Here is a 139,734-nt window from a genome sequence, read left to right on the forward strand (position 1 = left end):
GGCGTGGGATACCAAGAAAGTTTTACACCATACTTATTGAAATTAATAGGCTGAACCAAACGATTAATGCATCCATGAATTTTTCTATTTTTCTCGCTTTTTCTGATTTCGTGACAGTCAATTCTTTTTACGTCACTTCTCGGTTCATCAGATCACTTATAGCAAAGATCCCTGTGTTAAAGATACGTTCCCGCGTACCATCTGGATGATATATGTGGACTACTAATATATTCAAACTAATTAGCTTAGTTTTGGCTTAAAATTTCTCTCAAAACGGGGGTTGGATGGCTGAATGGTTAGCACGTGCGCGCTGTATCATAAAGTCTGTCATTGAGTCAACTGGCGGGGTTTCGATTCCCCGGTTGTACGTGACAGGGAGTAGGGTCGCCTGTCCAACCTCGTGGGTTTTCTCCGGGTCCTCCGGTTTCCTCTCACTGCTAAAGACCCCTACGCGCAAGCAAATTAAATAAAATTGAACCATATGTTAGTCCCGAAATGACCTAGTTTGTGTCGAGTGGACGTTAAACCCCATTTTTCTCTCTCTCCTCTCAAAACATTGTATTCGCAAGGAAACGCCCCTAGATATATATATGATAAACATGGCTTCTAAAATAGATTTATATATATATATATATATATATATATATATATATATATTCGAAGGAATTATTAGTGAGCAGAAATTCGGCCGTGTATCTGTTATCACTCGTCGCTTCAGTCAGTTATATAGAGCGGTGACTCGTCTTTTCCTTTGGCGTTCGTCACTTCCGATTCAGGAAACCTGTATTACTCAGCTATCGTAGCAATGATCTCTGTGTTAAAATTATATTTGGAATGTGTTTAACCAGCTGTATCACATATGTGATAATGACTGGCACCAATATTGTCCTTTAAGGATCCTTGGTAGTTTTTAAAATTTTATTCGAAGGAAGCATTTGTGCTTTGGCGAGCTTCGCCAGTTGGTATTGGTAAATTATTTGTTTGGAGTTTGCGGCATTTGAGAACAGGTCTATAGTCACATCAGTGTGTTATAATTATATTGAAATGAAATATAAAGGAGTTTTAACGTCCTACTTTTCGGCACAAACTGCGTTATAAAGAATCTATGCAAACATTTTACACAAATTTGCCGCTCCATAACCAAGGTTATAGAGATGTTTTACAATTCAATACAAGTTGTAAGGGCACAGAGCTTATGCATTTCAAGAATTTCTGAAATAAAGTGAAATAGGAAATGAAATGAGGTTGAACGTCCTACTTGTCTGCACCTATCGGGAAGATGAAGACAGGCATACCCCATGCTATGGGAGAAATGTGCCAGGGTAGCGGCGCTACAGGCTTCCTTATATCGAAATCCAACTGTGTGGCAATGGTTCTTTTACGTGCACGCCAACGTGTACAAGGGCCTCGTTTTTTTGTACAATCCGAATGACTATAGACACTGTCTTTGCAAGGTCCCCCGTTATGCCCCACTAACAAGGAGAAATCACGCCGAAAAAAATTTCTCTAACACCAGGATTTAACCTTGGCCCTCAGGTAATTAAGGAGCCGGCGCTGACTGAGTCACCGTGTGTCCATTAGGCTACATCAATAAGAATAAGATGTGTTTTAAGTCTCAGTTTGCAATATATTATATGGTGGGGTGTAGCCTACAACTTGTACAACCTAAACGTACCCTACAGTTCGTAGTCTATTATGATTATCAATCCTTCCGTGCAGTAGGCCTACAGCCACATAGGACTATTATTGTTAGATTAGCTTAATCCGAACCAGTAATCTATAGATATATATGATTATGATATAAACTTTGTAATAAAAAATTCAATAATCCCCCGACAATGTGATTATGTAACTTGCCTCAGGACGAAATTTAGATCGATGTTTGGATTATATGTATTATTGGCTTTGACGACGTGCCCCCTGTTTTTTTCTGCGCTATCAGACCGGTTTAATATGATATATAAAAAATATATATATGCAATGAATTTTGATTGAGAAAGTAAGGATTTAATCAAAGACCGGCAGTTATAAATATATATGCAATGAATTTTGATTGAGAAAGTAAGGATTTAAATTATTTTCAGTTATAAATTAAAATAGGCCTACCTACGGCCCCAGCGGTAACTTTAAGTTTTGCTTAGAAAATAATTTGAGTTTGAATATTTTCAAAATGTGTAGCAGGACAATGCTGTAAAACCCTTTACGGCTAGCCCCCGGGTCCATTCACTTTTTTGAATTGTCTGTATCAGTATGTTTTTGTTTTCCTGAGTATGATATGATTTCCTGTCCGTGTATTTGTTTTTGTGTAAATTTTGTGTGGTGCAGTCCCCCTTCACTTACTATTACATAGATCAAGCAATCTTCTTGTTATCAACAGCAGGACAATGCTGTAAAACACTTTCTTACATAGATCAAGCAATCTTATTATTATCAACACTAGTGATGTTAAAAGTTCCTTAATCAGGACGGTAATTAATATTAATCCGCGAGAGAGTGCGTGGCGGACACCGTAACCTAGCAACGGCGTCTTTCACAACCAGTAAAGTAGGGGCAAGAAGTATCAAACAGTAAATTGTCCATATTGATCAGACTAACAGTTCTGTTTTTCCTGTTTAACAACTCCAATCTCTTAACAAAATGTATGAAGAAGAATCCGATGAACCCAAGGGAACTTTTGAGATCTATAAAGCAGAAGCTGACACACTTTACAAGCAAGGGGAATACAGAAAAGCGATAGAAAGTTACACAACGGTTAGTATGTTACCGATAATAATAACCTCGTGTATTATAATGATGTAGGAAAATAAAATGACGTAATATGTAAACACTACTACTTCCCCTTTGATCTTCCAATAAAATTTGAAAAATATGTGTCGTCCAGAGTGGAATTTCATTCAACTGTTAGTCTTAATCATGAATTTGACAAGTGAGACGTAGATAATCCTACACAGTCGAATAAATCAGAAAATGTGCTAAATAAACATTATTTTGGAATGGGTTAATCTGCAATACATTAACACATACTCAGATGATACTGACACACACTGTCACAATTTTACTGACTATAAATTTTAGTTGTGTAGGCCTAGTTGTACACTACAATGTAGATAGGATTTAATACTTTCCCAGAAAAGTATTTTCGGGTGGTTATTTCCAATAAAAGTATGGCAATTTTAGTATAGGCCTATATCAATGGAAAGTAGGCTATAGAAATACCCAATCTTACTAGAAAAATACTGGATTCTCTGATAAACACCCATGGTCCCATGTTAGCATGTATGGAGCGCATACAGGACTAGAATCAGTAACTAGTACTGTTGACTTTTCATTTTCTGATATAGATCTATCTGAATTCAATGAATTTAAACCATCTATGCCTGATGAAAAATTGCACTTGTGTATTCTTGACTCCTGTCCCATTATGTATTTCCAGGGAGGGTCTTAGTTATGATGCAATGTAAACAAATGTATTTTCATTATTTATAATGTGTCCATTAGATCTAATATAAACTTAAATTAAATTTGAAGATTTTCAGGTCCCAAACCCACTTTATAAAGCTTATGTGTCATTGATTTTATGATTCTTGTTTATTTTAGGCTTTAGAAATTCAAGATGGTGATAAAAATTGTCTGGTAGCCAGGTCAAAATGTCATTTACAACTTGGAGATACAACTACTGCTCTAGCAGATGCAGAACTAAGTTTAGATGATGATAAGTCTTTTCATAAGGTTTGTACTGTAGTAGGCCAACTACATTGAAATATCATGACTTAAATGACACATTATTTAGAGTATTTAGACAGAGTTTGATATAAACATAGACTTTGGATGCCATTTTAGTAAAGGGGATCATGTGGCTAAGTGGGTAAGACGCTAGCTCGCTAGCCAGGAGGTCGGGTGTTCGATCCCTGCATTGGCCGAGAAAGTTCATCCCGATTTTCCGGTGTGGTTTCCCCTTGTCAGTGATGCAGGACGGAGGGTCTGACAAGGACAGCTGTCAAGTCGTTGGGATGCGACGAAAAACTGAGGTCCCGTGTACACATTGGCGTGCACGTAAAAGATCCCTTGGCAGTTGGAATTCGATATAAGAGTACGCCGTAGCGCTGCTTCCCTGGCAAAATTTCCCTCATAGCACACTGTATGGCGTATGCCCGTCTTTATTAGCCCAGGTTAGGAGCAGAACAGTAGGACGTTAAACCCCATTTCATTTCATTTCCATTTTAGTACAGATAGATTGCAAATTAATTTAATGTGATAATAAGCTTTTATTAAGTTTTTATTCCACATTAAAGATACATTAATTAAGAGTTTAATAAAGAGTTGGTCATTCTTGCTATAATAATTCAAAAATAGATGATAAAAAAAGAAAATGTTGAAAATTTCATTCAAATTACTTCATTCTCAGCCAAGTTATCATTTTTTATAGTTTTGACAAGATGTGTGCACAGTGGTAACCAGGGCACTGGTATAATCGGAACTTAGCCTCGCTTTCCCATTTTTAAATTAAATTTTTAAATGGTGAACCGTTTTATTTTAATCTAGTTAAAATCTAGAGTATCAGATGAGATGCCATCGAGAAAGACCTGCAATAGGCAGATTTAGCTCTTGCATAATGTATGTTTAAGCATTGAGCAAAGTTAATATTAAAAAAAACACAGACTACCTAGGCCTACTTTAACTTATATGGAAAACAATCACTGGTTTATTATACTGTTTTTGGAGTGGTGGTTTGATAAGTGTTCTCTTATCATTTTCAATCAAGCATGTTTGCAGAATTGAATGTCAAAGGAAGTTTTTCTGAAACAAACTGCGTGCACCTGATAGATCTCTTAACAGTTGAAATTCTAAGAAGAGTACCAATGCCCCTTACATTACATGTATCTAAAGCTTAACCATAAAAAATAAAAGTTTGTTGGATTCAAAATGGTTTTCCACATGCATATTCTGTTGCTGAAATGTTAAAAACTTCATTCTCCTATTTGATAGGGGTGGGGGTGGGTCGAGTGATCTAATGAACACATTGTTTTAGATCATGTGGTCTGGCTGTCTTTGACTAAAGTGTTGTATTTTTGATCCTACGTTAAGTACATGAGTCTCATTATTTCTAAAATAACCCAGATTGGATTTAGTAGTTATTATTATATGCCATTTTTTTTTGTAAAATAAATATAATGCTCCTCATTGCCATCATTGAACATGTTTCCAACCTCGTGGGTTTTCTCCGGGTCCTCCGGTTTCCTCCCACTGCTAAAGACCCCTACGCGCAAGCGAATTATGTAAATAAAATTAAACCATATGTTTGTCCCGAAATGACCTAGTTTGTGTCGAGTGGACGTTAAACCCCATTTCTCTCTCATTGAAAATGTTATTAATCTACCTGTAATCTTTTTCAGGGAATATTTCAGAAAGCTGAAGCTCTTTATTATCAAGGTGATTTTGAAATGGCCCTGGTGTTTTATCACAGAGGTTGTAAATTACGACCTGAATTACAAGAGTTTCGATTGGGCATACAAAAGGCACAAGAAGCCATTGATAATTCTGTAGGATGTAAGTCAATATTTTTTTACAAACAACAAAAAAATAAGCTTAGTACTAGCAGGCCTCGATTTTATTAGGGCTATATCGTTAGGACATCAAACTGAGAAGAGAGAAGACCCTGTCACCAGCCAGGTTGTTAACTTATCAGGAGTGGTGCTAGCAAGGAAAGTGTGTCTGGTCAATCAGATTATATGAGGTCCCGTGTACATAATGCATTATGCAAGAGCTAAATCTGCCAATTGCAGTTCTTTCTGTAGGCCTGAAATGTTATCTAAATTATTAATTAGACATTAACTAACTGATCCAGGCAATAATCAACTGTCGATGACATCCTTAGCCTGCAATATTTAGTGGATTTGAATACATTTTGTGATGGATAATTTAACGTAAAAATGGATAATAGAGACTTTGTTAATTATAGAATCAGCCTTAGTAATGATGATCGAGGCTAGTCGAAAATTGAATCGTTAATTTCTTGGTTCAGAGTGAAGCAATTTGGATGATATTTTCTGTTTTCATTATCTATTTTCTAACTATTATTGCAAGAACTGTCAGGTCTTTATCTAATTTCCCTAATTCCTCTTTAAGTAGTGCACGTAAAGACCCCTTGGCAGTTAGATTTTGAAGAGGTGTAGGTGACTTCATGTCATATCTAAACAAATCAAAATATGTGTACTTATTTACTGTAAAGACTGTTGTCATGTAATTTTAAAAGCATATCTGAGGAAAGGAAGACCTCCATGATGAATGGTCTTGCTTGTACGAAATATATAATAACAGAAATATTATTGTTTGTTTACATGACATTAAATGGAGACATGAAATCAATAGAAACCCATGTTAAATTTAAATAGTCATAATGTTAGAGCATTGTCGTATTCTTCAGCTGCAGAAAAATGTAAATTATCAACTGCTGGTGATCTGTCTTTCTTCACTAATCAAGATGAGGTATGTTTATAGTGGATTATTTCTGTATAAGAAAAACATACAACTCAGAGAATGCAAGCATATATTACAAGGTAGCACTGAAAAGCTTCTAAGTAGAATGGCTAGCTCAATGACAAAATAATGACTTCACCAATCTTCCTGGCAATGGATCTTTGCTAATTTAATTATATAATCATACATATTTTCAAGGAAAGTTTAAATCTTCAGGTTCAATGATGGTGATATTTATTCAAGATTCATCAAAATGCAAAATAAATACATCCCCAAAGGTTTAAAAAACAGATCTGTCAATTTGATACAAATTACATACAGTGTTATTGATAATTGAGGTTTGTCTAGTTGTTTGGATGACATGAAAAATCAAACTTCCTTGTACCGATCCCTTAATAGAAGGTGGCTGTGTTGGCAAAACTCCCCGTCCATTCAACTCAACCATATGCTAGTTTTAAAATCTATTAAAGAAAGTTAATCAGGGTTTGCCAACCTCTTACATACCATTCATCATTTGTTCACATATGAATTCAGATGTGCAATAAAGCTCTTGTACCCCTATCTATTTCTTGTAAAAATAGGGTTATAGACATAAGTATTAAACATGTATTGAACAGTGACCCGATGATTGCAGAACAAAAGCCCATATTTCCTAGTTTGAATTAATAAAGCATATTTTTAACTGAAAACAGATTAATGTGAAATAAGATAACATTCGCTAACAAGGATGTGTGTGAAATATAAAATACTGCCTTACAATATTATCATTACAGCCAGTGGCATGCAATATGCCAGTTCTGATCATTCAATGAGTCGGAGGTTGGACATCCCTGTCTTGTATTCAGGAGGTGGTATACTATTATGTTCTTTTAATCATACAGAAACAAAAGAAAAGAAAACCTGGCATGGGAACATTTGGGCGACCTGCAGTACAACAGAAAGAAAAACGAAAAGTTAGTCGATCACAGGGCAGTGAAAAAACAGTGAAACAATTACTTGGTGAACTTTATGGTGACAGAAAATATCTAGAAAAACTTTTAAAAGAAACAGGTAGATCAAGTTTAATATATAAAACCAATCCATTTATAGGCCTACGATTTATATTGCTAGTCTTATCCTATTGTTTTATATTACAAATCAAGTTGCTGTGATGTTACAACTGATAGTTACTGGTATTGGTAATCTCCAGTTTGCTGCCCTTGATTTTTACAATAGCTTTTCATATCATGTTTTCCTGTATTTGGAATACAGTAATTGATTCAAATTTGTTAGCAGTGCCCAGTGCGATTGTTGATTGATGACGCATCCATTAATTTGCTAGCCTGAATCCACATCAAATTAATCTTAATAGAGGGCTCACCTGTTTTGGTTATATTTTATTAAAATATGTTCTAATTCTATCAGCATCTAATATTTTATTAATGAACTGAATCAAACCATTATTTTTATCTCTATTGATTTCTTTCTTTATACTTTAATTAGCTGATGCCTCGTCAGAGACTGGTAAATCTATCTTTGATCTGGTGGAAGAGGGGTTATCTTATCTTGATACACGCACAGATTTCTGGAGACAACAGAAACCCATGTACGCCCGTAAACATGAACGCATGCAACAACATCGTAGTAAACGACAAGAAACACAATCAAAGGGTGGATCACCGAATGCTTATATTATTAGTGAACTGGAAAAAATTGATCAAGGTAGGAAAATACTAACATATGAATTCTGTAGTTCGGAAAAAAAATATATTGTGTATACTACGAAAAAATCATAATTCTTACTCCAGAAGTGTATCTTTATATGCAAGCCTGGAAGGCACCTGTCACAGACTTTGTCAGACTCACAAAGTTCTATAAATTGCATGTGATACTGTATTGACATTAAACTTGACTTACATCTTAGATTATATACCCTTTTACTCTTATGTTGTTTCAAGTGGTAAGGGAAATCAAATATTATGATAAATGTCACAATGAACTAAGTAAGATGAAAGCAATTTTGAATTAAATGTTGTTCGTTTTAATTTTTATAGGCTATGAAATAAAGACTGCAAACAGATTTTATTCCCAACAAACATATTCTTATAATTACTGGATTAATCATTCGTATTCTACTTGAAGTTAAAATTTTAAAAACTATATGTCAAGTCCTCTTAGTCTTTAGCTAAACTGAAATATTCGCCAATATCAACGTAAAAAATATACAGGATGGGTGGGTCCCCCAAAATTAATTATTCCGAGTGGACAAGGTGATCTTTGATTAGAACACAAATTATATATTCACTGTAAACTAATTATTTTGATTCTAATTATATTTTAACAGCTCACGGAGACTGCAAATACAAGGATAGTTTAAACAGAGCTCAGAAATGTCTTAAAACTGTGGAGGGATATTCACCAGATACGTTATCTAACAGAGATGAAGTGATAGCTAATTTACATAGTTGTATGGGTAACTCATATTTAGAATTAGGACAGTATGGAAAGGCTTTAGAACAACATCAACTAGATTTAAATATAGGAGAAGAAACGTAAGTTGAAATGAATAAGATTTATAAATGATTACATGTATAATTAAGTATAATTGGTGTCTAGTGGTCAGAAGACCATTATAATATTTGTTTTCAGCTCATGTTTCAATCATCAGCATTAAATTTGTCCTGTACACTGTTTTTAGTCAATCAATTACTGAAATACATGTAATAGGATTGTTCAGATAATTACATGTGTGGAAGCCACTCTAAAGTTGACAAAAATATTGTGTTCACAAGATCACATCGCTTTATATCTCATTCCATTTAATCCTTTTTTTTTTCTTTTTTTTTTTTACAAGATAACCCATCAATAAAGGAATGAATTATTATTTTAAAAATAGTTCTTCTGTGAAATGGGCATTTGTCCATGTGATTAAAAGCTTATAATTATATTTAAAAACGTGTTTTCAGGGATAATGAAGAGTGTATTTCTAGAGGTTTGGATAATGTAGGACGAGTTCATGCTAGAAGTGGTAATTTCCAAAAAGCTATTGGAGTGTAAGTAACAGATACTATAAACACTCATTATTATTATTTTGAAATGACCTTAAATGGGATAAAACATCCTACGTTTTTACACTAACCGGGTTGCTGAAGTCCGGCATACATAATACAGTGTGCTATAAGAGAAATTTTGTCTGGACAGTGGAGTTTCCATCTACTCTTCATTGGTTTAGTGAGAGAATGCTTACTCACTGAACTGCTGTGGCCTCCTACCATCAAGTTGAACAGAAACTACATACATTACATTAGTCTTTGAATTTTTTTTGTCACGCCCTCTGCCACAGCAGATGTTTATTAATTTGATCTGGGATTTTTTTTTTTGTGAAGTGAAATAAAATGTTTGTTTGTATATATGTATGTAGGTGGAACAGAAAATTACCGATGTCTAAATCAGCTTTAGAGAATACTTGGTTATATCATGAGGTCGGTCGTTGCCATCTAGAATTAACTCAGTATACTGAAGCCAGACATTTTGGTGAAAAATCACTGGCAGCAGCAGAAGAAGCTGCAGATCTTATGTGGCAATTACAGGCTTCAGTTTTATTAGCACAATCACAAGGTAAATATAGTTTAACAGCACAGGGTAAATACAGTTTTAACAGTACAGGGTAAATATAGTTTTAACAGCACGGGATAAATATAGTCTTTAGGTCACATGCAGGTGACAATTAAATTAGAATAATATAACAGTCTATAATTCAGAATAGACATACCGTATGATATGTCTTAACATGAAACATTTCATAAATGTTTTTTCTTTTTATTTCAGTTAAATTAAATGAATTACAGAGTGCATTAGAGAGTTTTGAAAAAGCTTTAGATCTGGCGAAATTACAAGGTAAAGTTTATGTTATTTAAGTTAGCTATTGCATGATTGAATTTCAGAGGAGTGTGAAGGACTATAGACCTACACAAAAATGGAAATAACAAATCATTATCAGGAACATTAATTATTATGTAAATATGAATGTACCCCTATACTCCTGATTGCATAATTTAAATTTAGTTTTTAATACTTTTGAAGGGGATAAAGCAGCAGAATCGGCCATCCAGAAAGCCATCATTGATGTTAATAAAAGAATTGCTAGAGAGGTCAAAGAGAAAGAAAATCAGGAGGAAACGAATCCAGAAACAGAAAGTCAAGGTGCTCCTGCAGAAGATACAACAGAAACAAACAATACCACATAAAATGTAAAAGAAAATTAAAGGGGAGCAACTACCATACCAGATTTATGTCCCTTTCATTAAAGCCGCTGATGGTGATTTGCATTTCGAACAATATCTAATTTTTCATGTCTTACTCCATGCTAAATTGTACTCAGATTGATTATATGACATTTAAAAAAGAAAACAAGAACAAAATCAACTATTAATCTTCCGGCTTGGATTCAATCAAATTTAAAAGAGGCCTATCAAAAATTTTAGTGAAAATTGTGGGTTGTTTTAACCACATTCAAATTATATCATCTGTAGAGGATGGCCAATGTTATAGACATTTTCAGTTCATCATATCTTTGTAAATAGTGAAGCAATTTAATTGAACCATTTTGGACTGATATCCACTTCAGAGATTCAACTGCCACAAGCTCTGTAGTTCATATGGGATTAATAATCAGTCAAATGAGAATCAGAATCTTTAAGATATATATTTTTGTAACCGAGTATTCTTTTGTGTTCTGCCTTAAGTCTTTGCTATTAACCTACATATTACAAAACCCCAAGGGTTTTCAGTATATTACAATTCATGATTCCCATGCAGAAATACATAAATCATTCTCAAAAAATTACACCGAATTGTCCATTGAATATATAGTAAATGCTATAAAGTCTGGGGTAGTTCCAGAAATTGTCCAGAAAAATTAGAAGACCAGATAGCTTAAAACAGTATACTTTAACAATAGATAATATTCTCATTTATACACTGTTTTGCATTATAACAAATTACATTTTAAGCAAGAGACAAAATAAATAAAACAAAACATTTTAAGGTAAACAATACTCATTTATACAATGTATTATAATTTGAGATTATTTAATTTATATTATTATTAAAATATTTGTTGATTTTTTAAAATGATGGTATTTTTTTGTTTTTGTTAATATAAAATTGACTGAAATGGGGAGAAGCTGAAGAGCTATGGCCAAGAAACCAACATCTATATGAAATCAGATTGTAACAAATTAAGTAGACCCCTGTAGAAACAAGTTCCACAGTACTATATGGACCAGTAACTAGCCTTACGCCATCTTGGAATTGTAATTCACATTTTTCCGAGGAACAATCATGCAAAGTTTCCTGTCAATTATACTTGAATTGGTTGTGCCTTTAATTGGGCTTTTATGGACAACATGAGTAGCCCTTGGGGACCATTTCCTGGTCCACAAATACTTAAAACCAAAACAATAAATAATTTTGAGTATTATATTGAGTAGGGGCAGATACAGGATTGTTGAAAAATGCTTTCTAATGGAATTTCGGATATGGCAACTAAAATGTTGCCATAAAACAGTTTGTGAAACCGGGTTGCCATAAAACCGGGTTAGTGTCAGTGACTTGGCTATAATTGCTCAACGAATGGTCAAATTAGCTAATATTACTACACAGATGTAAGAAAAGAACAATCTACCCTAGCCCTCTTGACAGGCATTTTATTCTAATGAATCTAAAGCACCGACACATGGGTGCCAGACCATTGTCGTCTTTATATTAGAGTGTACCCGGTGTATATCCGAGTCTCAGCTGGGAAGGTGTATAGATATTGACCCTTTTTGTAGAAAACCTTGTGAACGCAGTAGAGGCTATAGTTTTTAACGGCTTCATTACAGATTTGGTGCGAATAATTGTCATCATTGGAGGACGGACCCAATTGATATTCAGTAAGTTCCCCCCTTTGACGAAAACCTTGTAAACTCAATAGAGACTAACTTTTAACGCATTCTTTTAATATTTGGCGTGAAGCATTGTGGTTATCAGTGTCGGATTACCCATGGCCACGTTAGATTATCAATAATGAAAACGACTAAATTATATAAAAAAAATGAACTAAAATATAATAAATTTGTTTATTTTATAACTGTTGATTTAAATCAATTCTGTGTTCCACAATGACGGAGGAGTATCTGAACATCATTAGGCATTATTGAACACTGAAGATGACTTGACTGGACTTCTCGGTGATCGTTGATTTTTTTAGGTGCAGAAAAGACATGTAAAAAACTAACTGGATTGAAGTTTATACCGAACAACAATTTTATATTTGACATACATTGTTAACCATTTAGAATTCAGTGATTTAAATTGTACTTTTCTAATTATTAGTGTATCAAATCAAAGAATAATCAATACAACTTTTATATAATTCAATTTCAATATAAATGTAACTTATTTTTCGGAGAGGGGTGTGGACAGGAACACCCGTGCGTATTAATCTAGCACTAGTAGTAGTGGTCATGAGAGAACGACCCCAAGATATCGATATTCAGCATTCTGCGAATTTCCATTCCCGAGTTAACCCCCTTTGCCAAAAAACCTTGTGGACGTATAGGGGGCATAGTTTTTATCTGAATTTAAAAAAAAATGATGTGAAGCGACATTCCGTTGGTAAGTAATCCCCTCTTTATCAGAAAACATTATGAAATTAACCAGGAAAATAGTAGAAAACAAAACTGGCAATTGAATGGCTCTGGTTAAAAAAAAATTAGAGAGGGCTCTACAGTACCAATGCAGGTCCAATAAAGGGCCTTAGATGTTGGTTTTGGTCGGGGTGCATTGTACTGGGATAGAAATGAAATGAAATGAAATGGGGTTTAACGTCCTACTGTTCTGCTTCTATGCTGGGCTAATGAAGACGGGCATACGCCACATAGTGTGCTATGAGGGAAATTTTGCCCGGGCAGCGGCACTATCGCCTCTCTTATATCGAATTCCAACTGCCAAGGGATCTTTTACCTGCATTCCAATGTATACACGGGACCTCGGTTTTTCGTCTCATCCGAAGGACTAGACAGCTGTCCTTGTCAGGCCCTTCGTCCTGCATAACTGACAAGGGGGAACCACGCCGGAAAATCTGGATGAACTTTCTCGGCCAATGCAGGGATCGAACACCCGACCTCCAGGCTAGCGAGCCAGCGTCTTACCCACTTAGCCACGTGATCCCCGTACTGGGATAGACTGTTCTATAAACATTTAGGTAGTTCATTGCAACGCACTCACTGTTGAAATGTTTTAATCATTTATTGAATTATGATTTATTTCAAACCGCCCAAGGTATCTAGGGAGACAGGCCGCCCTCTAAAACAATCCCTTTTTTTATCCACACTAACAGTAACTAAACGAAAATAATTACTAAAACGCTGCCAATTACAAGTTTTTGGTGGATAATGTGGATTTTCGACTCTCTCCGTTTGACATTTTTTTAGCTGCAATTTATTGAATAAAATGGGGTTTAACGTCCTACTTTATTTGAGTTGCAGGTCAATAGTTATTTAACCCCATCCCTAATAAGTTAGCTGCTCTCGTGCTATAGCACCTATATATTTGACCGAAGAAACTTCGGTCTACATATCTTCAAAAGAAGGCTTCATCTCGCTATAACTCCGCACCTATTATGTTGTAAAACTCGAGAACATGGGGTCCACCATAATCTATGGTTTCATATGATGATTAAAATGTTTAAAATATCAATAAAACTGATAATTTTGTAAACTTTTAATCACTGAAACATTAAAACAGGAACCAATACTTATAATCATAATTACTTTATTCAGCTATAGGAAGTCAATTACATATTTTCAACAATCAACTAACGTCTAGTTCCTGCCATATACTGACATAAAATAATAATTAAGAAATGGGGAAAAATGGCGAATTAATATTTATTTATTAAGTAATTTTGTTGAAAGTGGCTGGATCATTTCTCAACGATTAGTCGTTATTAGCAGTCTGACAGAAAATTGATAATGAAACTTCAATAGCGATTGATGAAGCGATATTAGCCGGAAATAACGTCTTCCTTCAAGCAGGAAACTATTTTCATCAAAATAACATGAATAATTTACCCAAGATTAATTGGACAAAAATGGCGGTCATGTATTTCCGGTTCAAGCAGGTGGTGCTATCTGAAGTAGTTACATGTCTCTCTTTTGTTGCGTGGTTTTCAGCCATAATGTTCGATTCCTGGCTAACAGATAAAGAGCCGGGATAGAAAAAAAACCAGATGTGTATCTTATCATCGCATTTAACAGGTTTTTTTTACACACTAACAGTAATTGTCATCTTTATTTATTTAAATAGACATTCGCCTAAATAGGTTACTATAAGGACAAAAATCTACTAAGTTAAAAGTAAACATTTGATTCTTCCTTAGGATGCAGTTTTTGCTAAATTCATTTTAAATCCCAAAATGGTGTTCAATATTAAGTCGATATCAAGGGACAACTTCGTCTCCATTTGATGAGGGCTGGATACGTATACCCTACCCGGACTGGTTACGTTTTAGCAAATAGAAGATGGTACACTTCCGGGCGACTACAGAGTAATGCATTCTATTCAATCGTATACATACAAAGGTGTCTTTGGTGAATTGGTGTATATATGGAAGTTGGCATTCTATCCATAAATTTATCTCGCGTATAGACTTGTATTAGGAACACCAATTCTGGTTATACTTCCTGTCTAATGCAAATTCTCTTTAATTAGTCTGACTAGCACATTTTACATTTTGTGAGCGACGACGAAGAAATGTCTGAAAGCTCAACCAATAGGTCATTTGTAAGGTGAACAAATCATATAATATAGCATGAACACACATACACCACGCAATGGGACCAGTTTCCCTATCATTAAGGTCATATTTGCAATTAACCTCATACCACTAGAAGCTGGACATATTGTCAATGTTCACGATCACAAGCATTAATATTGAACACTTCATTCGTTCCTTGTAATAACAATATAGTGTACAGAACTGAAAAGCCATTCATATTAAAATCAAATTACAATTTCGTTTCGTTTCTTTTTTTTTTCTTTCTTCTTTTTTTTTAGCTTAACTTGTAATCTAACCAATTTTCTACCATGTTTCTAAATACTCGTCCTATAACCCAGTACTGTCGAATTCACGCTTTCGCTTTGGGTATTACATTTCTCCAAAACTCCCCGCAAAACGAAGCCCCGTGTACCAGTATGACGATTTGATTGGCCAATCTGTCCACGTGATCTGAACACCGTTCTCAAAGAAATGACACGAAACATATGATTTTAATCAGACTGCTGAACGTCAAATTGGACCAATATATCCTTGGACTGCTCATTACTCAGGAACTTTTCGATTCCACTTGTTTATTCTACAGCTAATTTTTGTTTATTAACGTCCACTTGTGCTGTTTATGGAGGTTGCTTTTTAAAGTATCGTTGGTGTGTCATTAAATTAAACTTGGACTTTGGTTGACGCGGCTTCCATCTGAGAACGTAACACCCAAGGATCCCAGCCATACATGCCATGAACTGATGGATTTAGAGCAGGATAGGGTGAACCAGTTGACATGTTGTTTAAACTGATAGATCTGTAAATAAATTTGAACAGAAATTATTTTTCGTCAGGCTCATTCTTTATAACAAATGTAATTTATGTACTAAATGTTGTGTTTGTTGTTTTATAATTATATGTAGGTTTATCTTAAAGATACATTATGGGAAATTCGATAAAGAGTTGGCAGTTCTCACTATGGTAGTTAAAAAAAATAATTTAAAGGAAATTTGCTGAAAATTTCAGTCAAATTGATCTACTCTGAACCGAGAATTTAGCGATTGAATTTTAGGCCTAGCATCGATCATCATTACTAAAGTCGGTACGATAAAAAAAAAAAACATAGTCTCGATTATCCATTTCATGATTTAATCATAAATGAAAGTTGAGCAGCAAATCGGATCCTAATCCAGTAAATATCACAGGTTAGCGATGACATCGAGAGGTGATTATTGTCTGAATATGTTAATTAATGGCTAATTAACAAAATTTAGATAACATTCCAGGACTAAAGAAAGACCTGCAATAGGCAGATTTAGCTCTTGCATAATGTATGTTTAACTGACTGAATAATCATGACTCTGGTCTTAACTTAGGAAATGAAATGAAGTGAAATTGGGTTTAACGTCCTACTGTTCTGGGGTAATGAAGACGGGTCTTAGTACAGGGCTGATATATAAAGCAATATATAAATGTACTAAAATTCCCAAAATATATCCATAGCGTGTTACAAAAAAAAAAAAAAAAAAAAAAAATATGTTAAATGGAAGTTGAAAGTATTTGCATAAAAAGAAATCCAAAAAGTATTCAAATCGATCCATTTGAACTTGAGTTATGGCCATTTGGGGTTGAAATGGGTTTATATTGATTTATATAGGTCTTATACACATACAGTAATACTAATTATGTTTTAAGTTTCAAACAGGTCCTTCTTCATGAAAGTTACATAATAACAATAGTACATATATTTGACTTTCGAGATGTATATGGGAATTGTAATAGCTTCCAGCACTTATAAGTAAGTACCGTGTGTTCATTTTTTAAACATGAGTCGTTTCTTTGGTACCTTCTATCAAAAGGGGAAGTCACTACCTCTTGGAAATTGACAAAACATAGTCTTCAATTAGGTTGATAAGATTTATGCTATTAAAATATTCATTATATTAGATAAAGCAAATGAAGGTCTCTTTACAAATGTTAGTTTCTTTTTTTTCTCGTTTATTTCGATTTATTCCAACTATATATTCCAAATGGTACTGTCGAATAATGGCGCGGCCCGAAAAGAAACTACTTTTCCACTTGTCGAGAGGTCTCTTTACGAATGTTAGTTTCGTTTTTTTTTTCATCGTTTATTCCAAATAGCACTGTAGAATAATGGCGCGGCCTGAAAAGAAACTACTTTTCCACTTGTCGCTGGGGGGAGGGGGAGGGTGCACTCAGTGGCTATTAACAGTTTTAATTCGATTAATAGTAGGAGGATTAAATCTTGAGATAAGCACTGATAAAATAATAAATAAAAATAATAATAAAAAAAATAAATAAAATCTTTAATTTCAATGTACATACACACTTTTCAACCCTTTTAACCAATGTGTGATGTTATATATGAATGTATCGTGATGTATATATATGATAATGATAATGTAAACGCCAAGTTCTCGACTAGAATTATATTTTACCTAAAATGGTGATCAAGGTGAGCTTTTTCAATACGTTTGTCTTTAGCTCGGCGATTTTGGTACCATATTTTAATTTGTGTTTCTGTTAGTTGAAGATCATCTGCTAGTTCTAATCGTCTAGTCCTGGTAACATATTCTGCTCGTCGATATTCCATCTCTAATTTTAACGTCTGTTCGCTGCTGAAAGTAGTTCTTTGACGCCTGGGTTTGTTTTCGCGTCGTTTTCGATGTGGAACTGACAAAATAATACACAAGAAAATATGTAAGCATAATTCTGTTGAATTTTACTTTGATAATTATTTATTAATTATAAGTAATTATAACCTGGTTAAATTGAAAGCTTGATTAACGGTTTCTGGTATTTAGTCTATTAAAAAAATTAATAATTCAATACTTTTTGCACGTTACATCACAGAGAAAGAAATTATGCTGGGCAGTTTAAGATTTGGTGCAGCAGCTAACTGCATAATATCAGGGGAATCGTTCAAATGTGGATACTAGTATCAAAATTGGCACACATACGCCTTTGGGTCAACTCTTTTGGAAACGCCCATCAGCAATTTCAAAATCCCAGATGGCGGCAATCTTAAAAATAGCCGACTTTCGGGCAACGAAATATCCAACACTACTAAAAAAGGGAACCACCCGGAAAATCCCGAACCCGTGACCTCCGGGTTAGGGGGATAGTGCCTTACTCACTGAGCCATAGCAGCTACCAACATGAAACGATATATTACAATCTGAAAGGATTTGTCTTTTGACCTACAAATATTGAAAATTCAAAAACAAGACGATAATATTCTTAAAATCATCATTTTAAAGACTTAAAATACGCCCACTTGCATGGAATTTAACGTCTCGTCAACACAATTATGTGTGACTAAGGGTAATTGTCATTTCAATGGTTATGTCAAAAGGGGTGGGGTGGCAGGACGTTCTTGTCTACTTATCTTCGAATCCATCTGTCAATGCACACGAGTGGACCTCATGTGCTACTTCAAATAAGGGATGAATCCCACGCCGGGATTTGGACACGGAACATTTTAGTCGAAAGACCAGGAGCCGGTTTATACAACCAAAATATTTCTTCCTTAAAGATACATTATGTAAGATTTTGATAAAGAGGTGACGCTTCTTGCTATAATAGCTCAAAAATATATAATGTAAAATGAAAATATTGAAAATTTCATTCAATTTACTTCATTCTGAGCCAGGTTATTATTGTTTGTAGTTTAGACAAGATGTGTGCATTGTGGTAACCTGGGCACTGGTATATTCGAGACCTAGCCTCGCTTTCCCATTTTTAAATTAAATTTTTAAATGGCGAATCGTTCTAATCTAGTTAAAATCTCGAGTATCCGATGCCATCGAGAGTTGATTATGGTTTTCTTTTGTTTCTATCTAATTAATAATTTAGATAACATTTAACATCTAAAGAAATGCCTGTAGTAGGCAGATTTAGCTCTTACATGATCTATGTTTAAATTTGAAGCTAATTTAATTTGAAGGTTGATATTTTATCTACGCTAGTGGGGATTTAAAGAGGTTCCATTTAAGTTAAGTCTCCTTAAAGCTGATACCCGACTCTGTTAATTGAATACCTTAGGTTTATGCCCTTAATGTGGTCGCTTAAAGTTTAAGCGAGTTAATTGAATACTGGCCCTGTTAGGGTCCGGTGATGAAGATATACGTCCACATTAAGGAATTTAAGATGTTGGACAATGATAATGAATCCTGATAATTCATATTTTGGTCAAAATTAGTTATTCCTACAATAGGACAGCAGCTAACATCATCTTCTGTTGTATTTGAAATAGGGGTCGCGGGGGCTAAGTGGGTAAGACGCAGGCTTGCTAGCCTGGAGGTTGGGTGTTCGATTCCTGCATTGATTCGATTCCTGCGTTGCAATGAACTACCTAAATGTTTATAGAACAGTCTATCCCAGTACGGGGATCACGTGGCTAAGTGGGTAAGACGCTGGCTCGCTAGCCTGGAGGTCGGGTGTTCGATCCCTGCATTGGCCGAGAAAGTTCATCCAGATTTTCCGGCGTGGTTCCCTCTTGTCAGTGATGCAGGACGGAGGTCTGACAAGAACAGCTGTCTAGTCGTGCGAATGGGACGAAAAACCGAGGTCCCGCGTACACATTGGCGCGCAGGTAAAAGATCCCTTTCCAGTTGGAATTCGATATATAAGAGTAGTGCGTAGTGCACTGTGTGCCTCATAGCAAACTGTATGGCGTATGCCCGTCTTCATTAACTCAATTCGGAGCAGAACAGTAGGACGTTAAACGCCATTTCATTTCATTTCTGTATTTGAAATACATGTTCATAAAGATAAACATTTTAAATATATTTAATAACGCTATATGATTATCTATCTGGATTATGTACGGAGGATAAAACAATTTCAAAAGTTATAAACAAACCCCAATAACGACTACAACATGCTTCTTTTATAAACCGATAATTATTAATATTGAATAATGTAATACTTACCATAAGGTGATACTGTTTCCGAAAAGAAGAATGGTCTAGACGTAAGACTTGGATTGAAATGATTTAAACTGGACGAAATAGACGTGTAGGCGTTTACGCATCCTGTGTCTGATTTTAAGAAAGATCCGATGTTAAATTTGGATAAATTGAGTCCAATTGGATAGGACGGAGGTGCCTTTAATCCATGGGTGTGTGCTGGAGAGATAATGTTTGTTCTGGCTGCAAACGTAGATGGCGATGACGAACAGGATGCTGGAATCGAGCTGGATACAGCCATAACGAAGAACAAACTTAATTCACTTAAACATACCTTTCTTTAACCAATTTAACGGTTTGTTGATTAAACCCAAAACAAAAACAAAAAAAGACTAAAGCGATAATTTCAGAAACCGAATTTTACACAAACTGCATAGAATGTCGTTTTAAAATGAGTGTAAGCGCTGAAAGAGTAATTGTATAAACGTTTTAATTATTAGAGTTCCAAATAAACACGTGTATTCGAGGCATGAGAAGAAACAAGTGTAATGGCAAATGAAGCGTGCACCTCTCATTTTGTATATCCATCGAGCGAATATTATCTTCTAGGATCAATACAAATAAAAGGTTCTTTTAAACAAGATTCAATTGTTCCTCCACACATAAAAGAGTCGTTTTCTTGTAATTATTGTTAGTCAGCAGTGCTAATTTCCGGCTCGACGAAATCGTCTGCACGCGAACCAATCACGACCCCCTTACCACAAACGTTACTGCCGACTAACAAGGGGGCGTAATACTTGGTTTCTGAGCCTTTTCATTTTGAATCGCGACAACGTAATTATAACAGTTGAAAGCGATAATTGAGCGATTAAGAGATTGATGCCGCGAGCACGTGCGGACAATAAGAAACTAATTGATAGTTAATAATTAATCTAATAATTTACAGTAGCTTTATCGAAGCCGACATATTTGCCACTTGTACGTATACTCATGCGACGTGATTCAACAAAGTAATAGTCCACACGCATCTATTCAATAAATACGTCGTTTAGATTGTAACGATATGGTATCTTAAAGACTACGAAAGAAAATTTTAAAAAAAGAAAGAAAAACAAACTTCAAACTTCGAGAATAGACTTCTGTCCTAATTGGCCACCGTATCCAACAATTAGCACACTGTTTACTAATGTGCTCTAACTCCGGTGCACATCGGTTATACCCAAAAAGACTAATGAAACCTTTTCAACTGTATTAAAGATACATGTAAGATTTAGATAAAGAGCTAGCCATTCTTGCTATAATATTTCGAAAATAGATAATGTAAATTGAATGGCAAGGTACATATTGTCTAGTCGTTATGATTGGACGGAAATCGAAGATCCCGTTTACACGTTAGTGTGCACGTAAAACAACACTTGACAGTTGGAATTCGAAACAAGCGTACGTCGTAACGTCGTTGTCCGGGCACGTCACAGTGTATTCCCGTCTAGAATAGCCCGGTCGGTGCAGAATAATAGGACAAGTATTTAACCCCGTTTCATTTCGTGCTAACGTTTTCTGTACCACGACTCAAGAACTGTTTAAATTGAGTAATTTCTAAATGTTCGTGGTGAAAATTTGTAATGCGGCTACTTTTTATTGGGATAATTACAGATAATTTCTAAACATTAAAACATTAATGGCTAATTATTTAATTTTATACTCCATCAATTTTTGATTTAGATTATCCGAAGAAAAGGATTTCACCGGTGACTGATTTTGTATTCAATTTAACACGTGCTCTATGTAACACGTGCTCTTTATCACGCGGTGAAAATAATTGTCTCACGCTGTGAAAATTTGTATATAAACATGCGTCATTCTTAATGGACAACAAATCTTTGTTTGAAGCTGGATGGAAGGGGTGATGTACGATCAATGGGTGATAACTGGAACAAAATGTACTAAACTGACTGTTTGTTAATCACAGTTTCGGCGTTTTCACAGTAATAATGTTTAAAAGGGAGAATGGAGCCCAAAGCTCACCCACAGCTAATTTGGCCACTTCGGGAATAACACATTCACGCCGCATGGTTATTTTTATTTCAACAAATTTGCTCGCAAAAATACAGATTGATATTAAAGGTACATCATCACGAAAGCAGTTTTACGGTAGTCATTACCAATAAAATTATGGTATGTTTGGTATATATGGAAAGTAAAGACACCTAATCTTACTAGAAAAATATCAGCCACGGTGGCTCAGTGGGTAAGACATTGGCTCGCTAACCTGGAGGTCGTGTATTCGATCCCTGCGTTGACCGAGAAAGTTCATCGGGATTTTCAGGAGTGGTTCCTTCTTGTAAGTGGTGCAGGGCCGAGGGGCTGGCAAGGGACAGTGCATAGTCGTTCGGATGGGACGAAAAACCGAGGTTCCGTATACACATTGCCGTGCACGTTAAATATCTCTATAAAAGTAGGGCGCTAAGCGCCGGTGTCAGGGAAAAAGAGCACACTGCATGGCATATTATACCAGTCTTCTTTAGCCCTGTCGATATATAGGTTCGCTCTCAATCAAGTCACGTGACAATGTCGCTTGAAATAGATTATTGGTGATTTAGTAGCAGTCGTGGGATTAAATTGTTTTGACATGGATTTGAAAAAAACATTTGATAGATAAATTAGGTTGAATATATTTTTGATCCAAACATATCATCAAATTACACAGTTAGTAGGCGAAAAGCCATCTTTAATTAGACTACACATTATATGCAATAATTCTAATATAAAACAAACGAGTGTCATAAAAATAACATGTCAAAACGATTAATAAATAAGGTATAAATAATTAGTAATCTATATATTCGCTGTATCACACCAAATACTTTATTTACAAGTATTATATACATGTTAGTCTTTTAATTGATTTTAAGTGCAATGACTAAATATAGATAAACAGCGGAATCCATCACATCCAATTCTTCCTGGATGAGTTGTCTTTTCAGGTCCAACACCCTTTCTTCAATAATTTATTCTGATCGGTGATCAATACAAGCACGGCGAACATATTACTATTATATTTCCCTTTCTTAGCATCAGAATACTGTTTAAAACATGAACAAAACAAACAAACAAACAGTGTATAGATACAATTCATCTAAAATTAATTACATTAACAAGGAAACATCATTTGACAAATTTAACGACATGCAATCGGCACGTCCGAATTTTAAATTATGAGATAAATATTAAAATAGATAATGATATTATATACCTTTAAAATGGTTACACTCGATTTCCAATAAATTTAAATGAGCTAAATGAATTCTATGTTGATGATCAAAATACATTTTAATACATGAAAGTTCATCTTCTCTGATGAAGCAATTCAAACAACCTTACTGTGTATGTGCGTTTTGGGGATTTATTTCTTCGTTTGAAATAGTTTTAAAAAATTATATTGTCCATTAAGATATTTGTTGGGTTTTTTTGCAGAAAATATTCACCAATACCCAAGTAAAGGAAAATTCCAACACGATTGATTTCCACTCTTACATTCCTATTTAGTACAAATGTTTACTGTGTAGCTCATTAGGCAGCCGTTTCCATTTACTTTTATTTTCTAATTTTAAAACAGCGAAATTCAGTAACATACACAATACACATAAAATTATTTGCAGAAGTGGTACTCCATACAGGTATTTGGATTTGATATTCAGAAGTATTTTGGGTATACTGTTCGCGACCAGAATTAATCATGGTGGTGGTGCTGTATCTTACTGATAATAATTACGTCCAGTAGAATTAAAAAATGGATGATGACTATAGACATTCATGCTGTAGGTAAATAATAATAATGTCGATTTCATTTTGTTTTATATTTGATTTGTTTTGTTTTAGGACAATCTATCTCCGTTAAAAACTTACGTCCATAGATAAAGCTAGTGTTGAAATATATCTGATTTTATGCTCTCTGCCCACACTGTAACCGACAATGTTACTAGAAACAAATTAATCGTATAGAGTTTGCCCCCCAATAATCGCAACAAAACGTCGGATCAACAGAATTCCAAACCTTATTTTGACTTAAATCAAAGGGGTTTACCTCTTATAGTAAACACAGTTTGAATTACATTTTCTATAACCGAGTGTCTATATGTGTATAATTATTAGATGAACGAGGTCGTGTCCTTTTAAGATTCTCATAACCTCTTCTAAATTGTTTGCTCATTGTATCTTTGGACTTTTTAAGGAAATTGTAAACAGGATCTTCCGGGAGATCTTCTGTATTATAATCGGGTTCAGGCAGGTCGTACTTAAGTTGTATGCCTTGCTGTTTAGCCATCTTTATGAGACCCTTTGTAGTTTTTCGCAAATTAGGACCCCTGGTATGATACGAAGATTGCCGAAGAACCCGTCCATTATATTCCATCGGCAAATCAAAATTAATTGGCTTTAAGATAGAACTGCCTTGTCGGAATGAAGAAAAGTTGCCCCGCGTTGAACGAGTCACTGGGATATTATCTTTCATTTCTGGAGGCTCTGTTCTGCTGTTTCCGCCAACTATTTTATTTATATGCAGTTGCTTGTAAAAGTCAAGGGTTTCTTCAAATTTCGATCCAAAATCTACCGATTTTTTTAGATCAGTAATGGAAATTATATGTAAGAATGTGCCCCATCGGTGTTGGATCATTCCAAAAAACTGAATCAATATTACTATGGCAAAAAAGAAGATAAACAGAAGTCCAAGAATTTCAACTGGCAGCGATTCCTCCTTATTCGTTATAGTGTTTTTGTATTTAATTATAATTGTAGTTGCTTTTGATTCGCCAAACTGAAACATGAAATTGATACCAATCCACAGGAGGTTAGCCACCGTCATCATAAATACAACATTATTCCGCAGTTCTATTAGACTTTTTTTGACAATCTTTTCTTTTTCGGGATCTTTATCCAAGGGTTTCAAATATTTCCTGATAAAATCCTGCCAGAAATTCAATTCTTCTTCGTCAAGCTTACCTACAGGACCGTTCTGAAGACGTGGGTCCTCGGCCCAGAATGGATTTATAAGATCGTTTCGCCTAATAGTTTTTCTTTTTGGTTTTTCTTCTTCCTCTTCTTCCTCCTCCTCGACGTCTTCTTCTTTTACGATCTGATCCACAGGCACGTCGATTCGAACATCGTTTCTGTCAGTATCATTTTCAGTTTCCCCAGGCTTCCCCAAGAGTTCTTTCAAGTTCCGGTTCATGGATTGTAGTTCTTTTAAAACTTGTTCGTCTTTAGAAGATTTACCTAGGACGAATGGTTGAACAACTTCTTTAATATCATCAACGATGCCTCTACTACAGGCGAGTTTAGAGAAGAAAGAAACTTCTTTTTTCTTCTCAGCTGCAGCTTTAGCCTCCGCGGCTAACTCAGCCTTGGATTTCTTTTTTGGAATTTCACGCGTTCCCCATGAAACGTTGTCCATATTACAAAGCGAATAAATAACGAGCAGCAAATATCCCGAGGGTATACAGATGAAATATAAAGCTCCTGGAGGCAGGCAGAATAGTTCATACGGGTGAAGTAAACCGGCAAATGTGAACAGGGAAACTAGGGCAAGCACGAACAAAACACTTGGATTCAGAATGTCAGTCGTCACGGCTTGGATAATTGTTCCCGCTAACACCATTACCATTATAAAGGCATAAACAGTACTTAACACACCTGCTGCCAATAACTGTGTCTGGGCTTTGGATTTCAGGCATATTATGACGTATACTATAGTCGGGGCAAGTGAAATCAGATAGCTGTAAACGACCGGTAGCTTAAACACGGCCGAATAAGCACCAGCAATCATCATAATTACTGTTGCTGGTCCAAGTATAGTAGAAACCATTAGAGTCCCTTGGTAGATGATGTAAAGTATACTGATGTTATTGTTGACGGCTACTGTATTTTTGTAGTCGTTTAGTAAATCCATGATATTGGCTAAAGTTGAAGGCATCCAGCGTCTCCTCTGGTTAAAGAACTCATTAAAGCTTTCTGGAGCGTAGGTAAAAGAATCAGCAGCTGCAGCATAATCTACACGATAACCCTGTTGTAATAGCAGTGTGCACAACCATCTATCTTCACCTGTAAAAACACAATATAAATTCTGACGTTATGATAATGGGTATTTTAGATTCAAAACTTTGTCAAATGTAGGATAACTTTCCACATCGATAAACAAATGTTGCGGATCACAAATTAATTCTACAAATCGGACAAATGCTTACATACACAGTACATGTAATACGGATATAAGATGGGATGTTCAATACGAACAACATTGTTTGCATTAGGTGAATATAACATGTCACTGAAAATCTTTTGATATTTTCCAATTGGCCTTAGTTACTTAGTTGCCAAAATATTGTTAATTTGAAGAGACTGAAGAATTTAAGGGCGGAGTTGGGAACAAACTACTTTGTCGATGAAATAGTGACAAACTTTACCTTGATCATATTGTAGATAGTGACCAGGCTCACTAGGTAGAATTGTATATTTCCTCATAACATTTTCATCCATAAGTGCGGATCCTCGAAACAAACTAAAACAACCAGGACTACACAATACACATCCAAACACGTGTTCAGTAGCCTTTTGCAACCAGTGACCTACTGCATATTCAAATTTTTGGTACCAAACAAGAGGTCCTATAAATAATAATATATGCATTTAAAACTTTCTGTAAATATTACAAGTATTATAATAAACTTATACAATCTGTTTCCCGTGATCCATTTCCTGAAACTAATTGGCTGTTAGCTGAGAGATACTCGTTGGTTTTCAAAGCCATGTTTTGTGAAACCAAAGGAAATTTCCCATGGTAGGCTATAGCAACGGAAAATCGCGATGACCAAAAGATTATGGATTATCTTTACAATGTCAAGGTGTTTCAACATACTATATCAGATACCTTGACTGCATAAGATGACTGAAAATGTTATAGATTGAAACTGTTATCTGATAACGGTTTGGCCAATAGCCGTGTTCGGTGCGATTAATGACCTTCAGGCATCTTATTTTAAAACTACATTCGGATAACTTTCACATGACAACAAAATCGACCAATCGTGGCGAAGCAGATGGTATGGTAATTGCTGATAACTTACCTGATCCTATAGGGTGAATTCTACCACAGGCAGCACCAGCTTTATCATTCTTCTTCATTCTATCTAACAACAACCTTACAGCTACAGACGAAAAGTCAGTGTCTCCATCCAGAGCCAAAATAAACGTGTTCTTAGACTGAAAAATAATTAAAGTAATGTCTACTGTATTAAAAGTCATATTTGTTTCATTAGTGTAACAATATTTTATTCTTTTATTAAAGAGACATAATGGGAGATTAGATAAAGAGCTGACAGCTCTCACTATAATAGATAATGTAAAGGAAATTTGCTGAAAATTTCAATCAAATTGATCCACTCTGAACCGAGGTTTTAGCGAATTCTCGGCCTAGTATCGATCATCATTACTAAAGTCCGTACGATAAAAAAACCCCCAACATAGTCTCAATTATCGATTTCATGATTAAATCATGAATGGAAGTCGAACAGCAAATCGGAACCTAATCCAATAAATATCGCAGGCTAGCGATGACATCGAGCGTTGATTATTGTCTGGATAAGTTAATTAATGTCTAATTAATAATTTAGATAACATTTCAGGCCTAAAGAAAGACCTGCAATAAGCAGATTTAGCTCTTGCATAATGTATGTTTAAACGACAACCGTTGTCAAGGTTGAGATTTGGATAATTAATCTCTCATTTACGTAATATAGGCAGCACAACCCTAAAAGCTCAACAAAAACACAGATCGATTCAGATAGTCAAGCCAACGGTGGAAATACGCCCAGACATCCGCCATGTCTCGACAGCGGCTATGTCTCGAATAGCGATTTAAGTTAATGACTCTACCTTGTTTTTCACTTCCTGTGTTAAATGGTTTCCAAGATCAGCGCCTGATTTCCAATTTTTCCTTTTTCGTTTCTTCTCATCTTTGAAATCCTCTAGAACGGCCTCCTGACAGTCTTTCAATAGTTTAAAACCAAGTAAATAATACATGTACATTACCTACAAATAATATAAAATGTAAAATGTGACACGGGTGACCATGATGTTGGGTTAAAGCAAAATGTGCACCACACGTAATTATATAACATTTCACTTTAAAGTCGTGTGTTTCCGGATTAATAAACACAATTTATCTTGTAAAGCAAACACAAATCCAGATCGTACAACAACAAAGCACTCCGTCGGCATCATCTTGTGTAGCTCTTTCTCGGAGTTACTCCAGCAATTTGTTCATAAAATGAAAATATCAAACAAGGAAATCGCCACACTTAAAGGACAATATTGGTGCCAGTCATAATCACATATGTGATAGAGCTGGTTAAACACATTCCAAATATAATTTTAACACAGAGATCATTGCTACAACAGCTGAGTAATACAGGTTTCCTGAATCGGAAGTGACAAACGCCAAAGGAAAACACGAGTCATTTCTCTATATAACTGACTGATGTGACGTGTGATAACGGATATACGGGCGAATTTCGGCTCACTAATAATTCCTTCGAAGACCAAAAGTTGTGTGAGATTGTGAGAGAATAAAAATAATTGACTGCCACTAGATAAGTGAACACGAAAGAAAAACAGAAAAAGTCCGTGCATTACCATGTTTTTATAAGGTATAGAATGAATATAAACAAGGGAATGTACAGACTATTTCTATTTTTCTCGTGTTCTCTTATCTAATGACATTCAATTACTTTATTGAATTGTCAGGTATCCTCTTACAGTCCCATATAACAACTTTTGTTCTTCTAAGGAATTATTAGTGAGCAGAAATTCGGCAGTGTATCTGTTATCACTCGTCACATCAGTCAGTTATATAGAGAGATGACTCGTGTTTTCCTTTGGCGTTCGTCACTTCCGATTCCGGAAACCTGTATTACTCAGCTATCGTAGCAATGATCTCTGTGTTAAAATTATATTTGGAATGTGTTTAACCAGCTCTATCACATATATGTGATAGAGCTGGTTAAACACATTCCAAATATAATTGTGAGAATGACTGGCACCAATATTGTCCTTTAAATTATGACTTGGGACATTTTCATTTCAACAAAATCATTACTGATTAAAGCGATATTAGGTAAAATTAGATAAATAGCTGAAGTTCTCGCAATAATAGTTACAACAGACATAATAAAAAGGGAATATGTTGAAAATTTCTGTCAAATTACTTCACTCAGAACCTTGCTATCGGCGATACAATTATAGTCTAGCCTCGATTGTCATTGCTACTGTTGTTTCGATAATAAACAAATTAATGTCTAATTAATAATTTATATAACATTTAAGGCCTAAAGAAAGACTTGTGGTAGGCTTATTTTGCTCTTGTATATAATGCCTGTTTAATATCAGGAACATTGTAAGCCACTTCAATTTCAGTGTTTGACAAAATCGTTCCTTTTGATTTGTAAGCCTTGTCAACGGTACAAGACGGAGGAAAAACGTCTATTACCGAGGTTCGCCTGTGTACACGCAGGTGTGGACGTAAAATAATTCTTGACATTTGGAATTTGATGAAAAGTCGGAAAAACCGTTGTCCGGACACATTTTCCCTCATAGCACACTGTATGAGCCCAGCTGGTGCAGAAACAATTGAAATGGGTTTAAACTTACCTGAGACCATCGTTTTCTGTGTCTGATTTTGTTTTTATCTTTTATATGTATGTATAGATTATTACCCCCTGGCATCTGGTATATTAACTGACCACCATATGGCGTGGGTATCTTTACAGGTGGATGCGGTATCAGAGATTGATTATGGACAGAGCTGAAAAGTACAAATTATGCGAAAAATTGTCATCTGACTTACATTTTCAATATATTCATTTTTCATTATCCACTTTTGAACTATTATAGGAAGAACGATCAGTTCTAGGTATAAATCTGGGACGCATAGACAGAAAATAATTTAAACAATTTCTACTGTATTAAAAGCCATATTTGTTTCATTGGTGTAACCATATTTTATTCTTTTTTAAAATACAGATGTGACGTCATCCTTTGATCTTGGCGTACCATTATTTCGAATAATGGTACGGGCAATGTGCCAAGCGCACTAGTTGAAATTTTGGACGCGCATGACGTATTTCATTGCAAAGCACGTGCGAGTGTCTGTATTTTAAGGTATCGAGCTTAAAAGACAATATTGGTGTCAGTCATTATCACATATGTGATAGAACTGGTTAAACACGTTCCAAATATAGTTTTAACACAGAGATCATTGCTACGATAGATGCGCTATGCAGCTACAAGAAAGGGAAGTGACGAACGCAAAAGGAAAACACGAGTTATAATTATATCCTTCTATATAACTAACTGAAGTGACGAGTGATAACAGATACACGGGCGAATTTCTGCTCACTAATAATTCCTTCGAAGACCAAAAGTTGTTATGTGAGGCTGAGAGGATGTTATAGAACTGGTTAAGCACGTTCCAAATATAATTTTAACACAAAGATCATTGTTACGATAGCTGAGTAATACAGGTTTCCTAGATCGGAAGTGACGAACGCCAAAGGAAAACACGAGCCATCCCTTTATATAAGTGACTGATGTGACGAGTGATAACAGATACACGGCCGAATTTCTGCTCACTAATAATTCCTTCGAAGACCAAAAATTGTTATATGGGACTATAAGAGGATACCATTCAATTCAAAAAAGTAATTGAATGTCATTAGATAAGAGAACACGAGAAAAATAGAAATAGTCCGTACATCCCCTTGTTTATATATTTATTCTATACCTTATAAAACATGGTAATGCACGGACTTTTTCTGTTTTTCTTTCGTGTTCTCTTATCTAGTGGCAGTCAAGTCTTTTTATGAATTGTCAGATATCCTCTCACAGTCTCACACGACAACTTTTGGTCTTGGAAGGAATTATTAGTGAGCAGAAATTCGCCCATGTATCTGTTATCACTCGTCACTTCAGTCAGTTATATAGAGAGGTGACTCGTGTTTTCCTTTGGCGTTCGTCACTTCCGATTCAGGAAACCTGTATTACTCAGCTATCGTAGCAATGATCTTTGTGTTAAAATTATATTTGGAACGTGTTTAATTAGTTCTATCACATATGTGATAATAAGTGACACCAAAATTGTCCTTTAATAAAAACATAGTAATGCACGGACTTTTACTATTTTCCTCGTTGAGATTTGCATACTTAATCTTAATGCATATTTAACAACATAAACAGTTACAGTTGACAATGCAAATGGTGTTTCCATTTTTATAATTTTAAAAACCCGAGATGTCAAACGTTGATAAATACCTAGAAGGGCTCAAAATCACACATTACCCCGCCCCCATCCCCAAAGCCTCTCTTACCAGCTGCCACGCCCCCAGTATTCATACGGCTTGGGTGGAAACATTTAATTTCATACAATGATTTGTCACCTTTGTTGAAGATTTACTCAATAGTCATTACCTCACAGCTTCTTGCATACATTCCACTAATTGGGCAACAAAATCATTAGCGTGCCATTCTTCATCATCGTTTAGTTCCATGGCATCATCAAAAAATACATGGGCTACAACAGAATATAATAATAAAATATAAAATCATATTTTCGAAACTTCGGGTTCGCTGTATCTTGAAAACAGATTTAACTTCGTTGGTGTGTCTTCTTTTAAACTTCCAATCTCGGTCTAAAGTCATGGCCAGAGTGACATCAGATCTATTGATGTATCAAAATCTTTGATGTCGATTTTTTTTAAGGTTTCTAAGAGACGATCAAAGGCTTACTTTCGCAAAGAAAACCCTTAGTTGACGGCATAGATCTAGAATGCGAATGTATATTTAAAAATCAAATGGCAACAGATCTTGAAAATAGGATGGAATAAATTTGAATAATACGGGACATTATTGGTTACTAAATAGATTATGTCTAGATTGAGATATTATTCTGTTTCATTCTTATTGGTTTTCAAATTCAAATTCATAATTTGTTAATGTATGAAACCACGTGTTGATAGCCATTAAGTAGTCCAGCGCAGATTGTGTTTGTCCCCCAATAAATGGAATCCGAAATGTTAACAGAAATCTAGAAACAGACGCTAGATTTGGATTCTCGATAATCAAACACACCCCTACCTTCATAGTTGAAAAAATCTGGATCAGTTTCTTTACTCGAGTTTTGGGCCTGTCTTCTCATCCACTGATCAGCATCAATTCTATAACATAGTATCATATACGAATACAACTGAATATAAAATGATAGTCCATACAAATAAAACCCGAAGCACTTGGTTAGATTTATTTTCCTTTTGTTCTTTTTGTTGTGCTTGGTAATTGGGCGATGCTCTTTCAGAAACCTAAGTTTCGAGTGCGGTTGACATGAAACTTGACATGTTTGTATTTTGGACAACTGCGCATCGAATGACATACAACTCAAAGAACCCATGAATCATAATTGAAAAAGTCCCCAATTCGAGTAGGGACGACAGGAAACTTGTCGTGACTGTTCCTTGGACTAGTATGCATTGGCAGACTGAATCAGATCTCTGATATGACGTCACCTGTTCAAGATGGCGTCGATTAATTGGAATATGCCTATGTCTCTGTCATTTCGAATCTGATCGTAATGATACTTGGCAGGATTGTTCTTAGTACAATATGTATCATGCATATTCATTCACATTTCCTGGCAGCGATGATGTCACGAATCGAAAAATGCCAACGGCGCTGCGAGTTTAAGCGTGATCGACATTGAACTTTACAGAATTGTCCTTCACGCAACTACGATGGAACTAGATTTTCGATGTGCCGTCACAATTTCAAATACCCAAAGTCTCTCATTACATGGTCGGGTCCTGTTTCATAGTACAATCGTATTTGGTTTTACCTGTGAAAGGACTTTAAAAGTTGCACCATTTCTGTTCTAGTTTCATGCCACATAGTGGCACATGCGTATATGACGGGGATGTCTTCTTCTTGTGTCTCCTTATTGTCTGACGTAAACATACTGGCTGTCTCTACGTCATTATTATTCTCATTATACATGTCATCATGTTTATTTTCAGTACTAGCCAATGTGTAGGATCGACGAACGTTCTTTTTGCCTTTATCGTGATGTACAATGATCTCCTGCACTCGGCGCATGTGTCGACGTCGATTTAACATGAAGTTCTCGGCAGTGAAGATACCACAGTACAATGGGTTAATGAACATTCTGAATAAAGAAACAACAACAGCTGTCAATGGTGAATTGGGTTGGGGTCAATTAGTATCCCACTGACTAATAAAAGGGGGGCGGGGAGGGGTTCAACACGATTCTGGACCAGCATTTACCTTTTATATATAAATTTATTCATATCTACTGTCAAAATCTCTCATTAAAAGAAACAATCTAATAATAAATGTTACCTTTCGTATTTAGCTAATCGTTCTTGTCTTGGAAACCATATATGTCTTGTAATCCATAGTAAAGACAGATACCATACAACACCACCTGCACTCAGTAGAACCAAGTTCTGGGTTCCGTTTACCATTTGCTGCAATGGTATTCCTTCACAGATGGTATCATTAAGGAAACCGGACTTGAAGAAGGGATTTTTACAATCGAAGTAAGCAAACGCAATGGCGGTTGGCGTGGCGAGCGTTAAAGCCAGTGAAAAAGATACAATTTGCATATTCAATTTACAAGCGATGTATCCAACATAATAAATAACTATACCGCACATGTTAAACAATATAACCGGACCCAACAAACTCGATTCTTCCATGTATTTACTTAAGTTATCTGACAGGTTCTCTAACTCATTGACACCGTAACCGAAATACACCGAATGCGCATATGTCATAGCGATGGTTAATGCAATCTTGAAAATATTTGCGATTGCCACAGCATGCTGGCGACCCTCCTGAAGCTCGAAACGAATAGAGAGAAACAAGTTTTGCAGTTTGCTCTTCTGGTTAAGATCACACAGGAAACGATCATCAACAAAATTTTCCCACCACTCAAATGATACACAAATAAAACCTAAGATAAGCATAGCATACACGATGAGCATATTTGTACCGCTGGTATGTGTATCATAGATCTGGTTTTCTGCTGGTGACCATAGTATAGCTAAAATTGGAATAACCGACATTTGGCCAATTATACAGAAAATGTCCAGAATTGTAGATACTGCTTTTCCACATTTATTGCCGGAACATTTAGCCACAGGGGCCACGCGACTAGCTTTATGCGTAGCAGTAATCAAGTGCATAATAGATGGTACTATGGCAACTGCAGACAATAAGAGAAGTCGTATCATCCCATGGACCATCGGTAAAATACCGAACACAATTAAACTGAGACCGAATGTATGTAGAGATTCCATTACCAATACCTGAAAGATAATCGGGATAAAATAAAAATAATTGAAAAGCTTGGGTATATGTCATTGAAGGACAAAAACATACCCGCCGTGTGGCTGGTGTTCACCTTAAGGAATACCCCGGGACTCTGTGCGCACAGGGGCCCATGATAACGACTCATGTAATTAATCTAATAAAAAAATATGCTTTATTTTTCACTTAGTGAATTATATGACAGTTGTGATTGTTGAAGACCGGTGTCCGTGGAAGATATCCCCCACACTACCCTACCATCCCCCAAATCATGCACTGGGCCGGCAGCTAAACGCCGCTCTCGACATCGCTGATGGAAAGGCAGCAGCATATTAACCACGACCTTTAGCTATAGATTCATGTATTGGAAAATTAGAAAAAAATATTATTTTTATTTTTACGGGAAAATATTGGGAATTAATTGCAGTTCAGAGAGGCCGGTTATGTACAGTAACCACGGTCGTGTTTGATTGCCACGAACACAAATTTCGATACTTAACAGGTTAATACAGAATTTTGAATACTAAACCAAATGTATGAATCCAAGAATCGGCTTGCGGTAACGTGGAAAATTCGGATTCAAAATGATGGCCATTCAACAAAAACTGAACACGCCACTATTCCGTATGTTTGTTTGTGACTCGAACCTGGACTGAGAATCTGGATTTCCATTCCTGGTCATCATGCCAGATTTGTGTAAATAAAATGTACGTTTGATTCAGAAGCAAAGTCACAATCATTGTTTGTGACACGGCACTATCAACACATATTATTCAGTACTTTATAGGCATGTGTATAGTTGTTAAATACACAGCAAGTCACAATGTTCCAATATATATCAAAGTCAAAAGAGCAACCAATGGAAACCTTTATCGGCTTTCAGTTAGTATTTTTGATTGTAAATCATACAGGAGTTTGAACTATTTTATATCGTTATTGTAAGTGTTTGATAATGATTGGATCAAAATGCTTTGAATGATGCATGGTCTTATATCTTATATTAACATATATTCTGACTTTAAGCAAAAACAAAATTAGCCAAAACATAAACTTAAAGAAAGTCTATATAGACCTACCACTACTAAAGTTACGCCTCCGGGTCTTTTAAAATTTCCGAACAAGAGTTTCAGTGTACTAACTATAACATTTAATCCATATGGCATACATATCACCAGTATACAGTTCATCAAAAAGGCAAATTGTTCCTTTCCTTTCATTCCCTGAAAAGTACATGCAATATCTTTAAATGCGCTTTTAACCGTATTATATTATCTAAAGCCTATTATAAAATGCTATGGATTGTTATAAAAAAAATGTTTTCTAAATTAAAATCCTTCTATGAGTTAGAAATCTTTGATTTAGACACAAACATATTACTGAATTGGGTTATCTGAAGTGTTCTGAAAGATTAAACTCAAGCCGGTTTATTTACTAATTCTAGTTTATATTAGTGTGTCGTTTATTCAAATCAAATCAACTCCAATGACCCAAATCAAAGAAGTCTTCTGAATGTTCTTGATCCGAATATATTTCAGATACATTTCAGTGAATAAAAAGGGTTAATTCTGTGAGTAAGCCTCTTTGAACTCTTTATCTTAGTCCCACGTAACTAACATCAGCTCTGTGAAATAACAAAGTCATCAGGATGAGTTGGGACCACCTACTTGCCTAACAATTACCTTTTGTCTGGATAAACTTCCACTGTGTATTTTCTATTGTCTTCCAGCGAGACATGGAACTTACCGAGTTTTAATTTCCGCCTGGCAGAATATTACAAACGGTATCGGGGGTTCCAAAAGTGGGATGGGTGGGTGGTCTAGTCGGAGCAGAAAGGTGGGACGTTAAACCGGATTTCATTTCATTTAATTTCTGCACTTCATGTGATTTAGTCACATGTTTAGACTGTGATTGGTCGACTCCAGATCAATGAAAACATGTGATACATAACATTCTACGAAGTATTTCGACAGGCATTGATTATCACAACTTTTGATTGTCTTTCTAATCAAGTTCAAGGGTATTTTGTGCTGTGGTCATAAGCCAAGAGTGCACTTTCTTTAAACATGTCTTTAGATCTTCATGGAGTGACCATTCGCCTAGACGGAACGAAAACATTATTATCATTTTTACTTTTATGCTGACCTCTGACATTTTCCTTCTTGGAAAGTTAGCAATGGATGACACTAGAGTTAGCTTCTGCAATACACAGCCACCTAACAACAGCAGGAACAGGAAGCCATAAAGAAAGATTTTAATACACCGTAACAACTGGTGGTTGTTCATATCTGTCTCTTGTTTATCACGCGCTACAATTTCAAATGTGTCCCAATATCTAAAAATTAATAATGAAACGTGTAAAAAATTGTAGATATATGTCATTTAAAGGCATAAAAAGACAGATCTCAAAAGTAAAGCAAATATCTACTATGTTAAAGTCAGGGGTTTTATTATTGTAATTAATGGAATGCAGTTTAATGTTACATCAACATAATACTGATTTAGTTTTATTTCTGTGTTTACGTGTGTAATGCGTGGTAGCAAAATGTTGTTCCGACAGCGCCAACTCTTCCTTGAGACTTATAACACGGGTTTTCGTCTCGCCGATAAGGCACTGGACAAATTTGTCTTGCAAGCCCCACCAGCCACCATCCCTAACAAATGAAGACCGGGCTTAAAAATAACGAAGGGATTCGAACTTGGGACATTCTAATCGAGAGTCCAATGCATTGATCACTCTATTACTACGACCCTCGTATTATGTAATTAAACACACGCTTATAGAAATACCTTGAAGGAAAATGGGAGAGCTTGTACAGCAAAGACCATGTAACTATTCTTACTTTACTTGTATAAGACACATATAGATAACGCTGTTAAATGAATAGAACTCAAGGCAAACTTTAATTGCGTCGGTCAAAATAATATTTGGACACAATATTCTTCTTTTTTTTTATATAAAAGTACGGTACCTGTGCATGCCCATAAACTCAATATATAACCATTATCCCTGGTAGGTCTTTAAGAAAGTGAGAGACGCAATTGTCTGGCATTTTAAAACCCCCAAAACAAATGTGATGAAACACGTCATACTAAAGCTTGTGCTGGATTTATTTGGGAAATTTACGATAAAGAAGAAACCTATTGGCATGGTGCATATTTATGGTAAAATAATTTTAAAATAGTAATTTGATGTTGCTAAATATGAATTAATTAGATGCATACTTGTTGTCCTCATCTTCCTCTTCATTGTCATCGTCGCCAAAATAATCATTGTTATTTGTATCGTTGCTATTATTAGTATCAGAGAATTTTGCATATAAATCCGCATCGGTGTCTTCAGTTAAGGAAAAATCGTAATCTGGTTCTGGTAATGGTGTTGGTACCTCACCTATTGGCGTTAGATTTCCCAACTAAAAATAGCAGTATAATACAGATCAAACACATACAAATTCCTTTCATAATACTGGTACTCTTCTGCACTGGCTAGGCTAATGAAGTCAAGCATATCCCATACAGTGTGCTATGAGGACAGCGGAGAAACCCCACGAGGTTGGACTGGCGACCCTACTCCTTGCCACGTACAACCGGAGAATCGAAACCACGCCATTTGACTAACCATTCGGCCATCCATCCCTCCTTTCATGCAAAAGAGGTTCTAAGATAAAAAAGGCTCTTTGCAATTGCTACACCTACATTTTAATGTATGGACTAAAAGTCTATATCAGCATTTCTGTTGGGAATGCTAGCTGTGTCTTTAATTGTTTTACCTTAGATAAAAAATTTAATTAAACATACCGTATTTTTGAATCTAACTGATGATTTAGGTTTTATTTTGCTTTGACTGCTCAGTTTCTTTCTAATGACGGCTTCTTTCAATTTAGTTATATATTTACGAGCACAGTAGTCCGTTAGTATTTCGCGCAGTCTCAAGATTCCATCTAAAAAGTTCTTGACACAATCATACATAAAAACCTGCAATATAAAGTGAGGACATTCATGTTTTACATAGGTATACGAGCCAGGGAGGCAGGGCAATCTGACTTTTTGGGCAGACGGGTAAAGTGAAATTCAACCGTCTTAATGCTAGATTCCCACTGCCTCGATTCGCGCCAGAAAAACGTGTTTGTGGTCGCCAAATTTTGCAAACTGTCTTTGTTGGAGGAAGTGGGAGGGGGCTAAAAGGTAAGCTCCGCTCCTTCGCCGTTCACAGACGACCGGCACCGCCGTCTGTAACCCAGATTTTTTCGGGGCATTCCATTTTCTGCCCCAGGAACTTTCCTCGAGCCCGTACGCCTAAGAAGATTGTTAAAATTTGTTCACCTGTCAGTCGGCAGAGATAAAAGTCTCGTACATCTATTGAGAACATGTCCAATCCATATCGGAGATAATACTAGACTGGATGAGCTAGTCTATGCATTAACCATGTAGAAGAAAATGTTCATATTATAATAAATACCTGTGTATTTCCAAGACGATATTCCTCACGATCAAAATGTCTCAATAACATTTGACACACATCCTTATCACTCCGCATAGATGGAGATTTTGGAATGATTTTTTGATATCTAAAAATGTAACAAATTAAATAAATGATGTAAGTTATATTTAATTATAATTTTAGGTAGGACTACTATATATTACTAATTCTACTAAACCTGAACAATCATTGTTTCGATAATTAAAGAAGCTGTACAACTTTGATTTAGGCCAAGTGATGGGGTTAGCGGTATACAATTAAACTTGAACACATATCTTATTTTCGTTTTTGGGTTGAATTGTCGACAATGGAACACAAAATAAGTCAAATATCAACATTAGTTTTATCTGCGGACCTAAATAGTTTACTGCCCACCTAATATACCAACTTCGCAAGTGATATCAAATAGGTATAAGCATGCAAATATTGCTCATATTTAATAAGTAAGTATTTTAATTTACGTCTTCAAGATGCATTGCAAATCTGCTAAAAGAAAACAACAACATACATCTTAGTTCTATGAAACAAACTTTTTATTTATAAAATGTTTGTTTTCCATATATCCAATAAATATTAATTTGAATTGAACCAGGTCGCGCTGAAATAATATAAGTTATGGAAAACGTACAGAAAATAAAATAAAATAGAAGTCTATTCACCGTTTGCGAAAATCTTCATATTTTACCCGTAAGGGATATGCCAGCCGACGAATATTAGCTATGTCTTTAATTCCAATGTACACAAGCTGTCGATGAACCTTCTCGCTAGAGAAGTAATCTGGACGTTTTTCCATGTTAGGTTTGATACATCTGAAATAAAATAAATCTGCATCCATATTTGCTTAGACTAGAGGGTCGACTTTAATTCCGTGTTTTGTGTAGACCTTAGGATACAATAAGCAAGTGTTTATTTAATGGAGAAACAAGGTGTCATCGAGAAGGATGTGCGTAAAGATAAAAGAAATGCATTCTTTAGTGTTTGTTCGGTTGTTAATTGCACATCATAAGTGTCCACCAGGGTGAGAACATGTTACCTATTCCCTCTGTGTTATTTAGTAATGAACGCCAGGATTAACGCCAGTAAGTTTGCAAGTTAGAAAAAATTGACGTCATTAACCAGCCTTCAATCTACTAATTGGGGTTAAAGCAAAGCAATTAAACAAACCTGATAAAGATGGGTTCGGCTGATGCCATCTTCCTCAACAAATCTTTTATAGAGGTCTGAAATATTGAATATATTCAAACAAAGATGAGAATAATATTTTCAAAATATGAAAAACATATTATAAGTGAATTAGTTATTGCCAAGCTTTGCATTAGATTATAAAATTGCAATAAATATATTTTCTAATTAATTAATTCCCCTTTCTGATTCTAAGTAATTATATAACAACAAAATAATTATCAAATGTTCAAGCGCATTATTGAAATAGACTAAGGTATATACTCTTGACAACTGTGTCTGGATCAAAAATTGGAGATCGGTTTTGGATTACGGGGTAAATCTGATGAGAGGATATAAATTACCTTAAAATATGACAGCACCGTCTTGTGGTCTTTATCAGGAGCAATAACAGAGACTTTACTGAAATTAGAAAAGAACAGCAAATAAGTTTGATTTCGTTTGTAAGATTAGCAATCAGCAATATTGCACATCGGGAATTATATCCTTATCATCACAAAAACGTTTTAGTTCCGTGAATTACGACATGACTAAATTGTAAGTGTAACAAGAAATAATAAAACAAGTATAATTAATATAAAATGAGACGGAATGGAAACGCACCACGTATTTCACTGGAAGTGCTGGCAACATTGACATTTTCAACAGTTTTATTCTAAAACCGGATCAAATACGCCTTGTAAATCTAAATCAAGTTGAAAAGAAATCTATAGACCACGAATATACCAACTATCTGTTATTTGCACTGTAAATGGGTTTTCGTCTGATCTCAACGATTAGATACACCTTTTCTAGTAACATGGTCTTCTCAGCTTACATCCGGATCCAAACCAAATATCTTAACTACATGAACACTATCGTGACTACAAAGTCAAAAAGTAAAATATCCCTATCTCAATATACTGTCCAATGCCATGTTATATTTTTTCAAATGATACAAGTAGTTACCAATTCATTTCACTGTCAAGTGTAGAACATACATTACATCAACATACATTAAATGAATGTTTTTATTAATGCGATTATCGATTGTCTCACCTTTTACCAACTGTATTTCGTAGTTCATGCAATGCTGTTTTTGTAATAGCCGATCCAGCTATAGGTTTCATACCCATAGCTTGTCCCCTATTTGACTGTCTATACTTGAAAGCTGTCCTAAAAGAATAAAAACACAAACATACATTTAGTAAGAACAAAAAAGGAGAATTTCTTCCAAGAACTATCCCGGATCTAAGTATTGAAACCGTTCGATGTTTCATTGGTTGCACTTTTTATTTTGCATGTTTTACGAACCCAAGAGTGTCATCAAAAATTTAAAGCTAACACAAAAATTATTTTTTAACAATACGTGCACAGACAAAGAAATATCTACGAGAATGAATTGATGACATACGTCGGTGTTAAGAATCCAGGATTGGGTTATTACTTACGCTGATATAGAACCGGTAATTGAGGATGGTTCAGCTTGAAATAAATCACAGATTAGATAATTCTCACTCGCTTTAATACAATCTGATAAACCTTTACTTAAATTATCTCCATTTTTCTCACGGAACTGTGAGGCATCATAATGGACCTAATTAAAAGGAAAAAAACTAAACGTTACATTCATTTTAACATAGTACGCATTGTTAAAACTTGGTGAAAATGTAAATTTGGATTTAGCTTGACATTCGGATGCCACTTTGGAGAAATATTTTATCATTTAATTCAATTGTCTACATTAATTCAGTATAAAGGGTTTGTACTATTTTGCTCTATTTATACCGATTATATTCCATGGTGCAGATTTAATGAAAATTACAACATGCCAGATTAAAGGTTCCTATGTACAGAGTTTAAAACCAACCATAAAAAAAGCATTTGTAATAACATTCAAAAATGACTCAAATTGCTTTCACAACCCGGCCATTATAATTCTTACCTCTCCGGCAAAATGTTTGATACCGAACTCCGGCATTTCATAAGTGTTAGTGATATATCGATTGTGTGATGAATAATATTGTGATATTTTTCTGATCATCGACTCATTGGTAGCGTGTGAAAGTTTGGTATCTTCATCGATTAAATCAAGTATGCCATGTGTGTTCTGAAATTAAAAACAACAACATTATAAGTACGAGGGCAACAACTCAAATGGGTCATTGTCTGTAAGACTAGTAATTATCTTGCTATTAAATCCATGAATTTTCTTGGCCCAGAATTCTTTTTCTAACACCCCTATGACCTTTATTTATAACCTCAAATGACCCAACATGTCACAGTCATATGATAAAATATTGAAGGTAGTTGATCTTTTGAATTTTAGGCCTGGTTAACGAAATCTATAGAGTGTGACCTCAATTTCGTATCATGGATAATTTCCCTCATTCATGTTCGTTTACTTCCTGATCCTTCCGTATCAAAATCACGAATATTTATCAAAACCTTACAGAAAACGTAAATTGAAACAATCGTCTTCGAATTCATGCAAAGGGCAGACGAAAGGAAAAAGAAAAATATGCTGTAACCGAAATAAGAGACAATAATTATTTTAGATAAATATGGTCACCGGCGATTGCCAATAAAAAAAGGGAATATGACGAAGATTATAATAAAGAGTATCATTTATTGGATATATACGGTAATTGCTTACCTTATCAAACAAGTCAATTATATCTGTATTGTTTGGGTAGGTATTAACGCTTAGAATTAAACCTTCACTTTCATATATTTCCTTTTCTTGTTTAAATACTTGATGGTTCATAAAATTTTGCAGATGTTCATTAACCAAATTTATACACATTTGTTCCAAACTATTGTTACGCATGATTTCAAATCCACTTATATCTAAAATACCAACACTTTCCTGGCACTGGTCTCTGTAAAAGACGAAAAATAATTAAGGTTGACAAAACAAGAAATCATTGGTAATATAATAGTAATTGTCATCTAACGACAGCAGATGACATGAAATGAAATTGAGTTTCCCGTTCTTTTTCTCCCCCAACTGGCTTGACGAAGGCGGACATACACCTTAGACTGTCAAGAGTTCTTTACCGTGTACGCTAACATGGACACTGAATCTTCGTTTTTCATGCCATTCAATCACAGCGAGCATACACACAAACTGCCACCCTCACCCACACAAACAAAATGTTGCAAATGTGTTAATATTCTGTTTTAGTACTGTCAAAAAGCCAAGAAAGTATACGCCCCGCTATGTCGTCACCCGTCCGTCAGCAATTTGCTGGGGTCTTTTCAAATTTGATGTGAAGCATTGTGGTCATGAAAGGACGACCCCTTCTCCAACCAAAAAAAAACCCCCAAAAACAAACGACCCCCCCCCCCCCCCAAAAAAAAAACCAACCGTAAACGTGATAAAGGCTATAGTTTTTAATGGATCTTTTTCATATTTTGTTTGAAGTATTGGGGTCATCGATCCCTATCGATATTCATAATCCGCAGCCTTCAGTTCCGGAGTTATTCCCCCTTAGCGGAAAACCGAGGCGATGGGTTTTAACAGGGTTTTTTTTTCAAATTTAGACTATGAACCCTAGAGATCAGATGACTTCAAGGATCCTGGATCCTTATCAAATTTGCGAAACATCCAAGTTTTCCTTTCAGATAAGCCCCAGTCAAAACAAGGGTGCTGTGTGAACATATTCCAAGATTTTGAGTGCTCACATGATATTGTGGTTAAACCGACAGACGGGGTGACGACAATATGTCCCCACTAAATGTAAGCGTATAAAACGATTCTACCTCATTGCCTTTGTCGGTTGTAAAGATAAGTTGATTCTTCTGATCAACCAACCAAATAAACGTTCATATAAAGCTTTGGCTAGTGCATCTCTACCATTCTCAGCTTCTTGCATATTTTTTAGCTTAGTGATATCTTCGCCTAAAATATAATCATTTAAAACTATTCCTATTCATTAGAAATGAAATGAAATGAAATGGGGTTTAACGTCCTACTGTTCTGCTCCTAGGCTGGACTAATGAAGAGGGGCATACGCCATACAGTGTGCTATGAGGGAAATTCCAACTGCCAAAGGATCTTTTACGTTCATTCTAATGTATACACGGGACCTCGTTTTTTCGTCTCATCCGAAGGACTAGACAGTTGTCCTTGTCAGACCCTCCGTCCTGCATCACTGACAAGGGGGAACCACGCCGGAAAATCTGGATGAACTTTCTCGGCCAATGCAGGGATCAAACACCCGACCTCCAGGTTAGCGAGCCAGCGTCTTACCCACTTAGCCACGTGATCCCCTCCTATTCATTAGAGATGGCATCCTATAGAAAGAGCAATTACACCTTACGTTACATCGTACAAGACATACTTCGATAATTCCAAATTGAACAAACTGTATTTATTTTAGACTACGTTTGTCGATGATTATCTATGATAAATTTTCCCCTCTCTTGAATTATATAAATAAATAGAAATATCTGTTGGCTTGTCTCAAAATAACCTACGTAAATTATTGGCCTTTCTTTTGCTGATAAATTTTGAAAAGGGTACTATTTTGAAACCAGATTTACTATATAAGGGGATATACTTAATATTTTATCTCTTAATACTGTAGAGTCTGAAATAAACAGTGAAATACCACAAGGTCAATATATCTCAACGCCTATTCATAATACGTTACTGCTACATTACCTCCTATGTGCACTCGTTCAGAAACAAGTCGTTCGGCAAATTCTTTAACATCCAACTGTAATAAATTAGCCGCTGAAAAAGAGTTAAGAAAAAAACTCAACAATAGTTGAAAAATAAATTTCAATTTTTGTGTTGGGTATATACTAGGTATTATCTTGATCTCGATATTCATTGATAGAAATGAGTTATCTTTTGCTTGATAAAGTCAATTGATATTTCATATTATATAAATTTCAGTACTTTACTATTGTAATTATTAAATGCCACGCAAGAAGTATCACCAATATACAGCTGAACTACAAACCTTGGTAGGAAAGTGAAACTTCCAAAATAAAAGAGAAGTTCTAAAATAATCACTGCTTGCTTATAGCTAAATAGAATTCTGCCATTTCATTGGCCAAGATGTAAAATTTGAACAATAATTTTAACTATCAGCTAATGAAATCATTGCATTCTTAAAATATTTCAGTTTAAGTTTACGTGAATTAAGTCCCAGATACCCAATCTTCATACCAAATTTCAGGCTTAAAGAGACATTATCAATTCCAATAAACTTTTTATTTTCAAAGTCATCCTGAAAATCCAAACACTGATCCTTAGAATAATGCATATGGCAAAAAACTCATTTTGAAAACTTTATAACATTGTAGTAAAAATCGAATTTCCACGGGTGGATTGACAGATTTGTCTCATATTTACAATCTCTGTTATAACTGTATTGAAAACTGATCACCAAAGAGCGAAAATTTCTGTTAACTTACCTTTTATCATTTCGTCTTCATTAGAAACTATAACACCAATTGATACGTCATCGTCAAATTGAATCTCTGTTATATGTAATATAGCGGCTAAAATAACATGCACAGCGTCTATATCCTAAAATATTTAAATATATAAATAAATAAAATGTTTCCAAGCAAAAGAGGTCGTATCATTATAAGAAGTTTCATAATGTGATATATACTAGAAATATTTCTCTATTTTTTTTTCTATTTTGTGTGAAGTTGGGTGTGGGTCTAGTGCTGTAGAACATAAGGTACGTTAGCAATGTAAATCATGGGTCCCCTTCCTCCCCTCTCTCTAAATTAATTTAAATTATGGTAATTTTCAAAAATGTGATACTGTCCACTGAAAGTTTTAAGCAGTTGTATTATAACCATCTTTTCTGGGACTTCATATAATGTTGGTTACGTGGGAGCGTGATACCTATTTACGTTACACGGGCTGTAGTATGTGCGGTTTGAGACCTGGGGTTAACCAAGTTAACGAAACGAAACACTGTAAAATCAAAAAATAATGTAACTTTTATCAATGCCCTAAAACCACGAAAACGTTGGACGGAATTACAGACATGTAAGTTATAATTATTTATAATTCATCTTAATATCAAAATCAATTAAAAACAACTTACTTCTGATGATAATTCTAACAGTGTCAATATACGTATACATTCTTCATACTGGTGTGAATATCTTTTAGCATGTCTAAACCAATTATTAGCAATTCTAGAAAAAAATAATAATGAGATGAAACAACGAATCAAAACATAGCATTCTACCAACAACCATATTGCTAATCTTTATTTACCCGGGTCTAGCATTGTCGTAACACGACACTTTTGCAATTCATTTATGGCAAGATTTTAGTGCTTTTGTGTGGAATTTTTCACCACAGGAGTTCTACAAGATATTGGAAAATGACAGATATTCTACTTTAAATACATGTAGTGTCTGAAAAACACCATAGAATAAAATTTTTTTAGAGTATACTTTGGTCAAATCTTACAAGTTGATAGGATAAACTATTAATGATCCATGAAAATAAATAGAAATGTTTTATTAAGTCCAACTTTTCAACACGATCCAAAAAGCGGCCATATTTTTCCCATATAATTCTAAACTGTCATCCCTGTCTTATTCTGCAATTGGCAATATTACATTTAGCTTGATATAGCCGCTAAACCAAAAGAAAGGACCGTGCATCTAGGCTTTAAATTTAATACACCACAATTGATACCAACATTTTATTGGATCTTCTTAATGTATTGTTAAACAATTAAAGATACATTATGGGAGATTCGATAACGAGTTGGCAGTTCTCATTGTAATAGTTAAAAACTAGATAATGTAAAGGCAATTTGCTGAAAATTTCATTCAAATTGATCCACTATGAACCGAAAACTAAGCGATTGAAATTTCCGCCTAGCCTCGATCATCATTACTAAAGTCAGTACGATAAACAGCATAGTCTCGATTATCCATTTAATCGTTAAATCGTGAAGGAACGTTATGCAGTAAATCGGCTCATTATCCACTAAAGATCGCAAGCTAGCGATGTCATCTAGAGTTGATTATGGTCTGGATAGGTTAATTAATGTATAATTAATAATTTAGATAACATTTCAGGCCTAAAAAATACTCGCAATAGACAGATTTACCTCTTGCATGATGTATGTTTAACATAAATAAATAATTGTCTCATGAGGCATAGTTCAATTTATCTATGTAATTGGAATTAACACAATCTCGAGAAAAGGGGGAAATTACCTGAAATCTTCTTTATCTAAATAAAGGTCTTTCTTGAGTGCTGGTTTTATTCCAGCCAGGAAATAATAAAATATATGGAAATTCAATTCTCGAGCTGGTCGATGAACGACTCTACTTTTCTCTAAGAGGTAATCAGTTACAGTAGCTGCAAGGAAATAACAGCAAATTTAGCACTGAAATAGTATATGTCTACATTGGCATTCTGTCGAATTCAGTTTTTGTGTATTTGAGAGATTTCGTCTATGTTTTTTACGCAGTCCCCAAGTCATCATTCTCGCGTACGTGTTATAGTCGTGATCTGATGCTATTACATTCATAATACATTAATTTTGAAAGTGTATCTCCCCAACGAGATTTACACTCATACATTTGCTCTACACCAATCAACCTGGTTAATATAGACAGGCATAGCCATGTAGTGTGCTATAAGGGGGAGGGGGCGGTATGGACAGACAGCGGCGTTACGGCTTACTCTAATTTCGAATTCCACCAGATCAAGCGTTCTTTTAAGTGCATGGCAAAGTATACACGGAACCTCGGTTTTCATATCATACGTAGCCCGTAGCTAGCCCAAAAATGTTGGTGCGGGGGTGGGTGGGGGGCAAGGGCTTCTGGGGGCGCCGATGTACCTACAGTTGACGGTCCACGGCGAAAGAAACAGTGAACGCGCCTCCCTTTGGAGAAGGGTCTAGGGTGCCCCCCCTCCCCAGAAAACTTTAGAAAATAGGGTATGCACCTATGAAAATGACCGAAAATCCGCGCCTGGGTCAATGGGGAACCATGAAGAAAAACCACGAGGTACTTTCTCAACCAACACACCGATCGGGTCCGAGACCTGGCGGTTAGAGAGCCAGTGCCTTACTCACAGATCCACCGTGGCTCATTTATGCATCTCAGCGTATTCAAAATGATTCGTTGTTGATATTAAATTTAGAAGCTTGTATTGAATATTTGATTTTCTTTACCGTTAATACGAGAAAAAATTAAAACAGCATACCCCCTTTTACCCCTCCAATTAAATTAAACTTGATTTGTATAAACTTGGCGAAACGACTTGAGTTTTCATTTAATGTAGTTTCTGCATTTCCAAATGCTTCCATCAGAGGATTAATCTGTAATAATCACAAGAATTAGAGTTGTAAAATAAAAAAAAATAACTGAAACAGTAAAAACTTGTTGGGCCAGAAGGTTTATATATTTTCTAAATTTAACAAAAGGAAGGGATGTCTAGTGTTCTGAGACAATTATCTATATAAAAATAGCTAGATTAGATGTAGTATGGACCTTGGTGTTCATAGATAAAAATGAGTTATTCGTCCGTAGCCAACAGAAGTTCTCAGACAAAAATAATGACGCCATGCCATGAAATCAATAGAAAGCAACGGGAACATTAGGTGGTCACAACCGGCTTTAGGAAAATTACCTTTTTTAATGTGAATTTACAAAAAGTCTATAATTTCATTTTACGTCTGTAATAATTCGGCTCTAATTCAAGTAAATGAAATGAAATGAAATGGGGTTTAACGTCCTACTGTTCTGCTCCGAACTGGGCTAATGAAGACGGGCATACGCCATACAGTGTGCTATGAGGGAAATTTTGCCCGGACAGCGGCACTATGACCTACTCTTATATCGAATTCCAACTGTCAAGGGATCTTTTACGTGCACGCCAATATGTACAAGGGACCTCGGTTTTTCGTCCCATCCGAACACAAGGGGGAAATCACTCTAATTCAAGTAAAAACTACAAAATCAGATAAGAATCCGTTTGAAGAATATATGAAAACTCACCTGTATCAATCGTGAATGTAAATCGCCATAGGTGTTTCCACACATTTCTAATAAATGCTCTATGACGTGTTTGGTAGACTCGGTTTTGCCAGCCCCCGATTCTCCGCTTACTAATATAATCTGGTCTGTCTGAGTCTCACGAAGTCTTTGGTAAGCCAATGCTGCTGTAGCATATATATGTGGCTCTTCTTGGGATATCGGTTTTCTCCAGTGATACCGTTCATGATGCTGCAAATCGGAATAAAAATAACAAAAAGGTGTATTATTTTATATCACCAGAAATTTTCTCTAGTGATACTGTTCAATGTTCATGATGCTGCAAATCGGAATAAAAATGACATTTATATTAAGTGAAACAAATAGGTGTATTATTCTTCAGTACGAAAAACGTAAAGCACACAGAAATTTAACGTTGGCCTAAGTCGATGGGCAAAAATTACATATCAATCAATTATTGACTCCTTTAACCGACCCTATATTAAACTGGAATGGGGTTGAACGTCTCGTCAATTCAATGGTTATGGGTGCAATGCCAAGCGTTCTTTAACGACTTGGCTGCAAATTTACTTGTCGACCTCGTTGATGCCATCTCTGACAAAGGAGAAACAGGCACGAAAAGAAAATTTTACGGTTTATTTTCCTATACCAAAACGGAATCAGAACCCAAACACAAGGAAAGAATACCTTTTAATTTTGACTAGTGAGATATTGTACCCGATGTTTAGAATTACGTATAAATCTTATTAGTCACATGCACTAAGTGTCAAAACCTTTCATTGTAATCGTTTTTACATTTGATAATAATGCACTATATAAATAATATTGAATTACAATATTTAATTCTTACCCGTTTGTCATATTTTGGCACGGTTTTGTATGGATTAACAGCTATTAAAATATCACCACATCGTGACTGAAAGAAATACGATTTACATAAATTAAATATAATTACGTGTAAACACAATAAATTTACATGGAGATATTTTGGGTTTATCCGTAAAGTAAGAACATTATTTATTGACACGGTTAGATAGTAATAATTCAAAATACCTGGGCCCGTATTCAAAGGTATTCTTAAAGTTGAGTAAAAATACTTAATTTATCCACTTAAATAAGTGAGTTACCTTAAAGGACAATATTACATATGTGATAGAACTGGTTAAATACATTCCAAATATAATTTTAACACAGAGATCATTGCTACGGGAGACTTGTAACAAGCACTTGAAGAAACGGGAAGTGGCGCCAAACATGACAAACACGAGTTGTCCTTCTATATAACAGACTGAAGTAACGAGTGGTAACAGACAAACGATCGAATTTCATTTCACTGATAATTCCGTTGAAGTTGAAAAGTTATTATATGGGGCGGTTAGAGGGTATCTCACAATTCAAAAATAGAATTGGCTGTCACAAGATAAGGGACACGAGAAAAAGTAGAAAAATCCCGTGCATTCCCCCGTTTTTATTCATTCTGTTCTTAATAAAAACATGGTAATGCACGGACTTTATCTAATTTGTTCGTTATCTTTAATCTACTGACAGCCAATTCTTTTTTTGAATTGTCAGATATCCTCTCATCGTCTCATATAACAACTTTTCATCTTCAACAGAATTATCAGTGAAATGAAATTCGATCGTTTGTCTGTTACCGCTCGTTACTTCACTCAGTTATATAGAAGGACAACTCATGTTTGTCATGTTTGACGTCACTTCCAGTTTCTTCACGTGCTTGTTACACATCTCCCGTAGCAATGATCTCTGTGTTAAAATTATATTTGTGATGTATTTAAGGAGCTCTATCACATATTTTATAATGACTGACACCAATATTGTCCTTTAAATCGGTATTTAGGCTGTATTTTACATCTCCTTGCTATGTGAAATACTCAACTGTACACTTAAATTATGGAATATTCGCAGTCGGCAAAAAGCTTGAATTTCTAACTTATGGAATGCCTTCACGGCCAAAAATCACGGATTTCTTCCTTCGCACGAAAGTTATATACTAAACTGTGTGAGTACAGACATTAAGCTAGTTCACCGACATTTTAAATCCTAAATCGAAGGTTTTAGTCGAAAACTCTAAGTATACTTCGATAATTTTGAGAAATATTTATTCGGCTTCAAATTAATATCATTGAAAAGGTTTATTTAATCTTTTTGTGTGTGACAGATATGAAACGGAGTAGAACTACATTAGTTAAGCGACTGACTTAGACTTAAAATTTCCTTTGAACACGGACCCTGGTGTTTTTTACTTTGTACTAATATTACTAAAAGACATTACTAAAATACACATAGATTACGCTTTCTATATTTCAGAAGCTATAGCAGGCAAGTTGTGTTAAGCCCTAACACTATACCCATGTTAATCGATTGGGCCATGGGTGCATTTAATGTCCCCTACACCCCCAGCCTCATTGCTTCTACAGTTTTGCGGACCGTGCTATAAAATGTATTTTGACAATATATCTATTTAAGCGTTCGGGGGTTAGATGATTCAGTGGGTCACTGTTTTAGATAATCAGAGGGATACATTATTTATAGATTTAGCAGATTACCACAAGTTTATGAAACGTCGCTTCAATTATAAATCCGTTAATCTTTGATACAATTTCACCGGTAGGGTTATTTGATGTTAGTGCATCATATAATATAACAATATTTCATTTATTATACTTTTCACGTACCTTCTTTTATTTTCGATTGTAACAGATTTAGCTTACAAAATGTGTCTCGTGGGTTCTATTGTTTTCAAACATATTGTCTTTGTGAATGGGCATGTGACACAAATGAAATACATTTCTTTCTTGTTTTATTCAAGTATGTTTTAGATTACGGATGTTAATAAAAGATTGCTTCGTCATGTAGATAAAATTACTAGGTGTAACGCCGATCGTGAGATATATTTGGTATTTGTACGGTCAATAGCTTCATTGTTTCATGTAGTTTAACGTGCTAATTTTCTGCCACTACTGAGCTAATGAAGACTGACATACGCCCTGCAGTGTGCTATGAGGGAATTTTATGGCCTACTATTATACAGAATTCCAACTGTCAAGGGTTATTTTACTTGCATGCCAATGTGTACACCGGCTTCAGTTTTTCTTCCTACACGAACAACTAGACATCTGTTCTCAAGGGCCCACGTCTTCCACCACTGACAAGGGGAAACCACGCTGGAAAATTCCTATGAAAATCTTTCTCGGCAACACCAGTAGCGAACCTGAGACCACCAGGGTAACAAGTCGGTGGCTTTCTCACTAAACCACCACGGCTCCAATGCGACGAAGAGATGAGTACCGAAAAATGGAATGCGAAGGACACCAGCTTCTATTGCATGGCTTTATCTACAAAAGATGTACTGAAAGTGGGCTAGCATACCTTGCCTCGTATTTGGCATCAATGACTACTCCATTAACTTTATTTGATAGCACTTTTCAAATTTATTATTTTCAATGTCCGTGCTAATTGGTTGTTACGCACGCTGTGGAAATCCTGCTTAATCAGATCACAGACCTACAGAAGCCTATAACTACCATGCATGTTTCAGAACACGAAAGTCGAAAAGTCGAAGTTGCGACGAAATGTGAGGCGACAGTACGCTATACAAGCCAAATTCGACCCGAAAATAGGAAATTAAGGAAAAATACACCACGATCCGCGATATAGCGCCCCTCGTTTTTTTCCTAATTTCTAATTTTCGACTTGCATTTTGGCTTGTATACCGTCTTGTCGACTTTCGAGTTGGTCATATTTTTATATTTATTTATGTTAGTAAGAAGGCGCCAACACGCATACCAAGTCAAAATACAAATCGAAAAGTAGAAATTAGGAAATTAACACATCGCGCTATTAGCGACCTATCATTTTGGCTTGCTGTCGTGCCTCGGAATGTGTAGTCTAAATTTTCGACTTGCATTTTGGCTTGTATACCGTCTTGTCGACTTTCGACTTAGTCATATTTTTGTATTTATTGATAGCAGTAAGAAGGCGCCAACACGCGTACCAAGCCAAAAGGCAACTCGAAAAGTAGAAATTAGGAAAATAACACACCGCGCTATTAGCGACCTATGTAGCACCATGGGCCTTCTGTCAGACGTGGAGAGCGGGCGATGGAAACCGGTCGCCACATCCTACGTAATATGACCCATGCAACTTTTATTTTAATAGCCTTGTGATCGTCTAGAATTTGTCTCCAGCTGTCTTTACTTCTGCTTCACGTTGTGTTTTTACTTCTTACTGTTTGTCTTCTCAGTAGTTATAACAATGCAACTGTTCGTTTTTACATTTTATATACGAAGCTGGATACATATAAGCATAGTATAGATTACAATACTAAAGTCAATCTCAAACCCTAGCCAGCCAGACTCGATATGGGCGAGTCTGCTTATAGAAATGGTTACATCTTTTCCTTTCCAGAATCTGTCTGTTGTCTAACGAATTCTCACAAGTATGATAGTTTTGTAGCTGTGGGTTTTGGACGTTCAATTATCTAATTGGTCAAATATCATGTAAATAAGTATAGAGATTGGTCAAACAAGCTAAATGATGCAATCGTAATTTTCCTTCACCTGTTTTTCGACACACTCTATCCTTGAACTCAGACCCTCTTTCCTGTTATTCTCACACAATTACATAAACAATTAATTTGCGTTTTAAATAAACGCATACCATAGCTAATACACTGACAATAGAGAATAATTTGTAAAGATAAAAATGTTGTTTAAACCATCTTTTTCCTCTATTCCTTGTCTATAAATTTAAAACAATGTCGCAACAACGATATTGCTATACCTATCATTTTGGTTTGCTGTCGTGCAAGTTGTTGTAGTTTCTACATTCCAGGTGACATTTGAATACATGTAATTCGCGTTAACAAAATAATCTGTGTAATAAAGTCTAGTATTGATGGCGATATTAGCGACCTATGGTTTTGCTTTGTTGTCGCGCTGTCGACTTCTCGACTTTCGCCTCAGACGTTGATGCAGTCTCTACATTCCATTTGAATACACGCATTGATAATTGAATTTCGTTTATTGTGGCTTTATACAGCATGTAAAATATACAAGCTTTCCCGATTAGATATTATTATTTTATTTCAAATTATATTAATACCATGGGTAGGAAAAGTAAGAACGAGTCGAATAGCGACGTTTCATTACCGCCGCCGAAATGCTCTAAAGTGAATGACGAGTGTGATCGTAAGCATATCTTCCAAATGAAATTGAAATTTCTATCAGGATTCAGATTATGGATCATTACGGTACCTGAAATAAGGAATAGGTGTACACGCATAAATTTAAATCATCCCAAAACTGCGCTAATATTGTGTAAACAGGGTTCAATATATATTTCAATAATTCGCTTGCAAGTAGGGGTCTTTAGCAGTGGGAAGGCGACCCTACTCCCTTATCACGTCTAAGCGGGGAATCGAAACCCCGTCACTTGATACAATTACAGATCTTGTTATTTCACGCGCACGCGTTAAACCAATAGACCACCCAACCGCCATGTAAAACGGATTTTGTAAGTTGCTGTAAATTGTATATGTACGCGACAATTGTTTTATAATAGGCCTACATAATAAATTAAATTGTTGTAAGTTTTCTTTTTTTTTATCAAACACTTAGCCTATGGAATATAAAATATTCCAGTTGGCGGAGAAAAAATATGAAAAATATTTTTTTATAAAAATTATTATCCATTTTGACGGATAAAAAATGAAAGCCAGCGTGAGACCTGATTGCACGTTTTCAAATGTGGGCTGGAAATTTTAGACTACAACTTCCTAGGCACGACAGCAAGCCAAAATGATAGGTCGCTAATAGCGCGATGTGTTAATTTCCTAATTTCTACTTTTCGATTTGTATTTTGACTTGGTATGCGTGTTGGCGCCTTCTTACTAACATAAATAAATATAAAAATATGACCAACTCGAAAGTCGACAAGACGGTACACAAGCCAAAATGTAAGTCGAAAATTAGAAATTAGGAAAAAACGAGGGGCGCTATTACCGCGTTGTATTATTTTTTAATTTCCTATTTTCGAGTCGGATTTTGGCTTATATTATATAGCGTGCTGTCGCCTCACATTTTGTGTTTTGAAGGGGCGAGAAGTAGAAATTACGAATGGTAGTTATCGGCTTCCATACATACCTGGTAATTATGTTTTGAATTATTCGACAGGTTAAAAAAAACTAATTTAATTTATTCAGCTATGCGTGGCTATATTTTACCCATCCTATCAAATAATAAACACAAAAACATAAAATGGAACACCATTACTATTTCAGCTATGTTTCGTTGTGGGTTCAGACAATTATGTTTAGGGGTCTCTCCTGTGGGAGTATACCTGGAGTTTATCTTGTAAAATCATATACACAAAACAAGTAATAACTATAGTAACCAATTACAAACAATATCATTGACAAAACACAGTGATAACATCGGTTGTAAAATGTAAAACGACTTATTTGGTGTCATGAAACATTAACCAGTGGATATTGCATTCTGTATTGGTGTGTGGGGTGGTGGGGGAAGGGGCTGGGTTTAACGCGTGTGAGTTAAATCACAAGGTCTGTCATTGAGTCAAGTGGCATGGTTTCGGGACAAGACTCGTGGCGTGGTTTCGGGACAAGGAGTACGTGTTATGAAACATTAACCAGTGGATATTGCATTCTGGGTTTAACGCGTGTGCGTTAAATCACAAGGTCTGTCATTGAGTCAGGTGGCATGGTTTCGGGACAAGGCGTAAGGTCGCCTGTCCTGGCTCGTGCGTTTTCTCCACGTCATCCACCTTACCCCCCCCCCCCCCCCGCCAACACACACACCTTAAGGCTTCATTCCCAGGAAGGAAGAGTTAAAAGAGGATAAAAAGAGTCCGTTCGCTGTGGTGCATTCTCATGAAGGCGCAGTTACAAACCGTGAACAAAATTAATCCTTTCCATGAAGGCACAGATATGGACTTGTCGGCTTTCGTTGTAATTACAAGATAGTCTAAGACAGCTTATGAAGTTAATGAGAGTATGAACTTAATGAATGGTTTTTAATGAGGGCATGAACGAACGGGAGCATGACCTGAATGTGCCGACCCCGTAACATAAAAAGGTACTTCGTTGGCCGAGCTATCCGATAAATCAGTGTAGGGCGACCTTGAAATAAACTAGTTAGAACACTCTTTTTTTCGTGATGACCGGCGCCCTAATGGGCCTCTCCGTATCTTGTAATGACAAGATAGTTTTCTTGTAACTATCTTGTAATTACAGGTCGCAGGTATAGCTATCTTTGCTCAGGTGGTTATATGTACCGTGTAAGTAAACAAAAAATAGATTTGGAAATGCTGCAACACTCCAATTCTCTCTCTCCCTCTTTCTGTTTTATAGTTTAAGTTACCAAACCTGTCAAATTTTCATATAAGTATGGTAGAATAAATTGTTTTTAATCGCCGTAGCAGATACAAGAAATGTTTATTTATCTTAACTGTGCATTAAAAAATATGGAAAACTTAATTTACCAAATCAGTTTCTGTAAAATCTTTGATTCTGTGTGAGAGCGACGGCTATGACACGGACGACGTTTCGGTAATATAAAAGGAAATATGTTTCGGAAACTTCGTCCTTGTAAATTTAGCTTTAGGATTTAATTCCAGCGAACCAGTTTTGAAGAATAAAGTCGTAAATTTAATTCCAGCGAACCAGTTTTGAAGAATAAAGTCGTAAATTTTGAATGTCTATTACGGTCTTAAACTGACTCTGCATCATTAAATATAATACGCTTCCTAATTAATGTTATCAAGTTTTCGAAAAGGTGTAAACATACACTGCCTCATGTACGACACCGTTACTACTTATGGTTTATTGAAGCCATGGATAAGCCATGGATTGAACTTGGATTTCCCCAAGCTAGATGGTAGATATACAAGTGGCTACGATTGAATGAATAGGGTGTTGGGATATAGGACGGACATCATATGGTTTGACACGTTAGGCGAATTCCCGGATCTTGATGGTAACACGAATTATTTCTGTTCACGGTATATGGGACACGAATATATTTTCAAACTTAGAATTGTGAACTATAATAAAGCGACTATCTAAAAATAGACACTAATGTGCTGAACCTTTAGAATAACAGCGAATAACAAACTATATTTAAATGTCCGACAAATAAATACATAATAATGTACCATTAAGTGTATCGAAGTGAATGACATATGTACTACGTTATCGACCTGTTATATTGTAACACACTGGGCCCTGTTTCACAAAAACCTAAGCTAAAATCACCAAAATAGATTTTAACTAAAATCAAAATGAAATTTTAGATTTTATGCGTTTCACGAAGATCGATTGTAACTTAAAATACAATTTTAATAGATTTTAGTTAAAATTGCTTGCGCCCGGGCATGTAGAGTGTCAGCAATTAAATACACTTCGAACCTGAAAACTGTTGACAGGTTGAACTAACGGTTAGAATATCAATGGGGGAGGGTTTCATACGTTGTAGGCCTACCAATGTCTGCACATGGTCAGACAATCGTAGAGAGGTGAAATAAATGAGTTTAGTGCGTATTATTCGTTTCGAAATGTATCGATGGGTTGGCCTTGAACTTGCCATTTGATTCGTGACTCGCAATAAAATAATGTCTATCGATAAACTAAATCGCTTGAATTTCGTATAGTTTTATGGTATTTTTGATAACAGTTACTATTGAGAATTGTCACAAAAATGTGATATTTCTGACTCAAACGACTAATCTAGACTGTGAATTATTGTCGAATTTTAAAAGTATTTAACAACTTTTAAACTAATGAACCAAATAGCCAATGTTCCGATGCCTAGATTTGAAATATGATCCCCATGGACCTTTTCAATAATAGCCTACTTTGAAAATGCCAAGGTGCCACACTCTTTATTGGATAATGCCTATCTATCTTACTAAATTAAAATGATTTTTCCCCAAAATAAAAAAAAAACCCTGACTCCTACATGTATATAAAACTTCCCCGATTTACGCTGTGTTATGAACGAAAGCCTTCATTAAGAAATAATAATCAATTTATATCAAAATCTAATTTCAAATATAACATTAATTTTCATTAAACACATTTGAGATTATTGATTTATCTTTTTACAAATCATCATAACCCCGAAACCATATGAGTAAATACTTTGCATATGGCTTGTCTAGTATTACAGGCCTGTATAGATCTTCTAATACCAAGAAATTGTAGGCCTACACGAAGATATTTTTTTTATAGAAAAGACTGCTCTTCTTTCCATGACATGGTATAATTTATATGTGAATCATATGGTAATATATAAAATAGTACAACAAGTTTTGTTTACTGGGGTTTTGGGTGTTTTTTGTTCTTGGGGTGTTAATTTGGGGCGTCATCTAAGTGCTTAAATTGCCCTACAATAAAATAAACTGTTGAGCCGAAGCTATATTTCCCATGTACTTTGAAAGAAATTGAATGAGAATCGTTTTTGTGAATGATAGTATGTTAAATTTATGTGACCCGAGCCATTGGCAATATTATCATTATTTCAAATATATCTATATGTCACAATAGATCTAAGAACGTAGCTCTCTAATGGTGATTTAATATCGTGATTTTAAGTTAGGAGAGGGTGACGGCTGCCTAAGTTAAAATTGAATTTTAGTTAAAATTGTCCCTAAAATAGTTTTGTGAAACGCCACTATTTTAAGTTAAGATAAAATTTTAACTTAAAATATTATTTTAGTGGATTTTAACTAAAGTGCTTAAAATCGTTTTGTGAAACTCATGTGTCTTAAGTTAGGGTATAATTTTAGTTTCAGACGATTTTAAGGAGATTTAAGTTTTTGTGAAACATGGCCCTGATCTGTCTCTTATTACGCGCATATTATCATATATTCAAAATTATATAAGTAGATACGTCTGATGGTGATGTCGCAGATAAGATCTAGAATAAGCCAAGAGACATTGTTGCCTTGACGACATATTAGCATTAAGTGTTCCAAAGTGCCGTGCACGGGTTTCGAGTATCGTGCACTGGACATGTACTTTACTCTTCTAGAATATCCATATCTAGTCTCAAGAATGTGAGAGGGATATTGCCTTGTGACAAATTCAAGTGGATATGTCTTGACACATTCTTTGCCCGGATAGCATCATTCCCACCTTCTCTTCTTTGAATAATTTTTATCTCAACTCTTTTGATAAACATTGTTGTTTTGCTATACTTCGCAGTTAGAATGCAAGTATAGCAAAACAGTAATGTTCATCAAAAGAGTTGAAATAAGAAGGGATCATTTTCATTGACATCGAAAAGAAGGACACCTTGACATCCCGTGATTTATATTACCCCCGAATTAGGTGTAACAAACCAGGGTCACCCTTCTTGTCACGATTTCCTCCCAATCCTCCAAAATAGACACTGTATAAATTACGCTGGATTGAAATCTCATGTAGCAATGACCCCATATTCATACCGGCATTCCCTGATGTAAAATACCGACAATTTGTTTATAAAACTATCACTAAACCGGGAAGTTACTCCCATCACACAACTGTGTAGCATTCATCTTTTGACAACAGAATCCATATGAATAAATTAATATCATATTTCATTTCATAGATTTCTTAACGGTATCAAGAACGCATTGGTCCCAAACAGTATTGAACGTGCATATTATATTTTAAACATTTGAACTATCGCCCTCTTTGTTGTTGTAAGTATTGCTGGCTTTATTATTAATAAAACGTACTGGTATAAGTGGGTGGGTTGACATATTCAAGAACACTACATATTAAAGAAAACTATTGTATAAGCATGCCGTATATAACTAATAATATGTGTATTTTTGTATTTGTGTTATATTTGCACATGTTATGTAAGTCATAAAAGAGTGACAGGTTGTTCCTATTACATGGACGTGGACTAATTCCTGAATTATTTACCAAAGCGGATGCATATCACACAGACTCTATTCAAATTCAATCGTGGTGGATTAAAAACGCTTGGAGTCGCCGAGGAAATTTGCGAGTTTATGAACTGATCGTTTGCGGGAATGATATTATTGGGTGTGGCAGAGTCTATTTATCTTATTCTAGTGCGATGAAAATGAATGAAATGGTGCGTAGCGGATATTTTAAGGGCGTACTGAGTGTTACATCACAAACGCGTATAAATTATAAATTTAAAGGGGGCATGGGGCTACTCGATAAAAACGTGAAAGATCCGGTTTAATTATTTCACGATAATAGTTTATTATAAACCTCATTCTCTAGGTACAATAATCAAACGAGTGTGCTTTAGATCATAAGGTTTTTTCCAACGTGGTTTCGATTTCATGCTTGGTTGAGTCAGATAACAGGATCGTCTGCGAAATCTTTTGAAAAGTTTTTTGATTGTCTAGAATAAAACTGTCGTCACAGTCCCATGGCGCATTGTTGATTACACCTCATCAATGGACATGAAAAAATGGGGTTGAACGTCCTGCTTTTCTCCACCCACTTGGCTAATGAAGATGGCCCCATATATGACGTCAAAAATAAAATTTCACCCTTAATACAAAGATCGAATGACTTTACATAATTTCTTAACAGAGATCACGCTTTTGTGTTTTCATTGTATAACTATTTTGATTTGAGACGTATATTTTCATTATACATCATTGAACATTTAATTGAACGTCAATGGTTGGGATTTATTCTGTAATAAATACTGCAAGCAACCTTACTGTAATTCATATTAAACGATTTAAATAAATATAGAAAAATAACATAATTTAGTTTCAGTATGACCATGGACTTAAAATAGATTATAGATATGACGTAATAGTAACAGAAAAATCCCGAAATTAAAGAATGGTATACTCAATAAACCGTTTTTTCAGGATTTAATGAAGTGGAGCGTTTTTAAATATAAATAGATATTCTTTATTGACAAACCGTTCATAAATACAGTATAGAAACAATAACCTCAACATAAATATAACCTGTTATACACATGTAACATTAATATTAGTAAGATCCAGAGCCTGGTTATATTCAGTTTAATATTTACTTTCTGGGGGATAGTCTTCATTAGCCCAGTCGGAGCAGAACATTAGGACGTTAAACCCCATTCCATTTCATTTCTGATAATGAAACATTAACAGTGTAATATCAAGGTTAAATTGGGCAATTCTTCAGTTTATTTTTACTCACTCTGTGATCTAAAAATTTAATTATCTATACTGTGTGGAATAGTTTGAAAGGGACAAATGGCAGATGTTTCAACAGTTTATCTGAAATTTAGATCCCTTCTGATTTTAAAGATTCATTATGCAAGATTTAAATCTACCTATTCCAGTTTTTAGTGGCTTCAAATGTTATATAAATTTTATTTAAACATGTATTCACATGCCAAGCCCATAAACAACTCTCTGGGCTTTCAGATGACTGAGATATTGAATGGATTAGATCACCTGCGCTATATATTCGGTTAACGTTAAAATGGACGTCGTTCAATAAAATGACTGACAACTGAGACCTCATGACAATGGTCCTTGACAATCGGAATATTTCTTGTCAAAACTTCAAACACCCATAGAATAAAGTAATTTCAATATATTCATTTTTCAATATCTATTGTGGAACTATGTAGCAAGAACAGTCAGCTCTTTTTTTAAATCTTAGATAATATATCTTTAAGACATAAAAAATTATTTTGTTACAATATGAGACTGTAATGTGATTACTACAGCCCATATCATTATTAAAATGTATGTGTAGATATAGTCATTCGATAATTATAATTTCTTATTCGATATTACTAATCATAGATAATATTTCACAAAACTATACATGTACATAATAATCAAGTCATTAAATTGTGCGTGGATAGAAATCGGAGAAGCTTCTTCTCCAGGAATTTGACTTTTGTGACATTTGATATAATCGACCTTCCTGGTTGAGACATGAGTGTGTGACGTAAAATTCTTTTGTTATATTATTACCTGAACTCTTTGACCTACACGTTATATACTTTAATACATATAGCAGAGGGTAAGTTTTGACAAGATATAGACATAAATACAACTGTCTTCGGCGATTGTCGAGAATTGCCGGAAAAGTTAGCACGCGCTGTATCACAAGGTCTGTTATTGAGTCAACTGGCGTGGTTTCGATTCTCTGGTTGTACGTGACAAGGAGTAGGGTCGCCTGTCCAATCTTGTGGGTGTGTTCAGGGTCCTCCGGTTTCCTCCCACTGCTAAAGATCTCTAAGCGCAAGCGAATTATTGAAATAAAACTGAACCATATGGAGAGCCACGAGGAAGAACGATCTAAGTCACTTTTTCAACGAACCCCAGTGGGGGTTAATGGCGAAATCTGGTAGCAAATTGTATAAGCTTTCTGTGGAACAATTAATTTCAGGTAAAAACGACCAAGGCCCTTCTGAAATGCCCCCCCCCCCCCCCGGACAAATACAAGTCCATATTTGACCTTAATTTGGCTGAAAAGTGGAAGTCGGTTGTTGTACTGGTAATTATGATTTGCATTAAACATCATTTTGAAGTTGTAATTAAACCCACTCGTTGTTCTGTTCGTGTTAAGCATTCTCGTCCAAAAGTCTGTTTGCCTTTTATGCGAAATGACAAAAATGTGACTTAGATCGTTCTTCCCCTTAACTAAAAATAAGGTGTCTACACCTTTATAGGATAGCGATCTGGTAAACAAAAGAAAAGACGACGTGGCTCCCACGGTTTTAAATTTATATAGTTAATAAAAAGCAATTAATTCTCCTGTTGAAATATTGGAAAGGGCGGGCGGTATAGCTTCTAAACAGAATCAGTGAGTCATTAAATTATCAGATATATACGCTGTTCAGATCTCATGTTTTATTTTTAAGAATTAAGATGTTACGATTTAACTACTCTTAGTTATTTAATTTTCGGATTCAAATTTTCAAGTTCTATTATCGTTATTGGTTCACAGTAAGGGTTTTTCAAGACAATGTTTAATTTTTGTTACTCTTATTGCCTAATTCATCAATTAAAATGAAAGGGGGTTAACGTCCTAGTTTCTGCTCCATCTGGGCTAATGAAAACAGACAATGCGAGTTACTTGCGAAATGATTGATAAATCCTCAGTAGTTGAATAACATAGTTTTATAGACGACAATCAATATATACACACACGACCTTTAGTGATTGCTATCCAAAGATCTTTAAAATTATAGTTCAATCGGGATATCTTTATGCAACACCACCCTAATCGTTGAAAACAGCCTTCGATAAAACTATTACTTTTTGTTAATGCTTTATAAAATGTTATACAGAACCACGCATGATCAAATAACTCATCGAAAAGTTAAAGGGACTATCCCGATTTGAACAGAGTCTCAAAAATAAAAGTCTGAGTACGTATGAAATTTAAGCGCCAAAATATCGAGGAATGGTGCATTTAACTTGTCTCAAAATTTCAGCTCAAAATATTGAGTTGTTTGGACGTGAACGTCAAAATTCCTTATCCGTACACGTAACCCTTTTAAGATTTGGGGTCAATTTGTTCGTTGGGTGACCTGATAATCGACCCCCGTTACTTTAGAGGTCTTTACAATGAATGACCCATGTGCTGTACTTGATAACGAAAGGTAAATTTCAACTACACATTATTTTTATAAAATAAAAGTCTGGTTTTATCCGTACACCGCATAATACAGTTTGAGACACCGGTCTCCATTTCCAGATAAAGACTGACGGGTTTAAGTTGTTCGAAAACGTATCAAATATGTTGGGTTAGTTGCTCGGCCCTAAGGTAGCGAATTTTAACGGATTTTAACATCAAATTAAGCAGTTTAATTATCCAAAATATTATCGGGATTGGCCCTTTAAATTTTTACGATTAATACAGTTAAAGAAAGATAATACTGCTGTCGTGTATTTTCATAGTTATTTGGTTTAGAAAGCCACTGGGGCGTAAACGAAGTATACACGACAACCTAACATATCATTAAAAAATACGAACACTCCCAAATATTTTAAAAAGTTAGGTGTAGTTCAACGTCCAACTTTTTGCACCAAAGGGTCTAATGAAGACGGGTATACGCGATGCAGTATGCTATAGTAATTTTTACCCGGACAAGGTGTTTCCATCTACACTTTTTCGGATCCCATCTGTCAAGGTTTTTTTTTATGTGCACCCCAAACATGTACACGACACCTTTAAAAAACTGCACGTGGTTCCTGTACCAGGCTGTCCATACTGAAACATACAGGCCCTCCAAAGGGAAACACAGCGGAAAATCCCGCGGAATGTTTTAATCAAAACCGGCATCGAACTCGTGGCTCCCGAAAAATCTTTCAAACTTTTCTCGGAATGATAAGCAAATTATCTGTAACCAACTGACTCTTAAGGAATGTTATTTTGTGATTGCAGAAAACTTAACCCCATGGCTTCAATGGTATAAAATCAACCTCATGACATTACTTGTTGTTATATAAAGTCATCATAGTGACATTAATTATGATATAAATTCCACCTCATAATTTTGCTTCTTGTTAGATAAAATCAACCCCACGATATGTAAATCAACCTCATGACATTTTGTTCTAATATATAAATAACCTCATGATTTTACTTGTTGTTATATAAAATCCGGCAAGTCCAAATCTATCGAGTCATTTTAGGACTGTGGCTCTGGGGCTTACTCATTTCGAATTCCAACTGCCAAGGGTTATTTTACGTACACGGCAATGTGTACACAGGACCTTTCTCGGACAACACCGGGCGCAAACCTGAGACCTCCTGGCTAGAGATCCAACGTCTTATTCACTGAGTCACCTCGGTTCAACCGACCAAACAGAAGACATAATAACGACATGAAATAAAGAGCTACTTACATATATCTTATCTTGATGGTGCCTATTCTTCAAAACATTTAATATATTATTTTCGCTAAGGTCTGATAGAAGGGAAAGTTCCCCTTGGTTGTGGTCTTCCATTCCTAGATACACCGCGTCTAACTGTTGCATCTATATCTTTATATCACGGTCAAATTTAATTTTTATGCATTCTGAAAAAAAACCCCACAAATAATAACTGCAGTTCAATCCAAATTCAAAAATTAATAGAATCAACAAATGCTTTGTGAACGAAGATAATGATTTGATTACCATTATACATGATCTAAATATTTCAATATATATCAGTAGTTCCCCACCTTTTTTCACTCGTGTACACCTTGGGACATTTTACAAATCTCCACGGCCCCTAAAACCTGCATTTACTCTGTTCAGCCATATTTCCCATATTATGGGCATGATGACTTAGAGCGCGTGTTTACACCGTGAAAAAAGGTGTTGTTTTCTTTTATAGTTATATATAAAGGAAAGGTGTATTTTACTGCAATATTATTATACTATAAATTTCGCGGACGTTCCTAATTAAAGCCAGGATTAGGTAGAATAGAATGTCGTCAGATCCTGTTCACGCGTTAATGACCAAGGATTACTTGAATGAAATACCAATTATCGCCTCTTACAAAAGCCTCACCCAATTTCTCATATTATGTTCTTTGTTTCAAGTCTCACGAAAACGTTGGCAACGTCACAATTTTCTTAAATATATTTTTTTTATTAAAGCTTCCCCCATGACCGCTGCGACTAACCGCATATTCTCTCCTGTGATACTCCAATAATGATGAGACGTTTTACAAAATTATTTCCGACAAAATATGACAGGGTTGTATGAGAATATACATACTTTATTAGAAATAATAAACAGTAAAACGAAAACTACAACGGACCATTTCTTTATACTCTCACTTAGTCACTATGAAATGAAATAAAATGTGGTTTAACTTCTTACTTTTCTGGCCCATTCGAGCTCATAAAGACGGGCATACACTATGGGGAACATTTAACCTGGCAGCGGTATTACGAGTTACTATTATTTCGAATTATTTTACGTGCACTCGAATGTGTACATGTTACCTGGATTTTCCGTCCCATTCGATGGACTGGACGCTTTTCCCTAAGGGAAAACCACACCGGGAAATCCAGTGGAACTTTCTCAGCCAACACCGAGATCGAAACCGGGTTCTCCAGGTTAGGTCTAAAAGCCAAGGCCCATTGCAGATTTCGTCATATGGCACGAGATGTAATTAGGGTTAGGGCATGATAACGGTTAACCCACAATCTCGCCATCAGACACGTGCCCTAACCATCTACATATCGTGACCTATGACGGAATCTGCAGTGGTTCTTGGCTTTTAGCCTTTAGGGGATCTCCATGTTAGCGATCCAGGGCCATTCTCACTGAGCCAACGTGGCTCCCCCACAGGTGATATTATCTGAAGGGTGCATAAAACTTGTATTTAATTATTCAGCTGCGTTTCTGAATGATTAGATATTGGACAGACACAATATGTATATGTTTCAATTTTAAGAATTCAGCAGTTTTCTTAGACAAAATCATTAAAACTCTCCCAAAATAACACGTATTATCGCATTGAAATGAAAGTTTAAGATTTTATCATTTTCTTTTGAAACTGATTTGAAATAAGAGTAAAGACGGAAACGATTGAATGTAAACCAGTTTATATACATTCATAACAAAAAGGGGATCGAAACATCAAAATTATATGGAAGGCTTACATATAAATATGAGTTGAAAAAATATAAATAATAGTAAATCAAACGTTTATATTAAAAATAAACGGTCGCGCGTCTTGACAAACACGGCAGCTGACAATGGAAATAAATGAATAAATAATGTGATCTCTTCCTGGGAGTAATTCCAGTTAATAAACTCGGGATACGCCTCGGAAAAGGAGTAGAAAATGTATTCCAAATCAGGCCTGTCATAAACCAATTGTCTGACTTTGGTCCGTACATCAAATTACATTGTCTTTAAATATAAGAACTATATATGGAACAAAAACAAAGCGGCTACCTAAAATAACAAACTTTCATAGCTAATTAACGTCGAAATCTTTACTTGCGAGATACATCCAACGCAGTGTTACTGAAGTATTTTTACGAAACGAAATACGTATTTTGATTGTGGACAATGCAATATAACATTAAGGTTTGAACCTTGTATAGGTCAAAATAAAACGCTAAAGTGAGTGACAAACTCTGTATAGTATAATAATAATAATAATAATAATAATAATAAAAACTTTATTTAATGAGGCAACGTATTTAGTTTGCAAAAAAAACTAATCTTCCATAGGTCCCTCCTAAACTACAAAGACATATATACATGTAATATCAGGATAAATTTAAAATCATTAGAAATGCAATAGCATTTTAAAGTGGGAAGTTTGATAAGTCACTCCCAAACTACAAAACATATACATTATACAAGTAGAATATAGGAAGAACTTATGTTTTGAAAGATTGAGTGAATTTGAAAGATTGAGCGGAATTTGGTTTAGATTGAAACACACACTCGGTTATATCATCTCAACAACTGTTTTTACCTGTGATAGCTATTTTTAAATTATGAATTGTTCATTTGTCATACTCTCCTTAACCTTGAATATTGAAACTCAACATGTTGACGTTATTCGTGTTAAATATCCACTTCAAAACTGGATATTGTTTGAACAATATTTTACACCAAGTTTTAGAAGTTAGTCTGTGAGAAGTCACTGAGATTTTTATCTGTATTATAACTGTGAAATTATATCGTATCAAAATTATCCAAGAAAAGATATTTCAAACTTACCCGTGCACTGAATCGTTCACAATTAGAGCGATAACGGGCTTTCGTTGAAAGTCAAACACAACATAAATAAAACGACGCAATAGGATATTGAATAACACGTTATATTTAGTATGTATGATATTCAAAAGAAACGATCCACACCAGACATTGTCCATGCTTTTATCAAGTCACATATCAATATGTAACATTAGTAGTGATCTATATAATAGTAGTGATCTATATAATATTATAGAGTATTTTCTGGCAGGTTATATTTTTCGATCACAATAAAGTATAAGCACAAAAGTGAATAGGCAACTAAATGAATTTAAAGGGGGTGGGGCGATTTTTGTTCGTCGTCTCCACCATGTTAGATTTAAATATCTGATATGTTATAACAAGACATAACTTAATTTATAATAAAACAGGCCAACAGTGAGACTGATGTCCCCCGCCGAAATCCCGAAATAAATAGATAAACACACTAATTAATTGCACGTTTATCCTTTTCAAAAGTATCGAGCAATCAAACTGATTATCAACTATACACTAAGTTTCATCACTTAGTGGGAAATGTTGATCATTGAACTCAGTTGAACATCTCAATTAAAAAGTTTTTATTTTCTAAAGTCTTGACCAATCAAATTGTTTATCGCTCCTTAGCCCAAGTAGAAAATTCTCATCCAACTTAGTCATGGTAATACTATAATGAATCTATACTCAGAGTTTCATAGCTCTCACTTAATTATAATCAAATTTATCGTGCCCAAAATCATCATCGAACTCCATCAAGGCATTCGCCTAATGAACGCCTAAACCAAGTTTAAACATTCTACCTCAATTAGAATGAGAGTTATTGTGTTTCAAAGTCTTGACCAATCGAATTGCTTATGGCTTTGCTTACCCTCAGCAGAAAACGTTCATTATCGAAGTTAGTCAAGGTATTGGTGTGATGAAACTTTACTCTAAGTTTCATCACTCTCTCTTAATTAGAACTCAAGTTATCGTGTCCCAACGTACCAACCTATCAAATTGCTTATCCCTGCTTACCCTTAGCAGAAAATTCTCATCTTCGAACTCCACCAAGGCATTCACCTAATAAACACCTACACTAAGTGTGAACATGTTGCTCAATTAGATGGAGAGTTATTGTGTTCCAAAGTCTCGACCAAAAAAATCGCTTATCGCTCTGCTTACCTTGAGCAGAAAATGTTCATTATCGAACTTGGTTAGGGTATTGATGTAATGAAACTATACACCAAGTTTGATCACTCTCACTCAATCAGAACTAAAGGTATTGTGCCCCAAAGCATCAACCAATGAAATTGCTTACCCCTGCTTACCCTAAGCGGAAAATGCTCATCTTCAAACTCCATCACGACATCGACCTAATAAACACCTACACCAAGTTTGAACATTCTAGCTCATTTAGAAAGAGAGTTATTGTGTCACAAAAAGACGGCCGGACAGACGGACGGACGAACCCATTTTAATAGTCCCCTGCTTTATTCGAACGGCGGGGGGACAATAAAATATATGTCTAGTAGAAACTAAATACCGCAGATAAAGAGTATATCAAGTCGACGTACATACCTTGACAAACTTCAAAGATATTAAAATGCAGAAATTTATTCCAAATGATTTTTTCCTTGTGCATTACTTTCTTGCCCAATGTGTAAGGAATTTTGACATTTCGTTATATTTAAAATACAGATGTGACGACATCCTTTGATGTTGGCGTAACATTATTTCAATTAATCGTACGGGCAACTTGCCAATCGTACATTATTTATACTAGTGAAATATTGGACTCGCGTGACGTATTTCACTGTAAAAGCATGTGTTGAGTGTCTGTATTTTAAGTCGTTAAATGGCCCCGCGCTATAAACATTGCGTGATATATTGTAAAAACACTCGGGTCTGTGGCCCTCTTGTTGTTACAATATATTACTTACTGTCTCGCCATTAAACAGTACATAATGTTTAATGTCATTAAACAATACATAATGGATCAGTTGATTTTGTGTATTTCATATCTTTATAAAGTTTGAATGTTGGATGAAAATAACAGTTCTGCTTGAAATTTGATTTCAACTGTAATGAAGTTTGTAACTTTCGTTTATCGCTATCAACATTATGCCAATTGAAGCTTTTTGGTTGTTGGCTAGAATATACAGTTCTCCAATCGATGTGCCGAAAAACAACATACATTTTTAGCTATGTGAAAAACCCAATAAATCCGAATTTTAGTTATGTGAAGATCTCAAATAAATACGATTTTTATTTAGCCATGTGTAAATCCCAAATAAAACATTTGTTTTTAAAAACTATGCGAAGATCTCAAATAAATCAGAAACTTTTAGCTATTCAAAATCCCAAATAAAACAGAAATATTTTTAGTTAAGTTAATATCCTAAATTAAACAGACATTTTCAGCTATGTGAAGATCTCAAATAAATCAGAAATTTATAGCTCTGTGTAGATCTCAAATAAATCAGAAATTTATAGCTATGTGAAGATCCCAAATAAAAGTAGACTAATGTTCTAATGTCAGTAAACCAATGTATTGATATCTACATAAAAATGTAGCTAAATCAAACCTACCTTAATATGGTCTAACGTGATCAACAACCCCTAGTGGTATGATAAGCTTGAGCAGGGGCCGACACTTATGTCGGTAAATTGAAATACCAACCCTGCGATCCCTGTGAAAAGATTTTGTACCAGGAAGTAGATTATGCATTCACCAAATCTGCCCACATCGATACGAATCACTGATTTATTTGTATGACGTTTGAAGACCAATGCATGCCAGCCATTTGCACTCTATTCAACTGGCTTATCGGTTTAAATATAAAACGAAATAACTTGAAAAAAACCCCACTCTACATCTTGACATGCAATGTATATATATATATATAAAGTAACAGAAGGGATTACGTTATGGTCGTTTACTCTTTACATAAATCTCATTAAATTTTTCATCCATAAAATGATATTATATAGGAGATAACGCGTCCTGTGTGTTATGTAAATTGTAAACTTGTTGACATATTATTCGATCAATTTACTCAATTTACTTTCATTGGAAAGAGAGGCGTGTTATAACGTTCACCCGAGATCCCAAATACAAAATAGCTGTGATCATACCCAAGACAACATAAATTGTGAGCTATATCGGCGTTCTAAATACACTATAAATTGTTAGCTATGTGAAAACCCCCAAAACACCATAAATTGTTAGCTATGAGGAGTTCCAAATGAACAACAAATTGTGATGTGAACATCCCAAATACAATATAAAATGTTAGCATGTAAACATTCCAAATACACCATAAATTGCTAACTATGTGAATATATCATATATAAAATGATGTGTATACATTCCAAATAAATAATACAATATACATTGTTTAAACAAAATTTAGTAACTTAATATAAGACATGACACAAATTATATGGAATACAAGTTACTACAGGTGCGTTCACTATAAAATTTTTTCGTAAATTTTATGGTTATTTCGCCATAAATGCCTGACAGAAAGTTTACGACAATATGCACTGCAAAATAGTTCGAATTACGGTCGCTCTACCGTCATTAATCGTAGAATGCGCGTTAAGAGATAACCCGGGTATTTCGCGTAGCAAGAATAGCACAGTCCTGACACGAAACCTTTGGAAGATGGCTGCTCTTTTTCATGAAATTAATCTTCATTTGTCGGTAAGTAAAAAAAACCCATCGCATATTGAAATAGAAACAAACAAGAATTATATCACCCGTGCATAATTTTTATGACTCGTCACTTGTCTCTAGAGACAAAGCGGCTAAAAAAGGAACCTGAACTTGAGTCTCGAAATGCCCATGTATGTCCTTAATTAAAATTTTCTCCTTAATCAATGTTTTTCATATTTGAAAAAAAGCCTAGGTGTGCCCATCTCTAGAGAGAAAGCGGCTAAAAAAATGAACCCTGAACTGAGTCTCGAAAACTGAAACGTCTACGGTCTAGGCCTATGTATGTCCTTGCCAGTTTTCTTGTGACTAGGGCTATTTTAAACTTTTAGTTCAGCCTCTGTAGAAAAAATAGATCTACTATCTAGGCCCATCTAACCAATCTAGGCCTGCTGTTGCGTTCGTCCATTTCTAAGTCAATATAAGAGTGATTCCTTAATTTGGCACTGCGCGAACGCTGAATATACTAAAATAAGATCACTTGTCTGTGATTATTCTCCACGAAAGTCTCGTTATCCAGCATTTCGATAAAATCTCCCAACAGCGTGGTCAATACATTCGATAGTGTGAGCTGCAAGGGAGGACAACTCTGCTTGGTAGAATGGTCTGCGATATCCCCCTCGGTGGAAATGAAATGTGATTTTATGGCACGTCAGCACCCACCGGGCTATATTGCGCCAAACATATGGTGATTTATGCGAGACAAGCTAAATATATTATACAGAAAAGTATTATATGCATAAATAAAAACAATATCACAGTAAATAAAATAAATCTTTTATGCATATAAATATTTAAAATACAATAACTGAAATGATAAATATCCAATTAAAATTTGTGATAAAAACATGTCTCTTTCAAAAAGTCTAGTATGTTTAGGAGATAAACACTTCCTGTTTCACATATAGAGGGGTGTTATCGTTCAATCGATACGCCCTGAGTTCATTAGGACCCAAGACGCGTTAGCCTCACGGGTTGTAATGTAAAATCTCAGGACATGTCTGTTGCACAATGACGCTCCTCTAAATAAGAAGCAGGAAGTATTTATCGACAATGTAACATGCTTTTTTAGCATTTTAAAAGAAATTACTAAAACAGAGGGGTGTTATTGTCCAATCGACAGTGTCTAATTGACAAATCAAAACGCAAGATTCACCCTTAAACATGTTACAATACAATATAAACCCGGTTGGGAAAATAGATTAAGTAGATTATGTTCTTGATATGATTGCTCTCAATCAAAATGTGCTTAACTGTCAAAGGAAGGTGACAGTGTTCACATTCTGATCGAGGCTCTCGCTTCAAGATGAAAATATGAGTTAAAGCAGAATGACCAATGCGAGAGCGGCACAAAACAACTTCACCCCTCCTGTTGGTTCTATAGGAGTTGGGCCAATCTCCTAAGAGGAGCTTAATGTGATGAAGTTTGAATGGTAAATTTAAAATCGGTGAATGGTATTTAAAAAATGGATAAGGGAACATCTAAGGCAGACTTGGCAGCCAAATCTGCTTGATCATTCCCTTTTATATCCATGCGACTGGGGAGCCAGCAAAGGACAATGTCCTTGCTGATGAACTCGTGTGATAGTAGCAGACGATGAATGGGTCAGAGAATATTGATCCCAGTCGTACCTTAAATGACCTATCTTCCAGGAAATTTTTAATGAAGATAGGTAAGTGACCTCGTAGGCCGAGGTTATGGAGGTCGCACATGATGCCATGTTTCCACGTGGTATCATATGCTTTATTTAGATCTAAAAAATACTGCAACTAAATGTTGCTTCTGGATGAAAACGTCCTCGGCGAACGTTTCAAATCGAACCAGATGATCAAGAGTGCTCCTTTGGGACCGAAATCCACATTGTAGGTCAGTAATGAGTTTGTTGGAATCCATGTACTAATAATTTTTTGATTCACCCCTCGTCGTCCCCCAGGTTACTTCCCTGCCTACTAACGGGAGGACTAGCACGGATAACCTGTACGTGGCTTCAGGGCTCGAGGAGGGGTATATTCAAGCCAGAAAGTAAAAATACTACGTTCCAACCTGAATGCCCCAAGACGCCGCTCTGTAAAATGTACTAAGGGCACAAAGGTAGGTAATTGCTGAGTGAATAAACAACAGCATTAAACTGAGAAATGCTACATACTACAGAACTAAATCGACCAAAGCCGATTGATCAGAGTGGACCATCCATACCTCTCGTCTAGGTAAACCATGGTCCAAAGTAATGTGCTGTAGAGAAAGGGCTCGCAAGCCAAATCCCCACTCAATTACCAGGGTTCCACTCTCCACCGACACGGGTCGCAACGCACGGCAAACACGTTGCCCCGTTGCAGGGATCATTTTAGTCGCCTTTTACGACGCGCAGGAAATACGAAGGGTATATTCTTATCACCCCTACACCCCAGAAGGGGGGGGGGGGGATTGGCTCGGTGGAAGCAATGGCCCGAGAAACCCCTCTCTGGATTGATTTCAAATTGAATGCGTATAACAGAATTGAAGGTCATTCATATCCATATCATTCATATCATTCATATCATTCATATTCATGATCTTCTGTTGCGAATTTCCTGAGAAAAGCAAGACTACATCAGCGACGCCGGGTCTTGCATCTTCGGCACATTGCCATTTATTACGTTGGGCACGATTTCGTCAGCACCAGAATCAAAGGCGAACGAGGATGTGCATGTACTTCACTCTTGGCGCTGTACTAGCGAAATGAAATGAAATGGGGTTTAACTTCCTACTGTTATGCTCCGACTGGGCTAATGAAGACGGCATACGTCATACAGTGTGCTGTGAGGGTAATTTTGCCCGGACAGCAGCGCTACGGCTACTCTTATATCAAATTCTAACTATGAGGGATCTTTTACGTCCACGCCAATGTGTACCCGGGAACATAGTTTCTCGACCCATCCGAACGACTAGACAACTGTCCTTATCAGGCCCTCCGTCCTACACCACTGACAAGGGGAAACCACGCCGGAAAATCACGATGAACTTTCTCGGTCAACACCGAGAGCGAACCCGCGACCTCCAAGTTAGCGAGCCAGCGTCTTACTTACTGAGCCATCGTGGCTCCCATTTCATAATTAAAATCCTTTCAGAAATAAACATGCATAATGTAAAACAATGAATTTTGTTATATTCGGAAAAATATACGAATATACGGAATCGTCATTTCAGATCCAGTTCGCATTTTAGCGACTTGAGTGTGACTCCTAAATCCGGAATAAGATTTTATTCTAAATCCAATTCAGATTAAACCTTAAAATTTTGACGGCGAATAACCCGATTCTGGAATAGTTGGGCATGAGAGTCAGTGCGGACTCTAGTTTCTACATCTAACTCTATGTCTGGGTCCTAGCTCTCCAAAGAAAACATACATTTACTTCATGTTCAGCCGCTCCAGACGCAAGAAGAAAAAGTAAATCAGTGCTGCCTGTTGTGTGTATAATATGTAAAAAAAGTTGAAAAATTTGCCACTGTTGGAGAAAGTAGAAAGATGGATGTATTAACCCAGATTCAGATCGAAACAGCAGGTATGTTACTTACATTTAAATTATAATTCCTACAAAATATATTCATACACTGTCCTAGTCCTACAGTTTTTATTGATTTTGTTGTTTTTGTTGTAAATAGGGTCAGCTTCCACTGCAATCATTGTAAAATTGTTATGAAACTGGCCAGTAAAGCCCTTTACCCCATTACCCCATCTCCGTTGATTTGACAGAGTTGATGGTTGTAGTGTTTAACATTCGCTTTCCCGAGGGGTAAAGCACAGACTTGTGTGTCTACATAGGGTCTTGTGTGTCATACGAAATCAACAGTCACCATGCCACTGAAAAACTGCGATCAGTTACAGACATTGACAGAGAGGGAGATAACTCTTTTTTTTTTTACCGCCAATTGATTTCCAGAATACTATAGAGGGGTAGATTATAGGCAGTCACTTAGAATTAGCTAAATGCATGTGGCCGCCTTTTCAGATTAATATCTCTGGGTATAATCTTTGAATTATTGTTTTAAATAAATTAATTACCCTAATTAATTAAGTTGGCTACCATTTTGAGAGAATAATGTCTACCAATACTGTATTTCCCCCATTGAATCAGAACTAAAAGATTAACTAAAACAATGGATGCCTCTTCCTCTCATGTGACTCAACTCTTGGACTTGCAACAATATTTTGCTATATCTCACGATCACCAACATTATGTTGCATTTAACTTCAAACGTATTCAGAATTGTGAAGGTATAACCTATATTGTGTTAACAAGCTGGCATTGTCAGCTAGCACTGTGCCAACTTCTGAGCTCTCGCTCGTGTTAGACGATAAGCATGGGATCAGAAACATGTGTAACTTCAGATTCCGAATGAATTCTTTGCCTAGCACTGTTCTAGAGTTAACGCCCTCTTCAGTTATACTGTATAACACTCCACTCTTAGCCATAAACTGTGATTATGGTCAACGCATGGTTATGGGTTGTAAATTTTGTGTCATGTCTGTACCATGTAAGTGTTCAATGTATACCCAGGAGTTCTTTCTAGCCGAAAGTCTTGGAAATTGTGTTGTCAACACAACATGAACAACAAAACTCCATCCTGTAAATCTGGCTCTACTTCAATATTTCTTCTCCGACGCAGAACTGTTTTCTTTGGCAGGAGATACAACCTTCCCCGCAACCTATTAACGTTACTAATCTACCACAATTTTACATTTATGAGCACCAATTCTCATCACTAATAGCTGATGATAACGCAAATCATCTGAGTCTTAATCGCCTGGTAAAACGCGCAAAACTCGATTCTATTATATTCAAATCACTTTCGGAATCTATGATTAATAATGATGTTCCAATCGAGTCATAATTCTTTGATAATAAAAGTATTCTTGTTATCGCGTCAATGACATTATCTGTGCTTTGTTCTTTGGTATGTATCTTCATAATTTGTAAAATGCGCACACTCACACCAGCACTTGTATTAGCCAAGAAAGTCCAAACCTTGTCTGAGCTACAAATTCCATGTGTCAAATTCTACTGAAGTCCTGGCTAACTCTTCGAATACACCATTGGATCATTTTGGCATAGTAACGATCCTCTTGTGTTGCATCATTGTTATGATACTTTTATATCTATCTATATATATATTTGTGACTGTCGTTTGTCTGTCTGTCTGTCTACCACTTCCGGTTTCGGAGTTATGACCCCCGAGCGAAGTCTGTCTGTTCGGGTTGGCGGCTACACTAGCTCTGCCCCGAGTCTGAAATTTGGGATATAGGGGTAGCTCGGACCGGGGAGTAACATAGACCAGGTGGCGTTAGTCTACCACTTCCGGTTTCGGAGTTATGACCCCCGAGCGAAGTCTGTCTGTTTGGGGTTGGCGGCTACATCTGCCCCGAGTCTGAAATTTGGGGTATAGGGGTAGCTGGGACCGGGGAGTAACATAGGCCAGGTGGCGTTAGTCTACCACTTCCGGTTTCGGAGTTATGACCCCCGAGCGAAGCCGGTCTGTTCTGGGGTTGGCGGCTACACGAGGTCTGCCCCGAGTCTGAAATTTGTGGTATAGGGATAGCTCGGACCGGGGAGTAACATAGGCCAGGTGGCGTTAGTCTACCACTTCCGGTTTCGGAGTTATGACCCCCGAGCGAAGTCTGTCTGTTCGGGTTGGCGGCTACACTAGCTCTGCCCCGAGTCTGAAATTTGGGGTATAGGGGTAGCTCCGACCGGGGAGTAACATAGGCCAGGTGGCGTTAGTCTACCACTTCCGGTTTCGGAGTTATGACCCCCGAGCGAAGCCGGGTATCCTGCTAGTAAATTATATTATAAACGTAGGTCACACGTTAAGTTACTATAGAAGTAACATCAGGCTCAGAGTGTGTTACCATCCCAATTATTCACCTCCCACTCTGCCCTTCCTACTACACATTGAATCACCCTTCATACATTTCAAATCTAAGAGTCGCCTACTTCCTTTGACCTTATCTAACCCTGGACTATCTTAACATCCAGTATATTAACAACATCACCAATACACCACACCCTGTAACTAATCGTGTACGGGTCTCCTTATCCCAAGCGTATTAATTGACGCGAATATTAAGACAGCAATTTAATGTCTACATATTGGTCGCGCATCAAAATTATCTATACGCCCTAGACCATAGTTCACAAAAGCCCTATGTACAGTGATAACTTTGCGTATATGGCACCTTCACATGGTTAAGAACAGTACTGCGATCTTAATTTTCTTTTCCTTAATATTACATTTTTGTAGGGGGTTTTAGCGAACAAACAAAACATGGAAGTCTCGACTAACTGTGACAGGTTAATGTTTATTATGCTTGACAAAAGTAACGGACGTATTCAACAACGACAATACATTAATTACAAGTCAATGCTAATGAAATCGAACGTGTCATTGCAGACGTTGATTATGCGTACTCCTCTCTCTCTCTCTCTCTCTCTCTCTCTCACACACACACAGACGTGAAAACTGAAAATATACGAACAAAAAAGCTACTAAATATGTAATACATACACCAAAATGATTATCGAACGTTAGTGAATGTACCGAATGCAATTCGATTTAATAAACTGTAGAAACATACCTCCACGCGTCTAGACAAAGGAATATTCGGCTACCATGCGATTTTGCACCTCGTTTTTTTAATCCCATTCGAACGACTATGCGTTGTCCCTTGTCAGACTCTATATCCTACAGCACTACTGACAAGACCACGCATCAAAAAACCCGATGAAGGTTATTGAAGTTAGAGAGCAAAGAAAGATTCGACTTAAAATCGATTACAGAATACAATACTATCTGTGCAAGAAGAGATTAGAATTGTTTAGGACTATTAAATTTTCTAGAATTTCAAACATTTCCGTTTATTATAATCCATGTCCAAATATAAATGCCGATACGGTAGTCAGTGGACATGCGTTTAAACTGCACTTCCGAGGCGAGAACACACGAGAAGACAAGAAGTCGAGATTGTGACGAAGCGAGGGAGCCGGGCCCGTGGCCCCGAAAAAATCGAATTAGCCCCCCCCCCCCAAATATTTCGCCAACAATAATGATTTCTTAGGAGCATTCTTAGCCGACCACATCCTCAGCCCCTCCAAAAAATTCCGTAGCTCCACCAAATTTAAAAAAGCTGGCTACGCGCCCGGAGGGACCGAGAACACGAGAGGACAAGATTAGTCCGGTGGCTGAAGGGGGGGAATCGCCACCCGAGCTGTGAATATATGAGACCAAGTTTTTCTAGACCAGTTTTTTTGCGTAGATTCCGAATCTGGGTGGTGATCAGGCGTTTGAGGGGGTGTTTTCGAGATATAGGGGGTCAAATGTCTACAATAGAGTGTGTGTGTGTGTGTGTGTGTGTGTGTGTGTGTGTGGGGGGGGGGGGGGGTGATGGCATTATGTTGACATAATATATTAATAAAACATAAATTTCTATGTTTCATCAAGCTTTTAAAAATCATTTAAATCAAAGTGAACTCATTTCCCCGCCAATTTTATCCCCACCCCACCCCTCCACACGCGCACACCTGCTACCCCCAATCCACCTCCCCACAAATCAAAACGGCTGTCCAGGGGCATCATAAACACTTATTTAAAGATGGGCAGTCCTAGAAATTGATGTTTTATTAATATATTATGTCAACATAATAACATAATGCCCCCCCCCCCCCACACACACACACCTGCTACCCTCACCCCAGCTCCCCGCAAATCAAAACAGTTGTCCAGGGGCATCATAAATACTTATTTATAGATGGGCAGTCTTAGAAATTTATGTTTTATTAACATATTATGTCAACATAAGGAATCTACGCAAAAAACTGGTCTAGAACAACTTGGTCTCATAAATTCACAGCTCGGGTGGCGATTCCCCCCCTTCAGCCACCGGACTAGATTTACTCAAAAGGCAAGGGAGCGAGAAGTCGAGGATTTTCAAAGGCGAGAACACGAGGGAGCGAGAAGTCGAGTGCGAGAAGTCGAGGGCGAGGGAGCGAGAACACGAGGATTTTCAAAGGCGAGATCCTCGCATTCTCGCCCTGTTCCTCGTGTTCTCGCACTCTCGCCCTCGACTTCTCGCCGAGATTATTTATAGATGGGCAGTCTTAGAAATTTATGTTTTATTAATATATTATGTCAACATAAGGAATCTACGCAAAAAACTGGTCTAGAACAACTTGGTCTCATAAATTCACAGCTCGGGTGGCGATTCCCCCCCCCCCCCCTTCAGCCACCGGACTAGATTAACTCAAAGGCAAGGGAGCGAGAAGTCGAGGATTTTCAAAGGCGAGAACACGAGGGAGCGAGATTCTGAAATGGCCGCAATAGGCTTCCATAGTGGTTTTTTTTTTAACTTTTCTCTCACCATCTCTTGCAAAGTGTGGGCGTATCTTGCATGGCAACCGCTTGTTGTACTTATGTGTTTTTCGGTTAGAGCCACAAAAAGTGGAAAATACTTTTGATGACATAATGGGATTTCAAAATATCACTGATTCTGATGAATTACAGATTTTTTAATCATCGATAAACTTTGAAGTCGATTTTCTCAAAACGTTGTCAATGTGGGTTAGTCCACTTTGGTATGGCCCTTTCACGTATACCCCATAGTTTACTCTATAGCTCGGCGATTCTGATCGATATATTTTGCTTTATATTTTCCTATGTTACAAATTCCGAAATCATTATTTTTTGGTATATAAAAATTCAGGGCATTCCAACCCCTAGTCAAGTAGGATTTATGTTATTTCCCCCACATAACAATTCTATTAATAGACATGGCCTTAACCAACTCAAAGTCTAAAAAATATCTATCGGTAGGGCTCCGCAGCTAATATAGGCTAGTGTTTCACTATCCAGATTTATCTTGTACCGTTCACATCGTATTCTTTTTTTCTCAAACGTATTCTTATCAAGGTGTGAAAATCGCACTCGTTATAGTCACACAGTCACATGATTAGCTGTTGTGGACCTTTGATAAACATTCGTGTCGTCTGCAGCTTTTCGCAGAACTGACGAATATTTTTCAAAGAATGGACTGATTGCTTTGTGTGCAGGCGAATTGGATATATGTGGAGTATATAATAATGGTAAGAGTACGTGAATAAAGTATATTATGTGTTACTTAATTGTAGAAAATATTTAACTATACTATAGGACTATAGGCCTAGACGTAAATCAGTGGTTCCCAACCTTTTTGTGATACCTCCACTCGCCTAGACAAAGGAATATTCGGCGCTATTGCACTTTCGTACCTCTACCAGTTCCCGTGGTCGTAGGAACTTGAAATTATTAGAGGATGTTAAGGGGGACTAGCAATGACCACACACCAAATTTCAGCCGAATCGATCAATAACTTTTTTATTCTACCGACCTTTTAATTTCTAACGAGAGAGAACTTCGTCTGTTTGACGCCATTTGCTTTGTTTACTATTTAGACTCGAATAACAAGACACTAAGACGGAAACCGACACACTGCACTAGCTGCCTATCTCTGCAGTTCATAAAAATTAATATAATTTTCGTATACTTTAATTTTTGCGCGAAGCCACCATGTTCTATAAAATACTATTTGGTGTTGATCAGTGGATTGGCCTTTAGGTGTGAATATTGCCGTGACCTTGATTTTGACCTTGAGTCTTAACTTCCCATCCATATCAGGGCCTTTGCGTTTATGATTGCCGTGGCCTTATTTCTTACTGTATTTTCTAAGTTAATGTTCGAGGTGAAAGCAGAGACGACGTCCTTCAGAAAAGATAATTGGGTCAAAGTCGTAAGTCAAGGTCATGTTACAGAAAACTAAACTCAAACTTTTCAAAGTCATTTTTTGGACATTTGACCTTGACTTACGACCTTAACCCCGTTACCGTTTTCGAGGGCTATCACCTTGGCTTGAATCATGGACGTTTACCTTGGTTCTGTCACACACTGCTCGGTCAGAAAAGGGTCAAACGGAGAGGGGCCCGTGTCCGAAAGGAAGTCAATGGGCGTGGTCAATGTGAAAGGTCGTGGTGACCTCCACTAGTCACCGTTGACCATCCGTGACCTTGACCCTGACCTAGTGTCCGAACTTCCCATCCATCTCGGGCCCTTTGCGTTTATGCGTGCCGTGACCTTATTTCTTACTGTATTATCAAAGTTAATGTTCGAGGTGAAAGCACTGGCGGCGTCATTCAGAAAAGATAATTGGGTCAAAGTCGTAGGTCAAGGTCATGTTACAGAAAACTAAACTGACTTTGAAAAGTTTGAGTTCAGTTTTCTGTAACATGACCTTGACCTACGACTTTGACCCATTTATCTTTTCTGAAGGACGTTGTCTCTGCTTTCACCTCAAGCATTAACTTTGATAATACAGTAAGAAATAGGGTCACGGGAAGCATAAACGAAAAGGGCCCGAGATGGATGGGAAGTTTGGACTCAAGGTCGAAGTCGAGGACACGGATGGTTAAAGGTGACTAGTGGAGGTCACCACGAACTTTCACATTGACCACGCCCATTGACTTCCTTTCGGGCACGGGTCCCTCTGCGTTTGACCGTTTTCTGACCGAGCAGTGTGCGACAGGACCAAGATAAACGCCCATGATTCAAGCCAAGTTGATAGCCTTCGAAAATGGTTACGGGGTCAAGGTTGTAAGTCAAGGTCAAATGTCCCAAAACTGACTTTGAAAAGTTTGAGTTTAGTTTTCTGTAACATGACCTTGACCTACGACTTTGACCTTTTTAACTTTTCTGAAGGACGTTGTCTCTGCTTTCACCTCAAGCATTAACTTTGATAATACAGTAAGAAATAGGGTCACGACAAGCATAAACGAAAAGGGCCCGAGATGGATGGGAAGTTTGGACTCAAGGTCAAAGTCAAGGTCACGGATGATTAAAGGTGACTAGTGGAGGTCACCACGACCTTTCACATTGACCACGCCCATTGACTTCCTTTCGGACACGGGCCCTTTGCGTTTGACCCTTTTCTGACCGAACAGTGTGCGACAGGACCAAAGTAAACGTCGATGGTTCAAGCCAAGGTGATAGCCTTCGAAAATGGTTACGAGGTCAAGGTCTTAAGTCAAGGTCAAATGTCCCAAAACTGACTTTGAAAAGTCCGAGTTTAGTTTTCTGTAAGATGACCTTGACCTACGACTTTGACCCAATTATCTTTTCTGGAGGACGTCGTCTCTGCTTTCACCTCGAACATTAACTTTAATAATACAGTTAGAAATAAGGCCACGGCAAGCATAAACGCAAAGGGCCAGAGATGGATGGGACGTTTGGACTCAAGGTCAGAGTCAAGGTTACGGATGGTTAACGGTGACTAGTGGAGGTCACCACGACCTTTCACATTGACCACGCCCATTGACTTCCTTTCGGACACGGACCCTCTGCGTTTGACCGTTTACTGACCAAGCAGTGTGCGACAGGACCAAGTTAAACGTTCATGATTCAAGCCAATGTGATAGCCTTCGAAAATGGTTACGGGGTCAAGGTCGTAAGTCAAGGTCAAATGTCCCAAAAATGACTTTGAAAAGTTTGAGTTTAGTTTTCTGTAACATGACCTTGACCTACGACTTTGACCCAAATATCTTTTCTGAAGGACGTCATCTCTGCTTTCACCTCGAACATTAACTTTGATAATACAGTAAGAAATAAGGCCACGGCAAGCATAAACGCAAAGGCCCCGATATGGATGGGAAGTTTGGCCTCAAGGTCAAAATCAAGGTCACGGCAATATTTACACCTAAAGGCCAATCCACTGATCAACACCAAATAGTATTTTATAGAAAATGGTGGCTTCGCGCAAAAATTAAAGTATACGAAAATTATATTAATTTTTATGAACTGCAGTGTTAGGCAGCTAGTGCAGTGTGTCGGTTTCCGTCTAAGTGTCTTGTTATTCGAGTCGGTTTCCGTCTTAGTGTCTTGTTATTCCAGTCTAATTAGTAAACAAAGCAAATGGCGTCAAACGGATGAAGTTCTCTCTCGTTAGAAATTAAAAGGTCGGTAAAATAAAAAGTTATTTATCGATTTGGCTGAAATTTGGTGTGTGGTCATTGCTAGTCACCCTTAACATCCTCTGAAAATTTCAAGTGCCTATGACCACGGGAACTGGTAGAGGTACGAAAGTGCAATAGCGCCGGAATATTCTATGGCAAGCCAAAGCGGAATTAACCGCAAGACCGTTTTTCTGTATGGAAAGAGAAAAAAATCGAATATATAACAATTTTTTCATCACCTTCCAAGCATTTTTTTCTGTACAAAACGACGTATGCTCTTGTATTTTGTTATAGTCAAGTCAATTATGCTGTTCACAGAAATATTTTATCAATATGCTTTGAGGCACGATAACTTTGGTTATAATGACGTGAGAGCGATGGAACTCCGAATATAGATTCATTATATCATTACCGTGACTAATTTCGATGGTGAGAATGTTCTGCTTAGGCTAATGAGCGATAAGCAATTTGATTGGTCAACATAACAACTCTGCTTTTAATTGAGGTAGAATGTTTAGACTTGATGTAGATGTTCATTATGTGAATGTCTTGACTGAGTTCAATGATTAACATTTCGAGCTGAAGCTAAGCAGAGCTAATCAATTTCATTGGTCAATGCTTTGGGACAAGATAATCTTGATTCTATCTGATAGAGAGTGATGAAACTTGGTGTATAGTTTGATTTCTTGATACTTTAAAAAAAAAAATAAATGTGCGATTAATTAATGTGTGTCATCTATTTATTTTGGGATTTCGGCGGGGGACATCAGCCTCACTGTTGGCTTGTTTATTATTATTTGTTTCAGAAGCATTATAACGACTATTACAATTAGGGTAACGGGCGTAATATGTGACATATGTCATAGGTATAATGTGATCAACTTTCTGGTATTAACAGTATTTACCATGTCTCAAAGTCGCTTATCCGGACACGTAACCTTAAGATTTCGGGTCAGATTTTTCGTTTGGTGAACTGATAATCTATTGCCGTTCCTTTAGATGTCTATACATTGCATGGTCCACATCGGTTTTCATTTCCAGATGAAGACTGACGGGTTTAAGTTGTTTGAAAACGTATATAACGAATATTGAGTCAGTTGCTCGGCACTAAGTTAGAGGATTTTAGAACTTTTCACACAAAATCAAACAGTTTTATTTTCCAAAATATAATCGAGATTGGCCCTTTAAGCAAAATATTTTGTTTGTTTAGAATCTTCTAAGCTCTTTAAAACAGGTTATAAAAAGATTGAAGCTATAAAACCCCCCTTGTGATCAGTGTGACCAAGTAAGTTGACAACAGTAGAATGTAGACTTGAACTCGTCTTAAAATAAACTGAAATGTCGGGTTTAACGTCACACTGCTAATGAAGACGGGAATACGCCATGTAGTGTGCTATGAGGGGAATTTTTCCCAGACAGCGGTGCTACGGCCTACGAATTCTGACTGTCAATGCTTCTTTTATGTGCACGCCGATGTGTACACACGGGACCTCGGTTTTCGTCCTACCTCTTATAGGGATAAGTTCTTGACCCGACTGCTATGACCAAAGGATAAAAATTGATATGTTTGTTCATACTGTATGCAAACTGATCATAACGGTAAGCTTAAAAACTACATTTAAAAAAGTGAATATTAGATGTATTAATGATAGAAGTTTTGACATTTAGCAGTTATAGGTATCACTGATATGCAGTGCCGGATTAAGACCTATAGAGGCCTTAAACACTTACAAAATTTTTGTGCCCCCATATAGTATACAATTCAAAATATAAACAATAATAAACCATCAACAATCCGTCTATGGTTAGAGTTTTTCTGAGGTTTTATACACGTCATTATGTATTGAGACAAAGAAGGTAACAGTAAGATATGACAAAAACAATGAAAAACTAATTAAAAGTTCTTAATTAATTTTAGATTAAATATTTTGAATCCGGCATTTAATAAAGCAGATATTTTGTGGTGCCCCCTTCCGATGATGCCCTAAGCACGTGCTTATTTTGCTTAATGGTTAATCCAGCCATGCTGGTATGTCTTGTTTTTTTTTGTTTTACAGGCTAGTAGTAACATAAGTAAATATCTACCTGGACATAGAGATGGTGAAAGTTTAGAAAAGTTTATAGACCGTGTTGTTAGGCCACCAGACGAGTTTAGAAAACGTATGAATAATGCTGTGGATAAGTTGGTCCAGTATCTACATGCTATGCCCGGTTATAGTGTATCAGAGGTTGTCAAGGTACTCAGTAAAATACTTAAATTTTCCTCACAGATTTTTCTGTGTCAGTATTTGTCCCTTCACCACGAACCGATTGGGGCAATTAAATAAAGGACCAATTCGAATTCCATAAATTCAAAATTTCGCGGCACACTTAGGAATATCTCGCGGCACACCTGGGTGCCGCGGCACACTGGTTGAGAATAACTGAAGTAGAGAAAAGTAATTTGATTATTTGAAACTTAAGAAAGTATAACTCTGCTGATTATTTCGGTAAAATGTTCAAACTTTAAATGTTCAGAAGATGAATGTCTGGACCGAATTCGATGATCTGCAATTCCCATTTGGGTTAAACAGGGATGCGAAATCTGATTTCCCGATGGTGTGAAGCACGATAGCTCCAATTTTTATTAGGTGAGAGTGAGGTAACTTGGTACATGTATTTTGTTTCATTGTACTAATATGACCAAGTTCGTTAATCAGTTTTTTTCTGCTCAGACTAAGCCGAGTGGTAAGCAATTAAATTGTTCGATATGATTTACAGAAAGATAGCTGACCAAGTAATTAATTAATTGTCATATTTATTTTGAGATTGAGTCGACGTATTTCAGCTTTGCTGTTGGCTTATTTTTCTCATATCCGTTCTTAAATTCTATATTTGCATTTTAATCTGGAATACTGGGCCTTTAAACATGCATTATGCAAGAGCTAAATCTGCCTATTGCAGGTCTTTCTTTAGGCCTGAAATGTTTTCTAAAGTATTAATTAGACATTAATTAACTGATCCAAGCCTTAATCAACTCTCGATGGTATCAGATTTCTCCGATATTGAATAGATTAGAATGGTTCAGCGATACTTTGATTTAATCAAATATGGAGGACCGAGACTTAGCTTCGATCAGCCAGTACGGTGGTTGAAATTATTGCACACGTCTGTCAAACCTTCGAAGGCTAATATCTTCGCTTGCAATAGAGTAATTTGAATGAAATTTTCAAATTATTCATTTTACATCATCTACTTTCGAACTATTATAGCAAGAATGGTCAGTTCTTTATCTAAATCTTACATAATGTATCTTTAATATGTTGTAGAGTGGTTCTCTGGGTAAGGGTACAGCAGTACAAGACAGTGCCGATGCCGACATGGTGATGTTTATAAATGATTACAAGACAATGGAAGATTTGAAAAAAGCCAAACCAAAGATTTTAAACGATATAAAACAGTACTTGACCAATCCAAAGAATAAATTTTTAGGTTCCAAACCAGACTGGCTAAATTCTATTACTGTTGGAAAAATGACTGGTTTTCATATCAATGTCGAAATTCACCTGACCTATAACGGTAAAAATCTACCAGTGGACATTGATATACTACCAGCTATAGACGTGATTAAAAAACACGGTAAGTTAAAGGCCCACGTAGTAAAATATACATCAATGCAGGTTGTAAGAATAGGGTTTACTAAATTATATTTACATACTCCCGGTCGCTATTACTGAACGATGCAGTTATACGACAGCTCTTTAATATTTCTAGATACCACTTCTCATTTGTGGAGTTTATATAGCTAACAAACTTATAATCTTAACTTTTCGAAATTAAAAGGACAAAAATAATGTATAGAATTGTGTTAAAGGACAATATTGGTGTCCGCCATTATCACATTATACATATGTGTTAGAACTGGTTAAACACGTTCCAAATATAACTTTAACATATAGATAATTGCTAAGATAGATGCGTTATGAATATTTCAAGAAAGGGAAGTGACGAACGCAAAAGGAAAACATGAGTTCTGAATGTTTTTGTGTTATAGAGGACAACGTGGATGCTGTGTACGCTGAAATAGAGACAAAACCAGATGATATTCAAGCTCATTATTCGGTTTGCTTTTGTAAGAAACAGATCAGTATAATCCGACCACAGCCAGCCAAAGCGAAAGATCTTATTCTTTTGCTCAAATATTGGAAAAGGGTAACTAATTCAAGCTTTTGGTAATCAACATCATCTGTAGATTTAGTATACTGACATGGAGATTCACACATAATTTTAATATACAGCCAAGTAATCCTTGTTCAGATTGTATATAAAGTCATGGGCAAGAAAAGGGGAGAATGTCGTAGAAGTGACATAGCGGGTATTGATAATTTTTGCCTATTTTTCGAAATTTTGTTAAAATGCATAATAAAGGAATGAATAAAATGGAATGAAATAGGATTTAACGTCCTAGTGTTCTGCTTCGACTGGGCTAATGAAGACGGGCATACGCCATACAGTGTGCTATTAGGGAAATTTTACTTTTATATCGAATTCCAACTAAGGGATCTTTTACGTGCACACCAATATGTACACGGGACCTCGGTTTTTCGTCCAATCCGAAAGACTAGACTGCTGTCCTTGTCAGGCTCTTCGACCAGGACCACTGACAGGGAGAAACCACGCCGGAAAATCCCGATGAATTTTCTCGACCAACACCAGGAGCGTGCCCGCAACCTCAAGGATAGCGAGCCAGCGCCTTACTCCCTTAGCTACCGTGGCTCCAAAGGAATACATAAAAAGGCAATAGAATGAAATATTTATGAACATTCTACCGAAAATTGTTATAAAAAGCATATTTTAATATTAGATCATGTGCCGGTTGCAGATACTGTTCTAAATCAAGTAGCCCTTCCAAAGAATTGACCATGTGCCTTAATCATGTTTGTAAAATTATGGAGGAAATTGGACATTATATACTACAATATGTTCTGTATTTTGTTTTGATTTACAGAAAAATGATTTAGATATGCGATCGTACTGTTGTGAGATCCTTGGCTTACACATCTTCAAAGAACATATGAATAGTAAGCCTAATTTCAAAATGAGGGAAGGATTTATTAAAGCTCTAGAGATGTTACAAGATTATCAAACTATACAGATTGCCAAATCATCATTGTACGATAGCAGAGCCTGGTAAGATTCTCATATGTTGAACAATTGCAGACGCAGAATGTTTTCTCAAATAGAGCAAACAATAAATTAGACCAATTCCCAAGATAAGTGCATAGATAACCTTGTCCTCATAATTGTCGAAGAGGTAATCACCTAGCTCAAACTAGGTCATTTCGGGACAAACATAATAATAAGGTATCAATATATTTAAAAAATTCACTTGTATGTGGGGTCTTAAGAAGTTTGTGGGCAACTGGAGGATCATTCGGCCACCCTACTCCCTAATTAATTATAGCATGATAATGGAAATAAATAACATCGGGTAAAGCGATTTGGATGCGAGACATTAAAGACAGCATCCCACGGCGTCTCTGTAACGCCCTTTCAAGAGACCCCCCCCCCACAAACAACAACAATGAAAAACCAAAAAAAAAAAACAATAGCAACAAAATCTGGTAATATTAATTGAATTCTGAAATGGTTACGATTTATTATTATGAATATTTTTAGGCGGCGACATTTTCCATCCACCTACTATATCATGGATCCAGTGAATCCATTTTCGGACACCTCTTCTCTGAATATTCAACCTATTAGAAGGTGTGCCCAGATGACACTTGCTAGATTGACCGATGAGACAGTGCCAGAAGAGGGAGAGGTAATTGTTCTTATACATAATTATACAGCTATGTTTGTCATCTTCTATGTCCACACTTCTTTATCTATATATATATATATATATATATATATACATATTTGGCATTAGCCCCCCCCCCCACCACCCACTCACTCAAAGAAACCAAAAATAGTTGGTTCGATGTGAAACGACGACGCTTAATGTCTTCGTTTGCAAACATTTTGGATCGTGGAGATATTATAGAATGTGTCGACCCAGCCAGTGGCCTGCAGAGGTTCGATGATGCCATGGGCTAACTCCTTGATTGTATTCTCTCATGACTCAAGTATATAGTGCTGATTAATGTGAGCAAGGGTGGCATTTTAGATGTTAAAACAGATGAAATACTATCTAAATTTAATAAGACAGCTAACAGCGACAATTTTTAATTTCAAAGCACTAAATTTTAATTTCACTGTGATTAGATGCCCCTTTGAAATGTATGCTGGCTTTTGCCTCCTCTGCCACCCTTCTGAACACCGCAGTGTTCACCAATGCCTCAACTTATCTCTAACCCTAAATTTAATCACACTATCCATATTGTTAATCTGAGTGGTGGACAGTTTCTGAAGTCTTTCCATAGCCATTGTTCTATCGCGTTAAAGGGACAAAACTTTTGTTTAATATCGTATTCCCTTTGCTTATTGTATAATAAAAGATTTTTTTTTTATTTTCTTGCCTTACAGGAAACATCTGCCGCGTCATGCGTTTTAATGTAAGAAATTACACACAAAAGAATCCTTTGTGAACAGACAAGTTTATTATAATTAAACATTGAGCTAGTTATCGAAATGAAAACCCATTTGAAATAACTAAATCTTTTTATCTGGGTCGAAAGTGTGTGTTTGTTAATTTTCGTGTGGAATGGCCATCTTTATTCATTCAGATACAGACTTCCATAGATATAAAGCCGATTGAGTAGTAAACAAACGGATTTCTCTTATCCCATCACTACTCAAAATAATGTAAATATTTACCAAAGTCAAAGAGGTTTAGTATAGCAACACATGTATATTTTGTTAATTTATTTTTTATAAATAAGGCTTTTGTCATCAGAACTGTGGATTGTAACACACATTTACATGACGACGATTGAACGTGTAAGCTTGTATTACCGAATTTCTGTTATAGCTACAGGTATTCTCAATTAAATTAAAATAATATTGGTGTTCGTTTGATTAAAAGTAATATCAAATCGACCAATAAGATTTGCTAGCGAAGGAATGACGGATTAGATACGCGCGCTCCAAATTCAAAGGCAAATCAATTTCAAAGGAAAATTCCCATTGATCACGTGACTATCCATATTCTCGACAAAAGACCCATTGTTCAATAGGCCTCCTCAGAAAAACAATTAGATCAAAGAACCAAAAATATAAACAATGTAAACCACTTGAAAGTGGAATTAACGTATTCAATTGTAACACCAGAAAAAGCTTGATTATTGAAAACAGGAGGAGGATCCTTTCTGCACGCACGTAGAACTGCATTTTGCGCTAAGAATCAAATGAAATATGGGATTAACGTCATAGTTTTCTGCACCAAATGGAATAATGAAGACAAGCCTCGGTTTTTGTTTTGTTCATTCTTGTCAACCCCTCCTTCCTACACCACAGATAAGGGTTAACCAGGCTGTAATATCCCGGTGAGCTTTCTAGGCCAACACCTTGATCGAAACCGGGACATTCTGGGACCTGTTTCACGAAATTTTAACTAAGATAAAATCCAAATTTTAGTAATTTGATTGGATAATATTAGATTGATTTTAGTGCTTAGCCAATCAAAATTGAAGTATCTATAAAATTTGAATTTTATCTTTAGTTAAGATTTCGAGATACGAGGCCCAGGTTAGTGTGCCATCGCCTTACAGAGCGAAATCGGGGCCTTCTGGTTAGTGTGTCAGCGCCTTAAACAGAGCGAAACCGGGACCAACTGGTTAGTGTATCAGCGCCTTACAGAGGGAAATCGGGGCCTTCTGGTTGGTGTGTCAGCGCCTTACAGAGCGAAACCGGGACCTTCTGGTTAGTGTGTCAGCGCCTTACAGAGCGAAACCGGGGCCTTCTGGTTAGTGTGCCAGCGCCTTACAGAGCGAAACCGGGGCCTTCTGTTAGTGTGCCAACGCCTTACCGAGTTCCCAAATTAAGATCAACCTTTCAAACTTGCCTTTGCTTGCTTTTAACGCATTTTTATACACCCACATTTTCATGTGGACGTATATTGTTGTCGCCCTGTCCGTCCGTCCGTCTGGCTGGCTGCCCGCCCACAATTTGTTTGTGGACGGCGGGACGACTTACCCAATACTACCCAATGTCCATCAAATGGGCACAAAACCAAACCAAACTTTTGTATAGTAAAATTTTGCGTAGGATATGATGCCGAGGAGTAATCAGTCCGCCTTTGGGACTTTTCGAAAAATTCCGTCGTCAAAGGTCAAATGAGGTCATATGAACTGAAAATGTATGCGCAGCCATTCTTGTATCATGAAAACATGCTGAAAATGATCAAATTATTCTAATTATTCTAAGGTACATATCCACGGGTGACGATGTCGCGTCGATGTCATTGCCACCTAAATGAATTGACGCGGTCTCCAGTTTCCTTCAACTGCAAAAAACCTCTCTATATACGCGCAAACGAATTATTGAAATATAGACCTGAAATGACCTAGTTTGTGTCGAGTGGACAATATATTATATTTTATATTTTCATTCCCAAAATGACCCCCAACCCTCTCTCCCTCTCTCTCTTTCTCGGTCCGATCCGTCTGTCAGACCACAATTTGTTTGTGGCCACTATACAGGTCACAATTCTTATCCGATTTTGACGAAACTTGAAATATGGGGTTATCTCTAAAAGATCTCTGTCCCTTTCGATATTGGCATGTATCGGATCGAAACTTTATGGATTATGACCTCTGATTGTACGAAAAATGACGTTTTTAGCTTGTGGACACTCTAAGAGGCCACAATTTTCATCTGATTTTGATAAAACTTGAAATGCATGTTTATAGCCCAGAGATCTTTGTTCCTTTTGATATTTGCGTATTTCGGGAAAATCGGACCAAAACTGCTAGATAAAATGGCCGCCTCTCGTACGCGTATAGTGTAAAAATATGGTATATCAAGGTTGTGGACCCTCTAGAGGTCACAATTTTGATCCGAGTTTGATAATACTTGAAATACATGTACACGTATATAACCCAAAGATCTTCTTCCTGTCGATATTCGCGCATATCTGAAGTATGACCCTTGATTGTACGAAAAATCGCGGTAACAATTTTTATTCGATTTAAATAACCGTTGGAATATATCACCGTTACACCCAAATGATGGTTGAGTTTGAATTTCGTGAAAATCGGACCAAAACTGTCGGACAAAATAGCCGCCGCTCGTACGCAAATAGTGTAGATGGGTATACCAAGATTGTGGACCCGCTATAGGCCACAATTTTGATCTGATTTTAATGAAACTTTAAATTTATTTTTGTATCACAAAGATTTTGGTTCATTTCGATAATCGCCCTTATCCGAATGTAACTTCCTGGATTATGATCCATGATTGTTTTTTTTTTAAATATATCACCGTTACACATCGATCGAATTTCGTAAAAATCTGACACAAACTGCCGGACAAAATTTTGGTTCCTTTTCGATATTTGCGCATATCGGACCGTAACTTCCTGGATTATGGCCCCCGATTGTACGATACATTATGCTTTTGGCGTGTGGGCCCTCTGGAGGTCACAAGTTTTATCCGATTTTAAAAAAAAAAGGGTTTAAATGTATCACCGTTACACCCTAATGACGGTTGAGTTCGAATTGCATGAAAATCGCACCTGACAAAATGGCAGCTCCTTGTATCCAAATAGTGTGATTTATGTATGTAAAACCAAGGTTGTGGACCCTCTAGAAGTCATAATTTTTTTTATGAAACTTAAAATATATCTATATACCAAATATCTCAGTCCCGTTCGATATTTGCGCATTTCAGACCATAAAATCATGGATTATGGCCCCTGATTGTGCGAAAAATCGCTTTTTTGTTTAGCCTGTTCTCTATCCATCTCTTGCAAAATGTGGGCCTATCTTGCCTAGTTTCCACTGGTTTTAAATTTTAGAACTATGTTAACAGGATTCACCATTTCTATCATATGCTTATTGTGTGCTAAAATTACTGGATTATTTTTCAAAGTCACCATGTGCCCATAACAAAACCCATATTAAATTTACCAATAGCTAACTAGTCGGGTCAAAATACAATTTAACCCCCCAAAAATTGCTACAAAAGTTTTTTCAACTGATTTTGGTAGGGTTTAGTGTACTTTATAAAATACTAAAAGTTTACCAAAGTAGGACCCGTTGGAACAGTGGTTTCTTTTCAAGATGGCGTAAAAGATGGCCACCGAAACGTCTTAATGATCATAATTATGTAACTATGAACTCAAATCTGATGATCTTGGGGTCTATCCCTAGGTTTTAGGGGACAAAGAACTCATTAAGATCATTACAAATTATGTTGGCCTATTATGTCAAAAATGGTCGCCAAGTCCATAACTATTGACTCAAATTTGATGATCTTGATGTCTATGGGGTATTTTCCATATATTATGCAATTATTGTTATTACATTTGAAAAAATGAAATGAAATGAAATAGGGTTTAACGTCCCGTCTGGGTTAATAAAGTCGGGCATACGTCATGCAGTGTGCTATGAGGGAAATTTTGCCCGGAGAGCAGCGCTACGAAATCCCAGATGGCGGCAATCTTCAAAATAGCCGACTTTCGAGCAATGAAATAGTTTGCACCACTGACAAAGGGAAACCACACCGAAAATCCCAGCGTCTTACTCACTTAGCCATCGTTCCTCCAAATTTTTAAAAACCAACCACCCCCAACCTTGTTGAATCCTACAAAAACTCGAATTCTTAAAATTATTTGTTTACTGTGATACTATGGAGGCCTCGGGAGCGGGAAGTCAAGAAGGCAAGGATTTTGAATTTGAGGGTGAACGAGTGAGAAGTTGACCGCAACAGCTTTCCATAGTTTACAGTAAGGGACATTATAGAGAGCTAGACTCTGATGTATACATTTACAATGTACAAAATTAAAGTAACCAAAGTAAAGATAGCCCACAAAGCAGCCCTGTCTCAACTGCAGCTTATCCGAAAGGAAAACTTTGATGTTGAGCAAATTTCATGACATTGCTTCAAACCAAATTTGAAAAAAAAAACCTGTTTTTGGCCTAAAGTGGGATAACTCCGGAACGGAATGTCGGAGAAAAATGAATATCAATAGGCTTAAGCTCATTCTCACATGATTCCAACAATTTTAACCAAATTTGAAAGAAATCTGTTAAAAAACTATAGCATATAGATAGGTCTCATTCTCTCATGACCCAAATGCTTCACACCAAATTTGAAAAGAATCCGTCGAAAATTGTAGCCTCTATCGCGTTCACAAGGGTTTTAAAAAAAGGGACAGAATTCTAGTTCGAAAGGTTGCAGAACGTCGAATATCGATAGGGTTCGTCCTCCCATGACCACGCTGCTTTCAAAAGAATCAAAGACTGGTCGATGTACAGGGTGACAACATAATAATCTGAAATAGTTTTAAAAACTGGGTGGAAATGTTTATTTGATCCTGGGAACATTTTGACAGTCGCAAATCGTGGAATTGCCCCCCCCCCCCCGGCACCATTTACATATATACAGAATAGTTTTCGCACAGTGAGTTCGGATGAGTTTTCCATGGGCCTGTTTCACGAAATTTTGACTAAGATAAAATCCAAATTTTAGTATTTGATTGGATAATATTAGATTGATTTTAGTGCTTAGCCAAACCAAATAGAATTATCTACTAAAATTAGGTTTTATCTTTGGTTAAGATTTTGAGCTCTTTTTCAGTTCATATATCATATAAAAATTATGTAGTTTTAAAGCTAGTTGCTCTGCAGGATTTGTTGACAATGATTTTAAAACCCCTATTAATAGCATTGCTACGACAAGTACGGAGAGTATATTAATGAAACTTTATAGGGTAGTAGATATGGTTAGTGAGTATATATTCTGAAAGTTTGATGGGCGTTCATAGAGAGGTTCTTGGTATAGGCATGGGCTATGTGACAGGACGCAATGACGAGCTTTGCGTCATGGTTTTAAGTTTTTCCGTCCGCTTTAGTTTTTATGCCCCCACGCAAATGGCAAAAATTCACGCGGTTTCAATGCGGTTTTCAACATTATAATCATAACCATAGTGCTCAACCAGTGTCCAACATATACCTTGGGTCAGATATGCTATAAATCGACTCTAGCATGTTCCACGCAGCCCCAACATTACTCGGTGGCACTGGGGGGGGGGGGGTCTGCCACCCTGACCCCCACCCCCTCCCCGCACACATATAAATATTGCTTTTTGGGGGCTCATATAGAACCATATACCCCAACCCCCATCCACAATGGATACTTTTTTCATGCAAATTCTAGAGCAATAACCACGCCAACAAGACCAAGCTAGAAAAACTACTGTTGATCGCTAACGTGAAGTAAATAGGGGTTTAATGAGGTGAAGCCCATATTGATACTGATATAGGAATCTGAATGGCCGCAATAAAGAAGACCCCTCCATGAATCACAACAGAAGGTAGTTCTTTGAAAAGTTTCTCATAACTACCCCTATGTTGTTCATCTCTGCGGATGAGCAGGGTCAAACATCAGAATCCTTTTTTTTCTGATATTCATTCCTATGCTAATATAGCATTAAATTGCATTTTTGAAAATGTTCTGATATTAATGGACGTCCATTGTCCAATGATTGAACAGGTGATATCAGAAAGTTTTCTGAGAAATGCCCCCGATCACACACGGTTTACGAGATAAATAATTCATGTTTAAAAATATTCCATCATCAAAACTACAAATAATTACCAATAAGTATTTCAAATTATAAAAAAACCGCTGTACTTTACGATCTACTATCTATTTAGTCATGTATCTCTATCTACCTAATAAGTATCTGATCATGAAAACAGAGCTCACAATATTACACCATCAAAAATTTGAAACGATGAAGTCTGAAAAGCTGATATTACCGTAAATGCCAAAGGAGCTGTTCTTTTAAAAAAATAAAAAAATCAATAAGCAATTTATGGGAAATATTCAAATTTAGAGATTTTTTACTCTAAAATGGCCATAGCTGATTCTCCGTAACTACAAGGTTGGTGACCTTCATATTTCATGCGAGGTATACGGGGTACCCAATGACCAAATCTGCAAAGTTTGGTCAAAATCGCCCGACACCGCTTGTGTCTTTTTTTAAAATTTTGTATGGTTCTCTCGCGAACTCATTCTTAATTATCAGCATTGGAATTTGCGGTTATATTTTAGCCCATAATGTTATTTCATCAAATATGGTTTTTGAGTCAAACATACAACACTGAAGCATTTCTGTTTAAGGCCACATTATCCTGCATATGCAAACTTTTGCAAGCTTAATTTTTCTCATTTGTCTAGAATTGATGCTACATTATCGCCGATTAGGCCTTCTTTACTTTGTGAACTATGTTTTTGCTTTTTAAATTCATTTTTATAGTACGGTAGTAATATCGTATATTTGTTGGCCTGTTAAAACGTAAAAGGGGACTGGGGTTCCATTTCATAATTGCTAATCAAATGATTTCATTTGATATATACTCTTCAAAAAAAGTAGGGGATATTCAGAAACAATACAAAACTGCGGAAATGCACTGTTGTTTTTATTAGAGGTAACCAGTGTATGTTAATAACAAGCCAATTGCCTACACATGAACATAAACAGTTCATATGGGTGGCTTATCTGACGGCCCCATTTTACCGCAAAGAGATACACCGACAAAAGTGAAAATGGACGTTTTTGATTTTTGTCTTAATAATGAGTAATTGCTCCACCAATCCTCAGACATTTGGCAATTCGTCGTGGCACATGCTCCTAATCAACCGTCCAATCACGATTTGGGGCTATCTGACCCACTCCTCTTGCAGTGCCACGGCCAATTCTTGCAGTGTTGTCGGTTGACGCTGACCTCGACGAACCCGTCTCCCGATCAAATTAAACGTAACGCACTAAAGCAAAGATACGCTAAACAGTAAATTTTATGCAAGAACCGATAGGAAAGCAAACATGGATAGATAAACCAGCACGCGGCAGTTTTCATCAACCCTTCCTTGAAGTGTCAAATTTGACAATGAACCCCTCTCACTTGTTTGGCGCTACTGCGTGCCGCATGTGCAGCTCAGTGGTTCTGTTGGGGCGATAAGTTCTTCGGCTGTGAACATACTCTCAAAGCATGTCAAGTGTCCATGACTATTTATCATATCACAACCTGCATAGGTATTTGCATTTCAATATCCCCTTCTGTTTTTTGAAGAGTATATCTATTGAAATCGTGTGAAAACAAAGACATTTTTAACTAAATGGTTAATGTACAGTTGATTCAAAGTATGTCCTTACAAGACAAATCTGCACTTCATTCAATATAAATAAACTAATGTATTAAGAATGAGTTCGCGAAAGGACCATTCAAAATAAAAAAAAATTAAATAGTTTTAAAAAAAAAGACACAATTTAAGCGGCGTCGGGCGATTTTGACTAAACTTTACAGATTTGGTCATGGGCTCCCCGTATACCCCACATGAAATATGAGGAGCCACTAAAGAGAACCAGCTATGGTCATTTTCGAGTAAAAGAAAAACATAACAAAAAAACCCCGTCATTTTTTTAAATGTTTTGTCCTAAGGTCAAATATATCCCATAAATTGGCTATTGATATTTTATGTTTCATTATTATTTATTATGAATGATCTTGTCTACTAGTACTACTTCAATACATATGACTACTATGCTAGTATAAAATACACTATTTAGTTTTTACCATTTACGATTTACAATTCATCATCCTTCTACTCGATCATGAGATTATATTGCCGAATTAATAAAATGTTGACAAATAGTCTAGAGAGATTAATTGTATTTAACAAGGACAGCTCTTTTGGCATTTACAGTAAATTAAGCTTTTCAAACTTCATCGTTTAAAAATTTTAACGGTGTAATTGTGAGCTCAGTTATGATGATCAGATACTTATTAGACAGACAGACAGATACATAGATATTATTAAATATGATTAGATAGATAGTAGATAGTAAAGTACAGCGATATTTTTGAATTTGAAATACTTATTTGATGAAAGTATATAATGCGTTTATATTTATTTATTTCTTAATTCTAGTCTCTTATACCGTATGTGATCAGGGTCATCATATCCCAGAAAACTTTCTTGTATCAACTGTTCAGTCATTGGACAGTTGTTGGACGTCCATTGATATCGGATGATTTTCAAAACTATAATTTAGTGCTACTAGCATAGTGGTGGATATAAGAAAAAAAGTCTTAGATGTGGCCCCCTGCTCATCCTTAAAGATGAATTACATAAGGAGTGAGTATCAGAAACTTTTATGAGAGATGCCTCTTGGTATGAATCGGGGAGGGATCTTCTTTATCGATGTAAACGTCAAGGATATTGGTTAAATACTTTCATTGCCGCCATTCTGATTCCTATATCAGTATCAATATCGGCTTCACACTATTACGTCCCAATTTACTTTACATTAGCGATGCACAGCAGTTTCTCTATAGTTCTTCGGTGGTTTGGTCTTACTGATGTGGCTGTTGCTCTAGATTTTGCATGAAAACATATAGTACTATTACGGCTTGTTCTGAATGGAACTGGAACCCACGTTGATTTTGGTTACCAGTGCCCAGTTACACCTTTAGATTATTTACTGCTACTAAACGCGTGGAGTGTCACCCATTTTTTTTCTTGATCTTAATACTATAGATCATTGCCTTTTCAGTCATCATTTCAAAAAATTTCATCTACCCGCAATGGATGAAATATAGTTAAAACAAGGTTACGTACCTAAATTGAACTATTTAGGTACCTTGCAGCACCAAGTCCCTATACCATAAACCTCTAGATGGATTTACAGCAAACTTTCAGAATATATACTCACTTACCATATCTACTACCTTTTAATTTCATTAATTGAAAAATGGTCTGAAAATGATGATTTGTTTTGATTTTTTTTTTTTTTGGGGGGGGGGGGGGGCATTCTTAGGATGTAGGAATAAATTAATCACTCAGTGCCTATGGATATTTAAGCAATATATTTTGTCCTTGCATTCTAGAAATTTACTGATTTAAAACTTCTTGTATCAAATAAAATGTTGTCGATGTTGACATTGTGCCTTATAAAAAGAATTGGACGAACTGGTACGTCCTTGGGTACGAACTGGTTAGAATTACATATCGACCCTATCGTCGTTATAATTTTGAGTAAACACCACTGGATTGGTTGACTATTTATACAGGCGATGGTTATCCCGGAACATTAAAGCAAACTGTTCTTGGCATTAGCTAGCAATTTCTTGGTCCGATTTTCACTTTTTAATTATATAGAAACAAAAACAAACACATTACTTCAGTTTCGAAATTGTGATTGATTTGAGACACTTCGCGTGGCTATTGTGATTTTTCTCCAATGAAAACGTCTTAATTAATTTCTTTAAACATTCATATTCCCGTTGTCCAACTCCCCGAACACTGTGTCAGATGTTAGTCTCAAATCATGTTTAATCAACGCTGTTTGGAGAGTAGATTTTTTTGCCTTAACACCCTCTCGATTTTTCCAAACTTTAAGACAATTAAACATTTGTTCACTGATAGTATTACTATTACTGTATTTTGTTATAATTTCATGTGGGACGAGTTCGCGCATGAAAGGTTGCCACTCATTCCCTGGTAGCTGCTTAACCAATCGGTCGAGATCTTCGTCGGTTACCACTATAATAGAAAATAATAAAAAAATACATTTAATAATTTCGTATAGATTTTTCCAAAAAGAAGATATTTAAAGAAAAATGTCATCCATGTTTGTCAGTTTTTTTTAAACAGAATGCTAAGGATTCGTGACAGTTCAATATCCCATGGCCTAAAAATATAGGTAAATCAACTAAACTGTTTTAAAGACGTTATATTTTCTTGGAATGTTTTTTTTTTTATAACACGTTGAAGTTTAGGTTATTTTTCACTGTTGACTCTCTGGATTGTCCCCCTTTGACTAGTTATATGACACAATTTTAGGTCATTTATTTAACACATTTAGGTAGCATGTGGAAGTATATTGTTATACATGTGGCCAATTAAATGACACATGTTTTAGATTGACTGTAAAAGTATGTGGTCAATTAAATGACACATTATGCTTTAGTTATGATATATTTTATTCACGACTTCAGACGGGTAGTTAATTGTGAAATGTTATTTGAGATATTTTAGACTACGAGTTTGTATATATTGAGAAAATATTTTAATAAAAGGAATTTCAAGGAGACTAAATGCCAAAGACTAAATAGAGGATATGATTAAGTAAAAACGTTAGTGAGAGAATCAGTAAGAGGATAGAGAAGACCATGTTAAGATTAGAGAGAGTAAAAGAGAACGTGAAAACATCCATAGGGAATATTGTTTGGGGGCGGGGGTTTAGCGGAAAGTCGCAGTATACTGAATAAAGTGTTGACTGAAATGGAAAATGGTATTTAAGATTTTATGGGTGACGTTTGAGCAAATGAGGAGTCCGCAATGAGTTCTAGTTTGAATAACTGGTTAAACTTAAAAGTAATTTAGCGCGAATAGTGAGAAACTTAATATAATTTTGTTACTTCAGAAGGAAATTGAGAAAGAGGCAGTGAAGTTAAATGTCTCACTTAAAAAGGAACTATTTCATTTTATTTTCAAAGAACAGTTCAGTTTTTATTAAAAGTAACTGTTTTTTTTTATTTAATTGACCTTGGGGGAAACCATGGGTCAATATAAAGAACTTTGCAATGGTTGAATTGCTGTCAAAAAATGATGTATCACTACACCGTAATGTAATCAGGTTCAGTAAAAGTGAAATCTATAGCAAAGAATTATATTTATTTATTTGTGCATGTAAGAAACGGTTGGGTGATAAATAAAATCTCCTACTCGTCTTTTTGATATCATAAATAATATCAACACAAGTCGATAAAGTAAAAAAAAAAGAAATTAACTTTATCGACTTGTGTTGATATTTTATGATATAAAAAAGACTCGTAGGAGATTCTCTATATCACCTTTATACATAGTGATACTTACACCATGGGTGTGGTCTAGGATCACTTCTAGTAACACATGGTTCAGTAGCATCACCATGCTCCTGGAATGTATATGGAACTAAGGCTTGACTGGTACTTGGAAATGGGCAAGATATTTCCACACTAATATCCTCGCTGATTCTGTTTAACATGGTGTCAATTTCGTGTTGGTACGCCTGTCGAATACCATTGTAACATAGCCGATGAAGAAGAGATCCCATGTCATCTGGACAGTCTTCTTCTGGGTTTTCATCGTCATTTTCGTTGTCGTTATCTGGAGCTAAGATGGTTAAATAAGGATAAATTTATTGATAATGACCAGGAGCGCAATGTATATTCATTATCGTAAAGGTTAAAGATACATTATGTAAGATTTAGATAAAGAGCTGGTCGTTCTGGTTATAATAGTTTAAAAATAGATAACGCAAAATGAATGTACTTTATTCGAAACCAAGTTATCACAATTTGTAGTTTTGACAAGAGGTGTGCATTTATTGTTTATTACCGTAACCACGGTACTGGTATATTCGAGACTTAGCCTTGCTTCTCCATTTTTAGATTAAATAATTATATGGCCGAACCGTTCTAATCTACATAAGAAAATCCAAGCCATCTGGTAGTCTAGATAGTCGATTATGGTCTTGTCATGTTAATACATGTCTAATTAATAATGTATATAACATATAAGGCTTGAAGACAGGCCCACGATAGGCAGATTTAGCGTTTGAATAATGTATCTTTAAGTCAATTTATTATTTGATAAGATAATTTAATGGGTATAAATTTATAACTAATTTTGTTGTGAATGTAGAAGTTATTCATGTGTCATGCATAGAAAAGATTGAAGCAATCTTTAAGAGACATTTGCATGTTTGTGATATTCGCTATTACGTAATAAAAATACGGCGTTTATTTTGAACATGGTCTTACATTTAATTTTGCTGAAACAGCTCATGCCGTTATCAGCCTAGAGTTTATAAATTATAACTTACCGTAATAAATCTTATTGTGGACAACTACACCTCTCTTAATTTCCACATCGCCCGACTCGCGACACCGATATATTCTTTTTGAAGACGTTGCTCTGGAATCAACATGTTTCTCAAGGGCATATAGGATGTTGATTTGTTCACTGCTCATATTTTCAATGTCACAAAGACAATCATTGTCATCATATATTTTGGGTAAGGTGGTGCTATAGAATTCGATATCAACTCTAGGGCTAAGATTTACAACATTCTTATAAAATAATTTCAAATCGCGAACGCGAACATTTTTAATGTCATCTAGGACGAAATAGTGAGTTTTAGAGCCCCGCTTTCGCATGTTTATGATGATTCGATCTTCGTAAATATCTGCTAAGACCTCGGAGTCATCTTTGATATGAGCCTGTTCGATAAGCTGATAATCATCTAACTCTTTTCCACCAGAACTTAATTTAATTTGCATATTTCTTTTACCAATTTGGGTAGCCAATTTTTGTTTCAGCATCAGCACTGTGTCTAACTTGAAAATCGATATTTGGTGTGTCTCTTTTCCAAACTTTACATTAACAATGATAGGATGTCGGCTAACTGCCTCTATGGTGCAGTCAGCCCTCAACTCACAACAAGATTGGAGACTTCGACGTTCTGGTAACCTTTTCTTATTTACAGTTATTTTCAGGGCGTTGGGAGCACAATGTAATAAACTGGATATTTGTTGTCGGAAATCTACCGATGCTATACATTTTTTAATTACAATTTTATCGCAGGATGAATGTCCTTCAATGTCAGTATATTTCACATTTATGGGGATAGCATCTTGAGGTTGAAAATGGGCTACAACATCGTAGTAGGTTCCAAGATGAGACCATACGCTGCTAGCTGTATCATTTAATACTGGTGATTGAATGCACTCGTCATCTTGATATATATGAATCCCAAGTGTTAACCACATATAAGATGAAGCTATAAGCTTCACCAATTGTTTATCTTTTGATGAATCAATGATGGTTTTACGGATCTTGCCTTTGAGCTCGTCAACAGAATCGGTCGTTAAACAGTTAATGATGTATAAGTGTTCAGAGGTAAATGATGCACGGTAAAGGCACTTAATAATTTTCGGTTCAGTTATCTGGAGTAAAATTAAACTACCAGCTTCAACCTTTTGCTCGCACAAGAGAGCAGAGGAAATAAGTTTTCGTCGTTTATGGAATGGCCAGAATGATTTGGGTGCTATATTATGATGTGGCCAGGCCTCTATGTATGCGTTGATAAGATCTTGTGTTGTTGCCCCACAGGAAATGTTAATACACGTGTAAAAACGTTGATTGGTGTCATGGTCTTCGTAACATATATATAATGCGATAAAATCTTGACATAATTCGTCTAATATCGAAACCAGAATGTCTTCTGTTAAATCCCGCTCATCCCCACCTAATGTTTTTAAAATCAAACTTTGTTCTGGGGCATTGTAACTGCTTGCAATCCTCTGCTTAATCAGATGATGCTGTACATCCAGCGTGTGGACTTTACCTTTTACAATCATTCCTGCTTTACATCTCAAATTAAACACAGTTACTCTATAACTCACTGAAATTATTATAACAAATTTCCATTATCAAATATTCAGGTAAAATGTTTAAAAATTCAGTTATTTGATTAAATGTCAAGTATAATTCATTTCAAGTATTTTCATGCCCTTACACTTTCATTCTACATAAAGAAAATCTAATAATTCTTACTAAATAAAATACATTATTGTATATTGTCCGTATGAGCTAATACACTGATTTTGGTGAAGTATTCATTACAAAATCCATAATATTACATAATGGGTTTCGAATTGCCACTGTTCATAGCTTATTTCATTTAACTGCCATTTTATTAATGATTTCAGATGTCTACGGACATGTCCATATATAGGTTATTCAACTAATGGTTTACAAACCTGCAGAACTGTGGGATATCTTCTTTTCAGGACTCGACCCAAAACTACAGGAAAAGGGGGTTCCGTGTGAATCGGTTTCCCTAAATGAACTTTGTCGAATTGCAACAGAAGCTGAAATAAAAAGTTAATATTTTTTGCTCATTAAAGATACATTAGTTAAGATTTAGATAAAGAGCTGACCATTCTTACTATAATAGTTCGAAAATAGATAATGCAAAATGAAAATATTGCAAATTTCATTTTAATTACATTATTCTGACCCAAGTTATCGTTGTTTGTAGTTTTGACAAGATGTGTGCATTCTATTAACAAGAGCACTGGTATTTTCGAGACTTAGCCTCGCTTTCCCATTTTTAAATTAAATTTTTATATGGCGAACCGTTCTAATCTAGTTAAAATCTCGAGTATCCGATACCAGTGACAGTTGATTATGGCCTTGTTTTGTTAAGAAATGTCTAATTAATAGTTTAATTTCTAAAGAAAGACCTGTAATGTCATCCTTATTAGTGATTGTAGAGGCCTAACGAATATTTACTGCTGATCAGTGTGGCATGTTACGTGTCATCGGTAATTTTAAATCGGGGAGTTTAATGTCATTTCTTTAAAAATTTTGACATGTTACAAGCCCCGTGACCTGAACATCCCTCCAAAATAGAAACGTTATGTTAAACAATGATACAACCACTATTGGTGTGAAGGGTCTGGGGAGTTTTACATCCAACATTTATCAAAAAATATAGTGCTAGTTGACATGTTTTATACTCTCATAACAATGTACGGGCACATTTACAAATAATTGTAGTATTGACTACCTGATGCTTTTGAGTGATCAGATGCAGCAACACTACGAATCTCTGGAGAAGATTCATGTATAAATATACCGAGGGGAAAATCACTTTCATCACTAAATTCAGCAAGATTGGCCCTTCTGAAATCGTATTCTAATGATGACACTTCAGAGAATTGTCTGCCAACCGATTCCTGTTTCCGTGCTGGGGATAGATTATCGTCAAAGTTATCCAAATTGACTTCTTCTAAATTTGGAATATTTCTGTTTGCCATTTTTGAATCTACAATGTAAAATATATAACCCATAATAAGAACATTAATTCATCTGATGTATTTCGAATATTAATACTGTGCCCTGACTACTGTTTCAAGAGATTTGATTATTGTGTCGGTTAATTCTGGCTTGGACAAAACAAAAGATCCAGTGAAAATGGAGATGTTAATTTTGACCTAAATAAAAGAGGTCTAGCAATCATATTCATCCGATTCAAATTTGTTACACAATATAATAACTGCACATATTGCGAATATTGTATTTTATACACTAACAATCATGTCAAATTTATGCATCATTACGTGTCTTTTTTATTGTTTAAGAAAACAAATAGTGACACCAGTATTGAGCTATTAGCCCGTTGGCCATGCTTAAATAATATAATAAATAATATAATATACGTATTCAAGGTCTAAATAGACAAAAAAAAAAGTTTTCACTCTATTCATAACTATTACGATCGCACTTGGGCATGATATAATAAAAAGGGGTCGTTTATAGCTTATCGTTATTTATATTACTTATGTCATTGTTTAAATCAGCGTGTATCGCTATGACATGATCTATATAATGCAACAAGTTTATATAATTATATATATCGATATGAATTGGTGAGTCAAAATGAAATCGGGATAATTATACACCAGCCACTCCTACTGCTCTAAGATACGTTTGAATAAGATGACTCCAAACTACGGTTAATTGATTGTAATTGGGACAAAATAATAAACTCCTTAAGGCCGTATTGCAAATATTTCACAACACACTTAAATTAGTTTTATTATAAAAGGTTAATTCGACGAGTCGTGACGTTAATATTCCCCAATCGAGACAAGCATTAGGCCTTTTAAGCAAAGTTCCCTCACAGCTGTGTTGCAATAATACTTGATTGCCATGATCATAACCCCCACGCTTTCAACACTACTGGATAATTTACTGCAACCAAACTTATTATATAATTATTAATAATTTATGTTAATACACATGTGTATTCATAGGGCTGAAGGTACGAGCTACATGTAAATAATCAATTTAAATAATATCATATAAATAACCTTTACCTACAAAGTAAAAAGTTCACTTATGTCCCGAAGATACAGTTGTATACAGTCATGTAGTTATCAAAAATACAACATAAACTTTATGCAATAGAAGTTATCTCATCTCTACCAGTTTAAGTAGATCACTTCATTTTAAACATTATCTCTTTTCTTGGTAAAGCCATCTTTACCAGTTTAAGTAGGTCACTTCATTTTAAACATTATCCCTTTTCTTGGTAAGGCCACGTAATGTGTTTTTAACTATTACTATTAGCGCGGTGTATAAGGGTATTGAAAGAAGACGACGTACTTCCTGTTTGAAGGGTGTTACTAAAATGCGGAACGGAACTATTTAGAAAAAGTCTTACATTAATACATTCTTTGTATAATTTATCAACATAAAAAGATAATATTGTGTTACGTTTCACCAACTCTAATGTCATACCGTTTGAAAAAATTTAAATAATATTTATGATGAGGTTATTTAGTCTGCCCGTCGCCATTGCTTTTAACGTCAACTCTTTATTTTAACCACACCAAATAAACTTATAGAATTTTAAAAGAAATTGGATACATATTAAAGTACGGAAGCTAAATAGGGCCATGTTACACAGTGGTTAAGGCTATGAGTCGAACAAACCTATTGGTTGTCAACAATTTCCGATAAATACTGTTTGAGCTATGGCCCTTGGTCACCTTGAAAAATCTTGTGGATGCTTTAGAGGTTAAATACCGTATCGAAAGGAGAGCAAAGTGGGACGAAATTTGGGTTGAGTACAAGAGTCCGAATTGACACGATTGACTCAGGTTCGTAACTTGAGGGTGTTGCTGAACGGGATGAGAAACCGAACAGGCGACGGAATACTTAGCAGGTGGTAGTAGATTATATACTTCAAAAGGTATATTATGTAAATATTTATTTAAGATGCATTATGTAAGATTTAGATAAAGAGTTTACCTTTCTTGGTATAATAGTTCCAAAATAGATAATTCAAAATCAAAATATTGAAAATTTAATTAAAATACTTTACTCTGGACGAAGTTATCACTGTTTGAAGTTTTGACAAGACGTGGCATGGATTGTTTATTATCGTAGCAACATTACTTGTTGATCGAGACTCTGCCTCGCTTGTCCATTTTTAAATCAAATCATTAAATGGCTATCGTATTTCAATCTGTTCAAATCTCCGACATCCGATGGCCTAAAGAGTTGATTATCGGCGTGTCATGTGAATAACGGTCTACATAACATTTGAAGCCGAAATAAAAACCTACAATAGGCAGATTTAGCGCTTAAATTTCATCTTTAACAAAATACAATCGCAAAGCAGATGGCATAATAACACAGACTGGACTAGTGTTTTGGGCAGTAATCCATTGCGAATAATAGCACTATCTTTGCATCGCATTAAAAATGTCAAATTCTTGCAAAATCTAATATAATTGCCCTCTGATTTCACAATCTGGTTCATTAGTCTAGTAGCCACATCTCCATATTGATGACGTATATCTTCTTTGATTGGCATTAAGTAACTGAACATATTCACACATGGTACAATTTTATGGATACCCAATTACCGAGTTTAATACTAAGCCACGTTTTCCCCCTTTGTAATCCCTGTAAGGGTTTCCGTTGTGTAGGTTTAGTAGTAAATGGCCACCTATCGTTCACTAAGTTAAAGCTGTATGCGATTGTCAACAGGCCATACAGCGTTATGTAGTATATGCGGAACCAACCTGCCAGTTCTACAGATGGGAAGTAGTATTAGATGATTTTCATAAAATTACACCCATGTTGATCAATGTGACTGCGAATTGACTTTTACCGAAACGTCGCTCAGTAATAAGCAGTAATTGAATTGCATAGAATTGTACCTTTGAAACAAATAAAAAAAAGTGTAGACGACTTCGTTATCTGCCGAAGCCCAATAGTGACTTCCGACTACCAAGTTTTTTTTATATTGTAAACAGTCACAATCGCATGATATTTTCTAGTATAGTTATTCCCATCGAAACGCCTCTCTCTCTCCCTCTCTCTCTCTCTCTCTCTCGCGTTTTTCCATGGCAACCTGACCCCCACAGCGTTTACAAAATTTCATAGGTGTATTAGGGTAGGGGGTGGGGGCGGTCAAATTTTCGATTTGTTTTAATCGGAATTTCAAAAGTGGTCTTCCTAACCCCATTTCTTATTTCTTTAAATCCAAAATGGCGCTTGTCCAACCCCGTGGTTTATATACTACATACTCAAATGGCGTAGTTTAGATGTATCTGACACGGAGTAGGGTCGCCTGACTAACATCGTGGCATTTTCTTCGGGTACTCCCGTTTTTTCCCAGTGCTGAAGACTCCTTCGACCAAGCGAAATAAAATGGAACCATATGTTAGTTCCATTAAACCTGCCCTGCGAATTGGAAATAACAAAAAAGGTCCGTTAAATATCCGCGCGTTAACGCCACAGAGGTTGCAATTTATAAGCGATATTTTGTTTTTTTAAATTTGGTGTGAAGCATTGTGTTTGTAGGAAGATGAACCGTATCGATATTTTGCGTTTGCCAGCATGGCGTTCTGCAGTTTATTTGCCGGGTCTGAAATTGATGGAAATGGCTAAAATTTTGGTGTATCGTAAAATGAAGCGGAAGGATCAGAAGGAAAGCAACTATCCATTTGGGAATTGAAAAATATTTTATGAGATTTCGCGCAGATTCACCCTTTCTGTCAAACAATTGTGACATTTTCATCTTTTTACTAATAAAGAGGTTATAACCCAAAAGTAATGTTTTAAAAAATGTCAAATATCCAGATAATCGTGAAATAATTAACACAGACAATTTAAAGCAATTACTTGTTTTCCATTTTCTATGCTTTTTGCATGTCTGGAATCGAGGAGGGGGGGGGGGTGTCTGAAATTGCATTTTTGTCAGGTTTGGGTAAATAGTCATGATTTTGAGGTAGGAGGATCTGAGAGTAAATACATAAATTGTATTGATAAAATATTCTGACATGGTAAACCCCCTTTCTGTCAGGTGATTGTGGTTAACAGTTATGGTATATAGAGGTTAAGATCGCAAGAATGTTTTAAAAAGTAATATGTGTAGTTTAATGGTCGAGTGCGAGACATTAAGTAATATATTAATATGGTACAGGTCCGTTTGGCACGAGGGTTATATCTATATATTACGCTATGTCTTGCGCGAGACCATTAAACAACTTAAAATACAGACACTATCCAGCACGTGCATTTCAATGAAATACGTCACGCGGGTCCAATATTTCAACTAGTATAAATAATGTGCGCTTGACAATTGCCTGTCTGAAATAATGGTACGCCAACATCAAAGGATGACGTCACATCTGTATTTTAAAGCTAGTTATAGGCCAATAATTGTCATGCAAATCGCGCACAGTTCGGAGTTGTTTCCCCTGTATGGTAAGTCGAAATCTGTTATTTTGCCATGTTTGAAATGATCCTTGTTGTTTACCGGAAATTCATATCGAATTTGTTTTATAAACGCATTTATTTAAAGCTTGTTTCTTATCTTGTCTATGGGAAGCTTGTTTCTTATCTTTATTGTAACTTCTATTGATATAAAGATCTGTAACCAGTGGCGCAACTGGCTTTGCGAGCATGGGGGAGCAATTTCATCCCGTTGGGGCCCACCTTCCACCCAAACCCTACAGTCATCGTCTCACTTGTAATCTAAAGTTCAACCCCTAGAAAAATTTTCAATTTGCTTCTACAAATCCAATTTGCGTTGTTTTATTTGACAAACTTATCAATTATGTTACCGAACGCAATTGTCTGAGTCAATTCACGTTCAATATAACATCGCATGTCCATTCAGACGCTCTTTACCCATCGTGGTTCTCAAATAGTTCTTGATCAGTATTAACCTGCTCAAGGTCCGCTCGGCATGGTCCGAGCTCCCTGGAATGGTCATGAATATTCTATATAAAGTTAAGACACTCGGTTCATAATTCGGGTAAACCCCATCGAGCTGGATAGAGCCTTTTCTGAGCACAATTCATTATAGTACTTATATATGAGTACTTATCATATAATAGATCTATCTCAACGTCGCCCGCGTAAAATTGGGTAAAATGTCTGTTCTTCGTTTCGTTGTTTTCGTACAAAAAGCTTGGCATCAAACACGAAAAATTGGTTACAAGACGATGTAAGTCGGTAAAACGCCTGCTAACTTTGATTAAGGGTCCCTATGAGTAGTGTGGGCCCAATTACATTCACACGGAGGCCCTCTAGCATTGACAAAGGGCCCTCATAGATCGACGAGTGGGTCCCTACGCATAGCATACGAATACTCTAAGCCCAATAACGCGGGGCCCCTCTTGACTTGATTAAGGGCCCCATTACTTTCACGTAGTTGGACCCTACGAGTAGTATGGGCCCAATTACATTAACGCGGGATCCCTCTTGACTCGATTAAGGGCCCCATTACTTTCACGTTGGAGACCTCCGGCATTGATATATACTGGTTTAGACCCCAGCTCCACCCAAAATTCGGTGTCTGTGGAACCAAGCCGCGACACCGGCAATGCTTAATCAATCTGCTTTCAAAATATTCGTAAAAGCGGGCGAGATGAAAATGATGCATTGTAGTTAACTTTAAGAAGTGTGATCTACTTTTTGTGATACAATTTGCACCAAAGGCGCGCGATCCATCAACGATTCAGCACACGTAATGGTACGAAGACAATTTTCGTGTGTTGAAGGACATCGTAAAGAATTTGCCAAACTCTATCTTCTCGATGTGTTCCACTTCCATAGTTAGTGGGGATTGGGTGGCCGAATGGTTAGCACGTGCGCGCTGTATCATACGATCTGTCATTGAGTCAACTGGTGGGTTTCGATTCCCCGGTTGTACGTGGCAGGAGTGGGATCGCCTGTCCAACCTCGTGGGTTTTCTCCGGGTCCTCCGGTTTCCTCCCACTGTTAAAGACCCCTACGCGCAAGCGAATTATTGAAATAAAATTGAACCATGTGGTAGTCCCGAAATGAACGAGTTTGTGTCGAGTGCACGTTAAACCCCATCTCTCTCTCCCCTCTCTCTCTCTCTCTCTCTCTCTCCATAGTTAGTGTTTTTCGTCTGTCACACCCAAATGCACCAAATTTTAATTAAAGTGTCGTAACTTAAACATCAGGAAAACAAATATTACACCTGAAAGATAAAGGGATAGAGAAAAGGCCTATAGTCCCCCTCGACATTACTGGTAGTTGACTAATAATAAGGGTGGGGTGGGTGGTATCTGATGTGTTTTACAGGATTTCCTTTTATTTAGTGATGCGTTTTCTTAAATCGTAATGCTACTTTCTGAAAACGGTTTTGTACTTAATAAAATTGCACATGGGCTAATAAATTGAACATGGGCTAAAATGTTTCAATTTGTTGCTTTGATACGGTTGAAGTTTTCGTTCATCTCTTTGATAAAGAAAGCAATAATGAAGTCTTGTCGTGATTGTGTCGATCTTGCTGTAAAGAGACTAAAGGTAATACAAATTCACTTCGATAAATTGAATTACCGTTTTCTTTTTCTTATAGGAAAATATTTCGCCCAAAGATCTAATAACTTATTTCGTTGAAATCATCTAATGGGACTAGAGTAAAAAAAAGGTTAACACACGAAACAATTTGTATGGGTTGGTTTGTTGTGTATACTGTTATAGCAGAAAGTAGAACGTTAAAGGGACAATCCCGATTTGAACAGAGTCTCAAAAATAAAAGTCAGAGTACGTATGAAATTTAAGCACCCAAATATAGAGAAATGGTGTATTTACCTTGTCTCAAAATTTCAGCTCAAAATATTAAGTCGTTTGGATGTGAAAGTCAAAAATGCTTATCCGGACACGTAACCCTTTTAAGATTTCGGGTCAATTTTTTCGTTGGGCGACCTGATAATCGATTTCCATTTCTTTAGAGGTCTATACAGTGAATGACCTGTGTGATGTACTTCATAACGAAGGGTAAATTTCACCTACACATTATTTTTATAAAATAAAAGTCTGGTTTTATCCAGACACCGTATAATACAGTTTGGACACCGGTCTCCATTTCCAGATGAAGACTGGCGGGTTTAAGTTATTGACAAATATTGAGTTAGTTGCTCGGCTCTTAGGTAGAGGATTTTAAGGGATTTTAACATTTTTATTCTCCAAAATATTATCGGGATTGGCCCTTTAAATCCCAAATACTGGCTGTCAATAAAAGTTATTTTTTACTAGGTTAAGCCGCCAACACGAAGTCATTAAAGTGAAAATAGAATTAGTTGTGATGCGGGGGAGAGCGTCTTTTGTTATTATTATCACCCGTATTTTCATTCTGAGCTTTGTGGCCATGGTATTACGAAATAAAACCAGATTCAGTATTAACGCAAGTGTTTCTAGTTTCCGGAAATGGTTGCGGTTGTTTAGGGCATGTTTAGTGCACATCCCTAAGGGTTAATTGTAAATGAAATGGGGTTTTAACGTCCAACTATTCTGCACCGGCTGAGCTAATGAAGACGAACATAATATGTACGCCATACAGTGTGCAATGGAGAAAAGTTTGCCCGGGAATGTGGTAAGAAAGTATCCCGGTCTGCAACTAAACACGAGAGCATTGTGGGAACACTGTGCATGTAGCCAGAGCCTGGCAATGAGCGTAGTAAGATCTTGACTGGAGTGCGTTGCGCGTAGTAAGCGCTTGGTGTGGTCGTGACAGGGGCATGATGGGCGCGTGTCAATTTCTTGCCACGCTTATTTACACAAGCCCCACGCTGCTGTTATGCCCTCTTTGGCTTCATGCTAGGAGAATAGGCTTTTCCTTCCCAGGAAAATCGATATCAGCTCAGTGGTATTCTTGGATGAGGAATTATCATCGTTGGATAGTATACCAAGTGTGTACGACTCGGTGCCGACTTTCAGGAATGGGTTACAAGCTAATAGCCTACATAGCAGAATTGGACTCAGAAACCTGTAATTAACAACAAGTAAACAAATGATAATAATATGTTTAGAAAACGTTCCGCCATCTTGGAAATATGCTAAACTGATGAACATACGATCATTTTACACTGTTGTATATAGCAGAAATGAAATCTGCGCCCCGAAAACATATATATTGACGACTACTTAATCAAAATCAGCACATCGTCCGTAGCAATGTTGGAAATATGCTAAATATTTTACATTGTTGTAAATGTCATAAATGGAATCTGCACCACCGTAAACATATATATTGACACTATATACTACTACTTAATCAATATCCGCACATCGTCCCATTTTCCCGCCAAAAATGGCCGTCATCTTGGAAATATGCAAAATAGGTGAGCATGTGATCATTATACACGTTGTAACTGGCAGAAATGGAATCTGTGCCCATGAAAACATATATATTGACACCAAATACTACTACTTAATCAAAATCTTCACATCGTCCCATTTTCCCACCAAAAATGGTCGCCACCTTGGAAATATCATCATATGGAAATATGGAAAAAATCTGAAATATAGACATGACCCCTGTAAATCCTCTCCGGCCATTGCTGGATTGGCTTCTGATACTTGAGCTTTTGAGGGAGTGTGTCTATTCGTCCCGTTCAATCAAATGTATCCCAAGTACAGCAAATTGACAGCCCTTCGTTTATTCTGGGGTCTTCCCTAAAACTTTGGACAATGATTTAAGGTATTAAAAACGGTAAAAGTATGTTTGTCTCCAAACAGTATTGTTTACATTGTATCTGTATTGATAGCCTTGTTTGTCATAGTTTTTCTGTATATTTTGCTATGCACTGGTTAATTGGGCATAATAAAATCGTCAGTCATGACGTAACGTTATGTAAACATATTTGATCCAATTTGGAGCTATGTTTAAAGGTAATGATATTTTTACGCAGTTAGCTATTGGTTGTTAATCGGACTATTGACCAGTCGTAATTTGGAACAGAAATTTGCTTCCTTTACAGCAGTGTTAAGTGGGATTAGCTCTAATTAAACGAAACACTGCGAGGAGTATGCGAGTTTAGGGGCCCCTCATGATCTTCAATATTTCAGACACAACGAAGATTTTAAAATCAGTTCTCAAAGTTGGGTTCTGAATGCTCTCGGTCTCTAATTGTAATGGAAAATGTGGAAGCGATTAAAAATGGCTTATCCGCAAGCGACAAAAAGATAAACGCTCAGTATGGACTGCCAAAGAATATAATCATACGTCAATAGAAAGCCTGACTGCAGGTGTCGTGCATAAAAACGATTTAGTAATAATATTAAATAACATAACTGTTGATATTCTAGATTTTCCTTTTATTAAGTGACATGAAGGATTAATCAATATTAGTCCTAACTACTTTCACTTCTTTAGTAAATACATGTCGAAACCTACTAGTTTTAAGACTGGATTTGTGCAGATCATGTTCCGCTTTTGACATTTAAACGCGAACTAGTAAAAAAGGCAGTCGGTATGTTTTGATTGGCTTGAGAGTTATTCCATGGACAGCGTTCATCAATAAAAAAACAAAAAAAAACAAAACAAAACAAAAAAATCCAGAGAAATCAGTGGTCTGGTTAGTTTAAACAGATGAAGAAAATCTCGAAATATTCTGCTATATTTCAGAATGGATGGGAGATTAATTGCGGTCGATAAAACTTGTCTCAAATCATACTCCATAATATATTGTAATTTAACCCATGGTAGACATTTTTCAATGTACTATATTATTTACAATCCGAAAACAAGAGCCCAGAGGAGATTTGAATGGTCCGTCGGTTAGTTGTGTTGGGCTATCAATGTAGATAATAAAAGAATGTCTACATTTAACCTGGCTTGGTGCCAATAAATTGATTTTACGCCCAGTTGTGACCCGACGTCACGGGTATGAATCTAGGTGGAGGCGGTTTTACCAAGCCTTGTAACGTTCAAATGCACCCAACCAATAATTGCGATTCCCTAGGCAGGAACGTAAACTGGTATCATTAAATCATACAAAAGGACATTAATTTTGTGGAAGGCGTTGGCATACCCATACAGGTTCAAACATTTCATAAAATATTTATAAAATCTTTGGACCTATATCAGTACGCCAATGCCTTCCACAAAATTAATGTCCTTTTGTATGATTTAATGATACCAGTTTACGTTCCTGCCTAGGGAATCGCAATTATTGGTTGGGTGCATTTGAACGTTACAAGGCTTGGTAAAACCGCCTCCACCTAGATTGTCGAACACCCCACAATTACGACCGATTGAGATTCATTGATGGATTACAAATCAACTTGATTTTACTTTATACTTTTACGTATACTGTTGCATATTTTACATACATTTGTATTATAATATATATGTTGTCACTATTAAATAGTATATTCTCTTTCGGTCTATTCAGCTGCTTCATCAACCGAGAGCGAAATTAAGCAAGGATTTGAATTCCTCGCTGCTGAAAAGACATTATTCATAAAATGTTAAAAGTTCAAGTAGTGTGCTGCATGGATGAAGCCCCATTTATAAAGTACTCAGAGATAATTCAAGAGCATAACGTTAGATATATTTCGGGGAATAAAACAAATTCAAGGAGAAAACAAAGAAGCCAAAATAAGTCTGATTTCCACTACTCTTATAATACCACATGGTTTGCTTTCTTATATTGTGAAACCTAAAGTCTAAATCTTAATTTTTATTTGGTGGATAATAATATACTGATATAAAATTTTGAAACCGTTATAAAATGCAACTAGACGGGTATTAATTGATGATGGAAAAGAGCCTATATGGCAAGACTATGGTTGGTAAGCCGTGCAGATTTGTTATCATCGACATGAATATTCCGTAAGCCAGACTGGATTACCCGATAATAAAATTAAGTGAAATGGGGTTTGACCAACCGGGCTAACGAAGACGGGCCTACGTCATAATTATAGCGTCCCTCAAGGCATGCTGTGGCAAGAAAGCGTGGTGTCAGCCCACTCTTCATCGAATTCCAGCTGTTTAATGTTCCTTTACGTATACGCTTTACGGATACACGACTAGACACGTTTCCTTTCCAGACCCCAAGTCCTTCACTACCTTGCCATACTGGATGATTAGAATTTTAAAGTAATGGAATTCTAGTTTTAAGCCGTGTTTTCTCAGTAATTTTACATTATCGGATATTGGGCTCGCGACATCTGCCCTCTGTGTCGAATAGTCACAGAGTTGTATTTTGATTCGGATTGAACGCTCTTCTCTATGTCTTTCAATTCATCGAAGATATACGAATAAAGCCGATATTTGGTGCTGGATTAACCTCCTCAGTTATTGAAATCTTTGTAGTCTCACAGCTACGGGAATCTTTTAAACACAACCGGTTATGCCACGTCGCCGCTATACCACCCCCTCAAACACCATTTGTTATATTTTCAACCCGAGAACTTATCAATTCTTTCTCTTACTGTATATTTAATAGCTTATGCGATTTGGCGTCTCTCATACTGAATTTACGGTGGAACTTAAAGGGACTATCCCGATTTCAACAGAGTCTCAAAAATAAAAGTCGGAGTACGTATGAAATTTAAGTGCCAAAATATAGAGGAATGGTGTATTTACCGTCTCTCAAAATTCCAGTTCAAAATATTCAGTCGTTCGGACGTGAACGTCAAAACTGCTTATCCGGACACGAACCCTTTTAAGATTTCGGGTCAGTTTTTTCGTTGGGTGACCTGATAATCGATTCCAGTTCCTTGAGAGGTCTATATAGTGAATGACCCATGTGCTCTACTTAATAACGAAAGGTAAATTTCACCTACACATTATTTTTATAAAATAAATGTCTGGTTTTATCAAGACACAACATAATACAACTTGGGACACCGGTCTCCATTTCCAGATGAAGACTGACGCGTTAAAGTTGTTTGAAAACTTATCACAAATATTGAGATAGTTGCTCGGCCCTTAGCTAGAGGATTTTACGGGATTTTAGCACAAAATTAAGCAGTTTTATTCTCCCAAAAAATATCGGGATTAGCCCTTTAATGCAGTTAATACAGTTCATAGTAAATAGTATGGTTTCTGGAAACATCGTTCAAAAAAATCCCTGATTAGCCGTGTATTAAACCAGTTGTTTAAGTGGTACACGGCAGTATAGTCCCGTGAAACAATGTTGTATAAGGACATTATGTTTTTTAAACATAGTTAGAGTGGTTCATACTCAATTTTTTTTTACAACAGACACTATTTCGGGATTATTTTAATATTATATGACGAGACTTAACATAAAAACTTCATTCATCAGCAATGGACTCTGACCACATTTGATTTTGGAGGATATAACCATTTGGAAATTTGTTATAAATGCCTCAAAATCTTCCCGGCTTCCATTATCAAGGCAGTTAACTCTTAGTGACAATACGAGTTATGTGCCTTGGTCGCGTTAAAAATCTTAATCACGCCCCTGAAACGAACATGTCTTTATCGCAGTCGGAAAACATCGCTATTTCCTTGCTGCAAAGTAACGGAATACACTCCATGAGACGATTGAATTTGACATCTGTACGCAAGCGCAAACTTTTAGTTGTTTTAACAATACACCCACGCCTTCAAATGTCTTAATATTAACTGTTTATATTGCTACAGTGGAAATTAAAATACACATCGCCGGATAAAGTACGAGAACGATATTTTATAAGTATTACAAATACAATAAAGATCGAGCTTCAGGGAGATTTGATGGTAGTTGAATTCAAAATTAGGACCACGTTCTCCCGTGTGATATGCTAGAATTTACTCACATATAGTGTAATTAGATTTTAGTCCCGCGACAGCCAAACATGCGGATATAACCGCTGCTACGTTATCATTCGAAACGTTTAGATTTTTAATTTCCATGACCAGATTATGGCATTCTGCTGTGTATCTTTGATTTTCGACATCATACAAAATTACTTCGTTCGTCTTAATAGGTTTGGACTTGAAACCATTTTTTACATGCCAATTGTTTTTTTTTTTATTTTCGTTATTAGCCTTCATGCGAATCATTTCTTTTTTAGTCTTACTAAGCCGATTTTTTAACTGGGCGATTTTGTGCTTTTAGGACACTTTGACAATCGCCGAAAATACTTATTTTTCCTATTTAAATCAGTCAAGGTCGCACCGGCAGATGTCTGAGTACGGTGGCTGATTTAGGACACGCAAAAAAATAAAAAAATATCTCGAGATACTAAGTCGATCGCATGAGATACTAAGTCGAGCGCTCGAGATAATTAAGTCCAGCGCTTGAGATACTAAGCCCATGTATCTGTTATCACCCGTCACTTCAGTCAGTTATATAGAGGGATAACTCGTGTTTTCCTTTTGCGTTCGTCATTTCCGATCGTTGAAACATTGATTACTCATCTATCGTAGCATGATCTCTGTGATAAAATAATATTTGGAACGTGTTAAACCAGTTATATCACATAATATGTGTTAATGACTGGCACCAATATTGTCCTTTAATATCTCTAGCGCTCGAGATATTACTTTTTTTGCGTGTCCTAAATCAGCCACCGTAGTATTTGCCGATGGAGTCTCGCCCGCTATCCCTGGAAAAATGAAGTGACAAGAAAATCGTCGTGTGTTTTGTAGATTTTTTGGCTTACTTTTACCGAGCTTCCTAGTCTTTGTCTTCAGTCTGACCAGTCTATTTTGAATGTGTTTGTCACCAAACGTCACACAGTCGTCGTGTAAAGCAGTTATGATAGACCGATGCTCCGTAGTTGTCGGGAATTTATTAACAATGCCTAGTATAAGCCTTGTGATTTTTGCCATGAGTAGTTTGGTTATAGTGCTCAAACCATAGGGGTACTTGTCCAATCCAGTGCTGGATAGCAATTCATCGGTGGACGCCATCTTGCAGGGCTCAGTCTCAGATCTAGAAAAAAACAACTAAGTCGGTCGATCAATGCTTAAGTCTACACAATAATTAAACAAGATACTATGATTATGAAAATAATTTACACCAAGTTACCGAAAAGTGTCTGGAAAATAAAGACTACAAATAAAAATTTGGTTTCGGTTATGTTCCAATCTCAAATAGTTCTGCATATTTAGAGCTAGCAAATATTTATTTCCTATCATAAAGAGAGCGCCACGTAAACGAAGTTTGTAACCACTAAATAAAAGTAAATCCCAAAATGTTGTAATGAGTTTATCTTGCCACGCTCATGGTTTTGAAAGTTAGAAATGAAACGAAGCTATTACAGCTAGCTCTGTACTGAAATCGCCCAAATCGCCGAAATCAAAAATTAAATCAAAGAGTGCAATCGAAATTTTTGCTCACGTTCGCTATTAAATAAACACAAAAGTCGAAATGCGTAATGAGTGTATTTCTTTATTCGGCTTTATATACCAATACATGTTTGTTAAATACCTCGTGTGACGTATATTTGCTGCAACCTCCGAACCCACGTGCGCGGGACTAAACTTTGCTCACTTCAGAAAATAATGACAAATAATTGAGTCTCCGAACCACTCTAACATAGTTAAGAATGAGTATTAATCTTTAAAGCATAGCTTTTAGTTGCGAAAGATGGATTGGGTGCATTAATTATATAAAGTGAGTTAATGAACAAAAAGAAAGGATTCGTATTAGATGAACATTAGTCTACCTTGTGTGTTGTGAAATTAAATATATTTATGAATTTTACATGGTTTTTATAGCATTTTCGTACACAATGTATGATCTTAACGTCATAAGAGGGATTAAATGTTAATCCCTTGCCGACTACAATATTGTGAAAGGTTAATTCCTAAGAGGAATACCAGTCCAAAAGTAGTGCAATTCCGTTCAATATTTACAAAGATTTAATCCTACTTGCTTGATTATCTAAATTAAATGTTCCAAAAAACAGTTTATGTACATTTTAGCGTGGGTTAATTTCTAGAATAAACGCGTATTATTGGAAAATGTTACTGCTAACACAGCGGACGGTAATATAAATCCCTTTATTGATTAAAGGCCCGGTCCCAGTGGCCGATGGACACAAAACGTATGCAAAAAGGACACAGCGGACGAGCAAACTTTCGGGGGTGGCTCCATCCGTTTTCATCCGCTCCAGAAATGGACAAAATTGACGAAAATTTGCAAAAACAGAACGGAAAAGAACGAACGTGGGAAGTATGTGGCGGGGATGTTAAATGGATGTTCATCGGAAGCCTAGCGGATGGAAGTGGATGACAGCTCCGAAGGGGTTATCGGGGATAATTTCTAAGCGGAAAGAGCGGAAGCATAGCGGGTGCATCACGTACTATACGAGATGCATACGCTTACATCCTTTCTATTTCCGTGCTACTAACGATGTATAGACGTTCCATGTACCTTATCTTTCCTCCCTCTTTCCGTTTTCAGCTGGAGCGGATGTGAGTTGCGAGGATGCCCAGAGGATGCAGAGAGGATTCAGTGGACGTTTAACGGATGATAACGGACATGGAACGTTTGATGCTCGTATATGTCGTGCATTTACATCGTACACGGCAGAAAGTTCATCCGTTATAAAAGTTTTGTACGGCTCAAAACTTTTTGCGCGGATGAAATCAAAGTGAACGGATGCTCGATGAAACACGTATGCAATGAGTACACAACGTATGCATGGCGTTTTCAAACGGAGGGCACGTTTTTTCCCCGATTTACATCCTCTTTGCATCCGTGAGTGCTGTGGGACCGGGCCTTAAGGGAGCGTCAGTAAGGACACGTCGGTCTTCAATGCATATCTGTTGTTTTTTTTGCGTTGCAGTAGTTTGATGGGTCTAGCATTTGGTCGAGGTTAACAAGAACAATTTTGAATTTAAGTGAGCAGCCGCTACTACTGTAGACGGCTTATCAAGTTTTGGATGTTATTGACATAGTAAAGTTCGCAATCTATTTTGGAGAGGGAGAGAGAGACGGGAATGGGGTTTAACGTCCACTCGACGCACACTAGGTCATTTTGGTTCCAAAACATGGTTCAATCCTATTTCAATACTTCGCTTGCGCGTAGGGGTCTTTAGCAGTGGTGGGAAAGTGGAGGACCCGGAGGAAACCCAAGAATCGAAACCACGCAAGTTGACTCAATGACAGACCTTATGGGACAGCGTGCGCTTATCATTCGGCCATCCAACCCAGGCAATCTATTTTGGACATTGTCAGTAGCTCGATCAAATTCGAACTCCTCCGAGATCTTATGAATATAACGCAACAATAATACTAGTTTTATATCGATCATGAAGGAAATGTAGTTCAGATCATTTAAACGCAAAAGGGTCTACTTTATCTAGCAGATCTTTTATCATCATGTTCCCCTGGACGTGTACTGTCTAGTTACAAACATAAACTTAACTCATTTGGATACAATGGTTCAAATAGTGCCTTTTCTGTGGAGTTCGTTACCACTGAAATTTAAACTACAGTAGCTTCAAGTCTAGAAGCTTTCAAAGCTATATTAAAAACTTGTCTACAAAGACTTTGTGTAGAGTAGGCTTTGTAGAGCATTGGACATGCGAGAAAACTGGGGTTTGACGTCCACTAGATATAGACTAGGTCGTTTCGGGACTAACATATGGTTCAATTTTATTTCAATAATTCTCTTGCGCATATGGGTCTATAGCAGTGGGAAGAAACAGGCCACCCTACTCCTTGTCAAATACAACCCCGCCATTAATGACAGACCTTACATGTATATTACAACCACGCCACTTGTATTATGATGCAATGCACACGCGTTAACCATTCGGCCAACCACCCCCCTCATTGGACATGCTTACTAGTGTAAAACTGTGAATATTATTATTTATCATTCATTTGCCACTTATAAGACCTGTCATTAAGTCAACTTGAGTGGTTTCGAATCCCCGGTTGTACGTGACAAGAAGTAGGGTCGCTTGTCCAACCTCGTGGGTTTTCTCCGGGTCCTCTGGTTTCCTCCCACTGCTAAAGACCCCTACGCGCAAGCGAATTATTAAAATAAAATTAAACCATATGTGAGTCCCCAAATGACCTAGTTTGTGTCGAGTGGACGTTAAACCCCATTTGTCTCTCTCTCTCAATTGCCACTTGATCTGGACGCCAGTCATCGGCAGGCACGTGCGCTTTAAAAGTTTCTTTCTCTTGATTAATAGGCCGTTATCTTGAAGACGAATTGGCGCCTAAATTCCTTTATAGACATCAATACAATGACAAAATATGTCTAACTATTATTGAACAGTCTTGTGGTAACTTATTCAGGACGAAGGGGGGGGGGGAATGCTGGGTCGATGAATATCTGTCACTATTAGTGACTAGTTAGTTTACTGTTGAATGGGTGCAAGTAGCAACGGATACGCCTTTTATCCAAGTAGGTTTCTAGCGGTTATGGAATGTCAAGACAGTATCCCAATACTATATCGTGTATTCATTGCACTAAAACGAACTATGTCTTAATCTATTGCGTTTATCTAACATGCTAGACTGTTCGAAATTGACGATGAGCCTCTCCTAAATGTGACTGACCGGAAAGGAATTTCATAGTAGGTTTAGTCCACAGAAATATCAAAAGATGAACATAAATTATATTTTGTTTTGGATAAGTCTTGCTGATAAGACCAGAAACCGTTATTCGTATAATATACTCAGCTTTTATTATAGAATATATACACTGACAACGGAATCCAAGATCTAAGTCCAATAGGTCATGCATGAATAAACTACTTATTATTACCATTGGCTAGTATCAATCAGATTCAGTTACTTCCTTTGGGAATCCATGAACGTTATCTGGATTATTATTTTTACCATTACATTTTATGTTGAGTCTCCGGTGTTTTTAATATTTTCATGTAATGGCGTATAGATCAAGACCTATTTTTGTGTATGGATATTATCAGAAAATATACGGCTTTATGATCACAGTAATAATAACTTGGATATAAAGTAAATTAATGTTAAGTATGTTAGTCTGAATGATGGACTTTTTAACTAACGAGGGAATAACTTTATGCCCTTCTATGAAGGTTAGACTCATTTTGATGTATATAACTAGAACTAAAATTGTTTGAACGAAATAGTCACTTATTGGCGAAAACAAATGATATTACACTGGTTGAACTCACAACCAACATATCGAATAACATAATATACATTATTATTTGATATACTAAAATGACTAACAAATGGCCAATAATAATTAAACAAACCAACAGGGAACCCGGTGTACCTCGGCACAATCCGAAAATAAATAGACACCAGTCGTTAATTACTTGCTCATTTACCCTTTTTCTAAAGTATCAAACTATCAAATTGTTTATCACTTTGCTTGACCTGATTAGAAAATGTTCATCAGAAACTCGGACAAGGCATTTACCTAACATAATATATCTTCCAGTATGTCCCAATTAGAAGCGGTGTTATTATGTTCCAAACAGACGGGCGGATTTCAGCTTAACCTAAGCAATAAATAGATTTAAAGTCTCATTTAGAAGTAAGGTTAATCTGACGGACGAACAGAAGAACGAACAAATCTTAACAGTTTTCTGTTTAAATGACTGGACTGACCCGCCAAGGGATGTTTTTTTACCATTGGCCAAAACAGTTTCTAGTAAAGGGCCAACGTAATTAACCAGGACACCTTTCATATTAATGTCCTCTTGTCAGTTGTGCAGGATGGTTGATCTAGCCAGAACAGTTTCTAGCCGATTGGATGGTTAAAAAAACCGAGCTCCAGTTGGAATTCGGTGAAGAACATGCGGAAACGCCAGTCAAGGCCAATTTTACATCATAGTACCTTGCAGAAACGTAGGAAGTTAAACCCCATTTCATTTCGGTTTTATATCCACAAGTGAGGCTTTATGATGGACTTTGAACTTAACAAACAGTGAATATCTTGTGTAATTTGACAAACTGTGAAAACGGTGCCTTATCGTTATGTACACAGAGGCTTGTAAAATAGAAAATCTCTTACAAAAATAATATTAATCTGAGGATAAGTACATATTTCATCAACGAGATAATTAATTCCGGGACTTTTGGCAAAACGGCGTAAATTTTTCCAGAGAAAGGTGGAATCAAAGGTCGCGACCTGGCGTTGACCCTGCATTCTGTCAACGAGTGTTCGACTTTCATTTTTTTTTTTAGAAATGATATACTCGATTGTATAACAGTAATGAGTATTACGATCGGTTGAAGGAAAATAAACCACGTTTGGTCAATGAAATGGTCTATTATATGAAGGAGGGTTATAATGTCCAGGTCGAGACCTTCGATCTCGCATTAATTCTCTCCAATTATATAACAACATGTGGATTTTCAATTTGGGACCGCAGTATAGTGATTGATATCCCATTAGTGAATTGACATTATATTGAAGTGGTTCAATTTAATTGTGAAACAAAAGTTACCCGGGTTCTCTTTTTTCGGTGAAAATTGAATTGATTGTTTACACTAATATGGTTACCCATTTCAAAACACCAGTTATTTGAGCGGCTTCTGTTATACCTTGGCAGAAGAATGGATAGCACTATACTTCAGTTTTCTCTTTGGTCTTGACCGCGACAACTTTTATTTTGGGAGTTCAGAGATTAACAATCTTATCAATGAGGTTACGGATATGATATACTGGAATATAGTTAATGAGAAAACGTGACAATTCCTATGATACAATTCGCTAAACCATTTTACAAGCAAATAAAGGTCAGCATTTCAACAACAAACATGACTTGGCTATTTGCAATTCATTAGTATATAACAGCACCAAACAATTACACCGCGAAATAGCACTAGTATTAATGATAAATAAAAACAAATAATGTAGCAGATTCCACATTAAACTTAACAGATTATTTTCGCAGCGAAACCAGAAACCGAACCTACAGTCACGGACAAGAAACAAAAGGGTGTCCTTTTGTCAACAGCGACCAACATATTTCAAACAGTGACCGATAAGGAAATATATATGTTATAGATACGCATATTTTACACATCATATCCAAAATTGTAATAATTTCATAACAAATTATTGACAAAATTATGGATATATGAATAATTGTCGATTACTTTTTGTAATGCTTTGAGACATCAAAACAAACGCCCTTGTCGGTGAATTCTCAGAAACTGGAACAGTTAGGAACATCATCAAATCAAGTCTCCACAATTTGTTTTAGAAATATTGCCTGTTACTGTAAATATGTACCAATAATGACCAAAAGGCTAATAATACACAGTCCTTTTAAATTTAGTGAGACTTTGTTGTTAAATACATGTCTGGTTCTCGCTACCTGTTTAGAAGTTATCCCCTACTCAAATGAATCACTAGTGAATATAATTTAGACACAGATTAAATAATGAAATAACACGGGTACCATATTAGGTCGTTAATACCATTCTGGCCTTTTACACGATCAAACTGGTAGAGCGACTTAAATTGCAATAAAATACGAAACAACGTGACGTACAGTTTGATTGATGAGTCATTGGCATTAAAACCCACAGCAAAAACAACCCGTTTTTAAAAAATAACGAAATCAAACCCATGACAGATTAAAAGCTATCAGAATAATTCAACTGTCTCTCCAACTGACGTCTATTTATTTAATGCTTTGATGTAACTATGGAAATAGCATACAATAGTATGGTCGTTTATGTGGACAAGTCTCTTGTGGATCACTCGATGTTCATTGTTTTCATAGATGTACACGATTTATTGACACTCTTTGTTAAATATTGTATAATACTTAGGATCAGGTTACTTTTATATTACAGTTTATTACATTTTTACATTAATCAAAAGGAATTAGAACACATCACCCCAATCCCGCGTCTCACTTCAAGTTGCCTGCACCTACACGCAAGATTTTAATCTATCTCGTTTAAAAAGTGAAATTTGAACAGACTCAACCGATAGCGGTATCTCTAGTTAACTGTTATATTTGCCCCATTGAGAACTAATACACAGCCACTCTCTTACTTAAGCGGGGTTTCGGTTAATTCAGAAAATTAAAGTTCATTTATAATGTGAACCAAACCACACGGACCATATCCAAATGTTTTTCATTCATTCATGATGTGCAATTAGAACATTAAAACAACAATCCCAATTATTCGGGGACTAGCATTACTATTTTCTTTCACGGATAATGTGGAATAAAACCACAAGCACCTACCGTCTCTCCTTGAGCATACCCCCTCCCCCTTGTGTAAATGTCAGACAATGGAATATACACCCATAGCAGCTAAAGCCGTTCTAGAAGTATTTAAAACCTGTCGATTTGTTTTATTTCTTTATAGTTCAAAATTGGAACAAACAATTTGACCAAGGGCAAAAAGAACTAAAAGCTTGTACACAAAGAACGCACGTAACATCAATCAGATGATAACTTTAGTTGTACTATAGTTATAGGCTGCCTTGTTTCATGAACATAAACATTGTATATACATTTCAAGTTAATGAAATGATAAAGTTGGCCTATATAGCGCTCACAATTTGCCAAGGGTCATAACTCCTTGGACAATAAAGTGTTAACAATTAATAGCATGAATATAAACACCGTGTAAAGTCAATCGGATGATAGCTTTATACCCAATTTTATTCGAATATAAAACCAAACCTGTAACCCACGTAAATACGCCCTTGCTATAATTATCATTTATAAATACTTATAACATACAAATAATTTGTGACCGGAACATTTCAGACTTACAATCATAATAAAAGCTCTCTTCTTAGCCTTTTAAAGGCATATTGCTGTGGGATTAATAAGTTCAAATACTGAACTAACGACTTCTTTGGGAATTAACAAATTTGATCAGATATAAAGGTCACGATGAATCATTATCCAGGTATTGACATTTACCGGTTGTATATACCTAGATGACCCTATTGATACAGAACTATATGGATCAAAATTAGACGAGTATAGATATTTTAATATGTTGTTTGTTTTGTCCATGTCAACAGGTTTACGGGAACTAAGGAAAAGGTGAGTGGATACTGACATGTGGTTGGAAATTAATTTATTTAGAATTGGTGATCCACGTCAGTGATTCGCTATACATTTTGTCGTGCTCAGTGATACTCGCGACCAACTTAATTGGGAATATTACCATTTTTCAGAGGTTCCAACACAATGTTATAATATGCTAGTCTAAACTCTTTTTAATGTTACACATTTACCGAACCGATCTGCCTGCATAGTATGGTTTATGGCATACAGTCTTATCGAAACTACTCTTGGGTCGTAGTGGCTTTCCAAAAAAGTATAAATTTTACAGGAGACCAGGCTTTTATGGCCAATTATAACCTATGGATATCGAGAGATCAAGTATGTCTGTCGTAGCAAAGATAAACCTAGTTAGCCGCTTTTGTGGGAAAATACATTTTTAAATATATTTTTTTGTATTTGGACAGAAATATAGTGGGCAGGACAATTTCTAGTATGTAAAGCTTCTTTGTCAAAACGTCGCGACACCTCTATATCCACTGACAGAACATTTTACAGATTTTTAACAAAATTATTATAAAACTGAAAGTAAAAGAAAAATCATGTTTTGAACCAAAATCCCTAAACATCAGAAAACAACATTTCAAATCAAAAGCGACTCATAAACTCCATAGAACTATCTTTTGAACAAATCGTTATAAGCCCAATTTTCATTTCCCCTAAATTACAAAAAAAGAGACAGATTATGGTCAAAATGCCAGAATGGGAACGTATCAATTTGTTCAGCTATCGATGCGTCTCATATGTTATCGTGGTGGTGTGAAGTACTGATCTGTCGTGGCCTCCATACCAAAATTGATAGTGGAATGGAAACGAGGTTTCTCTGTTTGGTTCTTCAGTTCCGCTCATGGCTAAACCCTAAGTTTGTATGCAGTGTCGGACTAGGCCTAAGCATATAAAGAAAAAAGAGAAAGAAAGGAGAACAATTATCAGTTATCATCACAGAAGTAAACAAATATCATCATAAGCTTGTGAGGTTCATGAGCTTATGATATTCGTTTACTTCTGTGAGTTCGAACATTCTCGCTATATTCTGTGATGTGCGTCAACAGAACTGTCAAATACGTGTACTGTATGTATATTATAATTTGCATTATTTTCATCACGGAGAATAAAAGGTTTTTGTTTTTGACACTAAAGAGAATTCTCAAATTCATCTTATGTTAATGCTCTTAGGCATACTGTTATCTAATATCTAATTGTATCAGGAAATAAAAAAATTGCCTTCTTCTGCTTTGGTCTGAAATGCTTGGAAAATGGCTTTGCGATTGTTAATTTTCAAAATTTTCCTGGGAGGAGACTGCGCCCCCCCCCCCCAACTCCCCACGGACGCTCGCGCGCCATCGCCGTGTACTTGTCTGCGCCTTGGTCAATGACCAGTCCGGCACTGTGTATGTAGGTCCCACGCGTTTTTGCCTGATCCACAGACGCCTCACCTGTCAAGTTATAGGCGGACCTGACCGAAAAGTCCTGACATTCTTCCCGGCCCACGCCAGAAGTCCAGTGTTTAACCGCTCAATTACCAGGGCCTCTTTGTCTGGTTCACACAGCGACGCAGTAATGTCATATTGTCTTTTATAAATAATAGTATTGTTCTTTTTACGTCATGGTAACAGTCTAGTGATACAGCGCGCTGTCTTAGTCAGACGAACGTTCATCCCAAAAGACAACTTCTATTACATTTTGTTTACTTAATAAAGCTTATGATTGATGAGTGATTAGGATACGTCTGCGTAGAAAAGCAAAGTAAATCACGATCAGCAGTATGCAAGGGTTAGCTGGGAATCATAGACAGTCGCACCGATATCTAATGTGGTATTACAGAGAGATTAAAGGAAATTATACGTAAACAATGCGTTTATTAATGGCACAGAACGAACAGTTCACTTAACCCGATTCCCGTTCTAGATATTACACTAGTCTACATATAGCATTAACATGATTAATCAAGCGTCATGCTGACTTGCCCAAGAGGCCAAAGAGCTGTGTTTCATAGATTGATTTGTTACATTGACACTTGTAGCTTTACCAAATATTTCCCTCTGGTTTATTGGTCGATGTTATAAAATTATAATTATCTCTTGGCTTGTTACTGTTCCAACGCGAGCATTGGTTTCTTTTAAATTAAAAATGCCAACAGAGAGAAAAGTAATGCATAAATCTAAAGAAATACAATACAGGGAGTGATATGATAATCTTAATTACCGTGGAAAATTTAAAAGGAGGGCAGATGAACATATTACACGAGCGACACGACACAGCGGTTAGCGCGCAAGATTTTTTACCACGTCATTTTTTACATTTTCGTCCCCTTCGGTAACTGGGTGTCAAATCTTTGACGCAATTGAACGTATTACCATCTTACAGGGGCGAATCGTCACGGCTAAACTTTTAGTCCCCATTCTAATGGATTATCGAATCTTTGACGCAAGTGGACATATTTACAGCAGCGAAGCGACACTTTATCCCCGAATTCTAGCCTATTAAGCTGTAACCAGGAAACGCTAGAATAGTGCAAGAGAGAGAGAAGTTTAACGTGCACTCAACACAAACTAGGTCATTTAGGGACTAACACAGGGTTCAATTTTATTTCAGTAATTCGCTTGCGCGTAGGGGTCTTTAGTAGTGGGAGGAAACCGAGGGACCCGAAGAAAACCCACGAGGTTGAACAGGTTACCCAATTCCTTCTCACGTACAAGCAATGAGTTGAAACCACGCCACTTGACTCAATGGCAGAACTTGTGATTTAATGCGCACACTAGAAACCATTCGCCCCAACCCCTCTAGAAAAGTGCAAAGTAAATGAATGTAATGTAAGACAACATAGTATACGAACAACTATCCTTGAAACGATAAAAAGGACAATAAACTTAGAATATAATTAGCAGTGACTATGACTTCAATAGTGTTTATCCTAATAAATATTCAGACCATAACTATATAAAACATGAGACAATGGGAAAATTGTTATGAATAGTCAGTCAGTACAAACAAATCTTATAAACATTAACCTGTTGAGGGATTACAGGGTTTCTAAGATAGATAATTGATGCAAGACTTTATTTCGACATAGTTAACCCCATGACAAGTAAAAGTATTCTAGGGCGGTAACTCCACAAATAAATGATGCCTACCGATGACTTTCGATAGGTTTCACTCGTATGACTAGTCAAATTAAAAATCGTTTGCAAAGTCATCTTCTGAATTCGCCTAAGAAGGTTAGATGTTTCGCAAGTTTGTCAAAAAAATCCATTCTATACATTTCTGAAACTTCGTTAACAACTAACTGTACCCTCTGGATGAGCACGAGTACAGTAATTCGGCAGGGGCAATCATGTAGGAGCTATTTTTTCGAAAATGATCAAAATGGAGAGGGTCTATCTTTATCCCGAAGCTAGCTATTCCTGAAAATTTGATTAAAATCGTTCAAGAACTTATCTTTATAGAATGGGCACCACTACAGAAATGCACATTTGCCAGTCAGGGACCAATAGGTATATGAACAGGATTAAGAAATGTACATAATTGGTCAGTCAGGGACAATGGGCGTGTATCAATATAGAAATGTACATTGGTCATTCAGGGTTCAACTTAATAAACTATTCCTGAAAAATTATGAATAACGATTAAGAGCTTTTACTCTGTAGATTGAGTACAAGGCGGGCTAGACGACGGCTTAATCAAAATATACTCATTGTGATGAATAAAACATCAATTGTAGATAAATCTCAGTTGGATTAAGAAGAGGCCCATCAAGATTATCGGTGGCGTAGGCTTGTTTTGGTCATATCCCATTTATATTGTCAGGAGTATTGAACCATTTTGACATTCCTTTCAGAGTCCCAACGTTTACAATTTTGTAGTTTGCGACCTCTCAAATGACGATCACATACTGTCACATGTGGGTGTATAAAAATCAGTATAATTAGTGTCTTATGAAAAACTTAAATAATAGATTGAAAACATCGATTGAACATTGTACAAATATTAGACAAAATATATATAAGTAAAATTTTTTTTTTTATATTAGCGGTCTTCGTAAGATTAATTAAATGGTTGCTTGTACTTTAATTGAATGAAACAATATGACGTTTCATTAAATTCATCACTTGAGATTCAATCATATTAACACTTTGTTCTAATCAAACATACAGAAGAGGTTTGTATGTTGCAATATGTAATGCTCACACTAAGGGTAGATTTATTATCCAATCGATATAAAATTGACACAATCACTTTCAATGCTTAAAAAGGGTACATTTGCCGGTCAGAAAGGTGATTATGTTTTGTGCAAGTAATTCAGAGAGTGTAAAAAGCATGCGAAATTTGCTAACCTAATTGGATTATTCTCGAATTCTATTTAATTTGTTTGAAAAGCCGTGAGTTTACGACCGACATGAATTTGGTTTAGTTTGAATGAATGTTCCGAAAGCAGTATTGATTTTCGCGCGGTATTTGTTTACGGTTTTGAGAATAGGGTGGAAAGCAACTAGGCATCTTAACTCAGTATTCATCATGATATTTATGATGATGCATTAATTACTTATGTGCTTTCTTGTCCTACACACAAGTTCGTTCCCACAATTTAAGTTCATCTCATCAAGATAATGTGAGCGGTGCAGGTGTATAGTTAAATTCAAGTGGCCAGATTGGGGGTTTTCCCAACTGAAACTTGTCAGATTTGATATTTTTAGAACTGACAAATACGTAGGTAACATCTTGCATATCACTTATAAGGAAATTTGTTCTTCTCGGCGTGACGCTCTTCGAAAAAGCCTAAGGCTCCGTCAATTCAAGTCCCACCGACATGAAAATTAGCATGCTTCTTCTATTAACAATTCTGCATCGATTTGGTGAAATTTTGAATTTCAACCTCAGAACAAAGCAGTGTCAGCCTTCGAGAAAGCTTTACCTTACCCGAATATTAAATTTTTTAATTTCATTCCCAGAACAGAGTTATGATGTCACAACTGTGTCAGCCTTCGTTAAAGAAAGCTTTTCGAATTCTACTCGTATCTTTACAGGGTGATAGGTTTATATGCAGAGAACAATACATGTATGTTAAAACTATATATACCCATATTCACAAACATCATGGCCAGTTCCTGCTTCATAGTACGCTCGTACTTGTTAGCCCATTTGTGGGCATGGCAGATGAGAAACATTTAAAATCTCTGGATGTGATTTGAACGATATGGGATTCCCTTTCAAAACTTCAATAGGAGGGTCGGGTTGGGTGTCATAGTAAGGTGTACATAACCAAGCTTTAAATTTATATATTATGGCGTGAATGCGTTCCTGTCGCGTAATAAATATATGCTCGTGTCAAGGCATATTATTCTATAACTACATTAAAATCCAAGCAAATACCATTGAATACAGCCATTGAATAACCTATAGTTCTATTCAATGACTTTGTAGTATTCTGTTTTTAATAAATGACTTACTCCCTGGCAAATTAGAAGATCTTAAACACAGTTTCTATACTTCAATCATATCCAATATACCCGACTTGAACTCAATCTCTAATAGAAATATCAGTCCCCAAAATCGCCCAGTATTTACAAAGATATGATAAACTGAAATTGCACCGATCTATGCTGCTCCCTAAAACTATTTTGATAGTTTCTATCTTCTCTTATTTTTGTTGACAATATCTGGTAACAACAATCTTCTGTAATCACGAGGGTGGTGTCATAATATTCCGCCGCCATTAACTTCGCGAAAACTCATTGATGGGCCAGTTTTTAATCCAATCCGGTTGAATCCAAGCATTAAGATTATCTAGCATTGATATTGTTTTGTTAAATAATCAATCTGAGTACGTTTTGAATGGATTAAGCCGTGAGAAAAATACAAATCATGACCAGTTCGCCCCATATAATGATCAGATTAGGGTAATGGTCACTCTTTTTCCGGTCTGATTAATTTTCTTTAATTTTAATTCAGACGTTATAGGGCAGTATTTTAGAAATATTTCTGATCATGTTACTTATGAGGCCAATTATCACCCATTATGTCCCTTTTTATTTGTATTTCTCTGTCAGGTCTTAAGGTCTGTCATTGAGTCAAGTGATTTTTCCCAGGGTCCCCGGTTTCTTTCCACTGCTAAAGACGCCTACGCGCAAACGACTAATTCAAATAAAATTGTACTATAATGGCCTTTTTATACGTCCTTCCGTCCGTCCATCAACAATTTGTTTGTGGACACTCTACAGATCACAATTTTTATCCGATTTTGACGAAACTGGCATGTATCGGACCATAACTTCGTGGATTATGGCCCCTGATTGTACGAAAAATCATGTTTTTAGCTTGTGGATGTTTATAACCCAAAGATCTTGGTTCCTTTCGATATTCGTGCATATTGGATCGTAATTTCCTGAATTATGGCCCTTGATTGTACGAAAAATCGCGTTTTGAGCTTGTGGTCACTATAGAGGTCACAATTTTTATCCGATTTAAAAACCCGTTTTACTATATTACTGTTACACCCTAATGAATTTCGTGAAAATCGGGCTAAAACTGCCGGACAAAATGGCCGCCCCTTGTACGCAAATAGTGTAAAATATGGTATACCAAGGTTGTGGACCCTCTAGTGGCCACAGTTTTTATCCGATTTGGATGAAACTGTAAATATATGTTTTTATCATAAAGATCTTGGTTCCTATAGATAATCACACATATCCGAACGTAACTTCCTGGATTATGGCATCTCATTGATCGAAAAATCGCATTTTTAGCTTGTCGATTCTCTGGAGGTCACAATTGTTTTTCCGATTCTAAAAACCGTTTAGATATATCACCATTCCACCATAATGGAGGTTGAATTGGAATTTCGGGAAAATCAAAATGAAACTGCCCGACAAAATGGCCGCTCTTTGTAAGCAAATTGTGCATAAGTATGTAATACAAAGGTTATGGACCCTCTAGAGGTCACAATTTTTATCCAATTTTGATGAAACTTAACACATGTCTTTATATTCCAAAAATCACAATCCCTTTTGATATTTGCGCATTTCAGACCATAACTTTCTGGATTATGGCCCCTGATTTTACAAAAAATCGTTTTTGTTTTTAGCTTGCTCTCTATCCATCTCATGCAAAATGTGGGCGTATCCTGCCTGGCAGCCGCTGGGTTATATTGAGTGGACGGAAAGCCTTATTTCTTTCTCTCCCAAAATGATTCTATGACGTTCAGTATTTACAACGCGATATGATGTCTTGAAAAGTTGTCACCATTCAACGTACTAGGCAGATGATATGTACGGGGTATGGCTAGAATCCAGCGCCACCTATTATCTTTTAACTTTAATCCCACTTTTCGACGTCAAAACCATGGAATTATTTCCTCATCACGTCGTAGTTGTGTGGTTGAAAATGAAACGGCCCTGTTAGAGAACAGACTGATACAAATTTGTTGGCTGAACGAAGTTAATATTGGAGAGATTTCAAGAGAAAGACTGGTGGTATATGTTGTTTCTCACATTTCGATCATCCTCGGTTACCCAGTGTACTCATTCCGTTCTACTCCACTATACCCTGGGTTAATCCATAGGGTTTCCACGATTTCAAATTATCTGCCCTGGCCTAGAATGTAGCTACAGTCTACGAACCAATCAGAAAACAGTTTACAAACCAATCGTTTCGCCTTCATGATTATAAGGGTAGATAACCATATTCATGTCCATTTACTGAATGATTTATGTAAATAATGTATATATTTCTAATTTATTTATATTTAATTGTATTATCAAAATCAGTAGTATGTGTTGTTGATTTCAAATATGTATAACATCTATATGTTTGACTTTTGTTATTATTATTACTATTCGTTCTTTGACTGAAATATGTCATTCTGTTATGTTTATTATTATTGAACTTATACTTGGCAATTTAATTCACAATCATTTGTCTACGATATCACCCTAGGTGGAAGTGGAAGTAAAACCCCAGAAACCTACCTACCTACCATTCACAATAACTTGTCTGCGATATCACGTGAACATACAATTCCGGGAACGAACGAACGAATCTAAATAAAACTAATGACCTACATTATTATATGAACGTCTGGTCTTCATTAACATAATATATAATTAGTTGTTAATAATTACGCATTTAGAATAGGCCAACTTCTAACATTGTCCGATGAGAGTTACTTCCCTTTGCCAACTTCCTTTTCAAATAACAATTTATGGGATTGGTCGATAAAAATCGCACAATCATCATGTGCGGATAACTTGAAAACGTGTCTCCCCCATAGATTAACCCAGGGAATAGTGGAGTAGAACGGAACGAGTACACTGGGTAACCGAGGATGCCTTTCGATATGTCTGCTAATAAGATATGATGGATGAATATAGTGCGAGTTATAAATAGACAATTTTTCACTTAATTTTTTTTCTTCCTATTCCTGCATTTTTGGGGTGACTTTTTGGTCTAGAATAGGAGATCAAATTTGCAATTTCATAGCAGTTTTGGGTAATACTGGTGATATTACAGCGGAGGGTTAGGGTGTGTAAAGTGTCTTTCTGCAGAGCAATCATTATGCCGGAAGCGAGATTTTCACCTCAGTCGACTTCAAATCCCCGTAGCAAAAAATCTAAACGGTCAACCCCCTACACAAATATGGTTCCTATAGTGCCAAGAAAGATTGGAACCAACGGAATGTTGAGCAAAAAGCTACAGGTTGTGATGTTACAGCCATTTAACATTAAAGTCAATGGGCAAATAATTAAAAAAAATATGGCGACAGACTTGGGATGTAGATATTTTCTCAGCGGCTTATTTCATGAAGTTTTGAATGGAAAGTGTCAGAAATGGTAAGAATACTGCTTTTTTATTGCTCAGCAGTACGTTTTTTGACTATCTGGTATCAAAATAGCCATGATTGGGGGTATCCGTTGGCTGAGTGTGAATTTTTTGGTGTAAATGTTAACATTTCGTTCACAATGCTGTCAAAACATGGTTAGGTATAAATATTAAGGCCAACTCAACTGCAGATTTGGTCTAAGGTCACAAGATGTGAACAGGGCTGACCCTAAGCCTAACCCAAGACCCAGTCCTTACCCTAACCCATAATCTTGTCAACAAGCATGTAGCCTAGGCCTAAGCCAAGACCTAGTCCTGACCCTAGCCCTAACCCACCATGTCAATGGGCAAATAATTGCTATTCTGGGTCCAAACAGTTTCAGGCGAGTTATTTAGCCTTGGATTCGATTCCGTCGTGTTTACGAATATGAATGTATTAGACTTTAGTCATAATACCCAGCTCTAGCGTTATGTTATATTTGAAATAGATTTACCATGTTGCAAGCGCATGTGGGTGCAAAGGGACGCGAAATAATAACATACAAAAACATACGAATCGTGTGTGGTTAATATACGCCGTTAACGTGATACCCCAGTCCGGCATAACAGCATGTCCTAAAAATGTAATATGTGTTATACGTTATTATTGCCTTCGTCTTCCTGATTTAAAACAAAAATTGTCTTGCTGCTGGGAAATAATTGCTGCATTCTTCGTTTCTGTTTATGCTTCCGGTAAATCAAGATTTTTAACAAGGCAGTCACGACCAGTTTAACAATTTGCAGTTTATCGTTTGTGGTTTGGAAGTTTACCTATCGGGAAATTATAATAAACTGATGTACAGTACTTAAAATAGTTTTCTCCCACGGTCTTTTTTTTCTCTCCTTTCCGTGGATTAACCAATTTATTACAAATATCTTGCAAAGTAGTTTCGTTGGGCAGTCCGAAAATGATCTTATCACTACACAATTGATGAAGTTAATTTCTTCGTCTGGCGTGTGGAGTGTCGATTACGGCTCACTTAAGGCTCGTTAAAGCTGATATCCAATGAATATATTGAATTTTGATGAGCACAAAACATCATGTATTTCACTAAAAAAAAAAATCTACCTCCATATAAAATATGTTTTAGGTTATTTCTGTGATCGCTAGATCGTTGGCTTTTCTCTATTTGTTTTTCGCTTGGATGGTTTTTAGAGTCTTTATATTTTATCAAGAATTTCTGATGACACTGGTATGTTCTGAGCGTTGTCGTATTGTGGGCGTAAAATGTCGCGATGTCGGGTTGTCGGCCATGCTCCTCTCTCAGTATACAGTATGATTATGTACATTGATCCTGGTGTTGGTCAAGAAAGTTCCTCGGGATTTTGCAGCGTGGTTTCTCCCTAACGGCAGTGCAGGACAAAGGACCTGGCAAAGAATATTTTCTAGTTGTGTAGTTGGCGTGCACATAAAAGACCCCTTCACAGTTGGAATTCAATGACGAAATACCATGGTTCATTGAAAATTCCGCCATAGCACTCTGCATAGTGTACGCCTATCTACAATAGTCCGATCTGCGGATCTACGGTCTACTCTTATATTGAATTCCAACTGTCGGGGGGGGGGGGTAATGTGCACACCAATGGGTACACGGAACCTCGGTTTTTCGTCCCATCCGAATGGAACCTCGGTTTTATCAGACCCCCTTCCTGCACCCCCGACAAGGGGGAACCACGCCCGAAAATCTCGATGAACTGTCTAGGTCAGCACCGGGGATAACCCGCGACCTCCAGGATAGAGAGCCAGCGTCTTACTCACTTGGCCACCTTGGCTCCCAGAGCAGAACAGTAGGACGTTAAATCCCATTTCATTTCATTTTCCTACAAGGAAAAACCACGCTGCAAAATCCCGGGGAAATTTCTTGACCAACACCAGGATCAGTGTACATAATCATAGTACTGGGAGGGGCATGGCCGACAACCCATATCCCAACAACCCGACATCACGACATTTTAATCCGTCAATACGATATTTTTACACGACATTACGACATGATACCAATCAGCCACCATATATAATAGCTACGCTTCGTAATATTGTGTAAACTGTTTGCTTATAGTTTGTTTACAGTGGATGACAGTTACCCTGGTAACGTCAAATTCGGTTATTTAAATACGAAAGAATCCAAGATTAATAACAAAGGAATAAGAACTGTTGAAGCATACGTCATTAGTTGAAAAATAAATAAAATTCCAAACCTGTGTAAACGCAAGTACGCACCTGTCTAACTCAGAAGAGCAACCGGGGTTAAATTTAAAGCAGCTAAACCTCTATCATGATACTCGAAATTAAAGACACGAATTAGAATTTAATATTGGTCATTTCAATCAACTTTGAATTTGTATTCTTACCGTGAAAATATGGGATCCTAATATTCATTATTTAACACAAGATATTTTAAAATCAGTACACGACTCGTGTACTTTATGGAAAATAATGGTGTCCAGTGCCATTTGTAATGAATAAAGAAAAGATTATCGCAGAAGACAATGGGGGAGTAATTAAAATGGCGGATACACAAACGATATAATAATAATTTTAAGAACGTGTAGGATGGACTCAGCAGGCCCAAACGATTGTCGTTCAATTTGGACAGTTCGCGTATACCATCGAATATAAATGATTACAAATTACAATTTTTTTTTAATTGAATGTAAAACACTTTATATGCACTCAAATTACATTACGTTTGGATCCACTTTTGTCTGTTCTCATGTTTTAAAAAAAAAGCTATACGTCCTTTAAGATTCTACTACTTTAAAATATCCACGAGTGTTTAACACCTGGGCCCATTCCTTTGCATTATAACTGGCCTTCGTTTTATATATACCAAAACATGAAGGTAGGAAAATATCGATTATGTATATACCCACACAAAATATGTAAACCTTTTTATTAGGTAGTACAGTGGTTTCTGCTATTAGATTCAAACCCAAAATTTTAGGGGTTGTGTTGAATGCGACTGCATGAGTTCTGATGCAATATCTAGCCGGGTGGATGCTAAGTTACGCCTGAGGTCTAGCATGGGCAGTAAATACTTAGTTAAAATATTGATCCACTGATGCCTTTTCATAGGAGTAATTCGACCACATTTATATCTACAAATATCAACTTGCAGTTTTCAAATATGGATGCAACTCTAGCCATTAGAGACCATTCGGATTCAACACTATGTTATTGTGCA

The 139,734-nt window shown here is 36.3% G+C and overlaps 4 protein-coding genes, 1 long non-coding RNA gene and 1 pseudogene across 7 annotated transcripts; 3 read left to right on the forward strand and 3 right to left on the reverse strand.

The window, feature by feature from the left end:
- Positions 1 to 2,445: 2,445 nt before the first annotated feature.
- LOC126821790 (outer dynein arm-docking complex subunit 4) lies at positions 2,446 to 11,589 on the forward strand. Its single transcript, XM_050550289.2, has 11 exons — positions 2,446 to 2,751; positions 3,598 to 3,729; positions 5,394 to 5,547; positions 6,425 to 6,486; positions 7,359 to 7,527; positions 7,960 to 8,178; positions 8,801 to 9,008; positions 9,423 to 9,509; positions 9,878 to 10,074; positions 10,285 to 10,353; positions 10,540 to 11,589. The coding sequence occupies exons 1-11, from the start codon at positions 2,638 to 2,640 to the stop codon at positions 10,701 to 10,703; spliced, it is 1,575 nt and encodes a 524-aa protein (XP_050406246.1). The 5' UTR covers positions 2,446 to 2,637; the 3' UTR covers positions 10,704 to 11,589.
- Positions 11,590 to 15,460: 3,871 nt separating this feature from the next.
- Positions 15,461 to 20,486, reverse strand: LOC126821240 (uncharacterized). The gene is made up of 3 exons (XR_007680380.2): positions 20,215 to 20,486; positions 17,719 to 17,953; positions 15,461 to 16,076 (listed from the first exon to the last, which is right to left on the reverse strand). It is a non-coding gene; the product is annotated as an uncharacterized LOC126821240 (long non-coding RNA).
- Positions 20,487 to 22,846: 2,360 nt separating this feature from the next.
- Positions 22,847 to 70,589, reverse strand: LOC126822652 (chitin synthase chs-1). Of its 2 annotated transcripts, none has more exons than XM_050551632.2 (31): positions 70,554 to 70,589; positions 65,138 to 65,310; positions 50,106 to 50,171; positions 49,259 to 49,486; positions 48,465 to 48,579; positions 47,468 to 47,612; positions 46,333 to 46,426; positions 45,683 to 45,797; positions 44,922 to 44,993; positions 44,018 to 44,156; positions 42,909 to 43,134; positions 42,198 to 42,362; positions 41,704 to 41,849; positions 41,312 to 41,428; positions 40,618 to 40,675; positions 40,256 to 40,311; positions 39,751 to 39,900; positions 39,071 to 39,179; positions 38,410 to 38,586; positions 37,837 to 38,024; positions 36,757 to 36,946; positions 35,691 to 35,834; positions 33,643 to 34,613; positions 33,122 to 33,448; positions 32,371 to 32,450; positions 31,705 to 31,807; positions 29,890 to 30,043; positions 28,117 to 28,272; positions 27,309 to 27,444; positions 26,649 to 26,849; positions 22,847 to 26,286 (listed from the first exon to the last, which is right to left on the reverse strand). In XM_050551632.2, exons 2-31 carry the CDS (start codon positions 65,267 to 65,269, stop codon positions 24,308 to 24,310), a joined length of 6,939 nt encoding a protein of 2,312 aa, XP_050407589.1. In that variant the 5' UTR covers positions 65,270 to 65,310; positions 70,554 to 70,589; the 3' UTR covers positions 22,847 to 24,307. The 2 variants fall into 2 exon arrangements, with proteins under 2 accessions (XP_050407589.1, XP_050407590.1); XM_050551633.2 differs by lacking the exon at positions 70,554 to 70,589 and adding an exon at positions 67,971 to 68,078.
- A 5,228-nt stretch (positions 70,590 to 75,817) lies between these two features.
- On the forward strand, positions 75,818 to 76,552 carry LOC126821432 (uncharacterized; annotated as a pseudogene).
- Positions 76,553 to 80,554: 4,002 nt separating this feature from the next.
- On the forward strand, positions 80,555 to 90,675 carry LOC126822650 (2'-5'-oligoadenylate synthase 2). The gene is made up of 7 exons (XM_050551631.2): positions 80,555 to 80,793; positions 85,746 to 85,925; positions 86,997 to 87,306; positions 87,722 to 87,879; positions 88,676 to 88,857; positions 89,347 to 89,494; positions 90,199 to 90,675. Exons 1-7 carry the CDS (start codon positions 80,791 to 80,793, stop codon positions 90,229 to 90,231), a joined length of 1,014 nt encoding a protein of 337 aa, XP_050407588.1. The 5' UTR covers positions 80,555 to 80,790; the 3' UTR covers positions 90,232 to 90,675.
- A 9,013-nt stretch (positions 90,676 to 99,688) lies between these two features.
- LOC126822649 (uncharacterized) lies at positions 99,689 to 107,018 on the reverse strand. 2 transcript variants are annotated; one of them, XM_050551630.2, is made up of 6 exons: positions 106,777 to 107,018; positions 105,461 to 105,718; positions 104,649 to 104,759; positions 102,710 to 104,290; positions 101,719 to 101,997; positions 99,689 to 100,383 (listed from the first exon to the last, which is right to left on the reverse strand). In XM_050551630.2, the coding sequence occupies exons 2-6, from the start codon at positions 105,708 to 105,710 to the stop codon at positions 100,106 to 100,108; spliced, it is 2,499 nt and encodes an 832-aa protein (XP_050407587.1). In that variant the 5' UTR covers positions 105,711 to 105,718; positions 106,777 to 107,018; the 3' UTR covers positions 99,689 to 100,105. The 2 variants fall into 2 exon arrangements, with proteins under 2 accessions (XP_050407587.1, XP_050407586.1); XM_050551629.2 differs by having other exon boundaries at positions 106,773 to 107,018.
- Between the last annotated feature and the right edge of the window lie 32,716 nt (positions 107,019 to 139,734).

This window comes from Patella vulgata, chromosome 5, assembly GCF_932274485.2.
Source record: "Patella vulgata chromosome 5, xgPatVulg1.2, whole genome shotgun sequence".
Classification (NCBI taxonomy): domain Eukaryota; kingdom Metazoa; phylum Mollusca; class Gastropoda; family Patellidae; genus Patella; species Patella vulgata.

Excerpts from the sequence above, each read along its gene's own strand:
- LOC126821790 (XM_050550289.2), top strand. The coding sequence starts at position 2,638 with ATGTATGAAGAAGAATCCGATGAACCCAAGGGAACTTTTGAGATCTAT. Across the intron at positions 2,752-3,597 it reads CGATAGAAAGTTACACAACG|GCTTTAGAAATTCAAGATGG; the intron begins GTTAGTATGTTA and ends TGTTTATTTTAG. Across the intron at positions 10,075-10,284 it reads TTTATTAGCACAATCACAAG|TTAAATTAAATGAATTACAG; the intron begins GTAAATATAGTT and ends TTTTTATTTCAG.
- LOC126822649 (XM_050551630.2), bottom strand. The coding sequence starts at position 105,710 with ATGGCAAACAGAAATATTCCAAATTTAGAAGAAGTCAATTTGGATAAC. Across the intron at positions 104,760-105,460 it reads TGATCACTCAAAAGCATCAG|CTTCTGTTGCAATTCGACAA; the intron begins GTAGTCAATACT and ends TTTTTATTTCAG. Across the intron at positions 101,998-102,709 it reads CCACAATAAGATTTATTACG|CTCCAGATAACGACAACGAA; the intron begins GTAAGTTATAAT and ends TAACCATCTTAG.
- LOC126822650 (XM_050551631.2), top strand. Across the intron at positions 87,307-87,721 it reads AGACGTGATTAAAAAACACG|AGGACAACGTGGATGCTGTG; the intron begins GTAAGTTAAAGG and ends TTTGTGTTATAG. Across the intron at positions 87,880-88,675 it reads TGCTCAAATATTGGAAAAGG|AAAAATGATTTAGATATGCG; the intron begins GTAACTAATTCA and ends TTTGATTTACAG.
- LOC126822652 (XM_050551632.2), bottom strand. The coding sequence starts at position 65,269 with ATGCAACAGTTAGACGCGGTGTATCTAGGAATGGAAGACCACAACCAA. Across the intron at positions 44,994-45,682 it reads TGAAGACGAAATGATAAAAG|CGGCTAATTTATTACAGTTG; the intron begins GTAAGTTAACAG and ends ACTCTTTTTCAG. Across the intron at positions 33,449-33,642 it reads CGATTAGCTAAATACGAAAG|AATGTTCATTAACCCATTGT; the intron begins GTAACATTTATT and ends TTCTTTATTCAG.